General features: G+C 42.4%; 3 protein-coding genes across 4 annotated transcripts; 1 reads left to right on the forward strand and 2 right to left on the reverse strand.

Annotated features, from left to right (window-relative positions):
• Positions 1 to 16330: 16330 nt before the first annotated feature.
• ATPAF1 (ATP synthase mitochondrial F1 complex assembly factor 1) lies at positions 16331 to 43470 on the reverse strand. 2 transcript variants are annotated; one of them, XM_069590542.1, is made up of 9 exons: positions 42813 to 43470; positions 39083 to 39191; positions 34071 to 34115; positions 33388 to 33450; positions 30410 to 30460; positions 29215 to 29262; positions 26887 to 26982; positions 23725 to 23832; positions 16331 to 17399 (listed from the first exon to the last, which is right to left on the reverse strand). In XM_069590542.1, exons 1-9 carry the CDS (start codon positions 43136 to 43138, stop codon positions 17205 to 17207), a joined length of 1041 nt encoding a protein of 346 aa, XP_069446643.1. In that variant the 5' UTR covers positions 43139 to 43470; the 3' UTR covers positions 16331 to 17204. The 2 variants fall into 2 exon arrangements, with proteins under 2 accessions (XP_069446643.1, XP_069446654.1); XM_069590553.1 differs by lacking the exon at positions 30410 to 30460.
• TEX38 (testis expressed 38) lies at positions 43001 to 48328 on the forward strand. The gene is made up of 2 exons (XM_069590568.1): positions 43001 to 43980; positions 47678 to 48328. The coding sequence occupies exons 1-2, from the start codon at positions 43864 to 43866 to the stop codon at positions 48203 to 48205; spliced, it is 645 nt and encodes a 214-aa protein (XP_069446669.1). The 5' UTR covers positions 43001 to 43863; the 3' UTR covers positions 48206 to 48328.
• Positions 48329 to 49918: 1590 nt separating this feature from the next.
• On the reverse strand, positions 49919 to 88753 carry EFCAB14 (EF-hand calcium binding domain 14). The gene is made up of 11 exons (XM_069590528.1): positions 87541 to 88753; positions 85774 to 85922; positions 80103 to 80248; positions 69391 to 69489; positions 65704 to 65814; positions 63479 to 63583; positions 62254 to 62445; positions 60428 to 60514; positions 58017 to 58128; positions 56958 to 57083; positions 49919 to 53379 (listed from the first exon to the last, which is right to left on the reverse strand). Exons 1-11 carry the CDS (start codon positions 87720 to 87722, stop codon positions 53204 to 53206), a joined length of 1485 nt encoding a protein of 494 aa, XP_069446629.1. The 5' UTR covers positions 87723 to 88753; the 3' UTR covers positions 49919 to 53203.
• Between the last annotated feature and the right edge of the window lie 55426 nt (positions 88754 to 144179).

Genomic DNA, 144179 nt, shown 5'->3' on the forward strand with positions numbered 1-144179 from the left:
TCTTAAAAGGTAACGTACTATATTATTTAATTTATATAAATTCTCAAAATAACAAAATTATAGTGATGGAGATCAGATCAGTGGTTGCCAGGAATCAGAGTTGGGGAGAAGCATGTGATTATAAAGACATAGCACATATACTATATGAAAAACCATATGAAAAAGAAAGTGTGTATATATATATATGTATGTATATATGACTGAATCACTTTGCTGTGCAGTAGAAATTAACACAACACTGCATTGTAAATCACTATACTTTAATAAAGTAAATTAAAAAAAAAAAGATGTAGCATGAAGAACTTTCTCTGGGTTGACAGTTCTGTATCCAGACAATGGTTCCACAAACCTATGCATGTGATAAAATTTCATAGACCTATATACACAAAAGGAAACAAATGAAGAATGAGTGCATATGAAAACTGGTAAAATCCAAATAAAGTCTATAGTTTTAATAGTATTGCTCTAATGCTGACTTCCTGGTTTTGACCATTCTACTATGGTTATGTAACATGTTATCATTAAGGGAAGCTGGGCAAAGGGCACACGGGGATTTTGTATCAGTTTTGCAACTTCTATGTGTGTCTAAAATTATTAAAAAATAAAAGGTAAAAAAACAGACTTAAAAGACATATCCAGTTACAAGGTATGGATCTTATTTGGGGCCTGATTTGAACACACCAACTATAAATAGAAAAGTTATAGGATTAATAGATATAAACTATTATATGTAAAATAGATAAATATCAAGGACCTACTGTATAGCACAGGGAACTGTATTCAATATCTTCTAATAACCTATAATGGGAAAGAAGCTGGAAAAAAAATATATATCTGAATCACTTTGCTATATGCCTGAAACTGGCACAACATGGTAAATCAACTGTACTTAAATTAAAAAAAAAAACACTAAAAAATAGGAAATGTATAATAAAATTCATCACTAATGGATCTAGGGTGAAAATCAAATTATCATCTCCATAGGTGTTAGAAAAACATTTGATAAAATCAACACTCTTGATTTTTAAAAGTAATTCTATAAGATAGAAGTCAAGTTCACTTTTCCAAATGTGAAAAAATATATCTTTTTCAGATCCAAATGGAATAGTTAGGGAACTAATATTTATTTTTTTCAACACTGTTAATTGTGAAGTGGGAATTCAGGCATTATTTCTACTAAAGTCACAAACAAGACAAGGATGCCCATGTCATCACTGTTATTTAACATTATATTGGAGGTAATAGCCAATGCAATTAGGTAAGAGAAAGGCATTAGAAGTTTAAAAGTTGACAAGGAAGAAGGAAAACGTTTATTATTTGCAGACAATATGGTTTTCTCTCTAGAAAACCCAAGAAGTCAACTAAAATTTTTGCTATAAACAGTAGGAGAAGTCAGTAAGGCAGAAGAGTACAAAAATATACATAAATTAATAGCTTTTTATATTAAAAATATAGCTAGCTAAAATAATGGAAAAAGAAAAGTCCCACTTACAATGTCAACAAAAATGATAAAATAACTAATAACTCTAACAAGAGATGCAAACCTATATGAAAAAAACTTTAAGACAACACTGATGGATACACTCAGGTAGTTCAGCAGTTAAGAATCTGCCTGCCAATGCAGGAGACTCAGGAAACGTGGGGTCAGTCCCTGAACTGAGAAGATGCCCTGGAGGAGGAAATGGCAATCAGCTCCACTGTTCTTGCCTGAAAAATCCCATGGACAGAGGAACATGGTGGGCTACAGTCCATGGGGTCACAAAGAGTCAGACGAGATTGAGTGACTGAGCACGCATGATGGATACAAAATAAGATGAGCAAATGGAAAGACATGCATGTCCAGATAGAAAGATTTGTTTTTGCTAAAGATGCTGATTTCCCCTGTGTTAATGAATAAATTTAATTTGATTTCAATAAATATTCCTATAGTGTTAAAAAGTGTTATGAGACAATTGGGGAAATTTGAATATGATTGCACTTTTGATAATATTAAGGAATTATTGTTATTTTAGGAATTTTTAAAAGTACTTATATTTTAGAAATATAAACACAAGCACTATGGATGATGTCCAGGATTTAGAGGGAAAGGGGGTGGGGATATAAATGAAACCAGATGCCATGTATTGAAATTTTTTAATGTTGGGTCACAGGAACTTGGATTCATGATACTATTGGCTCAGTGTTTGACATTTCAACAACAAAACGTTTTAAAATGAACCACACTAGGTTTCTTGACACAACCTCAGCAGGCCAGGAGAGAGTGGGATGATATATTCAAAGGGCTGGAAGAAAAACTTCCAACCAAGAATCTTTACTCAGAAAAGTTGTTTCTCTGAAATGCAGTGAACAAACAAAAGCTGAGGGTGTTCATCGCCACTAGACCAGTCTTACAAGACATTCTAAAAGGAAATCTTCAAGCTGTAAAGGACACTAATTAGTAACATGAAAACATATAAAAATATAAAACACAATGGTAAAATTCTGCAGTCAGCTCAGGTTTGTTGAGTTGAGCACCAGAAATTAGAGAGACTGAAGACTGAGTGTGTCTGACCAGCCCAACCTCAAGACTTTCAAAGCTAAATTGCAAAGGAATGCAATACATTCAGCATCTACAAAACCAGAGATGATGAGGAAACTTACATTGTAAGAGACTGGACAATCTTTTCTATCATCACTTCGAGGCAAAACATCATCAGATTAAGGAAATGAGAGTTGAAATGTATTTGTTTCATCACTGTTTGAATGACATCATCTCATTAGCTAGTGCTGGTTAAGTTTGCTGTCCCTGTCGGGTTGGTTAGTTTCTGCCTGTTTATTCTTACAAAAATCACAGCTCTTCTGTTTCTTCAGACATCCTGCAATCTGACTGGGATGCTCATAAAACCTCATATAAATCTAAAAGGGAAATTAATAAAATCCTTAGAATGAAAAAAGGCAAAAGAATATGTTCCTGGTAGATCTGACACTTTCTGTTCCATGTCCTAGGTAAAATACAGGGTGGTTTCTCTTCATATGAGCATGCATGTGTCTTTGTGTACAAACCACAGAGAGCAACATAATCCATCAAATTAAAAAAAAAAAACGATGAACCACACTAAAAGTAGATATCTGGGTCCTTCTCATAGAGATTTTGTTTAAGTGTCTCTGGGATGGGCCCATGAATCTGACATTTAGCAAGCTCCCCATTGATATTTATATAGAAGACTAAGATTTGAGTCTGCCTGCCTCTTGAAAAACCTGTATGCAGGTCAGGAAGCAACAGTTAGAACTGGACATGGAACAACAGACTGGTTCCAGATAGGAAAAGGAGTATGTCAAATCTGTGTACTGTCATCCTGCTTATTTAACTTATATGCAGAGTACATCATGAGAGGGCTGGAGGAAGCACAAGCTGGAATCAAGACTGTCAAGAGAAATATGAATAACCTCAGATATGCAGGTGACACCACCCTTATGGCAGAAAGTGAAGAGGAGCTAAAAAGCCTCTTGATGAAAGTGAAAGAGGAGAGTGAAAAAGTTGGCTTAAAGCTCAACATTCAGAAAATGATGATCATGGCATCTGGTCCCATCACTTCATGGCAAATAGATGGGGAAACAGTGGAAACTGTTATTTTTTTGGGCTCCAAACTCACTGGAGATGGTGACTGCAGCCATGAAATTCAAAGATGCTTACTCCCTGGAAGGAAAGTTATGACCAACCTAGACAGCATATTCAAAAGCAGAGACATTGCTTTGCCGACAAAGGTCCGTCTAGTCAAGGCTATGGTTTTTCCAATAGTCATGTGTGGATGTGAGTGTTGGACTATGAAGAAAGCTGAATGTGAAAGAATTGATACTTTTGAACTGTGGTGTTGGAGAAGACTCTTGAGAGTCCCTTGGACTGCAAGGAGATCCAACCAGTCCATCCTAAAGGAGATCAGTTCTGGGTGTTCATTGGAGGGATTGATGTTGAAGCTGAAACTCCAATCCTTTGGCCACCTCATCCGAATAGCTGACTCATTTGAAAAGACCCTGATGCTGGGAAAGATTGAGGGCAGGAAGAGATGGGGACAACAGAGGATGAGATGGCTGGATGGCATCACCGACTCAATAGACATAAGTTTGTGTGGGCTCCGGGAGTTGGTGATGGACAGGGAGGCCTGGTGTGCTGCAGCTCATGGGGTTGCAGAGTTGGACATGACTGAGCGACTGAACTGAACTGAAGGTTTGAGAACCTCTGCTATGGACTGAATGCTTGTGTCCCCTCAAATTCACATGTCGATAGACCTAACCCACAATGTGAAGATATTTGGAGATGAGGCCTTCGTGAAGTAATGAGGCCATAAGGTTGGAGCCCTCATGGATGGGATTAGCGCCCATACGAGAGACTCCAGAGCACTCCGTTGTCCTTCCCACCATGCGAGCACACAGTGGGATGACAACTGTCTATGAGCCAGGAAGCAGGTCCTCACCAAATGCTGGATCTGTGGATGCTTTTCTTTTGGATTCCTTCCAGGACTATGAAAACTAAGTTTCTGTTGCTTATAAGCCACCCAGCAGTCTGCCTGCAACATGGGAGACCTAGGTTCGATCCTTGGGTTGGGAAGATCCCCTGGAGAAGGGAACAGCTACCCATTCCAGTATTCTGGCTTAGACAATTCCATGGACTGTATAGTCCATGGGGTGGCAATGAGTTAGACACGACTGAGCAACTTTCACATAAACCACTCCGTCTATGGTATTCTATTCTATTAGCCTGATGGGCTAAGACAACCTCTTCCTGTTCCCCATACTACTTGTGGGGTGGGGTAAAAAGGGGGACCTTCAAGAGAGCTGAGGCAATGTCTTCTAGTAATAACAGTGGTAAATTAGTATAGTTTGAAGGTAATGGCACCCTACTCCAGTACTCTTGCCTGGAAAACCCCATGGACGGAGGAGCCTGGTGGGCTGCAGCCCATGGGGTCGCTAAGAGTCTGACATGACTGAGCGACTTCACTTTCACTTTTCACTTTCATGCATTGGAGAAAGAAATGGCAACCCGCTCCAGTGTTCTTGCCTGGAGAATCCCAGGGACGCGGGAGCCTGGTGGGCTGCCATCTATGGAGTCACACAGAGTCGGACACTACTGAAGTGACTTAGCAGCAGCAGAGACAGCATGAAGGGGTGGAGATAGTACATCTATTTCATTCATTCATTCTTTCCATAAATATTTACTGGGGGCTCATTAGATGGCAGGCACTGTACTGGGGTCAGGTGTAGATCTTGGTCTTGATTTGTGGGTGATGACAAAGCCTCAGTCTTCTGAGGAACTTCCAGGAGGCCCAGGTGTCCTACTTCATAGCTCACAAAACTGTGGCTGCCAAAGATGCTTAGCAAGCAGCAGGTCAGAGAGAGGGTGGCTCTTAAAGGGGGAGAGCCTTGGCTATCAGTCTAATCCCCACAGAGTGCATGAGAAAACGGAGATGCAGGGAGCAAAAGGGACCAACCCAAAGATATTAATGCATACTGAGGATGCGGACATTCATGAACCTTCTCTACACCTGTGCTGGAGATGCTTTTTCTCATTTCTTCCTCTCATCAACTCTGGGAAGGAGGGAGATTTGCCTTTTTGTAGCAGTTTTGTCCTTCCCTCCAGAGGGAGGGAGGGAGGGGTATGAAATAGAAAGACACAATTTCCCTAAATGGGGAAGAAAGCACTGGATGTGTTAGAGTGACACCCCAAACTCTGCCCCGGGGCTTTGTCTGGGAGAACCCCTTGGTGAACCATCCTGGTTTCATTTCCTGGAAGTAGGAAAATTGTGTCTTCCCACTTCCAGGAAGCTGAAATTCAGGCAGTGAGCAGCAACTACTTCTTGGTGGAGACCCACACTGCACCCCATGGAGTCTGGATTCCACATCAAGTACTCCATGGAGTCTGGATTCCACACCAAGTACTGCTCATAACTTTCCAAAGTTGTTTTCCAGCTGGTCATGGCTGCATCTGGGCCTTTTCAGAAGCAGCTCTAAGAGTACAGCATTGCCCAAGGCTAAGGGACTTTCTACTTCCAGAAAGTCTGCCAGTCTTAAGCCAGCTGCCTGGAACCAACCTTCCTCAGGGGGGAGCCCTTGGCACAGAAAGTTCTTCGTGATTTGCAGATACACTTGGTGGTTCAGATGGTAAAGAATCTGCTTGCAGTGCGGGAGATCCTTGGATCAGGAAGATCCCCTGGAGAAGGGAATGGCAACCCACTACAGTATTCTTGCCAGGAGAATTCCATGGACAGAGGAGCCTAGTGGGCTGCACGGAGGTCCACGGAGGGGACAGAGTCAGATACGACTGAATGACTAACACTTTTCATTTCAACTTTGCTTGTTTAAGCTGTGAGATTCTGTCTTCCGCTTGGATCACAAACCCTGGATAGTGGGTTCTTATTTTACCTTCTCCCATGGAACCCTGTAGCAACAACTGACATTTGTAAGGATTTTTCTAACTGACAAAGTTCTCTCACCATGCCAGACATTTTTGAGTCCTGCAACAACCCTGGGAGGTGAGTATTGATAGCAAAGTGTGAAATGACTTGGCCAAGGGGCACAGCCTGAAAGTGGCAGAGTTAGGACTCAAACCCAGGCCTCCCAACTCCATTAGTGCACCAGCTCCCTGCCCCGCACTGCTTGAGGGCTTAGCAGGTGTACTCACACGACCTATCCAGTATGTTAGGAGAACTTATTTGAAAGAGGGCTAGACACTTTTATGAAGATGTTCTCCTAGGAAGGTAGATGAACATAGACATTTATACCTGGGTCCGTATTAATGCAATTAACATCATTAAGATCCTCAACCATCCTCAGTAACCTTGACACCACCTTAGATTTTTTGCTTACTTTTTTGATACCCCTGAAAAATCTGCTTAGATAGGTCATATCCCACACATATGGGGATGAAACCTATGTCCAGTACCCAAGAAAAAACATCATTTAGTGTGAGCCAAAGGTAGAAAAGCAGAAGGAGATAGGAAGGGGACCAAATACAGACAGAAGGGGTTCAGGACACAGAAGGCTACTGGAGAGTCACTTTTTTTTTTTTTCTAAGTCTTCACTGTGTGAGGGTTTCTCTAGTTGCAGAGAGTAGAGGCTACTTTTTTTTTTTTTTTTTGCTACTACTATTTGTGATGTGTGAGCTTCTCATTGTGGTGACTTCTCTTGTTGTGAAGCACAGTCTCTAAGCATGTGGGTTTCAATAGTTGTGATGCACAGGCTTCCTTGCCCTGAGGTATGTGGGATCTTCCCAGACCAGGGATCAAACTGATGTCCCTGGCATTGGCAGGCGAATTCTTAACCACTGGACCATTAGGGAAGTCCTTACTTGGTTTCTAGAGAGGAGAATCACCTGCCTCTGGGAATAAGGTATATGGCAGAAAGCCAGAGCTTTCCTGACCTTGATAGCAATTCCTTTTCCCAGAGGACACAGTGCAGGCTGCTGTGTCTGAGACAAACTGAGAAGGGTGAGAAAGTTCCAGCCAATCAATCCCAGCTTCAGTGGGATGAGAGTCCCCCAGCCGAGCTTTGTGCCTGAGTTCCCAACCATTCTCCATCATCGCTGCCTGCCCAGCTGTCTATACATCATCTCCTTCTGCTCCCTCATCACAGGCAAGAGCAAACGCACACACGAAGGATGAAGAGCTTCAGTCTATACAGGCAACACACAATTCTCCATGCAGTTGCAGGGGCCAGGCACAATAACCCAGTGCAACAGATAATCCAGCACTGGACTCCAGGGGTCATGGGCCTGGGGAATTCTCAGCTGTCAACAATCAAATGAGAAAGCCATCTGGACTTAAAGTCTCGGGGGCCTCTGGTTTCCTCTGCTGTCTCTCGAGGTGCTCAACTGAGACATGCTAGGAACAGCTCGCCTTTTCCCAGAAATCTTCCCTAGAAGCAGACAATAATCAAATCCTTATTTTTCAGATGTTTTCCAGTTGTGTTGCCTGGCACGAAAGTGCAAAGAAAAATTACAACAAAGGGATGGAAGGAACGTTGCCACCAAAACAATGTATGATGTAGGGGCAGTCATCTTGCCTGGTTTGGGGCCTTTTTCCTCAGCTATAAAATCACTAATTTATCATAGGGGTTCCCAAACTAGGCCGAGCCTCAGAATTACCTGGAGATTTTTTTTTTTTAAGTAAACAGTTTCCCAGACCTCGTCCTGACCAAAATAATCCATATTTCAGTGATGGGCCCTAAGAATCAACATCTTTGGCAAGCTCTTTTGGAGTTTCCAATGTCCAGCCAGAGGGTTAAATTACAGGCTTTGGTCTCTTTACGCTGTAAACTGTTATGTGTAGTGAGTTGTCAAGGAATTAAATAAGCAGCAGTCTGCAATCAGAAGTAACTTGGTCTGATAAGTCATCCACAAATAATTAGGTAGGCCCTGCACCTTGGCCTGGAACTTCAAGTGCCACCTGGCTCCTGACCCAGAGGTCAGCTTCCAGGCTCTGGGTCCTGCCTTCACACCTCCCTTCCTTTGCCCACTTGTGGGCATGGCGTCTAGCCACCTGGTGGTTAAGGAGAGGGAAACAGTGATCTCTCCAACCTGTATGCTCTGTTTGGGGTTAGCCCAGCCTTCCCGTCTTTGCTCCTACCTGCTGATTTCTGAATCCAGCCTTAAGATTCCCCAGTTCCTGATGTCATGCTTTCTGGTATGCTTAATATTGCTCAAGCCTCTTTAAAATGTTGGAAGAGAATGTCTAAAAATGGAAACATAGTGCAGGAAAAATAGCACAATAGAAACATAACTAACACAATATTGTAAAGCAATTAACCTCTGATTAAAAAAAAACAACAAACAAACCAACAACTTGTGTTCCAGAAGTAGAAGATCTATGTTCCAGGAGCAGAGTTTCCCACCTCTTCTATATAGGAGACGTGAGCCTTGAAAAGGTCAAGTAACTTAATCTAACAGCCACTACTCTACACTTATATTGTGTGTGAACTATAGTGCTATGTACTCTCTATATATCATTTAATCCTTTTCTTTGAGATACGATCATTATTTTTTAATTTACAGGTGAGAATACAAAGGCTCAGAGAGATTAACTTGTCCAAAGGCAGAGCTGAGAGTCTAATTTAGTCCTTACTCTTAACATCTACAATGCTATCTCCCCAGTGTCATCATTTGTAAGATGGGAGTAATGTTATCCTCATAGCACTGTTGAAAAAGATCAAATGGAAGAAACAGATAGCGGAAGCAAATGTCTCGGAGTCTGTTGGGAGTTATAGACCTTTCCAAGAAACACTGAAAAAAATAAAAAGAACTTGGTCTAGTTTAACCTCCTACCCACCACAGCAGCCCCACCTACAGCATTCCCAAGTCAATGGGCAACTGTTTGAAAACTTCCAGAGACTGGGAACTCTCCACCTGCCAGCTGACCTGGCCGCCCCTGCAGGGCTCAGGAAAACTCCATGCTTCCTCTCTTCCCTGCAAAATCAGTGTCAAATGCAAGATCTGTCAGCTACTTCCCTCCTGACCAGAGCCAAGGCCGAAAGGGGAGAATACCTGTAGACAGAAGAAATAAGAATGCAAGGTAGAGATTCATGCCAAATCACGGATGTTAGAACAATAACGACAAAAGTGATCTGAGGAATCACAGTGAACCAAAAGTTAAGTGTGACTCAGTAGTGATGTTTCAACCAAGGCAAGAATTTGTATGTGTGTGTGGGGAGTGGAGGAGGGAGGTAAGTGAAATGCTTGAGGGGACATCATTTACCTCTGTCAGGGCAGATGTAGAAGAGCACCAAGGAAAAGCGAGTATCACACCTGTAGAGAGGGACATGGGCTCTGGGCATCAGGCAAAATTCAAGTCAAGATGTGATGGAATGCTGGGCTGAAACCAGTCAGATGAAATGGAGTAAATGCAGAGTTCTCAGTAGGAAAAGCCATGTTTGACAGATCATGGAAAGACAGCTGCGGGTGGCAGTGAGGATGAGGATGAGGGATGACAAGGCAGACGAGTCAGTAAGGTGACCTTAGTGAGAGGCAATGTGGAGAGGTCACTGCAAAGTGGGCCAGGCCAACTCCCAAAGGACTTCCATCTCAAATCCACTCTGGTCATCCTACAAGGCTATCTTTGGCTTAACTCCAGGCCCCAACCGTGAGGCAGAAACTGGTGAGTTTGTCCAGAAGCAGAGGCTGGGGTTTTGGGTCATATAAGGAATGACAGAGTTTGTTTCCTCTGCTGAAAAGCCTCCGAAGTAACGTGAGCGCTATCTTCACACATCAGCAGGAGATGCTACGGGGATAGAAAAGCCAAGAGACTTCTCTAGGAGGCTGTAGCTATGGTGGGCAGAGCAAAGTCCAGTGAGGGTGGGGAGAGGTGGTGAGATTTCAGCGTAGGGTGGGGACAAACATGCAATCACTCAGAGCTGTCTCTGCAGGGGCCAGGTCAGCTGGCAGGTGGAGAGTTTCCAGTCCCTGGAAGTTTTCAAACAGTTCCCCAATGACTTGGAGATGCTGTAGGCAGGGCTGCTGTGATGGTTAGGTTAAACTAGACCAGGTTTTTCTTTTTTTCTTTTCAGTATTTATTGGAAACTGTTTCTTCACATGACAGCTTAGGGAAAGCCCAGTAAATAAAGTTTGCTTCTCTCTGGTTGACTTAGGGATAAGGACCAGGCTCCCACCCTTAGGAACTGTTGGGATTTCTTTCTTTGTTTCTTTTTTAAATATTTGTTTGGCTGTGCTGGGTCTTAGTAGCCACACATAGGATCTCCAATCTTCATTGCAGCAAGCGGGATATTTAGTTGCAGCATGTAGGATCTAGTTCCCTGACCAGGGATTGAACCCAGGCCCCCTGCATTGGGAGTGCAGTCTTAGCCTGGACCACCAGGGAAGTCCACATTGGGATTTCTTTAAAAAAATTTTTTTTTTAAAATTTTATTTGGCTGCATCAGATGTTAGTTGCTGCTCGAGAGATCTTCATTGCATCACAGGGGATGTCGTTTGCAGAGCATGGGCTCAGTATGTGTGGCATGCGGGTTCAGTTGCTCTGCAGCATGTGAGATCTTAGTTCCCTGAACAGGGATCAAACCCACATCCCCTGCATCGCAAGGTGGATTCTCAACCACTGGACCACCAGGTAAGTCCCCCTGTAAGGATTTCTTGAAGCACAGTTGAAAACTAGTGACTGGACAGTGTCTGAGATCTCTTTAGCGCCGAGACTTGGTAAGCCAAGATGGGAGCTTGAAATGTGTCCAGCTGGTAAAAATAATCGGGCTGTTCCCCAAGTTTGTTCACTGTCTCAGTCCCTTTTGCTTACAGACCTTAGACCGGCTGGCTCCTCTGATGGCCTCTTGGCTTGTTTCCACATTGCAGCCTCTGTAGGAAGGGCAAGCAAAGCGGCCACTGCCTCAGGCTGAGTCACAGTCACAGTGTTTGCCAGGGCTGGGTCTCACTAAGCAAGGGATGCCTGTAGACACAGGCAGTCTGAGGCGAGCAGTCATCCAAGAGGAATTTATACAAGGCATTGGTACCTTCTGTCTGTGCTGAGCTTCTTGCTGCACACTGGGAACACGATGTCCAGTAGGACATGATGTGTGTCTCCAAGGAGTGTCCAGTCTACGGGAAAGAGAGCCTTGAAAAGGCAGAGGACAAAATGCTGGGGAAGCGTAAGGGAGCACACAAGTGGGCAGGGACAGCTGGAGCGGGTGAGGGCAGGGAAGGCTCTGGGAGAGATGCTTCACTGGGCCTTTGAGAGACAAATCAGAATTAACTTGATGAAGGGGGAACAGGCGTTCAAAGCTTGCAAACCCTATGCAAAGATCAGAGTAGAGGGAAGAACAGTATGTTCAGGAAACTGCCAGTCATCCAGGCTGATGGGAGCTAAGGGAGTGGGTGAGGCCTACCAAGAGATGAGCCTGGAGAAGTCACCGGAGACTAGTTCTGAAAGCTCTTGTGAGCTGATCCAAAGGGACTTTGTTCTGAAAGATCTGGATAGCTTGGGAGGATTCATAAGTGATATGAACTGATTTTTCTTGTGGCTCTTCCAGTACCTGAGGCCCAGAGAGCTCAGAAGTAGCCTTGTGAATGTGAGGGATGAGACTGCTCAGTGGATGTTACAAATGATATCATTAAGTCTGAGCATGGCCTTCTATTCCTGGCTTGGTTCCTGATGCAGCGACCTTCAAGTCATATCTTGCCTTTTCATGCACCAAGTCTCCTTTTTCAGAATAGGGATAAAAATGCTGCCATCAACCTGCCACATTAACTGAACTGCCAAGACCAAAATCCTCCATGCAAGATGAAAGATCAGAGTACATAGAACAAAAAGTCCTCTTTCACATAGAATATGATGTCTTTAGAAATAAAGTTTGGATGAATCAGAAATACATAACAAGTACACTTTGTTCTTAAGGTGTTGGCAAGAAAATTGGCACATCTGTTTCTCGGAGCAAAGGCTGGTTCAAGACACCTGTGGCTTCTAAAGGTTTGAGTTGGTTGCTGAAGTTAGGGTTAGGGGTGACTGGGAGGCTGCCCTGTTTTCTGAGCTGGAGGTGGGGGAAGGCAGGGAGCACAAGGGGGACAGTGGCACATCCCACCAATCAGCAGGTTCCTGTGACTTCACTGGGTTGTAGGAAGGACTGATACAATCCACATAAAGAGCCCAGCATTGTGCCTGGCACATGGTAGGTAGGCCACCAATAATAGATGTTCAGTTCAGTTCAGTCGCTCAGTCATGTCCAACTCTTTGCAACCTCATGAATCGCAGCACGCCAGGCCTCCCTGTACATCACCAACCCCCGGAGTTCACTCAGACTCACGTCCATCGAGTCAGTGATGCCAGCCAGCCATCTCATCCTCTGTCGTCCCCTTCTCCTCCTGCCCCAATCCCTCCCAGCATCAGAGTCTTTTCCAAGGAGTCAACTCTTCGCATGAGGTGGCCAAAGTACTGGAGTTTCAGCTTTAGCATCATTCCTTCCAAAGAAATCCCAGGGCTGCTCTCCTTCAGAACGGACTGGTTGGATCTCCTTGCACTCCAAGGGACTCTCAAGAGTCTCCTCCAACACCACAGTTCAAAAGTATCAATTCTTCGGTGCTCAGCTTTCTTCACAGTCCAACTTTCACATCCACGCATGACTACAGGAAAAACCGTAGCCTTGACTAGATGGACCTTAGTCGGCAAAGTAATGTCTCTGCTTTTGAATATGCTATCTAGGTTGGTCATAACTTTTCTTCCAAGGAGTAAGCGTCTTTTCATTTTATGGCTGCAGTCACCATCTGCAGTGATTTTGGAGCCCCCCAAAATAAAGTCTGACACTGTTTCCACTGTTTCCCCATCTATTTCCCATGAAGTGATGGGACCAGATGCCATGATCTTCGTTTTCTGAATGTTGAGCTTTAAGCCAACTTTTTCACTCTCCTCTTTCATCAAGAAGCTTTTTAGTTCCTCTTCACTTTCTGCCATAAGGGTGGTGTCATCTGCATATCTCCCGGCAATCTTGATGTTAGTCGATTATAATAGATATAATTATTAATATATACATTGTTAACATGTATATATTTTGAGACCAACTGTGAACTCATAGCACCTCCTCTCTCTTGCATGGAACACACATTCTTTGAGACTTTTAATAGTCTTTCATTCCTTATTAAGTCATAGGTGCTTCAGGACAAGATCTGCATCCCCCACAGCACCTGATGGTGTTCTCTAACCCTCCCTGCCCCTCTTCTAAGACAGCACTGGTCTTGCAATTAGTATTCACATCAGCGTCTTGCCTTGCTGAACTCTGAGCTCCTCAGTGGTTGAACTGAGCCTTTAAGCATGCTTAGCTTGGCCCCACTTCCAGGCCTCAGCAGTTGGTGATCTCTACCTGGTATATTTCCACAGGCCAAGCAGCAGCTGTCACCTCTGCAGAGATGGTATTCCCGACCGTTAAGTTATTGCCTCCACTCTGTTTTATCACATTTTAAATATTTCACAGCACTACCAGTATTTGAAATAATCTTATTGCTTTATTTGTCTTCTCCACAATAATCTAAGCTCCATGAGAACAGAGGCCTTATTTGTCCCCTTCATTGCTGTATTCCCCAATTTCCTATAACTGTGTTTGGGATATAATAGGTGTTCCATACTTTTCATACTTTTAATGAATGCTGAATCAATTCTAAGTCAAATGACAGGCGGACTGTGCATTTGTACCTCTTCTCCAAGACTGAACAACAGGTCAGTGTTGCCGAGACTACCAAAAAAAAGGCTGTGGCTCCTGCTTCCCAACTGCTTGAGGAAGAAAGCACCCACCCTCAGAACAGGACGAGGCAAACTCTGACCAGGCGCTAGACTGAGGCAGAATCGAAGGCAAGATGCAGCTGGTGGCTAGAACACAGCTTGAGTGCAGAGATCAGCGTGCTCGCCCTCCTGTGTCAGCACCTAAGTCGGAGGTTGTAGAGGATGTCCTCTGCAATGACTGTTGAATCTCACTGAGCAGACAGCCCACCACAGAAGTGCAGATTTAGCTGAGATACAGAGAATGTTTGTTTACCTTGCTGTCTTGATTAGCAAATATTCCTACTCAGTAAATTTTTCACTTATGTGTGTCAAGAGAATCTCTTAAGTGCAAACTATCTAAATATAAGGCATATACACGAAGAAGATAATGTTTTGGCTAAAATCCATGTCATTTATTTATTTAACAAAAATCTGAGTATCTTCAATGTTCCAAGCCATGTCCTTGGTGCTGGAAACGGAGATTAAACCCCTGGCCCTCAAGGAGCTCACAGTCTAGAGGGGAAAAGACATATACATAAATAAATATAACGTAGAGTATGCTGAGGGGACCATTATAGGAGGCAAAGAGCCAAGGTAACTGATTCTATGGTTAACGTCCACAGCAAAGAGAGACCTGGCTGATGTAGATTTTTTGTGAAGAATAGATAAGGCAGTGGTTCTCAAAGTGTGACAGGCTAATTATCTTCGTCAGAATCATCTGGAGCACATATTAAAACGGAGATTCCCAGCACTTCAGCAGGTTGGAATTTGGGACCTGGGAGTCTACATTCTAAAGTGCTCTAGGTAATTCCTCTGCAACTTAAAGTTTGAGAACCTGTGAGATAAGGCTGGAAAAAAGAATGATCTGCACATTGGCTATACTAATTTGTGGGTCTTTAGTGAGAGGTCAAGTAGGGAAGAAGGGAGTTGACATTTATTAAGCTCTACTACAAACTTTATATAAGTTAATGTAATTCTCAAAATGACCCCATGATGTAGATACTGTTATTATACAGATGCAGAAACAGAATTAGAGAGTTTAAATAATTTGTTCAACATTTAGAGCTAATGAATCCCAATACTGAACCCAGATTCACTTAATTCTAAAGCCTGTCCATGTTTATAACACCACACTATACCAGGGGACTGATTAATTTGACAATTTTCTTGTCATTCTTTGCCAGATCTTGCTAGGTAAATATAAAGCACCACCAGAGGGTACTTTGATCACATCTGATGTAACTGGCCATGGACAGACTCTTCTCTGGCAACCAGGGATTTAGGGCAAAGCTGGGAGGAACATAAAATGAGCAGTCAGTTCCGACTTATTTCTTCATCATTTTCTCATCCTCTGGTAGAGATGTTATGAAAGGTACTAAGGCTAAGGACTGGGGCCACCTGGAGGGGAAAAGGAAACCTATCTATGAAAGTAATTCCACTGAACAGCAAACATTCTTGGGACTCAAAACATCCAGACTCGTTTCCCCCCGCAAAAACAGAAAAAAGAAATGTCAGGACAAGAGGCCTGAATCTGCATTAGGAAATAGCTCAACCTTTAGAGAAATTGTGAAAGACCAGTTAAACAAACACTGTCTCTTTCTACAGACAGATTCAGAAGTACAAGAAAAGAAACACAGCTCAGAAAATAATGGGAAGTCCAATCCCATTTAAAGGACTTGGGGACAAGCTCAACCCATAAAAAATCTCCAGTAATAAATGAAACACACATAAACTGCAAATCCTGGTTATATTCCCACACACCATGCTCAGCGTTGTCCGCCAGACCACTGGCAGGAGCAGCCAAGTGGAACGTGTTAGATGAAGAACAGGAAAGACATTGTAATAAAGGTGGCTGGCAACAGTGGTGGGGTAGGGGGTACTCTGAGGCCTCGTGTTCAGAAGTCTGGTGTGCTGCTGCCGCCCTCTTCTATCACTGAGCTTGGAGCCACAACAGGAACACCATAAGCCAAACCTGAGTTTCCAGTGCTGGAGAGCTTCTCCTTCTTCTTTTTTTTTTTGTTTGTTATTTTAAGCAACTGCTGAGTCCAAAGATGAGTTTTGATGAGATCAGCCCACAGTACAGACACAATGGACAGCACAAAGCTTAGATTTCACTATTTAGTGTAACAAAGATTATAAGCCAGACTTTATTTTATTGCTACATTTTCCCGCACACACAATAGGGTACATTTGCTTCCACCTACTTTTTCTATTAATATAATACTGGCATGGTTTAGAGTTGTTTAAAAAACAAAAAGCAAATCTGGATTGATCCTCTCTTTACAGAATAGCTGATTTATTTATACTGCACCAACTCAGCCCCTCCAAATACACAGCTTCCAACAGGCAGAATAGTTAGAGAAGCAGGTGTCACAAATTATGGTTTAAAAATATGCAGGCAGCAGGCACTGTACCTGTGCATTTAATATACCTGAAATCTGCTGATACTCCAAACCAGCTATGCAGCAATTCTGGGAGCATTGAGATAGACGCTTAATCCTGATGGCAATATGTGGTTGTTCGAGAGTCTAACTGGGTTATGCCTTTGGCTAGCCAAGTGGGAAGAGTATGCAAAGACCATGTCTAACGACAGCAGGTCTTCAAGCTTATTATCCTGTCAGTTTATAAAGGTGAGGAACTAATTATTAGGAGCTGTGCAGTCAAAATGGCCAGAGAACAAATATACTCCTACAGTGCATATAATTAAGTCAAACATCTTGTGGATCCCGGATTGTCTCTGGATGTGATCGCAAACACTTGAAAAGGAAACTTCAAGTATGCTGGGAGACAGTTATCAGAATGTTTGGGTATCTTTTTTCCTGAATATCAAGTAACAGGGCTCACTTCCATGTTACTTCTTGCAACAAGCACACAGGGTGACTCCGTAGAGACAGCTCATTATAGATACTGAGCCTTCAAGAGTTCAAGGGGTGGGTAGGCTCAGTACTATCCAGGGCTGAGCAGAAAATTCTGTAAGCCAACCTGACATCCCTAAGTCTTATTCTGGTTCTGAGAATATTTCAGTCCGGCTCCAAGTCCGCTTTGCTCCAACTCAGCGATGACAGACATATACTTGAACTCATTCGGTCTGAAGTTGAAGGTCTCCACTAACCCGTAGGTCTCTTTTCGATCAGTGGCATAGAAGAGCTGCACTTGGTTGGCCATGCACTGTGCCTCAGCAACATTCTGAAAGGTAGAAAGAACAGTGAGGTCCCTTCCAGCACAGGGCCACACAGCTCTGTGTCTAAGGCCTGTGGCAGGTGAGGCCCTCGCCCAGGAGTCACTGCTCTCAGAAGGCTTCCTGACTCCCTGACATCCTAAGTCTTGGTGAGGTACCCCTTTTCTGTGTACTCAAATTAGCCTACTCTTCCTCTAGCATTGTATGTATCATACTATATTTTATCCGTCCTTTGTTTCCTCTTTTTCTTTTTCGTCTGTCTACCCTTGTGTGAATTCCTCACAGTATGAGCCTGTTTTACATCCCTTCATATAGTGAAATCTGGTGAATACTTGCTGATAAATTAATGCAGATGTTAAAATTTCCCTCTTAAAAAAAAATTCCATCTTCATTCAGTTCCTTAGTATATCTCAAGGGGAAAAAAAAGAGCAATAGTTAATCAGCTCTCCAGCTCTAAGAACTAAGTTTGTGAGTTGGTACTAAGGCTTTGACTAACCAGACATACTCTTGAATAAAACCTATTCCTCATACCACTTCAATTAAAAAAGTGGTGCCAAAGCCAGCTGCAGCTTAACAAATTGTCCACAAAGTCTGTGACATCCTTTTCTTTCTCTTGGGCCACACAACTTGTGGGATTAGTTCCCCAACCAGGGAATGAATCCAAGCCATCGGCAGTGAAAGCATGGAGTCCTAACCACTGGACTGCCCAGGAATTCCCCACGACACTCTTTCTTCCCTGTGATAGAGCCTTGTTTCTCTTTCCTTGAGTGATGGTTATACTTAGTGACTTGCTTTCTAACAAATGGACTAAAGTGGAACGATGAAAAATGACTTCTGGTATTCAGTCACAGAAGACATCATGGTTTCTGTCTTGCTATCTCAAATCACTTGCTTTGGAGAAAATCAGTTTCCATGTCATGAGGACATTCAAGTAGCCTACGGAGAAGCCAATGTGGCAAGGAAATGAGGTCTCCTGCCAACTGCCATGCCAGTGTGGTCAGAGGTGGATCGTCAAGCCCAATCAGCCTTCAAATGACAACAGCCCTTTCCAATATCTTGACAGCAACTTCATGAGACTCTGAGCCAGAACCACTCAGCTATGCTGCTCCTGAGCTCCTGACACAAAGAAACTGTGAGGTAATAAATATTTATTGTTTTCTGTCACATAGTTTTGGAGTAGTAATTTCTATGCAGTCATTTCTAACTAATCCACAGCAAGGCCCCAGGAAAGAGAAGAGGCCACCTTCCCTAAAGCTCAGGAGCAGGAAAATGGTGACCTGACCACTCTGTAGCAGAAGTGAGATCAAGATACAGGCTAGACTCTTGAAATCTTACAAAAGAATTACCTCAAAAACTCTTACTTTGCTTCCTATACATTCTCTGATCAGAGGCATTTATTCATCATTATAATGTTCACACAGCCAAAATCCAACCCCAAATGATAATGGAAAATTCCTACTAAAACTGTCAAAAGTGTGCTATGTCTAGCTACAGAGTGATGAAAATGGGTTTATAAATACCACAGGCTGCTTCACCTCCATTCCCTCCCATGGGTTGCAGGTCATTTCTCATAAGCAGGCACTGATCTCTGAGACTGGATCTTCAATCAAAAGTCATTTTCCAAATCGCTGGCTATTTCAAATTAATAGAATTTTAGACCAGGAAAGGGCCTTAGAGATCATCTAGTCCTCATTTAATGGACCAGGAAACCAAAGCAGATGAGGGTTAATTAAGGATGGACTCAAGGTCATGTGGCACGCAAATGGCGGAGCAAGAACCAGATCTCTGGACTCCCAGGCTGGTACTCCCTCCACGTCACCCTGATACTATTTCCGGTGGGGCACAATAATTAAGGTTGATAACTCTACTTCATCATTTTTACCTTTTAAATTCAAACATGTCTCAAGGACAAACGATTTTTTAAGCAAGTGCATAATCTGAGGCAGATGTCATCACTCTCTAAGGCTCTGAACTGTAGGGACTGTGACAGTTAACTTTTATTTGAGGCTTAGGATGGTGGAGGTAAGCGTAATTTCAGTTGTGTTCATTCTAGAACAGTGCTGTTCAAGCTGCAGAGTCCTAGGGCCTCTGTGGAGGTGCCTCAGTCCCTTCACCTCTCTTTCAGCTGTTATATCCTGGGGTTTTACATAATAAGATTTTGTGTGGATAAAGGACTCTGACCACTTGTTTGAAGACCACTAGAATGATGGGAAGAGAGTTAAGACATGGAGAAATGTCTCTCACGGAGGATTACGGAAAGCTCTCCTGCACCCCAGCCACTGCCGACTCATTCACCCCTTGTCTTTTATTCCCTTAATTCTCGACATGAAACAGCAGTCTCTTCCCCTTCCAAGACCCAAGAAGATAAACGTATTAATTCCCTATGCTGCTCAACAAGGAGGTGTATTAACAGACCTGATTCCTTCCTCTCTTTCCATCTTAATGGCTACAATCAAAGTACCAAGTCTTGCCCATTTTATTCCCTATACGTTTCCGAGGTTATTCTCCTCCTTCCCTACTCTGCTCTGGGTAAGGTCTTTACCACCTCTTGCCCAGACTACTGCAACTGCATTTTAAATGATCACACTGACCAGGCTAGAACTAAAAAATGTTTAGAAAGCAAATACTTAAGGTTAATGGTCTCAAAATCCAACTCTCTATGGGTCAACTCTTCATCTTTCTGTGCTCACAGGATAAAGTCAATCTTCTGAACATAATCCACCAAATTCCCTTTTTTAATATATCACTGACAGCAAATTGTAATATCCCAAGTCATTTTGTGCTTCCTAGCTTTTCCATATTCCATTCCCACTGTCTGGAACCTTCCCCTCCCCACTTTATACTGCTAAACTCCTGCTAATCTTTGAGAGTCAGTTCAGGTGTCATTTCTTCCTTCTTCTGGGTCAGGAACACTCCCCCTGACCCCTCCAAAGCTGCGCATGTCTTTATCCTAGCACTTACTACATTCCAATGAAATCATCTGCTGACACACGTGGAACCAAATAAGGTTTTAAATACTATACTGAATTTTCATCATTAAAATTAATCAGCTTAGAAGAGACCTATAGGTTCCATGTATTTCTATTTGCTTTACTGTATTTGGAAACACAATGCCTAAAGTATAAATGTATGCATGAGTATGCAGGGGATCATATATTTATATTACACTTCTAGGTTTCCCATCTCTGAATCATGTATCTCTACACTAAATTTTAACATGTCTGATTCTGTACTACACTGGAAACTCACAGGTTGATTTATACAAGGCAAATGTATGTTGTCTAGTATGCTGTTGAATGTTATAAGACTAGGTAGCAAATTTTAATAATTATGGGAACCATGTTTGAGACTACTAGAGGTGGTATAAATGCTAAAGCAGAAACAGTCTCTCCTCTGACCTCTAGAGTCCACATCTAATATGGTTAGATGTGATGCTTTGCTGAAGATCAAAAATACAAAACCATCTCTGTGTCACTCACTCCTGTCTGTGGTCAAGTTTTACATTTTATCATTATTGGTAACTACATCCCCTCCAAGTCTCAATTTCAAAATTCACACTTTGTCTACTATTTCCTATATTTAACACTCACTCCCAAGTTCAAAAATCCTTCAACTACACAACCCTGTAAAGTAACTATACTTCAATAAATTAAAAAAAGAGAACAGATCACAACTAAATACAGCAATAAAAATTTTGCAAGTCAAACAAAAACAAAAACAACAAAACACCTTTTACCTCAAGCAGGACTCACGGTTCTTACTGTCTCTTCATCTTTCTTATGTTTCCACTGCTCTCTTTACCCAACTTGCACTTCATTGTCAATAACTACAGTAATTTCTTTGCATTCACCTTTAACTTCCCGGTCCCTGTCTTACTTCATTACATCACTTGGCTAAACCATAACCCTAGGTAAATCCAACTCTCAGTCCTTTATCTCTGTGCTTGTCATTCCCCACAGACATTCTCTCTTCCTTTTTCCTAGATCACACGTCGGCAAACACCTTCTGGAAAGGGAGAGACCATTAATATTTTAGGTTTTACGGCCCTACAGTCTCTTGTTGCAGCTAACTCAACTCTCTGTTGCAGATGTAAAGCAGCCATAAATAACATGTAAAGATAAGCATGGCTGTGTTCCAATAAAATTTTATTTACACACTTTGAAATTTGAACTTCATATAATTTTCACAGGCCATGAAATATTACTTTTTCAGCTTCTGTTTCTTCAATTACTTAAAGACATAGAACACATTCTCACTTCATGTTCTAGACAAAAATTTCACACTTCCTCTTTTCTATTCAAATGTCCAACATCTATTTTTCCATTCCCACTCTCAGCTAATGATGTTTCTTTTCACTAAGCAATCTGGAGAGAACATCTTACAAGCTATCATTACCCTCTATCCACTAAACTGAATGTGTCCGTATATCCTGGCTTCTCTCTTGCTACATTTCTGGCAAAGATTAACCCCTCATTCCCAAGATTTACCCATTCAAAACACCACTTCAACAACTCTCTTTCTCCTGTATTTTCAATATTTTCCTCTTTACCCGACCTTTCCATCAGCATATACATACAAGGCTCTCATTTAAAACAAAACAAAAAACCCACTCTCATCCCCATTTCTTACACCCTATTCTTTCCTTTTCTTCTCAGAAACACTCCTTCAAAGACAAATTTATGCTTACCTTTTCTAATTTCTCTTCCCAACCTTTCCTAAATGTACTCCAAATACGCTGTCGTCCTATCCCTCCTTTGAAATTGCCCCCATAGAGGTCCCCAATAACTTCTAATAAATTCTCAGTCCTCATCTCACTTGCCCTACCAGTGTGAGCTGCCGGCTCACCACCCCTATTCCCTGAAACACTTTATCTTAGCCTCCAGGGGATTCTCCCATCTTAGTTTTCCTCCTACCTCACTGATTCTTTCTTTTTCATCTTCTTTGCTGATGCTTCCTCATTGCTCCAGGGCTCAGTTCTTAGACCTCTTCTCTTTTAACTTCATTAACTTCCTTGGTGATTTCAGTCTCATGGTTGTAAATAACAATCTGTATGCTGACAACTCCCATCTTCATCTCTCCAGTTTGGACCTCTCCCCTGAACTTCAGACTCATATGCCTAACTGCCTATTACTTGGATTATCTAATAGGCACCTCACACTTAATGTGCCCAAAATTCAGTTCCTGATCTTCCTCCAAAACCTGCTCTGCCCACAGTCTTGTCTGTCTCATTAATGGCAACTCCATTCTTCTGGATAGGATTTTGGGTGACTTCCAGTTGAGTGTGATGAGTAGAAGGAAGAATGGGAGAAATGAGACTGATAACAGACAGGACTAACAGACAGTGAAGGAGATCTCAATTACGCCCTAGACTTGGGGCTTACTGTTACTATGTGATACTAGCTGCATACCATCACTTTTCCCTTCCCTATATGCAGCTGGTAATAGAGGGACAGAAAAAGGAAAAATCAGAGGGTGTCATAATAAAGAACCTCAGGAGAAAAAAGGCACTAAAGGGCCCACTATCTTGAGGACATCCTGAACTTAAACACTGCTGGATAAATGAGAATGAAATGAGCAAGGACTAGACCAACAGGCTGAACAGCAATCGTAAAACTGCTCCTGGTCCTGGACATACACAGAACAAACACAACAGACATCATTACCTACAGGCACATGGTCAATGCTCTATCCCAGGAAATGGGAAAAGAGGAAGGAAAAACACTATGTATGACGAAAGCTGTACATGTGAACAGTGTGAAGAAAGATAACAGATTAAGAACTATTTTAAACTTTGAACTCTTTTGTACACTTAAGAAGCCATTTACTTGTCCGGAGCCTCTTACATGAAACCCCACAGGCCAGATGTGTTTTAGAGTTAGAATTATTGGATTTTAGAAAGATAACAAATGCAGATACCATATAACTGTATTATGTAACACTCATAATCCATTATTATTTCCCTTGTAAAATGCATGAATATTCTACACCGAGTAGGATTAATAAGGACTATCAGTGGCCTCACATCAAAGTGAAGTGACAGTGAAGATACAGCTATCAGGTAAGTTCAAATCACATAAGGTTTGGTGACCAAAGGAGTTATGAAAAAATTTTGTGGTCAGAGCTTTTGGACTTTCAAATTGTGAATAAATGAATGAGAATTTGTACTAACTTCAATTCGGAAGAGCTAAAGCAAGACAAAATTACTGTCAATTTAAGTAAGAAACAAGTATGTTTCTTATGTTTGTCTTTGGAATTTTACTTCTCATGAGGTTTGGCAGGAGAATATGTTCAGGGCCACCAGATACATGAAAAAAGGTAAAAGTTGATTCTTACCAGAAATGTGGAATCCATTTCTGCTGTCATCAGCACTATGCCCTTTTCTTCCTTAAGTTCAGGGTAGTGATATAAAATCAGCTGGCTGGCTGCAGCTTCCCCTCGGGTCTGCAAGGAGGAACACTTATCAAGACTCAATAAGGTACCACCACAACAAAACTGCAATTTCACAGCAATAGACAGTCTGGAGGAAATTCTGGCTCTTAACAGTCCCTTGGGTGGCTAGTGAGTTGGAGGATTGGTACGTGGGGATGGTCAGGTTTGCCAAGTCACAGCAAAACTGACAGTTTGCACAGTGTTATTTGTGTCTTCAATTGAAAAAGGTTTGGCTTTTTTCCCAGAAAATGTTTACAGTAGGCAGTGAATCCTTCATCATGGCCATATATTTAAAAACAAAACGACACGAGCAGCTACCAAATCAAGTTCTAAAGAAAGCAATATGCCTGTGTAATTGCCACTTTTATGGACTAGTGCATTTCACAGTTGAAATCTACTCCCCTTGGCTGGCTCTGAAGACTGAGCTCTTTAAAGCTGTAGCAAACAGCTGGAGAGTTTGCACATGGGCCAGATTTGTAATGTGCAGTTTTAAAATATAATCTGTGTGGGAGAAAGGGGGGAAAAGAAGAATTGGTACATCATAATTTCATGAAGAATGGACAGGGCAGTGGTTACCAGACCTCAGCTCAGACTAGGAAGAGAGGCTGGGTTCAAAGCCTAAGCCCTCATACAGTGTAGGAGGAAACAACCATACATTCAGAAGATCTCTGGGTTTCATCTTTAGGATTTCAGAAAAAGTCCTTTTAATTATCAATGTGAAGTCAAGTGGGCCTTAGAAAGCATCACTACGAACAAAGCTAGTGGAGGTGATGCAATTTCTGTTGAGTTGTTTCAAATCCTGAAAGATGATGCTGTGAAAGTGCTGCACTCAATATGCCAGCAAATTTGGAAAACTCACCAGTGGCCATAGGACTGGAAAAGGTCAGTTTTCATTCCAATCCCAAAGAAAGGCAATGCCAAAGAATGTTCAAACTACCGCACAATTGCACTCATCTCACATGCTAGTAAAGTAATGCTCAAAATTCTCCAAGCCAGGCTTCAGCAATACATGAATTGTGAACTTCCAGATGTTCAAGCTGGTTTTAGAAAAGGCAGAGGAACCAGAGATCAAATTGCCAACATCCGCTGGATCATGGAAAAACCAAGAGAGTTCCAGAAAAACATCTATTTCTGCTTTATTGACTATGCCAAAGCCTTTGACTGTGTGGATCACAATAAACTGTGGAAAATTCTGAAAGAGATGGGAATACTAGACCACCTGACCTGCCTCTTGAGAAATCTGTATGCAGGTCAGGAAGCAACAGTTAGAACTGGACATGGAACAACAGACTGGTTTCAAATAGGAAAAGGAGTACGTCAAGGCTGTATATTGTCACCGTGCTTATTTAACTTCTATGCAGAGTACATCATGAGAAATGCTGGGCTGGAAGAAACACAAGCTGGAATCAAGATTGCCGGGAGAAATATCAATAACCTCAGATATGCAGATGACACCACCCTTATGGCAGAAAGTGAAGAGGAACTAAAAAGCCTCTTGATGAAAGTGAAAGTGGAGAGTGAAAAAGTTGGCTTAAAGCTCAACATTCAGAAAACGAAGATCATGGCATCCGGTCCTATCACTTCATAGGAAATAGATGGGAAACAGTGGAAACAGTGTCAGACTTTATTTTTGGGGGCTCCAACATCACTGGAGATGGTGATTGCAGCCATGAAATTAAAAGACGCTTACTCCTTGGAAGAAAAGTTATGACCAACCTAGATAGCATATTCAAAAGCAGAGACATTACTTTGCCGACTAAGGTCTATCTAGTCAAGGCTATGGTTTTTCCAGTGGTCATGTATGGATGTGAGAGTTGGACTGTGAAGAAGGCAGAGTGCCGAAGAATTGATGCTTTTGAACTGTGGTGTTGGAGAAGACTCTTGAGAGTCCCTTGGACTGCAAGGAGACCCAAACAGTCCATTCTGAACGAGAGCAGCCCTGGGATTTCTTTGGAAGGAATGATGCTAAAGCTGAAACTCCAGTACTTTGGCCACCTCATGCAAAGAGTTGACTCACTGGAAAAGACTGATGTTGGGAGGGATTGAGGGCAGGAGAAGGGGACGACAGAGAATGAGATGGCTGGAGGGCATCACAGACTTGATGGACGTGAGTCTGAGTGAACTCCAGGGGCTGGTGATGGACAGGGAGGCCTGGTGTGCTCCGATTCATGGTGTCACAGAGAGTCGGACACGACTGAGCGACTGAACTGAACTGATTTACTGCTAGGGCTCTCTCAGTAATAATGTAGCCTCTCAATTCTCCCGAACATATTTCTATGGATACACTATCATTTTGATCATAATTATGTTTCTGGACCTTTTTCCCATACCTGTATATGAGCTTCAGGAGGGCAGTCTTGGCAGTTTCCAACACAACAGCCTAATGGTTAAGTTCACAGACTCTGGAGTCAATGACATGGAGTCAAGCAAACCCAGCTCTATGACTCATGAGCAGTGTGAACTAACTCCTCTAAGCTTGCTATTTCTTTTCTTTTCTTTCTTTTTTTAAAAAAATAAACATGATACAATTTTTAGATACAATCACAAGGGATAAAGTCATAAGAAAATTCTCATTCTGTTGTGTGCTCCCTTCATCCCAACTGCAAAGCTGTTATAATCCATTCCCAGATCTGGTCTACAAATAAAGACCGACAATCCTAGTGATTATCTCATTTAAAACACTTTCATTTTAAAAGCTTCAAATGCTTTGGATCAAACTTCTTAATCTAGTATTTGGGAATAAAACGAAGAAAAAGGAAGGAAGGATGGAAGCAAACAAAATAACATTTATGGAATGAAAAATATGCATCTAGCACTTTAGACAGTGCTGATTTGGTTAATAAAACACATGTTAAGACACAGAACCTACCTTAAGGTTATAACTCATAGGTACTGGATGGGGCCTAAAAAGCTAGCCCAACGAAGTATGACAATTCATCGGTGCTACAGCAAATGCTGTTGGCAGTTAGTATATATTCTGTGTCTTAAAGTCTTAGCAAGGGCTTGTAGTCCCACAGAGGGGGCTTCTTTCACCAAAGAGATGAAAGAAGGACACAGGACACCTACCTGAATATTTATAAGTGCAGTGATGTGGAGTTCAGTACCTGTCCATTGCCCAACAAAAAACTCATAACCTTCCCTTCTTGGCAGTGCACAGAGAAACTGTGGGAAATGAATATACAAGGAGACAAGTGGATTAATAAAACCGCTTGCTCTATGTCCAACCACCTGTGTCATTCACTCCATTTCTCAACATTTGGTTTTTAAAACTTGTTGTATTTTGAAATTCATATGTGATAATGTAACACTCTTATACTTCCCAGCCCACCTAAGAAAGAAAGTATTAGAGATTCACTGAAGCTGTCTATGTAAACCCATTCTAATTCCATTCTACAATGACAGCTAACCTGCATTTGCTAACCTGTCATTCCTTTCCAGGTTTTTATACTTTTAGTGTGTAAGTATACATCCATAAACAAGAAACAGTACTGTTTGCATGTTTAAAAACTTAAATCTTACCAAACTATATGTATACTTTTGCTACTTGGTTTTTTTACATCATATCATACTTCTGAGATTTACTGATGTTGATAAATATTATTAATTCATTATTTTCACTGTTATATGGAAATTGACAATAGATATTTACCACAATTTTACTCATCCTTTTGATGAACTTTTTGGTCCTTTTCAATTTCTAAACTTCCTCATGTTGCTGAATTAATTTTTGCTACAATTATAATAATCACTTCATATTCTACTATCTGAGGCTGATACTGAAGTATGGCTCTAATAACCGAGATGATTAATTTTATGCTCAAGATAAACTGGGGTGGAGTGGTACAGACTGATACCAGAACAAAACAAAGTATAATCCGCCAAATACGCATTAGTCATGGAATTGTCTCCTTACTGCCAACCACTAAGGCTCAGTTTTGTTATTACTAATATTAGATGAGATAACCGTAATGCTTACCTAATGGAGAAAAAACACTTTTAAAGCTTTCTTGAGGTATATTTGAGGTTTAAGTTGCATATATTTAAAGTGCACAATTAAAATAGTTTTGACATATGTATACTGTGAAACCACAGTCAACAGGATTACCACAATCAACATAATGAAGGTATCTATCATGCCCCCAAATCCCTTTGTAATTCATCCCTCCCTCTCTCCAACTGTTCCTAAGCAACCACTGACTCGGTTTCTTTCACTACTGGTCAGGCTTTCCAGAATTTCACATAAATGGAACCACAGAATCTGTACTGCTTTGTACACACAGTTTCTTTACTCTTTCACCTGTGATAGATTTGGATATCTTCAGCCTCTGTTATTACAAATAAAGCTGCCATGAACAGCTTATACATGTGCATAAGTCACTGAATGAATGTATGCTTTCAGTTCCTTTGGGAAAATATGTAGGAGCAGAACGGCTGGGTAGTATGGTAGGTCATGCTTAACTCACAAGAAACTGCCAGACTGCTTTCTGAATTAACTGGTTTATTTCTGAATTGTCTACTCTGCTCCACTGATCTATGTGTCTGTTTATGTTATTACTACACTGTCTTCATTACTGTAGTTTTATGAAATCACAGTCTTGAAATCAGGTAATGTAAGTTCTCTAACTTTGCTCTTTTTCTTCAAAACTGTTTTGTTACTCTAGATCCTTTGGATATCCAAACAACTTTTTTAAATCAACTTGTCAATATTGTGTGTGTGTGTGAATTTCTTAAAAAAAAAAAGCTTATACAGATTTTGATTTGGATTATATTTTACCTAGAGCTCAATTTGGAGAGAAATGCCAACAATACTGAGTCATCAAACACAGTATATCTCTCCTTTTACTTAGATGTTTTTAATTTTTTCTCAGCAATGTTTAGAAGCATGTTTTGAGAATCTCAGAAATCAGTACAGACACCAAGTCAGCTGACCCACCTCACCTCTTCCCTTTCTCTTGTCTCCTGGCAGCTCACTACTCCAGCAACAATTTCATAATTCCTTTCAGACATATATAATCAAAATAGCATGGTCAAAACTGAAAAGAAACTGCCAAGAGAAGAGAAACTTAGAGGAGGTTGAAAAGATTAAGGTCTCGCGTGTTGTTTCCAACATTCACTTATATTCTTTTTTTCCACTTATATTAATAGATTAGGATTCATATCAGAAAGGGCTGAGATGTTTCAGAGAGCTAAACAGCCACAGACTTATTGGGCAAACCCACAAGGTCAGTTAGGGTTAAGGTTAAAACTCTCGTTTATCAGTACAATCAACATGTAAACACCTTTGTTAAATAACTATAAAATGTGTGATAGCGTGGAGCATGACGAGAATGGTTAGAAAACATCCTTGTCTGGCAGCACTGAGAAGCAATCCTCATATGGTCATCGGAAACTTACTGTTGGGCAGGACTGAGCCCGGTTCCAAATCAAATCAAACTTTTCTTTCTGCAGGGTTAGAAAAGAATAAAATTCAAAGACAAGAAAATAAAAAAGGCCATAATCACATTTAAAGTCACCAAGACTGAACTCCAGAACTAAAATACAACTAAAACAATCTCAAGTTGCATCATTTACAAACCCCTCTTACAACAGAGAGGAAAAACCAGATGCACGCTTTCTTATTCAGTATCAGAATTATGTGTGAGAAGTGGATACCCCAAATGCTCTAAACTCTTCAGGGGACTCTGCCAAGTGTCAGAGACAATAAGTCACCGAGTCTGTATGAGGGAGAGCTAAGAAGGCCTGCTCAAACAATGAGTCAGTATTAGAGATTTAAAATAACATGAAAAGCACAGATTCTTTTGGGTGTTGAACTCATGAAAGGAAAGGGTATATATGTAAAAGAGGAAGAGAAAAAAAGATAGCAATACTCTCAACAACAACCAAACAGCCTGGCTTTATTTTTCCATCTGTACATTTTCCTCCTTAAACTTAACACGTGTAAGCTAGGTGTATATTTGTGTACTTGATACAAACTTAATCTAAAGCTACTTCCTTTTCAGAGAACAATTAATGAACTAGCTGGTAACCTATAACATTAAATGCTTTCTTCTGGTAGAAGGTGGCAGGACACTAAACCAGAAGTCAGCAGCATTCCTTCCAAGTCACAGATCTTCCACGGTCAAGCAGTGGCCCGTGACTATCTCCAAGGCAGCAATTTTGAGGAGGGAGATGCCTCAAAAGCTTGGGAAGCTCCAAGTCAGCTCAGGGATAGGTCACTTATAGACAAGAAGGGAAGGAAGGTATGCTTGAGGACCTGTCCTAAATTCCAACAGCTTGAGTGGAAAACACGAAAAAGAAATAAAAGACACTTGGAAATTGCTCAGCAACATAAACTTATACCATGCTCCCTTGTCAGAGAGTTGACTCAAAGAGACATTTCTAAACCAGAAAGAGGGAAAACAAGAGCCATAAATATACCATATGGAGCTCCCAATCTTTGGTGCTCAGGGCATAATAAAAACCCTCAGAGCTATAAATGTAGGTTCTCAAGAGGCAATAAACACAGGAATAATAAAAGCAACTGCCTACTAAGGGTAGAGCCCTGACCCTCGTGCTGTAACACTTTCATTTTCCCTTCCAAACTACTTACAGGAATAACTGCGTAGACTGTATCTTTTGCTGCAAAATACTGCTGCCAAATCTGTACAAAAAAGAGAGTGTCTGTGACCCGTCGGTCATCTTTTCAACCTGCACCAAGAAGCAGTGACAGCTTTCATTGCTCAGAGTAATATGTTATTTGATAACAGGGAAGAAAATCCAACGTAATACTTTATTACTTGTACATGATTACAAAAAAGATTTAATAGCATCTATGCTTCTAGATGATTAAACTGTAACTCTTAGTAGCAAATTCCTGTCAGAGAAACAGATTCTATGACCTTGTTAATCACTTCTTCTAAGACATGCTTTGTGTATAACAGACACATTCTTTTTTCCATATTTTCTCTCCCTAAACCCATAGCGCCCAGCCAATTGTGGGCCCTCTCAGAGAATCCAAAGTCTCAAGGTCAGGCAGATATGGGCGCAAATCCCAGCTCCTGTCATTTGTTGGCCATGCTACTTTGGGCAAACTATCGAAAATAACTAAATAACGACAATATAATCATTGATAAAACAGCAATAACATCAACCTCATGGGATTACTGTGAATTTGAAATAATTATTTGAAATACTAATTTCAATAATATTATTGAAAAAATAATTTGAAACATTATTTGAAGTAATGTTTGTACTTAGCACAACAGAATTACAATGCAAACCATTGCCAATGTGCTCTGAGGGCAACAAAGAGGCACTTAATCCGATTTAGGGTACAAGTACCAAAGGCAGGGACACTTGAACTATATCCTGAAGAATGATCAGGAGTTAGCCAGATGAATGGGGAGTCTGGGAAGACAGACAGGTAGGAGCGATGATAAGAGACATTCTAAGCAGAGAGTGACAAGCATTAGCAAAGGCACAGAAGTTAGGGAAGGCATCCGAGCCAATGTGATACCTAAGTGAGCTGGTGCTAAAGAATGGGTCACCTTCCTTTAGAGCTGCTCTGCTTTGTCCACATCCCCAAAAGCACGGGATGGGGGTAACCGAAGACACTAATCATACAGTGAGGTCTCACCATCACAAAGCACAGGAGGAGTATTACCTCCTAGGACCTGGGCAAGTCACCTCATCAATGCAGCCTAAGATTGCTATGCCTTTCTTTTTTTATCTCAAAATACTGCCTCCTCATTTTAAGGACGGCATGTCCTGCTTATTTTTATTTAATTTATATTAGCAGATAGTTTATGAATCAACACTGAATTTATGAGACTGATAGATATTTCCTAACATAGTTGACCTTGGCTACTCAAAATTATTTGAATGAACACAAATTTGTATCTAAAAATATAGGTTGGAATGATATTTGTCATGTAATGGTCAGGCCTCCTGGGCCTGGCTTCTCTCTCTCCTAAAGGACATACTTGGTGTCCACTTTCTATTGGCACTTCTTCCCAAAGGCAGTTTGAAGTTTCCTGGAGACTTTGTATTAAGCATAAATTAGCAGAAGCTAGAACTCTGTGCTGTTCTCCTTTTATTTTCGTGTCTGTCTTTTCACTAGGCTGAAATTCCTTGAGAGGAGGGGTCCCTCATTTATTTCTACATCTGGCACAGAGGCTGATATTTAATAAATGCTTGCTGAAATGAATGATATAGGACCCAAGGACACCCATAGCAATGGGCACAACTTCTGGTAAGGGAATATGATGCAGACTCAAACAGACATGGGTTTGAATCCTAGTTCTATCACCAAGTAAGTTACTTTATCTCTTTAAGTTAATTTCCTCAGTTGTAAATTGGGAATAATAGTACCTACTTTATTTTTTTAGTTTTTTAAAAAATTTTATGGTTTTTTCTTTTCTTAGCTTCTTATTTATATCGGAGTATAGCTGATTAGCAATGCTGTGTTAGTTCCAGGTGTACAGCAAAGTGATTCCGTTACACATATACATATATTTATTCTTTTTTAAGTTATTTTCCCATTTAGGTTGTTACATAATATTGAGCAGAGTTCCCTGTAACAACACCTATTTTATAAGGGGGTTATGAGAATATAATGAAATAGTGCATATAAAGCACTAAGTATAGCACCTGACACACAGTATACCACTTTTAGTATTGATTCTCTCAATCTACCTAAAATACAGTTATGGAACTGTAAGGAATGCCAATAAATTGCCTATTATATTCTAATTCTAGAAAGAAGAATCAGACATGCAGATGTAAGTAGCAATGCAAATCAGGGTATATGGAATGACCAAACAAGTGAACAGATCACGAGTGCTTTGATGGGAGGTGTCCAGAAGGCTTCCTGCAGAAGGTCCTAAAATAATGGAGGACTCTGAATGTCAAACAAAGGAACATGGGAAGTCACTGAATTTTTGAGAGCAGGTTACTTCATAAGATTTATTTTTATTTTTTTATTTAAAGGCAGAAATATAGCATTTATTCTGTGCCAGGCACTGTTGCAAGTACTTTGTAAATATTAACTCGTTTGACTCCATGAAGTAAGTACTATTATTATGTCCATTTTACAGATGGGGACTCTGAGACCTAGAAAGGTTAACTAACTTATCAAAGTCAATCTGCTAGTAAGTGGCAGAGCCTGGACTTAAAACTGGCAGCCTGGTTCTAGAGTCTGTTCTTCAGCAATACACTATGAGCAGAACTTCAGGGGGACTGAATGAGGGAGGATATGACAGGGGTAGGGGAGGAAGAGAAATAAGAGCAAGGAAACCTATTTAGAAAGGTAATACAGTCACCCGGGGAGACAGCAGGGATGGTTTTAAATAAGATGCGGACAACAGGAATGAAAAAGAAAGGGGAAATGTGAGTTGATTAGACATACAGGAGTGAGACCAAGTTTTCTTATGTACTATTTTTCATGTAATTCATTACTTTCGCTTTCAATGATTGCCTTTCATTTTGGCTAGGAAGAGGTATCAGGAGACGTATGTCCATCTCTACTTTCAGACTGGTTCACAAAGCACATATTTTCATAAAGTATGCCAATTCATTTTCATTCATTACCTGTTTTATCTCTTCTGCAGTTTTGTCTTTCACCATCTCAATGTTGAAGATTGAACTGAGAGTCTGAAAGGAAAAAAGAAAAGGCAATTAACACCTACAATTGAAAAAATAAAACAGATTAACTCTATCTGTAAGCCTTATAGGAAGCATCATGTTAGGAGAGTAAAGCAGATCTTCAGTAAGTACCGAATGAGTATTAAAAAACCCACAAGCTCACAGAAGGCAGCCACCAGAGTCAGGCAGGTTTCACAGTTCTATTTTCAGGGAGTATATGCAGGGATTCCCCAAAAGTTTCACACTCACTCATGAGCAATGCAGCTTGCAGCTGGTAAGAGGAAAGTTCAGTTGTTACCTTTAATTTAACTGCTATTCTATCAGAAATGGTTCCTTATTTGCAAGTTAAATGACAGAGTAAACATGTATTTATTTGATTTTTTAAAACTATTTCCTATAGACAGGAAAGGTATCACTACATTTCCTCTAGCACTCCAGGACCCACACTATGTAGTAGTCATAATAAAACCATTAACACAATCATAATGAAAATTCATAAGAATATTTCTAATCTCCACAGTTAGAAAAGCACAAAAACACTGAACCACAGTACATATGTTCAAATATGCAGTCTCTTGTTACAGATGTTCCACATGACTTCAGACTTGGCTATTTAATTAGAAACCTACCTTGTCCTTAGTGAATCCTCTGCTCACAGGCTGTTTCCCCAGTGTCTGAAATACAGGATGGGACAGGATATTATTTTAAAAGACCACCCTCTCTAGATGAGCTGCCAATACCTCATTTAGTAATGAGGCACCTAAGAACTCACTTCTCTCCACTCTATATAGTAACTGTTCTAAGAGTTATTGTTTGTGAGACAACTTTTGACTGATTCTGAGATGCAGAGACGAGAAACCTCTTTGTTAGCAAACACCATCTACTGGTACTGAGAATCCATTCAATCCCTGGATGAGGGACTCCTTCCCAGAACAAGTCTGCTTAGGTTTCCTGTGCTCCACTTCCCAGTGAGCCACTGAGGAGATGAGAAATGGAATGTCTTTTCCAAGCTGCTTCTCTTCTGTGACAGCACTTCTGAAGGCAGGCATCCTCAGCAGACTATCGAGTCTTTTCCAGTAATCCATATTACAGTGTATTCCCACCCTCAGATTAGACTTCCCCTCACAAAAGGCCAAGAAAAACTGAAAGTGATTATTTTCTCTCCTAACTCACTCTCAGATAAAGGCCACAGCAGGAAATCCTATCTGGAGTTGTTTCTGATAGTAGGGATGGGTTATTCTGAGCCTTCCATTCAATTTCTCAGCTCATGACAATGTTTCAGAGAGCATAATCCACACCTGGGAATCTGAAACTGAAACATACTTCCTGCATTAAACTGTGCTTTTCATTACTCTGCGCTTTAATGAATTAAAATCTTTCATAAATGATGTCTGTAGAACCAGTACCTACAAACTAGACAAAAGCCTGGTATAGACAAACCTACCGGATACACCCTATGGGCCAAAGTTTCAAGAGCAATTAAAGAAACATTTAAAGCATCTCTACTACAGATGCTTTGGAAATCTATGGGGACTTTTTTTTGTTGTTGTTGTCACAATAATTGACTGGATGGTTATACCTGCATTTATTGGAGGGGCAGCAGTGACAAATGAACTGCAGTTTTGCAGGTGAGTTCTACATAATGAAGAATTTTTTCCCTCCTCTCATATAACTTTTCAATGTCTAGCTAGACCGAACTTTCTCCTTTTCTTCCTCCATCCATCCCTTCCTCTTCCTTTTTTTAAACAGTTTTAATAGTGAATTTTTCAGAAATGCAACAATATGTAACTTAAGAGAAGATTGTACCAATACTTTGTGGAATCTCATGAGAGTCACTGATAACAACACTGCTATTGTTTGGGAGTTTTTATAATCACCAACATAACACCTTGTACCAGTTGGCATTTGCTGTGTTAAGTATTCATGGCGATTTTACATAGAGGTAGAAGTACCTGATGACTGCATTAGGTTTCATAGCATAGTTGTGCCTAAGAACTTACATACTATTATCTGTATTTTTTTAAAAAAGAAACTTTATTAAAATTAAGGCACTGTATTTTTTTTCCCCTGACATTATATGGGTAGGTAGGTTCTATTGTCTACATTTCATTTCAGGGTAGAATAGAGAGAATAGGATAATAAATTAAATACAATTTATTACAAAAAGGGGATGTTTGGTGTTATGTAGTAGGGAACCAACGACTCAAAGAAAAGACTTTAGAAATAGAGCCATTAGTTATTAACCTTCCTCCAGCAAGAGAAGAAAGACAGTAACTGAACATTTACTTAAGAATTGCCATAATTTAAATTAAATCTTTACTTATTCTGCTCTTGTCATTATAAAGGTGAATTTCTAAGTCTTATTTCAAAAGGGGGCAAAAAGCTTTCCCATATAATATTGAGAGTTTATAACACAGTAATATTTCCAATAGCTATTAAGTTGTAATCTTGACACTATAAATGTTTTAGGAAATTACATTAGACAAAATATTTGTAGTAGAGTTGTTTGCTCACACAAAGTTGGAAACTAGATTTGTCATAAGAGGTTGAATTTGCTCAACTTTGTAATGATTAATCCATTAACTATTCTGATTCTAATTAACTCAGCCAATCATTAAGACTGAATGAACTCTCTTAAAATTTGGGATACCAAGGCAAAAAAGGGTGCTTCACAAGTGGCGCTGGTGGTAAAGAATCCACCCGCCAATGTAGGAGATGCAAGAGTTACAAGGGTTCGAACTCTGGGTCAGGAAGATCTCTTGGAATAGGAAATGGCAACCCACTCCAGTATTCTTGCCTGGAAAATTCCATGGACACAGGAGCCTGGCAGGCTATAGTCTATGGGGCCTCAAAGAGTCATTCACAACTGAGCAAGAAAGGCAAAAAAGTTATTTTCCGAGTAAAAGAAACACCTATCCTTTTACAATGTCAGTTCAGTTCAGTTCAGTCGCTCAGTCGTGTCCGACTCTTTGCGACCCCATGAATCGCAGCGTGCCAGGCCTCCCTGTTCATCACCATCTCCCGGAGTTCACTCAGACTCATGTCTATCGAGTCCGTGATGCCATCCAGCCATCTCATCCTCTGTCATTCCCTTCTCCTCCTGCCCCCAATCCCTCCCAGCATCAGAGTCTTTTCCAAGGAGTCAACTCTTCGCATGAGGTGGCCAAAGTACTGGAGTTTTAGCTTTAGCATCATTCCTTCCAAAGAAATCCCAGGGCTGATCTCTTTCAGAATGGACTGGTTGGATCTCCTTGCAGTCCAAGGGACTCTCAAGAGTCTTCTCCAACACCACAGTTCAAAAGCATCCATTCTTCAGTGCTCAGCCTTCTTCACAGTCCAACTCTCACATCCATACATGACCACTGGAAAAACCATAGCCTTGACTAGACAGACCTTAGTTGGCAAAGTAATGTCTCTGCTTTTGAATATGCTATCTAGGTTGGTCATAACTTTTCTTCCAAGGAGTAAGAGTCTTTTAATTTCATGGCTGCAGTCACCATCTGCAGTGATTTTGGAGCCCCCAAAAATAAAGTCTGACACTGTTTCCACTGTTTCCCCATCTATTTCCCATGAAGTGATGGGACCAGAATCCATGATCTTCCGTTTTCTGAATGTTGAGCTTTAAGCCAACTTTTTCGCTCTCCTCTTTCACTTTCATCAAGAGGCTTTTTAATTCCTCTTCACTTTCTGCCATAAGGGTGGTGTCATCTGCATATCTGAGGTTATTGATATTTCTCCTGGCAATCTTGATTCCAGCTTGTGTTTCTTCCAGTCCAGCGTTTCTCATGATGTACTCTGCATAGAAGTTAAATAAGCAGGGTGACAATATACAGCCTTGACGTACTCCTTTTCCTATTTGGAACCAGTCTGTTGTTCCATGTCCAGTTCTAACTGTTGCTTCCTGACCTGCATACAGATTTCTCAAGAGGCAGGTCAGGTGGTCTGGTATTCCCATCTCTTTCAGAATTTTCCACAGTTTATTGTGATCCACACAGTCAAAGGCTTTGGCATAGTCAATAAAGCAGAAATAGATGTTTTTCTGGAACTCTCTTGCTTTTTCCATGATCCAGCAGATGCTGGCAATTTGATCTCTGGTTCCTCTGCCTTTTCTAAAACCAGCTTGAACGTCAGGGAGTTCATGGTTCATGTACTGCTGAAGTCTGGTTGGAGAATTTTGAGCATTACTTTACTAGCATGTGAGATGAGTGCAATTGTGTGGTAGTTTGAACATTCTTTGGCATTGCCTTTCTTTGGAATTGGAATGAAAACTGACCTTTTCCAGTCCTGTGGCCACTGGTGAGTTTTCCAAATTTGCTGGCATATTGAGTGCAGCACTTTCACAGCATCATCTTTCAGGATTTGAAACAGCTCAATTGGAATTCCATCACCTCCACTAGCTTTGTTCGTAGTGATGCTTTCTAAGGCCCACTTGACTTCACATTCCAAGATGTCTGGTTCTAGATTAGTTATCACATCAACATGACTATCTGGGTCATGAAGATCTTTTTTGTACAGTTCTGTAGAACCCCAATTTTCCATTGTAAGTGCCTTATTTCAGGCCCATGCAGCCCACATTTAGATATATTCTCCCTGGCTTTGGTCTCTCCCACTTGGATTTGTTCTGTGCACCAGCCTAGATTAGTATTTTTCAAATTGTAGGTTGTGAAATAAATTCAGTGGACTGTGGCCAAGGGTTTTTTAAAAGATGAAAATAATATTAAGAGTGCATTGCATGCAAGTAAGTATTGTTTTGTAAAAATTTTGTTTCAGTTATAATCATATACATATATGTGTAAAGAATTGCAATGTAAAATATATTTTCTACTGTGGGTCATGGTCAAAAAGTGCGGAAGCATTGCATTAGATTAATTTTCCTATACAAGTGTCCTTTAGTATCAGTCAGGGATTGGTTCCAGGACCCCTGAAGACACCAGAATGTGTAGGCACTCAATTCTCTTGTATAAAATGGTATAGTATTTGCTTATAAGCTATGCACATCTTCCCATACATTTAAAATCATCTCTAGATTACTTATAATACTCAGTATGATGTAAACTCTATATAAATAGTTATAAATACAATAAACACTAATAGCTGCCTGCAAGTGGCAAACTGGAGTTCTGCTTTCTGCAACTTTCTAGAGTTCCCCACCCTGCCCTTGAATATTTTCTTTTTTTTTTTTTTTTCCTTGAATATTTTCTATCCTCTGTTGGCTGAATCCACAGGTGTGAAATCTGTGGATGCAGAACCTGCAAATAGGTAGTGTTGCTTGTACACAGCTTTCAAGATGTTTTTCTCCAGCTCTGATTCTTGTTTAAGGATAATAAAGGCTAATATGCATTAGGCACCTTTTCCTCCCTAATTCCCATAGCTGCTGTCATGTGTATCTTGCCTTCACCACTCGACTATACCCCTTGGAAGCAGAGATTATCTTTTTCATCCCCTTATATCTCCACCATGACTCTAATACCTTGCTAAAAAGAGCAGAATAGAATTTACAGATGGAAACTGAGCTGAGTAAAGATAGAGTGAGTTCAGTTTATCCAGCTGACCCCTCAATGAGACCATTCCCAGGATAAGGGTCAGGCATGGTGGTGCAGAGTACTGGTGCGCCAACAGCACCCTAAGGGGCAGGTCTTACCTTCTGTTCCACGCATTTGATAAAGTCACCTTGCTTGGAGTGCCCCACTGGCTGCTTCCTAAACTCACTGCGCTTCTCCAGTCTGGACTCAAAAGCAGCTGGGTCAGACCTGATCAAAGGTAAACAAAAAGTTAAACCACCTGGGCCTTTCTGGATTTTGAAATAAGAAAACACCATGTTTCACTTTCAGAGACTACGCACAGACATCATTTGTCTTAATTTAATTACCATGAGTACAGACCTACAAATCAAGAAAGTAGACAAAGAAATCCACTTATTCAACTATTTTTAATCCTCATGGAGCCTGTGTAACATTTTTCTCCTGCAGGATATTCCCTAGGGTGCCACAGGGCTTCACCTCTCAGGTACTTGGAATTTGAATCCTCAAGATGGGAAAGGTTACTTCGTGGGCATCTTTCTCGGTCACCTCCTCAGACAGGAATCCCACTGTCAAGCTATACCAGAACACATCTAATTCTCAGCCATCTTCCTTCCCTCCCCGACTTGGGCAAATCTCCATTCAAAGCCCTGTGATCCATAGGCTTCAGGCAGCCTATTTTGCAGATTTAGCACCTGAGTTTCCCCTGATCCTCTCTCCAAATAACACATTGATGGAACATCAGAATTTGTCCTTTGTGTCAAAATGGGGCCGTTCTTTAGGCCTGAAGTTCAGGTTGGGGCTGCCATTTGTTAAGAATTCTTCAGGCTGTGTACGCTTTGGTGAAAATGTCATACAGGGGCTCCAGCTCCTGGGCCATGAGGCCTATAGTGTCATGGGTGAGGTCTGCAGGATCTAAAGACATCCTGGTCACTCCTGTGGTGGTCTTCTTCTCCATACAACTCCTCTCTGGAGGTGACATCGAACACCACCGCCTTCACCGCCATGTATTCTGGCAGATCTTTCTCCCCTCCAGGGAGGGCCAACTCCTCCTCGATGAAGAGCTGCATCTGGGGCCCCAGCTGGTAGGGTGTGGCATCTGCCTGACCAGGACCTAGGTCAGTGTTGCCAGTGAGTGGATGGAGAGGATGAGGGGTGGCCTAGGCAGCAAAGCCCTGTCGTGTACTCCACCTTGGGCATCTTTTATGACAAAGACATTCCAAGTCTCTGTCTAACCCTCTGTATCGTTCACCCTGCCAGGAACGAGAGAAAATATCTAGTTCTTTTTATGAGTACATGAAAATTGCTCTTATGTCACCTCTTAAGTTTTTCTTCTCCAGGTTAAAATTCTTCATTTTCAGCCCCTCCTCATATATGTGATTTGTAAATCCTTCCCTACTGTGGACCTGCTCTTTGGACATGCTCGTTGTGCATGTCCTACCTATCTTGGGCCTAAAGCTAGATGAAATTCTGTAGCTCACCAGTGTAGTGATGCAAAAACCCAGGGGCTAGACTGGAGTGGGGTCAGCAGGGCACACAGGCTTGTCCTGCCCCTGGCTCACAATGAACTTGTGGCTGGTGCTCCAAGAACCTGGGTTTAGTGAGCGTGCTCCAGCACTGGCCAATGAGGACTATAATTCCTTCTAAATTATCTTAGGAGAGACACTACCTGTTTGGTCCTGGGCCTCATGGCTATGCTCTATCTTGCCCGTTTCCTTAGTCTGGCACAGGTTCTACTGACTTTTTTTTTTCGGTCCTGCTTTCATTTCATACCTCCCTTTCCCTCTACTTCATGTTTTCTTTTTCTTTTTGTAGGCACACAGGTCAGAGAAGGCAATGGCAACCCACTCCAGTACTGTTGCCTGGAAAATCCCGTGGATGGAGGAGCCTGGTAGGCTGCAGTCCATGGGGTCGCTAAGAGTTGGAGAGAACCGAGTGACTTCACTTTCACTTTTCACTTTCATGCATTGGAGAAGGAAATGGCAACCCACTCCAGTGTTCTTGCCTGGAGAATCCCAGGGACAGGGGAGCCTGGTGGGCTGCCGTCTATGGGGTTGCACAGAGTCGGACACGACTGAAGCGACTTAGCAGCAGCAGCAGGCACACAGGTTTCCCTCCCCTCTCACTCAACTTCTTTTAGGACTTATCCCTTCCTGTCTCCCTTTCACTTATTCAACAAACTTGACTTGTCTCTTGCCTGTTGGTTAACTTGCTGGGTTCTTGAGATACAGAAATACATAAGAAAGAGTACCTACGTCAAGGAGTGTACTACCTAGCAGGACAGAAAGACAAGTAAATATGTACATTAGAGTGCTACCGGTAGTATGATGAAAATTTGCTCATATATTCCCAAATGGTTGAGGTGGTTTTATGCCGCTGTACCTTTTTTTATGCTGCTGTGCCCCTTACCTGGAACATCTGCCCCCAACACCAGTCCTTTATTGCTTTCTGCTAGGCCACAGAGCTCAAAGGAAGTTTTGGCAAGAGATAAAGCTAGGAAGACTGGCAGGTACTAGAGCACGAAGGCCTTTTATGGAACACTAAGGATATGGACATTATGCAAAAGTCGGGGGTGCCTTTGGAAAGCCATTCTTCAGGAGGTAACAGTAGTGTAAATACTGACAGAAACAATTGAGTGAGGAAGGAAAGTAAAACCAATCATTCATTTGTTGGTGAATAAGAATGAACAGGAGCTCTGAAGTGCTCGAGAGTATACGTAGACTACACTTCTGAGATGCTTGTCTGTGAAAGCGACCAGTGAGAAAAGACTGAAGGGGAATGAAGCTCAAGAAGAGATTTTAAAAAAGACAAATACTTGAGTATATCTAAATGCTGTTGAAGGAAAGCAAAAATATTCATTTATCCTGTTATTCTTTCAAAGAAAGATCACTATAGTAGTAGTGACATGGACTGGAGGTAGACGGGTCCAAGACTGGAAGAGGGGAAGACTAGTGAGAGGCTGACTGCAATACTCCAGGTGAAGATGATGCAGTGCATGAAGGCTATGGAAGCAGAAATGATAGAATTCAGAGAAATTTAGGTTTTCCGTCCTAAGACAACCGCCTGCCCACCCAGCCGGGTTCTCTCCCAAGTCCCTTCAATTTTCACTTTTGATCTCCTTCAGCTATTCCCAGTTGAACTCTTTGGCTCCATTATGAACACCAGGGACGGGGGAGCCTGGTGGGCTGCCATCTATGGGGTCGCAGAGAGTCGGACACGACTGAAGCGACTTAGCAGCAGCAGCAGCATGCCCCCTCATATCTACTTCTAATGTCCAAGACCTTCTCTCTAGAAGGTGGAGGGTAGTTTTAGGAACCTGGGATTCCAAGTCGGACAAATCCCAACCAGCTGCGTGACCTTTGGCAGGCCTCTAACTCTCTGATCCTCAGTTCCTCAACCTAATGAGGGTCCAACTGAGAACCAACTGCCACACTATTACTTTTTGATCTCCTTTCCTTGTAGTTAGGGTCCTTAGCTAGAAGCCTGGGACCCTGAGTTCTAGGTCAAGCTTCAGCTGACTCAGTATTTGATCTTGAGCAAGTCAAGTCCCTTCTCTGCAGAGCTCTATTTTCCCATTTCGATAATGAGGACAGGTCTCCCGGACGTGCCTGCCCCTTAAGGGCTGTCGTAAGAGTCGACCTTAGCGTTTTGAGAACTAAAGCAGAAAGAAAAAAAAAGAGCTGGAGTAGAGACTCCCGGCTCTCACACTAGCTGTGTGATCTTAGAGTGGGGACAGAAACAGAGGTCTCTGGCAGGGCTGCTGGAAGGACTGAGAGCGCCAGATACAGATACACCAGAAGAGCGGGCCGCGCGCCGCCCCACCTCCCCGCCCGCCGCCGGCGGGGCCCGCACCTGCGCAACTGCTGGATCTTGTCGCGGTAGCGGTCGTAGAAGGGGTTGGCCTCGAGCTCGTCCCCGACCCCGCTGCCGTCGGCTCCCCCGGCGGGCCGGCCCGAGCTGCGGCGCACCGGGAACACGCGCAGCTGCGCGGCTGACACGAGCCCCAGGCCCAGGGCGCGGCTGCGCACTGCGCATAGGCCGCGGTAGAGGCCGGCCACCTGCAAGACGGCCGGGCCCGCGCCACCGGCCGCCGCCAGCGCGGCAGCCATGGCCGTTCCCACCTCCTCCTCCTCCCCAGGCGCGTGGGCCTCGGCCCGCGGCCCGCGCGCCCGCTCCATCGTCCTCCGGGTCCGCCGCCCCCGCGCTTCGGCAACGAGGTTCCGCGCTCTCAATGTTCCGGGGGCCGGGGAAAGGCCAGGTGGAGGGCAGGGGATTCGCTGCTCCTGCCTGGGTCCCCGCCCCTGCCTCGATCTAGCGTCCCCGCCCGTCTTCTCCCGGAGCCCGCGACCAGCAGCCCTTGCACGCCGTCTCCTCTTGAAAGCTGCTCAGACCTGCTGGTCCCCACCGTGCTTGCTGCCTCAAATTCTTTAGGCACACGCTGGAGTCGTTGTCCTTCAGCATCGAAGGCCCTTTCAGCAGCTGTTAATCACAGCAGCAGCATCTCTTCACTGAGCGTTTCTATATGCAGGACGCTATCTGATTCACAGCACGTGAGGCAGGTTTCATGAAGCTGAGAATCACTAAGAGATTTGCCCAAAAGGTGAATTTTTTTCAAGATGCCAGCTGTTTCTGAGGTCTTGTCTTCTGCTTCCTGACACCTACCTTGAACTCCAGCCAAACTGAACTACTCTTCCCCCCAGAGACACACCTGGGATTGTCCTTAACAAGTCCTTATACGTGGAATGCTGTCTCTCCACGCAATGCCATCATCTTCTTCATCCCCTGGACTTGGACAGTGACATCAATACCTGTGTCTCACCGGGAGCAGGCCCCCTGTGATGGCACCAATCAGTCCTCAAGAAATTCCTCCTGTCTGGGGGCTTACCTTAGAAGCCCCTCTTGAATGGTGGCCCTCTCAGGGGCAGGGACAGCACTTTCACCTCTGCTCAGCTCAACCTGCATTTTTGGAGATGGGCCCCAGGCCCTGGCCTGTGCTGGGAGTAGTGTGGTGAACTCAGAGGTCAGTAGTCCTCTAAGTGTGCCGGCCTGTACCTGCCTTAGCATCCTTGCACTGGCTGCTCCCTTTGCACGTGGCTGTCTTTTCATCATGTAGGGCTCAATTCACAAGAGAGCACCTCAAAGGAACTTCTCTTCATGCACCCACATCACTTTATATTCTTTATTCCACTATCTTATTTTCAGAGTAGTTGGCTGCCTGAAATTCTTAGGTGTTTGTTTACAGTAATTCATGGAACTTACAACCTAGTAGGGTGAGGTGCAATATAAATAAATAATGTTAGGTGATAATAACACGTTATGCAAAAAACAACACGCTGAGAGAGAGAGATAAAGGGACACGTGAGCAGAGACCTGAAGGAAATGAGGCATGGTCTGTATGCATATCTGGGGGAAGAGCCTTCCAGATGGAACAGCAAGTGGAAAGGCCCTGATGCAGGAGCATGCTTGCCCTGCTTGTGGAACAGCAAGGAAGTGACTGTGTGAAGGAGGCATGGGGAGAGGCAGTTTGATTTTTCAGGGCTTTGTAGGCTTTGGTTGAGGACTTTGGTTTTAAATCTGAGTAGATGGGGAGTCACTATGGGTTCTGAGTATAGAAAGTGAAAGTAGCTCAGTCGTTTGCGATCTTTGCAACCCCATAGACTATACAGTCCATGGAATTCTCTAGGCCAGTATACTGGAGTGGGTAACCTTTCCTTTCTCCAGGGGATCTTCCCAACCCAGGGATGGAACCCAGGACTCCTGCATTGCAGGTGGATTCTTTACCAGCTGAGCCACAAAGGAAGCCCAAGAATACTGGGGTGGGTAGCTTATAAGCACAACTTTTAAAAAGGATCATTCTGACTGCAGGTGGAATATAGGCCATGGAGGACAAGGATGGAAGCTCTCCTAAGGGTGACTAATTTGTCCTAGTTTACCTGGCATTTCCCGGATTTTAGCATCAAAAGTCTTATGTCCTGGAAACTCCCTCAATCCCAGGCAATCAAGGACAGCTGGTCATGCTGTAGGGCGACCAGGTGAGAGAGGATGGTGCGTGCACTAAAGTGATGGTGATGGCACAGTGGTCAGATTCGGGGCATGTCTTGAACGCAAAGCCTAAAGATTTTGCTACTGGAGTGAATGTGGGTGTGAGAGAATGAAGAGCATCAAGGAGGACTGTCAGGTTTTTGGCCTGAACAACTGGAAGAAGTTGCCGTTTACACATAGGAGGAAGGCTGGCGTAGATACCGGAAGATGGGCCATCAGGAGTTTGGTTTTGGACGAGGTAGTTTGAGATAACTTAATAGACTGGCTAGGAGGGATGTCAGTCAGGCTTTTGGGTATATGAGTCTAAAATTCAGAGAAGTGAGCTGGGCTGGAGGTATAACAGTGAGAGTTGACAGTGTAGCTATGATAGTTAACGCCATGAGTCTGGGGGAGACCACTGAGGGAATGAATGTGGATACAGGGCTAAGGACTGAATCCTAGGGCACCTGACATTTAGAGATCAGGGAAAAGAAGGGAAACTAGCAAAGGAGACTGAAAAGCAGGAGCCAGTGAGGAGAGCCCAGATTAAGAGGAACCAGGAGAGAAATCTAGGCTCATTATCCCTAGGTGCCATGCTGAAGGCTTAAAGAGGGAGTGATTAGATGGTGCCAAGAAGCCAATCTAAGCTTAGTTGTGCAACCTACATGGAGGCTGATTTGGGCTTAGTTAGCTTTCTGAGCTGCCCGTATCCTCAGGAGGTGTGAGCAAGTCCCTGACCCAAGCAGTTCCTAGGGATTACTGGTGCATAGAGGAGACCTGCTTCTAGGACTCAAGCATCTGCTGGGAGTTGGGCTAGACAACTCTCATAGTGCCTTCAAACTGGACATGGTGAAATTCTGGGAGCTGATGGAAACAACTGTCTGTCACAGAGTATGGGGTGTTGAGCTGAGCCTTGAAGGATAAGCAGGTGTTTGAGGATGGGGTGAGGGGGAAAGTGGGGAGGGGCACTTCTAGGTGGAGCAGCAGTGTGAGCAAAGCTCCAGAGATGGGAATGGGCAGGGTCTGTTGAAGAGTCACCTGGTTAGAAGGGAAACGTGTATGAAGGATGGGGAGGAAGGTGAGGCTGGAAAGAGATGTACGGACAGATTGTGGGAAGCTCCCATAGTGCCAGATGCCCCAGAAACACTTGCCAACACTTGGCTGAAGGAAGGAAATTAAACAAGAGATTGTAAGAGCCAAGGAAGGAGGTGATAACTCAGTCATAGAAGACCTGAGGTCAGGGCTGCCCACTGCTCTGGGTGTACCCTGTCCCAGTTCCCATTCGGGACAGGTATCCATCAACTTTTCCTTAAAGCCTAGGGACACAACAAGCTGCTGAGGGACCTAAGCCCTGTCCTGGAGGCTGCTCTGTGGGTCGGGGATAAAGGACCACTAATTCAGAGCGTGGGTCAGGCCCTGGTAGAAGCAGTAAAGGTGTACAATGTCCAGGAAACACCCCTGCTGGAGTCCCTTCCTTCCATTAGACTTTACAAATGCTGGCCCTGGATGCTCAGTGTTCAGAACTCAGTGACCCGCCTTTAAGGAACAATGGGGTCTGGGCATTCTGGGGACTCCTATTGGCTAAACAGATGAGTAGGTAAGCTCCCTCTCCCCAGAGCCACCAGTGAGGTACCAAGATTTGACTGTATGGATTCCCAAAGGGAGGACCTCAGCCTCCCTGGTGGTAAATGCGGTCCCTCCCCAAACCCCTGCCGCTTGCTTTGTGCCTTTAGGCTTGGGGGCACTCAGGGAAGACCTTTCTCCTGGATGGGAGTGATGACTGCCTCCATGGAAGAGTATTAAAGAGTTGGGACAGGGTTTACTCTAGAAAACTACAGATTTCTTGAGGGCAGAGGCCATGTATCTCTGCCCGCCCAGAGAATATCCCAGGACCATCTCAATTGAATGATTAGGGTTTGGTGAAATGGGATGAGATACTGGTGTCCCATCCACTGGTAAACTGCTACTTTCTTGGTGGTCTTTGCCTGCAGTGAGGCTTCTTAGTCTGATGTTTTGGATGGGCCAGGGTTGGGATCCAGGGGCTTGAGTAAGCCTGGGCAGTCATGCTTCTCTAGACCTTACTTTCCTTATCTGTGAAGGGCTAAAGGTGGCCTCTTAAGCTCTCTGAAAATTCTGCTTTGACTGAATAAAAGAATGATGAGGCAAGTCAATGAGAAGAAAAGGAAGGAATTGAGAGTGGTTAAATGGAGGAGTTGTTGTTCAGTCATCTGACTTTGTGACATGGATTGCAGCACACCAGGCTTTCCTGTCCTTCACTGTCTCCCAGAGTTTGCGCAAACTCATGTCCATTGAGTCAATGATGCCATCCAACCATCTCATCCATAGTCATCCCCTTCTCCCGCCTTCAATCTTTCCCAGCATGAGTCTTTTCCAATGAGTGGTCTCTTCGCATCAAGTGGCCCATGTATTGGAGCTTCAGCTTTAGCATCAGCCCTTCCATTGAGTATTCAGAATTGATTTCCTTTAGGATTGATTGGTTTGATAAGCAGAGGGGACGATGGGTGAAAGGGCTAAGGAGAGGAATGAGAAACAGCTGAGACTCCCCCAAATACACCTTTCAGCCAGCTTATTCTTTTTTCTTGTTGCCTTTAGTGTGGGTGTCACTGTACTTTGGATTCCTGGGGCTGTGTTCTGTGTTAACTGGCAGCTGCATTCTCTTTCTTCACTGGAGGAAGAACTTGCGGCGGGAAGAGCGTGCCCAGGAGTGGGTGGAGGTGATGAGAGCAGCCACGTTCACCTACAGCCCGCTGTTGTACTGGATTAACAAGCGACGGCACTATGGTATGAACGCAGCCATCAACACTGGCCCTCCCCCTGCTGCCACCAAGACTGCGACTGACGCCCAGAATTCGGATCGCCCCTGGGAGCTGCATGTCCCTGAGAGCAGGAGCTGTGCTGCTCAAGACAGCAGCCCCAAGGTGGAGGCCCCCGGCCCCCTGCATCCTGCAGTGCAGCTGGCACCACAGCAGCCCCTACCTTCTTCCCCAGTGCCGCGGCCCCGGGCCAGCTCCCCACTCCCAATTCCCATCTTTCAGGAGGTGCCCTTTGCCCTCTCCCTGTGTAACCTACCCCCGATGCTGAACCACTCGGTCTCCTACCCTTTGGCCACCTGTCCTCAAAGGACTGTCCACTTCAGCTCCCTCCCCACAATGGCCCAAGGGGACCACTGCTTGAATGCCAAGCCCTTTGCTTCAGAACTGTAGCCTCCTCTCACTGAGGCTGGAGGTATCCTGGCAGAACAGGAAATGGAGCTGACCTCAGGGAGGTGGTATTGACACAAGGCCAGGGCCCATGTGGATGTCACCTAATGAAAGATTTAAAAAGTCCAAGGCTCCATGTGTCTCATGTGTTGTTACGAGGGCAGTGTCTGATGGAGGGCATTTTGCAAACCAAGCTAAAGGTCAGGGTCTCACCAACACCAGTGGGAATGACTGTGGGGAGACGCACTGAGCCAGTACTTGTGATGGGCTCAACATCCCTCTGTCTGTTATTTCAGAATAAAACCATGTGCCAGACCCTGGGTCAGGTGCCCAAAGGCACTGCTGTTCTGTGGGATACTGAGGACAGCCACAGAGTGACAGTCACTTAGGATGCATGAGCAATGGTGATCCGTAGTGGCCAAAACAAGTCAGTGTGAAATCTATGAACCACGCTGCACTGCTGCTTGAATTGCATTCTTTGTTAACATCTGATGTATTGTCTCTACATTATTTCTAACACAGGAACACTGTCAAACAGATATCACAATCTTTCTCTTACAGATCGAGAGTTTCCAAGGGCATTTCGCATATCATTTAAAAAAAAATTTATTTTGGCTGTGCTGGGTCTTGGTTGTGGCACACCAGATCTTTATTTGAGGCATGTGAACTCTTAGTAGTGGCATGTGGTATCTAGTTCCCTGACCAGGGATTGAACCCAGACCCTCTGCATTGGGAGCAGAGTCTAAGCCATTGGACCACCAGGGAAGTCTGTCATATCATGTTGCAAAGTCTCGAATTTATGTCTGCCTGGCATCAAAGTTCCTGATCTTTCCACCATTCACCATGGTCTCCATTCCCTAATGTCTTTTTTTGAAAACTCTTGGAAAATGATTTGTGTGTGTAGGGCATGATTAACTTGGTTCACAGATTGACTTGGCAGCGGGCTGGCCAATGAACCTTCTAAAAGTAACCATTTAAAAAAAAATCTTAAAGGGATTCATGGCTTCTCCCAAAGTTAAGATCCAGTACATGTGAATATTATTTTTTGCATCTTCTGGAAACTATTCTAAAAGGAGAGACAAAAATAATACTGGCTATTTGATCCCAGTTCAAATCTAAGAAAACCTACTTCTGCTCCAGGATATAAAATTTTCCTTCACTTTGGAAATGAGAAAATCCCCTTACTGTATTTACGAGCTAGGCTTTATGTATGGTTTTTCCTGAGAGGAAAGGCCTCCCAGATTGTGCGTGTGCGTAATCCCAGAATCTAGCAACCATGTAGAGCTAATTAAAAAATTTTTGTGTAAAAAAAGCCCCAGCCTCCTCCTCTATGACCCTTATCTTGCAATGGATTTCAAGCCTTCTTCCTTCGTTTTTCCTGAAGACATGGAATGTGTCCTGTAAACATGCTCCTATAGTGAACCTCAAAATAAAAAGCAGGTCTAAGTGGAAATTCCCTGGTTGATGCAGAGTCAGGGGCTTTACTCTTCCCTCACCCTGCCCACATCCCCACAGATGCCTTCATTTCTTCAGGCCAAATTGGGCAAATCTGCAGATTCTTCAGTGTTACTTTCTGTCCAGCATCTGTTAGGCTTTGCATTCAAAAGGAGGAAGGAGTCCATAAAAATAAGGATCAAAGTAGATTTTTCTTCTTAGTAATGGGGGGAGGGGCACGTGAGCCTTTAATCATAGACACAGTGGAAGAAAAAAGCAATGTTTAATTTAGATAAATTAAAATGGTTTTATTACTGATATGAAATTAGCAAAGCCCAAATCAAGTGATGGAAATCTTGAATTCACTCCCTAAACAGAACTAAAACTGCTTAAACATTACCAAAATAGCTCCACTAAAGCAAAGTAGGCTTACATTTCTTAATATGAGAAAACAACAAGGTAGGTTAGGTTCGTATAACAAACAATATACGCTCTATAGTCTCAGGAATACCCAAATGTGTTCTGGTTTGGATATGAAAGAGAGGACCCACATCTAACTGGTATTGTGTTGGTAAGCAAGCCAATGAGGTGTGTAGCAAACAAAAGCTGTCACTAAAAACAACTCAACAGCAGGCCATTATGAGTATGAGCCCATCTCAGTCAAAATCTTCAACTGTGACCACCGAGACCAGAGCGGGAGGGGGGCAGATGGGGCTCTGTCCAGCAACAAAGTGAGGGAATGCCGAAGGCAGGGAAAGCAGCTAGCAGTAGGTGGAGGGTGTCCACACTCTTCAGCTGGGCTGTAAAAGACACAACCCTAAGAGCCAGGCCCTTCTCTGCCTGTAAGACAACACTACTATTTAGGGATCTAAGCCAGTTTGTTCGAGTCTTCTCTTCCTTTAATATATTGCCCCTCGATTTATGGGGGGGAGTCTCTTTAGGTAAACATTATACCAGATAGACAGCAAAAGAAAAACAGGACCAAGAAGTCATGCCTTGGGTAACTTAGGAAAGCAGTAGGAGCTGCCAGAATGAAGAGATAAAAAAGCATTTGAAATGAAAACCGACACCAAAACTACTAATTCTACTCAGCCTTCCTCTCAGGATTGAGGTGTGGCAGGTTAGGCTTGATTACAGATCAACATACTTTGGGTAAGTTAAGACAACTTTCGAATAAAAATTCCAAATTAATACTGAATGATACTGATTCATATTGATGTATGGTAAAAACAAACACAATATTGTAAAGCAATTATCCTCCAATTAAAAATAAAAAAATAATGAACAATATAGGCTTATGGGAATTCTTTTTTTAAGCTGACAAATATGCTTAACTTAGAACAAAGGAGTTCAAGATGTCTTAGTTATGCCTGGGAGATATAGCACTTTCCCAGGTGCTGTGACAAAGGTATTCACAGGTCTGAGTGTAGAGGAACACCTCTGCCAAATTTGGTAGGGGAGAAGATGGCACCATCCACCTCGAGATGGGAAGGACAGAGGATAAACTAAAAGCACAGGTGATGCAAAAGGAAAGTACATACAAAGAGTAAAGGTGTCCTCAGAGTGTCTGCCTATGAATAAGAATTTGAAACTAAAAAGGACAAGCTACATTACCCTCAAGTATATTTCTTATAAATCAATTCTCAAAAAAATACCTTCCAGGTACGGACATACTATTCATGGTACAATATATACAAATATAGCAGTATAATTTATTGCTAGAATTTTATTTGGTTGTTACAAAACTTTCAAGGGTATATATATTAAAAAAGGGGGGGCATGAAAGGCAGCCAGAAGAGTAAGTATCTTCAAGTTACCTAAAGTGCCAGACTAACTTTATACTATACTTAAAACTTTCCAAGAACATAAAACAGCACAGATAGGCAAAGGAATTAGAGAGAAGCATGAGCCATAATGAGGTAAGCAGACACATTCATGGGAAAAGACTCCATCCTGCCTTAACTCTAAGTTTTAATATCTCTAGGGAAAAAGTAAGGTTAGCCAACACCAAGCTGAACATCATATGAAGAAAAAAACCAGCCCTTAAACATTTAAAGGTGCTCAACTGTATCCATGGCTAACAGGGAAACCTGGACAAACTGAACATGGAAACAAACTCTACCAAAGAAGTCTCAAGGCTTCTCTAGTTTCTCCCTGACTTGGCCGACAGCACAGTTAAATTCTTCAGTTTCCCTTCTGTGTAGCCTGAAGATTGCTTCTCAGATCAACATAGCACAAACACAGGTGACATGGAGAAACAATTCCTCCTAGTCCAGGGACCTTCAGTACCAGGGCTACAGAAGTGTTTAACGGGAGGATTATACTTGCTTGTATTAGATGTGAAAAAGCTTGCTGCCATCATGTGAAGCCTCTCCTCCAGGCCTGCCTGCCATGCTCTCTGGACAGAAAGCCTCTAGTTATTTCTGAGCTGCAGTTGTAAGGAAATGTAATATGATTTCAGTAGAATTGTTTCATTTTACAACCTTTTCGGCCTTAGTCAGCCCACAGAGGAACACATTAGGTTCCTGGTTAGCCCCCAGGTAAAAATCTCAAGAAGTTTCCTGGATCAGAATTAGAGGCAGCGCTTTTCTCTATAGTTCCTGAATAGCCAGGCTGAGACAGTGGCCAAGGGACTGCAGCCCTGCCATTCAGAATGGAGACGGTATCAGAGGTGAAAGTCAGTTAGAGCTTAAAGGTAGACTTGAGTGGATGGGTGGCGGAAGATAATCTAGCTCACTCAGGGGGGAAAACTCAGTGGCTCCTACTGGATTAACTTTTTATGCATATAAACCCTGAAACAGGATTAAAATGAGAAAATCCCCAGCAAGACTTCTGGTTCACAGGATGGGAGGACAGAACAAATAGCCAGGTCTTACCTTCCTGAGTCTAGAGGCAGCCCTGTCCCCACAGTGTCCACTCCCTAAATCAATTCCCCCAGCATCAGGCCACACCCCGTGGCAGCACCTAAAGATGTCTTAAGGAGACAGGGACATAGCTTCAAGCTGCTACCAGGTAAGATTAGCAACTTTTAATAACAAGTCATTTGTTTACATCCTGTTTCAAACCATTTTTCCCACTTCTCACAAAATATGCACAACTCTTTCACTTTAAATATTTACAAACAGAAAAGGTCTATCTGTTAAAGGAAAGACATTTTCTGAGTCTGTATAAAGTGCAGCTAATTTAAGGCAAATTTATGTGAAATATAAAAGGTGGCTTAGTCTCTCTATATACACATTTTCCAGTTGTAAAAGATAAGGTCTCCTCCCCTCAGAAAAAGGAAAGAGAAAAAAAGAGGGCTTGACTTTTTTTCTGGCAATTTTAAAATTAAGATCTTACTGGTTTCAGGAAATCATAGATTTCTGAATATCATAAGTAAAATGGTCTTTTTTAAAAAAATAACTTTTATATAGCTTTTTCAAACAAGTTAAAAGGTGACAATGTGTCTGCTACTGTAGTTTGGAGGACTGGAGGATTGATGGGTAGGTAAAAGGGTTGTTTGTGTTAGCTGAGCAGATAATAGGTAGTCCACAGCATACATCCACTTCTGAAATGAGCCTAATGAGGCTAGACACCTAAAGCTGCTCTCAGCTCCAGGAATGAGTATCTTCCATCTCCATCAGAATCAAACTCTCTTAAACGCTCTGGTTCTGGTCCAACAGACTCTAAGGTGTCCTCGATTTCCTGGTAGGTCAGCTTCCCATCCACACCCTGGCCAGTCTTATGGAATAAGCCCTGAAGATCTGTTAAAAAGGAATCACAAAAACACGTATATACCTATACGCATAGCTAAATTTAGTTAACAGTTTAAAAAGTAGTCTCAACTGAATTTAAAGCACTAAAAGAAAAGCTACTTTGCAGACTTTGTTCACCAAAGGTAAAGTTTAAGGTCTCACTAAATCTCAAAGAGGAATTCTTTTTGCTTTTTAAATTTATATGTATTTATTTTTGGCTGTGCTGGGTCTTTGTTGCCTTGTGCAGACTTTTCCACTTGCGGCAAGTGGAGGCTGCTCTTTTTTGCGGTGTGTGGGCTTCTCACTGAGGGGGATTCTCTTGTTGTGAAGCACAAGCTCCAGGTGAGCAGGCTTCAGTAGTTGCAGTAGTTGTGACTCACGGGGATTAGTTGCTCTGTGGCATGTAGAATCTTCCTGGACCAGGGATCAAACCTGTGCCCCAGCAATGCAGGTGGATTCCTATCTGCTGAGCCACGAGGGAAGTCCCTGAAAGACTAATTCTTGATCCTTTAAGGATGAGAGAATACTGGAGGGCACCATCCTTCCAAAATAGAAGCAGTGACAGATAATCACAGGAGAAGTGAATGGACTAGCTTTCTCTCTATTCAGGGCCTTTCTTTAAGATTTTCCAGATTTTATTCTTATGTTGAAGGGGTGGAAGGGATGCAGAAGCCTAAAGAGCTAACTGATAGGAACTCTGATGGCCTATAAAACAGACTATGGCATATTGTCAATTCAATAGTTATTATATAATCCAGTAGTTCCATTCCTAGGGTATAAACTCAAGAGAAATAAAAACGTGTGTCTACACAAAAAGCTGTAAATGAGTGTTCACAGCTTCATTGTTCCTAATAGTCAAAATGCAGTATATCCATAGGATGGAATATTATTCAGTCAAAAAAGGAATGCAATATTGTTGCACACCACAAAATAGATAAACCTTGAAAACATTGAGCTAAGTGAAAGAGGCATATTGAAAGAAAGAAGCACACATAAGACCATGTATCACATGATTCCACTTACATGAAACACCCAGAACTGGCAAATCCAAAGAGAAAGTGGTTGAGAGATTAGTGGTTGCCAGGGGTTGGGGGAAGGGGGATAATAGGATGTGACTATTCTCTTTCTGAGACTGACCTTCCCCACTCTCCCACCCTGGCCAAGAGCGGGCCCTGTAATGAATACCTAGGAGGGCCAACTGTTTATATAATGTTTAACAAGGGCTTGACTGTGTCCCCACTGAATGACTTAGTATTAATGATTCAGTCTCTAGAATAGACTTATGGACATGGGAGAGTGGGGAAAGAGAGGGTGGCAAATGGAGACAGCAGCATGGAAACACATAGATGGCCAGTGGGAATTTGCTGTATGACTCAGGAAACTCCAACCAGGGCTCTATGACAACCTAGAGGGGTGGGAAGGGGTGAGAGGGAGAAGGGAGGTTCAAGAGGGAGGGGACATATGTATACCTATGGCTGAGTCATGTTGATGTGTGGCAGAAACCAACACAATAGTGTAAAGCAGTTATCTTTCAATTAAATATAAACAGTAAAAGCAATAGATTCAGTCTCTAATACCAGAGGACAGTACTGTCAAGCAATTTTGTTGACAACCTTTTGCGTAAGTCCCTACTTTCAGCCCTAAGAGCCCCAGCAAAGCAGCTATATAAAGCTCTCTGAAAACCAGGAAAGCAATGAGACACTTGTTCCCAATTCCTGCCACCAAGTGGTCAACTGGAAAATGTTTTTTTTGTGTGTGTGCGAGCATGTGTGTACACATGGGGCATGAGTTTATAGAATGTGTTAGACACTCTACAAGAGTGTTCTAATAAAAATCAGATTGTTGCCTCAGGTCATTTAAAAAATGTACTCATTCAAAAGTGTGCACCACCTATATTAGGGATTGAAGTATAAATGTTAAGATGGCTATTTCTTAATCTGCTCTAACAGTCTTTCCTCCTTTTATTTCATCAATTCTTTTTATTTATTTATTTTTTTATTATTTCATCAATTCTTGATGTAAAAATGAAGAGCAGGAGGAGGCAACTTGTGTTGCCAACAAATACAACTTAACATGCTCCTGTCTCCCTAGAAAATAGAAAGAAAAAAAATGGGGATAGTATTTAAATGGAAGTATTTAAATGGCAATACATATTAAAAAATTTTTTTTTAATTGAATGATAATTGCTTTACAAAATTAGGTTGTTTCCTGTCAAATATCAACATGAATTAGCTGTAGGTATACATACGTCCCCTCCCTCTGAACCTCCCTCCCGCCTCTCACCTCTTCCCACCCCTCTAGGTTGTCATAGAGCCCTGGTTTGAGTTTCCTGAGTCACAGAGCAAATTCCCACTGGGTATCTATTTCACATATGATAATATAAGTTCCCATGTTACTTTCTCCATACATCTCACCCTCTCCTTCCCCCCCCTGCCATGTCCGTAAGTCTGTTCTCTGTGTCTGCTTCTCCATTGCTGCCCTGCAAATAAATTCATCAGTACCATCTTTCTAGATTCCATATATATGTGTTAGTATACAATACTTATCTTTCTCTTTCTGACTTACCTCACTCTGTACAATAGGCTCTAGGTTCACCCACCTCATTAGAACTCAAATTAAATGGCAATGTAAATTTAAGTCTCTTATGCTTTAAGAATTAATTGTAACCTATAGATAACTTATTCACTTAACAAATATTCACATGTCCCAGGCATGAGGATAGGGGCTGGGAGTGAAGTTAAATGTTATAGCTCCCCAGGAAATTACAACAGTGTGACATGTGCAAACATAAGATACTGTGAGTACACACACAAGAGGAGCCTAGTCAGTCCTGGGAGGAAAGAAAATGTTTCCTGGTGGAAAGGTTTCTAAAGTGAGGTGAAGAGTCAGGCAGAGAGGGTGATAGGAATGGATGATTTTCCAGGCAGTTAGCAAGTGCAAAATCAGGAGACCAAACATCACAAAGAGGGATGGAACACACACTGCTGGAAGCAAGACAAACACATTTCTCTGTGAATCAGATCCTCCCTACTAACATTTATCTTGCCGAATCTCAGCCAAAGACCCCTCATTTTTGGAGGACTTCTGACAAACAGGGTCGACTTTTACTTTACTTTGCTAGTCTCATAGTATTATGTTTGCTTGTCTTGTTCACTGGACTTTTATATCTGTGGGGAAAGTGAGACAGTATCTTCTTATACTGTATTCTTACTGCTTACACTGGGTCTAACTAGGTACTCATTGAATGACTGAAGACTCTAATAAACATTCACAGAGAGATAACATAGTGTAGTGCGGTTAAGAGCAAAAGTTTCATTGTCAAACTGCCTTGGTGTGAATTTTGCCTCATCAGTTATTGGCTGTGTGGACTTTAGGCAATTCCCTATCGGTAAAATGGGTATAATACATGACTACTGATGGTCCCAGGATTGTCACCAGGATTATATGATATAATGCATATCAAGTATCTGGCCCACAGGAAGTGCTCAACAGTGTTAGATATCAGTCTTTATCTTACAAGTTAAAAAAGTTAGAAAGTTGCAACTTTGAGATATTTCCTCTATCATTCCATAATATAAAAATTTTACCTTCGATGCTAGAAATTCCTGGAAGGGAAATAGGTCTTAGCTGGACAGCTTTCTCAATCTGGTCTCCAAGAGACTGTGGGAATTTTGGCAATGTTGATGGCTGTGATGTGAAATTCTGTACTTGCTCTGTAACAAACAATATACAGTTTTAGTATTAACAGTCTAGTCTGACATAAAATTAAACCAATATTGAAGGTCACTTTCAAACTTTAATATTTAAGCTTGAAGCTGTGGTCCCAACTGGATGCTCTTACAGTTCAAGTTAGCATTACACATGTTTAGAGGTTGAGAGTTCAAGCTGAAATGAGAAAAGCATTGGGGATTTGACATCGTAGGAACTCTGCTAAGAGCCTGATTTGAGGGTACGTGTCACCAGACTGGCTGTGCTGAAAGAATGCTACCATACAATTATGTAGCACAATGTCAGGGCAAGGCCTCCCACTGTACTTTTGTCTCCCACGTAAAAGAGAGTAACAGAAGTTGTATTGCTTTCCCCAAAATGAAAAATACTTGTGGGTGGGTAGAGGTCAAAATGAACATAATCTAGTGCCTTGGTTACATCATGAAGCAGCACCGGCAGAGGTTGATGCAACTGCTAATATCGATTAGGTTATGTCCCTGCCTAAAGTCAAAGGCCCTTCCAACCCAATGATCCCACATTATTACTTGTTAATGGCTTTTCAGGAGGACTAATATTTATTTTTAAGTAAATTTTATGCACTTACAGAAATGAAGACTCCCGTAAACAACATTTAGGGCTGGTTTAATACACACTATGACAGTAATGTTTCTGCCTATAATTGGATGCAGACAGCATGGAGAAGTCTATTTCCAGCTAAACATTACCCATTCTTCCCTTAATAGACTGGAGTACAAATCATGTGCAAAATGGGCTTTTTCTAAATGAAAGCAAAGTGTAGCAGCTTCAACTCGGTGCACTCAGGCATCATTCACTCCGTGCCATCAGTCCTGCCAGAACACCTTTCCCCATTCCCCGTGTGGGAGGCGAGCTGCCCAAGCCTGCGTGAAATATTCAGAAGCCAGTCCTGAATATCTTACCTTCATTGGCAGTCTCTGGAGGCCTGCTGCTCTCAGGTTTGTTTGTGAGAGCACTTATTAGCTGCAGCTTCTCTCTAAGCTTAGATACCTGAGAATCTGAACTATCTTCTTTCTGTCCAAAACAAAGATAACAGAAGATTTAAGGCAGGAGGAGGACCTCATCTGATTCTTCATGATATTCCCAAAGCCTAGTTAGCCTGTAGCTCTTGACCCCAAACAGGCTCTCTCTGAGGGCAATGAAGGAATGAATCAATAATTACTAGAGACATCTTTAGTACTCAGTGTTGATGAGGGCTGGGCTGGATTTGAGCCTGGACCATTCAGGGGACGTTATGCCACAGATGATCTGATTCTCCGTGTGCACTTGGCAGCTGGGGAAGGCATGCATATGCCAGCAGTAAAGGAATGCACACTTGCTCAGGTGCCTTCATGACACCCATTTCCGAAATGGGCAGGATCCTGTTGTCTAGGAACTATTTCATACTAACTAAATAATTTTTCTGAGTCGCTTACTTTACCTTGTGACTATACCACTTCAGGCAGAATTTCATGTTCTTATCACCTTAAAAGAAAAAACAAGCAACCAGACCACAAGTATTTCCTTGGTCTGCCTTCTCGTCCCCTGGGACAACTATTCAACTGGTAGCAGGAATTGTTTAGGAACATGAAAGAATTATAGTATTTCTAATTCAAGGCCTTACTTGTATCTTAAAAAAAGAAAATTCCTCCCCCACCTCTGTCTCCTTCCTAGATGATATAGTGGCATATAAAAAATACAATTAATTATAAAAAGAGAGAAGTCTGGTTTCTGTGAGGTCAGTTTCTAACTGCATAGGCTAGTTTGAAAGGTCCTGATCCTATGTCTAATTACAATATTGACCACTACATGTTTTTTTCATTCAACATATATTTACTTATTTCTTTCCTATCCTTATTCTACACTAGCAGTTACTGTATAGTAGAAGGAAATGGTTACTGTATAGTAAAAGTACTCTTGCCTGGGAAATCCCACGGACAGAGGAGCCTGGCCGGCTACAGTCCATGGGGCCACAAGAGTCAGACACAACTGAGCGACGAAACCACCACCGTGGATCACTCTGAGTTTGTTTAGGGAGTCAAAATATGGATATATACAGCTAAAACTAGGTGCTAAATGCTTGAATGATTTATGGCAAGGAGAAATTGCATTTTGCCAGGATGCTTAGATGAGGCAGCACTAAGACATTGGGGTAACAGTTAAAAATCACAAAGTGTTGGAAGTAAAGCCAAAAAATTCAGGCAAAAATGTGTACTAGCTCTAATTTATTCTGATATTTACTATTAAAATCTGAACTGTTGTTGAAATCACTACTATTTTCCAATAGTAACCATCTGTTACTTTTTTTGTGCTCAACATTTTTATCTGGATCTTAAATTTCTCTTGTTATTCTCTAGGTGAAGTTCAAATTTTTTTCGGTAGTAGCAATTAGAAAACTCAACAAAAACCTAGCTTTTAAAGCACTAAAATCTTAATATATGTGATTTTTATCTAGATAATACACAAAACTGTTAAGAACAAGTATAGATGGAAAGCATTACACTGAAAATTGTCTGATATATGGTTCATTTCCAAGTTCATTTCCTGTGAACTCACATCCTTGAGCTTATCAAATGCAATGTGCATATGAAATGATATTTTAGTCACTCAGTCACGATCTTCCTGGCTTTTCCTTTATCTTAACCCAGGTCTTATAATACTAATATTACACAATACTCTAATCACAGAGAATGTTGAAAACACCCTTTCCTTCTGGGGATATCAAAATATCAGATTGTTTGTCTTATCTAGACAATGTATCTAGGAGAAAGGAAAAATGGGAAGGTATAAGGTGAAGGGAACTGGCTGAAGCTTAAAAGGACTTTGTATGCACTGAGACTACAATCTTTTCTCCCCTCTTCCATTCCCCCAAAGACTGTAATCCTAACAACAAGAAATAATTTTTAGTTTAGATACCATTTTTCGATAATTTATGCCTCTGTTCCCCATCAACAGTATAGAGAACTTACTGTCTTAGCTTAAAAGTCCCTCCCTTAGGGAAGTCTTCCTGTTCTGTTAACACTCTGTGATATCCGATACTTTTCCTCTGTAGCACTTATATTTCACTCAATTATATGTTAATGGTCTTTTGATTGATCTTTGAGTTCCACCACAAGAGCGGTCACATGTCTATCCTGCTCACTGTGGTCACCCCAGCTTCTAGCAGAGAGCTGGGCATGGGGCAAGGTGCCTGATAAAAGTATTTACTTATTTACTAATATACTAATTACTGTGTCTTGAATTTTCAGCAAAAAAGAATGAAGTGCTCCCTTTGAGAAAGAAGCAGATGCCTATGCATTTACTCTTATTTCAGAGAAAGCCTCTTATTATTTACCTTTATGCCCTGGGATTTTACTGACTTTATTCTGTTGGTCACTTGATGCAAAGACTCTCTCTTCAGAGTGGCAGCTCTATCATTCACCTTAAAGGGTAAAAGGGACAAAATGAGAGAAGATTAAAGGAAAACATGAAAACTTAAGCAACGTTTAGGACTTTTTAAACAAACTTGCCAAACTTATTTAAAGGGTCTCAGAACACTCAACAGAAATACCAGGAGGAGAATAAGAGGAGAGGGAGAAAGGTTTTAGAGAGGCAAAGCTGAAACTAGTTTCTAGTCGTTTCCATCACAAACTTCAAAAAGCAAGAGAATTTTAACCCAAAACCATGCTAGGTTGATTCAGTTAGAAGAAACAGTAGGACAGATGGTACTATTGGCAATTTCCTTTTCTAGAGAAAAATAGAGTGGGGAGGGGAGGGACAGCATGGGGAGCTTTAGGGCCGGTGAGTTTTCACAAAAAGCCTTGAAAAACAATCTTCAAGGCCTAATACTCATCAAATCACCCCAAATTCCTAGCCTCTACCGTCCTTAGTTTAGCTAAGTTCAAAAGGGCTTTTTGAAAGAAGGCTCCTTTAATCTTCGCAGCTTTGTAGTAAATTACATACCCCTGGAAAGGAGGAGGAGGAACAGGTTCTCCTCCTCTAATCTCAAAGCCAAGGCCAGGCAACTTGCCAAGGCTGCACCGTGGCAGAGCCAGTTCAAAGGTTGTTTGCTGTGTGCCAGAGCTTGACGTTACTTGCAGGCTTTCTTCCAGCTTTGGTGGTTACTTGATTTATAGTACAATGTCCTATATTTGGTTTCTATTTCTACATATGCCTGTCTTTGCTGTATGAAATTTTTAAGGGTGGGGCTTGCAGCTATTAAAAAATAATCCACATGGATTTCAACTAGTAAAAGTGGTTTTTTTAAAAAAGAAAAAAAACCCCTCACATTTTATTTGCAATAACATAAAAATCAGTAAACCATACAATCTGTCAGCATCAGTGACTCAGTACATCATTCGGGCTCCTCTTGTGTAAAATGAGAGGATGGACTCAATGATCTCTTTACAGGAGGAGGTGGTCTGACCTGATGTGTCTTAAACAGCTTTCCTGACATTTTCTGCAATGTCAGATGAAGACTGAAACAGGACAAGTCTGAAAGCCTAGTTTGGGCTTAAAAAAACAAGATTCTCTAGTTATTGTCACTGTCATTGTTCTCACCCTTAATAACTTTTTCTTTAAGTGCTGGGTTTTTTTAATTTGGCTGTGCCGAGTCTTACCCATGGCATGTGGGATCTAGTTCCCTGACCAGGGATTGAACTGGGGACCCCTGCATTGGAAGCATGGCATCTTAGCCACCAGGGAAGTCCCAAACTGAAGTACAGTTGATTTACAGTGTTGCATTAGTTTTCAATTTACAACAAAGTGATTACATTTCATGTACATATATATTTTTTTCAGACTTTTTTCCATCTTAGTAACTTAAAAATGAAAAGATCAAGAAGACTTTCCTTGAAAATATGTGCCAGAGCTTCCCTACCAGATGAGTCACCGGCAACACAAAAGGAGGCTTGTCATCTTTGCCAATAACTTGTGGGGAGGTCTTGGCAAGCAATTGGACCTCTCCACATCTCCCTTCCAAATCAGGACTAACACCGTCTGTACCATTCACATCACAGAGCTAGTGTAAGGATTAGAGGAGACAGGATTAAGCACAACACAAACGTGGAGCCTCTCAAGTATGCCAGAGGTCAGTGTCTGAAAAGGTGGTGGAATGTCATCCATGTACAGACAAAACACAATGCAACACAGAACATGTCAAAAAGACGGGAAGAGGCTTACCATGCTGGAGGACAGGTTCGCTTGCTTTTCCACCTTGCTTATAGCAACCAGATCTCTTTCTATCAAGTTGACTCTCTGGGTAAGATTACTGACAGTCTCATTCATCCCCTCGAGTTTAAGATCATTCTGTCTCTGGTACCCCATTTGGGCACTGTTTACTTCCTCTAAAAAGCTGTGAAGGTACAGGATATCCTAGAGTGGAAATAAATCAAGTCATGGAATCCAGCTAAAGACATGTACTAGACAAGCAGGGAAGCAGCAGTGAACAACCCTTATTTTGTCAAGTTACTGAAGTGAACGCCTTTCCCTGCTCTGGACCATCGATCGTCTGCCCCTGCTTTGTCCCTCCCTTTGAACTGCTCCCAGTTGGCTCCCTCTGGAATTATCTGACCTCAGTTAGACAGGAGGGGGAAAGAGGGAAGAGACTACCCACATGCTTCACTCTCTGGTCCTAGAAAGCTGAGAGCTTGGGAACTGATTTCCCAATGTTTACCTCACCTGCTGGTGAGAAAGCTTGCTGGGTTATTAACTGAAATGCTCATTAACCTAATTTGTCAGAACGAGACCACCATCGGAACAATACCAATTACTGAATTGGCTCATCTAGCAAAACCATAACAGGTAGTGCATTATTTAGTATAAGATTCAATTATTTTTACTGACATTCTCCAGTACTGATTGCTACTTAAAAAGGAATGATGACTACAGGCTTTACAGGGCATTAAGCTCAGTACAGGAATTCTTCTTAGTGAAGATTTCTTTTATTCTCTTTAATGTGATTCTGAACTCAATATCCTCTTCCCTCCTCTGGTCTTTAGTCTTTAGAAACTCTTCATTTTCAAGGATATGCTTTCTACTGTTCTGAATTGTGACTCAAAACAGCTATCATTTTAATCTACTATTCACCCATCTTTAATTTGTCCAGACTGCTATTTTTCAAAAACATTTTCAGGATAATCTAGCCACTCTATGACTTTCAAGATATAAAAAGGAATACTCCACTGATGGACATGTAGGGGAAAAAAACACAGTGTGCCAAGGAGGAGACAAGCAGCATGTTGGATCCCTGACAGAGTCACACGTACCCTCTCTCTGCTTAGCTCTCAGGCAGGCAAATGTGTGCAAGAGATGCCTGCTGAGGGACCACAACATGGAGCCCACACTACGCAGGTCACCTTCAGATTATAGTGTGGTCACAAGGGAGTTAAACCAGAGTCAGAAGTACCTGTTTCAAATTCTCACTGTGGGTTTTATTGTCAAGTTCAGATATAGCGGAAGGTGATGGAATGATCTGGTTGCTTCCATTGCTCTCCTTCAAGGTGTGCTGATTCTGTTAACAGGAACAGAGGTTGCAATAGGCAGTGAGTACTAATAATAACTACATCTACTTATTCATCAGGGATGGCCCTGGAACATTTCAGCTTCTCACAGAGGTATTCACAGATTAATCAACAATTATTTCCTGAAAGCCTTAGTGTGATCAGTTCTGTGCTAGGCCTGAGGGCACCAGGTACTTCTGGGGAGGCCTGGCCTAAAGCCTGGACTGGACCAGCAGCACCCAGACTACGTCAGGGACCTGAGGTCCTGTTTCTTAGCCTCAGAATGAGAAACTGAGAATGAACTCCCTTAAAACTAGGTCTTCTCCCCCAGTTCCCTTTATTCTCAGAGAAACTACAGAACCACTAAATCTCCCAGGATGAACTCGGTCTGAACCTGGTTAGTGTCACCATTTCCCTAGGACTAAAGAGACCTGTACATTCAAAGAACAGCCAGTCATGGAACCACTGGCTTTGGGCATTGAGCAACATAATCAACCATGCACATCAGTAACTTTTCAGTTTGTACAGCACATGCCAAGAGTTATGTCTGAAGGTTACCCTTTCTTTCTCATCCCATTCTCAGTGCTCAAGACTCTTTCTGAAGAGACTGAACTATGACATGTTTATATACACTTTTCCCTCTAACAGAAAATGTTTGTATGGCTTATTCAGCAGTAGGATTACCACTGGCAACCATGGAAGTTTAAAAGATGCAAATTTAATGACAAGAGTATGCAACTGGCCAAAATAAATTGTTTTCCTTGAAATCTGAAATCCTAGATATTGTCAACTCTGCTTCTATAATAATCAAATGGTAAAAATAAAGAAAAAGAGAGGAGGAGAAAAAAATAATCCCATGGTTCTATAAAGTATGAATTTTTGAGTTAGGAAAAAGTATTTTAGAAAATAACTACTTTGAGAAAATGCTCAAGCTATTAAAATAATAATAATAATAAAAAAGCTGTTAGGTTAGAGAAGTCTTTATTATTATGGATCACACAATTACAGGGCAGAGCTAGAATTAATAGAATCCAGGGTGTGTTGACACCCAGATCAAGGCTTTTTCTTCTGGGTCAGCCCCACTAAATGAAAATGACGAGTACTTGTTCTGAAGAAAATGAAAAACCCTCCTTTCCAGAGCTCTAATATAGTCCAAGTCTCCTTGGTACAAACTGCTCAGTTTAAACTTGAAACTCCAAAGCTTGAAAATAACATGCAGGGGAGATCTAGAAATTGGTGGAGAAGCTAGGGAACTTTTGTGTGTCTTGAACCATCCTGATTTCACGTATGGATAACTCTTCTCTCTGGCAGGACAGTGAGGGCTGTGCCATTCTTTTTCAACCTTCATAAACCTTTCGTGGAGCTGAGTATCCATTAGGAGATAAATTAAAGCTTCTGAAGGACTGAGACAGCTTACATTGGTACAGCATTAAGAGAAATTTGAAAGCAATTCCTGAACACTGCAGGGGTTTTGCTTTTGTCTCAGTTATCTGTTGCTGCATAACAAATCATCCCCAAACTTGGTGGCTTAAAACAATTGTTTACTATTTCTCATGATTCTGTGGGTTGACTGGGCTCAAAGGGGGTGGGGCAGCATTCTGCTTCACATGGCATAGGCTGAGGTCATCCATGCACCTGTAATCTGATTGGCAGACTGGCTAAAGCTGGAACACCCAAGCTGGCCTTTCACCCTCTGGAGCTCCTCTTTGCTTGGCCTCTAATCATTCCAACAGTCTAAGAGCCCTGCCCCAACTCCTGATCCACAGAAGAGTGAGAAATAATCCAATGTTGTTTTAAGCCACTAAGTTTTAGGGTGATTTGTTATGCAGCAATAAATAAGACACTTCCTCACCCCCTTTCCTTCTTTTCCATTTTATTTCTGACACATTCCACTCTGAGAATGGCATCTTAGTGCTGTACCCCCTTTACCACATTTGCAAAAGACTCAGCTTTTCCTATCTAACTTAGTTTACAGGTTATAGAAAAATCAATAAACACTGCCTATTGTATATTTTAAAAAGGTGCCTAGTGTGGTCTGTTTAGGTAAGTGGAAAGTTAGTATCCCATGAGAACACAGAAAAGGGCAGGTGGGAGCGTGCTGACTTTCCACAGCGTTTGTAGATTTCCTTACCATGTCGCTCTGTAGTAGCTCCACGGTTTTCTTGTGTTCATCCACAGTCTTTTGTATTGCCTCCACAGCAAGATGGACACTATTTAAAGTGTTGCCAATGGAAGCTACACTCTGAACAGAAACATGGAGTAGGGTCGGTGTTTTTTCCTTTTCGAAATTTTTAATAGCTTTATTAAGACATAACTGATATACAATAAACTGAACATATTTAAAATGTATAACTTGCTAAATTTTGACACACACACACACACACACACACACATCTGTGAAACCATTACTGCAATCAAGATAATAAACATCAATCACCCCCAAGTTTCCTCACACCCCTTTGTAATTCATTCCTCCCCACTGCCAGGCAACCACTGATCCATTTTCTATCACTACCTATCTATTTATCTATATACCTATATATGTCAGTTTGCATTTGCTAGAATTTTATATAAATAGAACAGTGAGTGAGCATGTATTTTGTTGTTGTTGTTCTGGTATGGCTTCTTTCACACAGTATAATTATTCTGAGATTTATATACGCTGTAGCTACTCAGCATGTTGTTGATTAGCATTCTACTGTATGGATACATCACAGTTTATCTCCTGACCTGTTGATGGCCACTTAGGTTGTTTTCAACATTTGATTATTACAAATAAAGCTGCTATGAACACTCACATACAAGTCTTCATGTGGGCATATGTTTTCATTTCCCTTCATTATATGTCTTCCTGTCATCACAATACTTAGGAGTGAATGTCTGATCATATGGTATGTATTCTTAACTTGTTTATTCCATCTCTCATCAATACTAGTATCCTCAGTCTGTTCTTTGTTAGTCATTCTAGTGGGAGTGCAGTGGTATATCATTGTGATTTTACATTAAACACTGACCTAATGGAAGATTATTTCAAATATCTTCAAACTATGAATTCCATGTAGCTTGTGCTGACACAATTAACCAGAAACTACACACACACACACACACACACACACAATTTTCATAGAGAAAGGCCAGAGCTTTCCTAAAGAAAAAAAAAAAACTAGTTTATAAACCTGGGACTCATAGGTAAAGTTCTCCCACAAACTGTCTCTATCAAGCCCAGCAGGCAGATGACCAGAAGTAACACAGTAGATTGCCACTCTCAGGAGAAAATGATGACTTCTGAGTAAAAATAGGTGGAGCTATTTTTGGCTTTGGGAAACCCAACATTGCAGAGATGAAGGGAAAATTTCATTTGGCAGCATGTTTTCTTCTGCTTTAGAATCCCATCAGTAACTACTGAGTAGAGTTTGATATGGGTAGTAGCTTATTTGCTTTCATTATGTGTAAGGAGCCCAAGTGGATTGGGGACTTAGGAATATGATTCAGAAACTATCTTTTTAAAAAAACAGCTTGTTCTAAGGGATCATACCAAAGAGTGTTACTAATTTAGTAGGTGTTGGCCTTTCATTAAGATATACTGACAATTTTATAGTGTCCCATTAGTATTTTTAACCAAGGGTATTTTTATTATACCGATAGCCAGTCAGGAATCCAAGAGAAAAGAAATGTCATTTTCAACATTAAAAAAAAATTACAAGAGATACATTGAAGTTAGGTTTTTGAGATGACCTACCACTTCAAAACTGAGCCACTTGTAATAAAAGTAGTGCCTGACATTATAAATGCACAGGATTGCAAGGAGACAACATGCTGGGCAGAAGTCTCTAAGGAGGCATGTTATCTATACAAGCTCTGTTGTTACAGAAGCTACAAGCATTCAAAGACATCCACTGTTAGAGAATCCTCACTGACTGGATGTATGAGCCCATCAGGATGCAAAAAGATAGTAAGCTCTTGTTTAAGATTTTTTTTTGAGGAAGCAGCTGACAGCACCATGTGAACTCTACAGCAAAACCCTGAAACTAGTACTCTCACCAACTGCAAAGTGCCTGGCACATACTGGAGGAAGTCCCACAAATATTTATTGAATTAATGAATGTGAAAATAAACCAATTTCCTCTTCGAATGCGAGACTGCCAGAGTTACTTCTGTATTGAAGGCTACAGAGGCCTCCTTTTTCCCCACTTGGCCTTTGGAACAATGGCAAAAAGGATCTGGTCTCATCTGGTCCCTATTTTTTTTCTTTTTTAAGTGGTAAGCAGATGACCATATTGGACAAATAGCAGACTATAGAGACTGTGTACACACAGTGGTATGGCTCTAAAAGTTTTGTTTCTGGCTTAGGAATTTCTCATTCCTTGCTGCAAACAATTTATATGTTTATAGAGGGTGGAGAAGGCAAAGGCACCCCACTCCAGCCCTCTTGCCTGGAAAATCCCATGGATGGAGGAGCCTGGTAGGCTGCAGTCCATCGGGTCGCGAAGAGTCGGACACGACCAAGCGACTTCCCTTTCACTTTTCACTTTTATGCATTGAGAAGGAAAGGGCAACCCACTCCAGTGTTCTTGCCTGGAGAGTCCCAGGGACGGGGGAGCCTGGTGGGCTGCCATCTATGGGGTCGCACAGAGTCGGACACGACTGAAGTGACTTAGCAGAGGGTGGTGTGGGGCTCCCCTGGTGGCTCAGTGGTAAAGAATCCACCTGCCAACACAGGAGACACAGGTTCGATCCCTGGGTTGGGAAGATCCCCTGGAGAAGAAATGGCAACCCATTCTAGTATTCTTGCCTGGGAAATCCCATGGACAGAGCAGTCTGGTGGGCTACAGTCCATGGGGTTGCAAAAGAGTCAGATACAACTTAGCGACTAAATAATAGCAACAACAACAAAAACAGGAGCCTGGTACATAATCAAATCAAACTCGTTACATGTTGGCTTTTAAAAGTCAAAGATTCTAGATTTGATACCCATTGTCTGGGGTTTCCTGCTCCAGAATCTCTTCTTTCATTTCCTGCCCCACAGCCTCATTTTGCTTGTGTGCCCTCTTTTCCTTCCATTCCCAACCCATTCTCCCCACCCAGGTCTAGAGATCCTCACATATTCTTCATTTGGTTGGTCACTGTCTCTTGCTCTCGGTCTGAATCCTAGGGATCCAGTAAACAGAAATTCTAAAGTACTGTTTGCCTAGGGCCTAGAGTCTAGCGTACATAGAGTGATTTGCTTACAGGGTGTGCCCCTTCACCTTTATAAAATAAAATATACTGTTTTCTAAAATACTTTTTACCAATTTATACTCTCAGCAGGAGTGTTCGAAAGTTTTCTTTGCACCACATCTTTGTCAACATTTATCATATCCCAGAATTTTATTTGTATTCCTCTAAATCTTTTTTTTTTTTAAACCAAAACCAATAAAAACACAGACACCAAAAACACCTCTCTTTCTCAATTATGGAAAATAAGAGCAATTTAGGGCAACTCTCATGTACAACTGTTTTGCTTTCATAAAGACACTGTGGATGATGAACTGAAAAGGCAAGTAATGAGAAGCAAACCCACACATGTTAACATAAGAGTCCCAGCAAAGCACTCCTGGGATTTGGGAAGCCAAATAAAATGGTGTGAATCCATATAAACCATAGTTAAAGTCACCTGTTGCAAATTAAAAGCCCAACTAACCACACCAAAACAGAGATATCTTAAACTCTGCTACTGTCTTCTTGGAGTAGCTGATTTCAAACACCAGCCTTTCAAAGAAAATTTGCAAGAAGGTAGAATTACAGTTGGTTAATTTCAATATCTATACACAGCACTTACCTTCTGAAGTCCCTCTACAGTGGCAGGCAGGCTAATTAAGTCTGCAGCTGACTTGACATTGGCTTTGAGGTGGTTTACTGCAGAAGTCAGCAGAGAAATCTGAAAGGAAGTGAGTAATAAACAATGAAAACAGAATCTGTAGAACAAATGATCGCTTCACACACACTGCAGTTGATGAGGATTGTCAAGGCACCTTTGGATGCCATGTGATTCTGCAATCCAGACATTCTGTCCTATCAGCTCACAGAAACAGAGGAACTCTGTGGAGTACCTTGGATTGACCTGAGGTGTGGAAGGCACCAATAATACCCCTTCTCTTCTGGTCAGGCCAAAGAGGGAAAGGCAGGTATTATTTTTAACCCAACTCTTAGCAGCTACAAGATCCAAAAATCTTAAATTACCCAAAAGATGCAGTGGTTATAATACAACCCTTAAACAACTGTACAGGAAGAAAGCTGATGACCAAGGACCTCTGAAAGATTTCATTTTGATAAAAAATACCACCTCAGTTACTTACTGAACTTTTGTTCCTACCCAAGTGGGAACATAAAGTAAAAGCTCATCATCACAAAATATAATCGACAGGAACTGAACCTGACAACTTGAATGGCACTTTCAACTACTTGGGGATTTAGTTTTGTTTTAACAATGTGATTAATATTTCAAACTCAATTGCTCAACCAAAGCACTACTTTGGACCCTGAAGGGGCTCAATAAATACCCACTAACTTGCTGGCTGACTGATAGACTGAATGTATTAAAATAGGAGTTGAATCAAAATAAATTGTATCTTCTCTTCTGTGATTTAGGGATAAAATTCTAAATAGCTGTACTTCTCTCTTGAATGAGGACTGGGGGAACCTGTGTAACATGCCATTTCAGGTTGCAGAGATCATACTCCAACAACTGCAAGGCAGCTGAAGATGCAGTTCCACACTGCTTTCCTGTCCCAAATTCGAGGATGAGGACACAGACCTACCAATAGCAATTATATTCAGAGTGGCCTCACAGAGTAATCAAGGAAGGTTCTGGTCACTTGTGACATGCCTAACCCTGTGGTAGGCATAAATCTGACCCCTTATTCTTTTCTTCAACACATATTTGGCACCTTCTCTGTGCCCAACACTGTGGAGAAAGTAGCAAACAAGACCATGAGGTTTTGCTCTCATGGAGCTTACATCCTGGTAGAAAGGTGATAGAAGAACACAGAAAAAAGGTATTAGATAATAACAACTACTATGTAAAGTATTTAAAGAGAGCTCCTGCAGTGAGCAGCAGCATGTTCTGAACAAGGGAGTGCAGTGGGGAGCCCTGGAACTTTTCCCTCTTTCCTTTTATGAGGGATATGTTTAGGGGTGTCAGACCATTTTCCTTTCATTCATCCTCTCATTCATTCGTGCATGCTGAGTCACAGTCATGTCCAACTATCTGTGACCCCATGGACTGCAGCCTGCCAAGCTCCCCTGCCCATGGGATTTTCCAAGCAAGAATACTAGGGTAGGTGGCCATTTCCTACTCCAGGGGATCTTCCTGACCCAGGGATCAAACCTGGATCTCCGGTGCTTTCTGCATTAGCACATGGATTCTTTACCACTGAGTCACCAGGGAAGCCTTCTCATTCATTCATTCCTGCAACAAATATTTATCGAGCCCTATTTTATTCCAGTGGTAAACAACACAGATGTCAGTGATCATTGGTGTTTACATTTTAGTGCAAAGAGACATAGAATTTCATATAAGAAAAATATTTAGATAGTGGGATGCATTAGAGGAAAATTAAAATAAAGTGACTTGATGAATGACTGGGTAGCTACTTCAGACTGGACTATCAGAGAAGGCCTCTATTAGAAGATGAAATTTAAGATTAGATACAAATAAGGAATTAACCAGCCAGACCAAAAGAAGTACATTTCAGGCAAGTGGGAACTGCTAGGTCCCGGTGTGGGGAAGACTTGGCATATTTGGAGGTTAGAAAGAAGGCCTAGGGGCAGGAGCAAAAAATGAGCAAGAAAAGGAGAGGGAGAGGGGAGGGGAAGAAAGGGGAAGATGGAGAGGTAGAGGTAGGGGAGAGGGATAGAGATGAAGGTACCATTAAAGAAACAAGTACTAAATGTGATACCAAATAAAGTCTGAGAAAAGACTATCACTGCGGGCTGAAAGCGACAAGCTTCACTGAAGCAGGACTCAATCAGACTCCGCCAGAGAAGTAAGAGTTTTATATATAGAATTAATCAGCTTTCCTTTCTAGGTTAGAAGGGTGAGTGTGGCATCAGTGAGTAAGTAGGAAGCAACAGCAAGAATACTCTTCCTTCACAGCATTTCTCAAAGTGACAATGATTTATTTATGTGTGTGATTTTAAATTAAGGTTTCTCTCCTCCACTAGACTGTAAGCTCCATGTCATCTAGGACCACCTCTTTTTTATTTCCCATAACACACCTGTCACAAAGATAGGCATTCAGTAAGTATCTACCAAATGAATGAATGGCTAAGAATGAACACTCTGTGGCTGAGATGGACACTGAGAAGGCGAGTCTGAGCAGAGCAGAGGGCGGAGGCTAGGAAGTAGACATAAGATTATGTAAGTGTGAACTAATTTTCCTCACTGGGAGTATGGTATAACAACAACCATCTCATAGGGATGTGTGATGGTTTTAAAATATGTCCACAAATTCTTTGATGGTCCTCCCTCCAAGAGGTGGACACTAATTCCCTTCCCCTTGAGTGTAGCCTGCATTTGTGACTCATTTTTGGTCCACAGAATAAAGTGCAAGCGCCAATGGGCAACTTTGGAAACTAGGTCATAAGAAAGCAGGAAGTCTTCCTTTTTGTTCTCTCTTAGATCACTTGCTCTGGACAAGCCAGCTGCCATGTTGTAAGAACACCCAAGCAGCCCCATGGAGAAGCCATGGTGGGACAAACTGAGAACTCCTGCCAAGAGCCCTGCGACTGAGGATCCTTCAGTCCCAGTCAAGCCTTCAGATGATGCGGCCTTGATACTATATTTTAGCTGCAACCTTAGATCCTCGCCAGAGCAACTCAACTAAGCTGCTTCCAAATTTCTGACCCAGAAAAACTGTGAGATGATAAATGTGTGTTTTAAGTCACCAAGTTTTGGGACAAATGTAACACAGCAACAGATAACTAATACAGGCTATGAGGATTAAATGAGATAACTAGAACTTTTAGCATAGTAACTGATACAAACAAAATACCAAATAAATGTTAGTTCCTTAATAATGAAATTTAATAAACACTTAAACATGGAATTCTCCATAAGTGTTCCAAAATATTCAGACAAATCATCAACATTCCAACTTTATCCATTTAAAAATAAAATGAGTGAGAAACCTCAGCCCCAGAGAGATAACTCGCAGCAAACCACCAACTCTTAACAGCAATTACATCAAGGAGGTTTTAACCATGCCTTTAAAAAGGTATGAATAATATTGACGTCTGAAAAGCACATAAGGAAACAGGCATTCTCATGCATTGTTAATGTAAATTGGAGACACTTGTTAGATGGTTATCTAGCAGCATCTGTCGCAACTTTATACCCTTTATACCCTTTAATCCAGCAACTTCATTTCTAGAAATATCTATCCTAGAGGTCACTTGCTTAATCAAAATGAAGAAAATACCTAGGAATAAATCTAAGGAGGTAAAGGGCCTGTACTTGGAAAACTATCAGACACTAATAAAAGAAACAGAAAATGACATAAACAGATGGAAACATATATTGTGTTCATGGATTGGGAAAAAAATCAATCACTGTTAAAATGACCATACTACCCAAGGCAATCTATAGATTCAATGCAATCTGTATTAAAATATCAATGGCATTTTTCACAGAATTAGAACAAATAATTTTATATGGAAACACAAAAGACCTCAAAAAGTCAAAACAATCTTGAGAAAGAACAAAACTACAGGCATCATGCTCCCTGACTTCAAACTATACTATAAAGCCACAGTAATCAAACAGTATGGGACTACTGGTACAAAAACAGACACATAAATTAGTGGAACAGACCAGAGAGCCTAGAAATGAACCCACACTTATCTGGGCAATTAATCTACAGAAAAATACTGCAAGACTATACAATGGGGAAAAGATAGCCTCTTCGATAAGTGGTGTTGGGAAAACTAGACAGCTACATGCAAAAGAATTTAACTGGACTACTCTCTCACACCATGTACAAAAAAGATCTGAAACCGTAAAACTTCTACAAGAAAACACAGGCAGTAAGCTCTTTGATACTGGTCTTAGTAATATTTTTTTGAATCTATCTCCTTAGGCAAGAGAAACAAAAGCAAAATAGGACTTCATCAAACTAAAATGCTTTTACACAGTGAAGGAAACTATCAACCAAATGAAAAGGGATTCTACTGAATGAGAGAAGTTATCTACAAACAATATATCTGACAAGGAATTAATACCCCAAATATACAAAGAGCTCATATAATTCAACACCTAAAAAAAACAAGCCGATTAAAAAATGGGCAGAAGATCTGAACAGATTTTTTTCCAATGAAGACAGGCACATGAAAAGATGTTCAACATCACTGATCATCAGGGAAAAGCCAAATGAAAACCACATGATATACTGCCTCAGAATGGCTGTCAGAATGGCTACAGTCAAAAAGACAACAGATAACAAGTATTGGAGCAGATGTGGAGAAAAGCGAACCTTCCTGCCTGTGGTGCTAATGGGAATGTAAACTGGTGCAGCTACTATGGAAAACAGTATGGAGATTACTCAAAAAATAAAAAACAGAACTACCATTATCATCCAGCAGTTTCATTCCTGGGTACTTACCTGATGGAAATGAAAACACAAAACAATGTATGTTTCAAACACTCCCTGAAGCAGTTCTTATGCAAACATAAAATTGAGACACACTATCAAAAATAAAAGTGATAAAAGCAGCCAGAGTACCCTAATAAGTTTCAAATCACTGTATAAAATGATAAAAAAATGACTATGCATGAAATGGCTTTAGCTTAAATAAAAGTTCCTGCTTTAAGTCAGGAAATTAATTAAAAAAATTAAATCAGTCCACACCAAAAAGAGAAAAAAATAAAGAAATATGCACCTCTATGTTCACTGTAGCATTATTTACAACAGAAAAGATATGCAAGCAACCTAAGTGCTCATCACAGATGAATGGATTAAGAAGTTGTGGTGTGTACTATACACACAGACATATACATACAAAGGAATATTACTCAGCCATAGAAAAGAATAAAATCTTGTTATTTGTGACAATACAGATGAACCCAAAGGACATTACACTATGTGAAATAAATCAGAGAGGACAAACACTGTGGGAAATCACTTATATGTGGAATCTAAAGAACAAATGAACAAACATAACAAAACAGAAACAGATACAGAGGACAAATAGGTGTCTGCGAGGGGAGGGGTGTGGGGGAAGGAAAGAACTAAGTGAGGGAGATAGAGAGGTACAAACTTCCAGTTGCAAAATAAATTGAGTTACAGGCATGAACTGGGCAGCGTGGGGAAGGCAGTCAATAACTATGTAGTATCTTTGTATGGTGACATAAGTAACACTGGTGATCACTTTGAAATGAAAATAAGTATCAAATCATTTGTTGTGTAACAGAAACTAACAGTGTTACAAGTCAATTATATTTCAAAAACAAGTCATAAAAAGAGACCAAATTTGTGGTTGGTTACCATAAGGGGGGGTGGGGAGGGAAATTTGGAGGAAGATAGTCAAAAGGTAAAAACCTCTTGTTATAAGATAAATAAGTACTAGAGATGTAATGTACAACATGAAGATAATTAACACTGCTGTATGTTATACATGAAAGTTGTTAAAACAGCAAATCCTAAGAGTGCTCATCACAAGGAGAAATATTTTTTTCTACTCCTTTAATTTTGTATCTGTATGAGATGATGGATGCTCAGTAAAGGTACTGTGATAATTATTTTATGATGTAAATCAAATCATTATGCAGTACACCTTCAGCTTATATAGTGCTTAGTGTTAATTATAGCTCAATAAAACTGGAAGAAAATGTAAATTTAAAAAAAGATTATGCTCACAAGCATAAAGATGTATGCTTAAGACTTTTCACTGGTTTCCTATTTGTAACAGCAAAACACTAGAAGACAATCTAAATGTCTATTACTAAGGATATAGATATATTGAGTAAACAGAGAAAGCTGTAGAATATATACCTAATGACTTCATTTATAAAGTCACACATACGTGTGCACGTGTATACAATAAGCTATAAACTAATTCATATGAAAAGCTATTGCTGCTGCTGCTGCTGCTGCTAAGTCGCTTCAATCATGTCCAACTCTGTGCGACCCCACAGACGGCAGCCCACCAGGCTCCGCCGTCCCTGGGATTCTCCAGGCAAGAACACTGGAGTGGGTTGCCCTTTCCTTCTCCAATGCATGAAGGTGAAAGTGAAGTCGGTCAGTAAGCGTCCGACTCTTTGTGACCCCATGGACTGCAGCCTACCAGGCTCCTCCATCCATGGGATTTTCTAGGCAAGAGTACTGGAGTGGGTTGCCATTGCCGTCTCTGATTAAAAGCTATTAAGATTTTGTAAATGCATATAAAGTGAACTGTAAAAATGTAGCCCAGACTATTGACAACAACTATTGACAGGGAATGTGTGCATCTGTGTATGATGGGGGTACATAGAGAGATGGCAGTGAAGAATTTTCTTAAGAGTTTTATGTGTATCTTACTATTAAATCTTATATAAGAATATGGTCACATATTACTCATGAAATTTTAAAGACAAAAGATGGGAAGGAAATAGACACATAGGAAAAACACATCACAAAGCTTTGGGAGGTGATGACAGATTTCCTTGGCTAGCCCTTTCCCAGCCCCTTCCCCATGCCCTCCACTGGGCCTTCCAAGACTATCTTAACGTGCTCAACCATGAAGCACTGGGAAGGGGTCTTTCCCACGTCTGTTTTATTCAATGCCCCAGAACACGTACACAACTGGCTCTATACTGTCTTGATGAGCAAGGATATGATTATTCCAAATCCCGTATCAATTGTGTGGTTACCTTTTTTCCACCTGAGGGAACAACTCTTTTCACTGACAACTGGCCAGATTTTAAACAGACAACAAGCTGTGTTCTGGGTGAAGTGATCTGGGTAGAGCTACTCTCCCAGGTACTGAACTATCCTGATCACAAGTATCTGGAGAATGGTCATGGCCTCACAAATGGCCAGTGTGGCTAACTGGCAGCTACCATTTCACCAAAACTAGAGGAACAGCTGAAAGCCAAGGCAATGAAAGATGAGGTGCTGTGAATTAGTGAAATATTATTTCACTAATATTAACAACAAAATTAACCCATACCAGCACCATAGACGCACAAGAAGTAGAAACAATCTGAACCATTTTACCAGCCATTATTCTGATCATAATTGCTCTCCCATCTTTACGAATCCTATATATAATAGACGAAATCAACAACCCATCTCTCACAGTAAAGACCATGGGACATCAATGACACTGAAGCTATGAATATACAGACTATGAAGACTTGAGCTTCGATTCCTATATAATTGCAACATCAGAATTAAAACCAGGAGAACTACGATTACTAGAAGTAGATAACCGAGTTGTATTGCCTATAGAAATAACAATTTGAATACTAATCTCTTCCGAACACGTACACTTTTCCCCATGCCCCAAGTGCTCTAGGCCTGGGCTATCAGCTGACTCACAGAAAGAGTATGCTCTGGAGAGCTGACCATTCATTTTCCTCTAAGTGTTCTCTTAGAGGACCATTCAAGTCCTCTAAGTGTTAGAGGACTTAGAGGACTTCATACTCACTTATATGATCTGGATCACACACTGGTCACCAGGATTCAGCTACAGTCCCAGAAACCGCAAAGCTGGATTCTGTTTTTCAGCACTCCTCTCTTGGGTGGAATAATGCCCACATCTGTGGAAAACTACTGCAAAGCTACATGTGTAACCAGAATGAAAGGCAAGGGACACTCTCCCATTACTGACAACAGAGGCTACTTAGGTCTCTGATAAGACACATTCTAGAATGTTAGGTTGGATTTGAGCATTATTAAAACTTATCTCTAACAGCACACAATGCAATTCAAAGAGTCTAAAAAGTTGAATTAAATACAAACCATTAAGAAAAAAAGCCCCTACGTTCCAGCCAAAAGATGAGTCATGACTTTCATGGATATTACATGACTTTTCATTAGCAAAATTAAAAATAGCTACTGTAGACCATTTACTTATTAGATCATTTTACACTATAAAGTCTGAAATGTTGCTTTTCTGCTTTGGGGTTAAAATTAAGTGCTCTTTAAACAGTAAGTAAAAAAGTTACTAAAAGATTATAAGCCCTGATATGGATATCTACTAAGCATAACTGCATCCTTTAGAGGCTATAAAGATGGAAAGGTAGAATAGAAAATTGGGAAGAAAATAGGTTTCTACAACTTGAATATTTTGTTAGCACTGCTACATAGCAGTTGACCTTGGGTAAACCTCTTAACCTCAGTGAGCCCTGGTATTCTTATCTGTAAAATGGAGACAGTACCTCCTACTTCATAGAGCTACAGAAGCAAAACAGGATATCTCATAAGTGCCTCTAATAGGGACCTGCATAAAGAAGGAATTTAATGGGTAGCAGTTACTATTTTATGTGCCATCATCATTATTACTGTGCTCAAAGCTCAGACGGAGAAGGCAATGGCACCCCACGCCGGTACTCTTGCCTGGAAGAGTCCCACGGACGGAGGAGCCTGGTGGGGGGCAGTCCGTGGGGTCACAAAGAGTCAGACGTGACTGAGCGACTTCACTTTCACTTTTCACTTTCATGCACTGGAGAAGGAAATGGCAATCCACTCCAGCGTTCTTGCCTGGAGAATCCCAGGGACGGTAGAGCCTGGTGGGCTGCTGTCTACGGGGTCGCACAGAGTTGGACACGACTGAAGTGACTTAGCAGCAGCAGCGGCAGCAAAGCTCAGAACACAATGGACAACCTTCTGGTATAATTAGATGCCTCAGAACTGCCAAAGAACCCACAGTTTGCCCCAGGGAGAGATGCTAATTATTTCTCAGTGCTTCATGGTGATTTACTTTCACTTGTACTCTCTGGCCAAACTCCTCATTTGTTCTGTGAATACAAGCAAGGCCAATCCTATATTTCTTGTAAAAAAGGAGTGAATACCTGCTTTTCCCTTATTACTGAGAGTCCAAGGCTAAATGATAACTAGTCAATAGTAGGTGCTCTAACCCATCAATTATTTCATGATATTTATAAAAATGAAAGAGAACTAAATAAAAAACAAAATATCATAAGGCAGCATTATATTAAGGCAAGTGACTGTTTTCAGAAACTTTTATTTCAGTCACACCCAGGTGGCGCTAGTGGTAAAGAATCCAAGTGCCAATGCAGGAGATATAGGAGACAAGGTTTCAATCCCTGGGTAGGGAAAATCCCCTGGAGAAGGAAATGGCAACCCATTCAGTATTCTTGCCAGGGAAACCCCATTTTCAGAGGAGCCTGGTGGGCCACAGTCCTTGGGGTCACAAAGAGTTGGATGTGACCAAGTGTGTGCATGCGTGCGTACACACACACACGTATGTGTTTACTGCATAATTATGGAAAATATATCTTACTGTATGTTCCAGGCAAAAGTCTAAAAGCCACTGCCCTAGGCCATTGATCTCTGGTCACAAGCGCTGGCCTGCGCCACTCCCAAACTACTGCTGAAAGGAGCGGGTAGCTTCAAAAACATTGGCAAGCACTTTATTCTAGCACAGTGCTCTCTGCCCTGATTCTGAACTTTGTGACTCCACTCTGAAGAACAGAACATCCTCTTAGCCACAATAGGAATGACAAAGCTATTTTTAAGGACCTTGTGCATGGACCATTCCCTTGGCACTTGAGTTTTTTTTTCAGTCAATGCGTGTCTTAACTAAAGCACACAAACTGAGAACAAGGGCTAGAGCCACCAAGTTGCAGCTGCCGCACCTTATTCACATAAGATGCTCCATCAACATCCTCTGAATACCCCCTTTTCCTCTGGCAGTCCTTCTTTTGGAATCAATGTGAGATCTGGCCAATTTAGGGACTGGAAAAGTTTTGGCTCTAAGCCTACTTGCCTGGTCAAGGTATTTAACCATTTCCTCTAAAGCTATTCTAGAATAATAATTATCATTAGCTGCTGATAAGTTTCCAGTGCGGCATACAGCACTACTCCCCAAGGCTGTCTGTAAGTTCTTAGGAGTTTGACTTGAATTGCAACTCAGTATCTTACTGTGATCTTGAGCAAATTACTCAAATTCTATTAAGCAAAATAAGCTCTCATGATCTAATAAAAACCAGTTACCCAATTTTCTTGGGGAGGTTAGATGATACATTCTTAAATTTAATATCTATACTGCTCCTTAGGAAAAACTGATTCATGAATTTCTAACTCCTTCTAAGCTGCTCTACTTGGTAAAACTCTGCTCCTCTGTAGAAAGGGCTAACATTTTAACTATTTGGTAAATGCATAACTATTATCTATTCTAACTGACTTTAATGTGTTGGGATCACAGTATGCAAAGCACCATTTCAAAAAGTAAAACAATCTGAAGTGAGTTCCCTACACTTACTGATACATACTAGACAGACAAAATAAAATATTCACAGCTTATACAGAAAGACAAGCACACTTTTGCTACCTGCTTATTCATTTCTGTGATGTTTATCCAGACTTTGTTCAACCCGAGCTCTCCAGATTCAATCTTCTCAAGTTGTTTTTGTTTGCTGAGTAGTTCTTCATTAAGTTTGGGAATTTCTTGGAATGAGCTTTTCTGATTAGATTCCACTAAAAGCAAACATAAGAACAATCATAAACAGCCATAAAGTTCCCTCATGGCTCCAAGATGAAAAAATGATCATACAGCAGGAAAGAAGACAGATTAATGAAAGTTAATTCTGGGAGGATAATGACAAATCTTATTTATCAACTCCACTGTTCTTTTTACTTCTATAAATGTGTATCTTTAACACTAAAGCTTCATTTAACTGGGGCTATCTCACTACTGGCAGTTCAACTTTTTTAAAGCCAGGTGGCTAAAAATGATAACAAACAACATCAGCAGAAAGAGTTAGACTTGAATTGCAACTCGGTAATTTACTGTGATCTTGAGCAAATTATGCAAATTCTTTGAGCTCACTTTCTTCATGCGTAATACAGTGATAATTCTAACCATCCTGTGAAAATATTTTAAGTGAAAGAAGGGCTGTAAAGCACTAAATACAGCTGGCCAGGTATACAGTAAGTGGTAAATAAATGTTAAGTACTGACCTGCTCAGTTAAAAAACTTTCTGATTGGTCAACAAAGATTTATTAACCTCACTCCATCAATGCTCAAGGTGACAGCCTAAGTTATACCTCTAAAGGTTTAAATTCATTTTTTCTACCTCAAATTGGTCAAATGCAAGATAGATTCTTACTACCTTTCAAGTGCTGCTTTGACAACTAAGATTTTAAATCTTTTTCATAAACAGCAAACAGTGCTTTCTTACATCTTAAATCAACCCAAAAGCTCAAAGTGAGATAGAAGATAAAGAAAAATGTTAGGTGAATTTGGCCTTTCTTTTGAGAAACAGCATCTTCTGGATGGTTCAGAAATTTGCCAGCCTGAAGGCAGAGGCCTGAAAGAGTGCTTTCTCTTCATTCTTTATAGTATTCTTTCCTTTTCATGGAAAATAAAATATTGATAACGGCTGGTCTTCCAGAATAAAACCTATGTCCTTCTTTCAAAGCCACAGACTGCTTGATTAGTTATCATGTGCTCTTTTTAAAATAAAAAACTGGCATAAAGGGACAGATATAAAACTATTTACTAAAATCTTAAGCTCTCAAACTTTTTTTGTTTCTGTAGGTTGGCATTGAGAAAACACCCAGCACACTTCAGGCACTCAGTAAGTATTAATGACTGAAAAAATCCGGCCTTTGCTTACCTCTCAACCATATTTCTCATCACTTTAGCTACAGTTCAGTCTACTTTCCAGCTAAATTGATTTTCCTGACACACCAACCTCTTTAAGCCTCAGTGACTGCACACACTAGCCTCTCTGCCTAGCTGACTTTTACCCTAGTTGACTCCTTTCAAGATTCAGCAGATAGCTGGCCCCGACCTGAGGCCACTGGTACTTCTTCACAACTCCCAACTCTACTGAGCCCTGAACAGGCTGTGCTGTAATTATTTACTTATCTGTCTCCTCCATCACACTGAAGAGAGCTGCCTGAGGGCAGGAATCAGGTCCTATTTGGTCATGTATTCCCAGGGACCAGCACAGTCCCAGGTACACAGAAGCATTTAAATGCTTGTCCAGCGAAATGATTATAGGGTATAAAGTAGAGTTAATATTATCCTGATTAAGTTAAACAAGGAAAACTCAACAAATAAATTCAACAACAAAAAGTCCCCACAAAAATCAGGGGGTGGTGGTGGTATCCTCACTGTAAACAAACCCACTATCTGAAAATTTAGAATTATTAAAAGAAATTAGACATTTTTATTCACTTTTCAAAAATATGTGAAGGAGTTCTTTATAAATAATAGCCTTGGCTAAGTACTTTTAATGTAACAGTTGCTTTACACACAGTTTGCAGGAATACATTCATCTCATGTAGTAGGAATATTTTACCAGTCAGTCTAAATTAACACAGCACTTAGCACCCAACTGAATTTTGAATTCAGTTAGGTTATAAAGAAAAGCTCATCCCCCACATATCTGCCATTCTCACATGGTAAAACACTCCGAGGCTGGGAAAGTCTCTCTCTTCCCTGCAATCTATACGAATTAAGTAGAAGAGGAAGTAAGACAAACATGTAAGTAACTTGGATTAAAATTACTAACTAATAAACACATAAATCTGACAAGCCCTGCAAACGGTTTAAATCCTGAGGACTGTGTGAGCCAAGAAGGGATTATATTCATTATCTGATTTGGGGATTTTTAGGAGACAAATAAAGGCACTCTGATTACATACATGGAATGAAATACAGTAAACAAACTTATGATTAATAATAAAAAAACTTACAATTACTAATTCATGTTCTTTCAACATGGAAGCAACTCATTTAAAATTTAGTATAATCCTACTCAAAAGAACTTACTTAGCTCTTTTCCTGATCTTCAAGAAGAGGAAACGAAGATTTCTGCACATGCCCTTTAGATACAACACATAATGCCAATAGTAATATTTTATATTTGTGTGTCTTTAGAGTTTATAAGATACTTTTATGTAATTACTCATCTTGTAATTGAGCCCCTACTATGTGCCCAGCCATGTACCTGGCACTAGTGCATACAAAAGAACCTGAAATTCTCAGTCTGGTGGGGAACAAGGCATCAGCCCAGAATTACTACAGAGTGTGACAGATGTTATGACACAGGAATGCCCAAAGTGCTTCTATAGCACAAATTTACCTTTATGTTTTATGGATGGGAAAATGTAGTCTCAGAAAGAATAAGTGACTTGTCTGTGTTTCGTAGCTTGTAATAAGCAAGTCAGGATTCAACAGTCAAACTTTCTGATTCTAGAAAGTTTGGAAAGGAAAAGTACTAGAAAGGACCAGCACTCTTCCTAGAACACTTCAGCTGTCACAGATGCTTACATCCTAGCACCCTCATTAGCACAAGACCATTTTTAAGTTCTGCATGAAATGACCAAACTGCTACTCTCCTGTATGACCAGAAACAGACATGTGTGACTTATCAATATTGTCCTCCTCTTCCGAATTCTTTCTCCTCTGTCTAGCTTTGAGTGATGGAGTGGAATGGCTGGGAATAGAATCTTCCGTAGAATAACTGTAGAGGTCTTCTGGAGTACCTGGTTCTAGAAAAAGAAAACTGAGTGAAGAGTTTCAAGGCCAGGCAGCACTTTTAGCTTAAGGATCAAATTACTCATTGGCCTCAAGGAAAAAATACCTAGCCTATCTGCTCTGCTTTCCGCTCCAGATATTTCAGCAATCCTGCCTCCTTTCCTCACAAGTGTCTTGGAAGATAATGAAATAAATGACAAGGTGCTCTGAATTTTAAAAAAAGGTTTTTAAGCCAGACCAGCAGGTAGTCTTATTTCCACTATCCTCTTGAAAAACAAGAAATAAACTTATTGAAATATATTTAAAGTAGCAACATAATTCAAAGAAAGATTATATAAGTTTAACAAGATTAACGTCATTTAGCTAAGAGAATGGTTTTCCCAAAAAGCTTCTTGCCAAGTGGTCCACTAAGGTTCAGCCTACAGACTGACTTATAGAGCCCCAGGCCCCACGTCTATTCTCTCAGGAAGTTCTGCTTTAGGTAGTATAGGTGCCAGCATATCTATGGCAGCAAACCAAAGCCCGCAGAGCAGCTGGGCTGACAATTCCCCCTCAGCTGGCTGACAAGCATAGCCAGGACACCAAGGGGAATGCTGCTCAGTGGTAGAAAGCAGGTCTCACAGTCCAAGGCACAACTCCTGGCATCTCCTGAACAGAGTACTTCCAGGAACTGGTATTAACAAGTGCTCAAAACATATTCGTGGCCTGATTGATTGTTAGATCTACTGTATGTACACACTTCAAACATGCCTTTCTAAACAAAGAAATTTCCTGAGAATAGAAAGCTCGGCTAAGGTACACATTACACTGGTGACCTGAAAGCACAGGCACAGAGCAGTCAGAGAAATAAATCCCTGGAAGGCAGAACTGAGCAATGTTTTGAAATGTATAAACAAATAACTGCTTTACGTGACCCAAAGAGTCAGAAGTGACTTAGTGACTGAACAACAACAACAAATATGTGACCCAAACAAGCGGCAGTACAAACGTAGGAGGCCCAACTAGTTACAGAGAGTTGTCAGCATAGACAGGTGTCGTCAGTGGCTATTTATAGTTAAAACACTGCTTCTCATTCATTTCCAAGTTATGATTCTTAGTTACCAAGAAAAACACCATGTAATACTGCTAAGTACAAAATTAAGGAGGGAAAATAACTAGAATACAAAGCTCATCCTTTCTTACACTGTACTCTGATCCCACAGATTTATAACACAGAAATCAGGATGATCCTGGCAGAGAACTGTGGCCTGTCCAATCCCATTCCCTGAATCAGAAGCTCAGAAGAAAACTAAAGTTAATACTTCAATATATTTTTTAAGCAACATCACTAGGAACATCATTAATACATTAAGCATTAGCTGTCCCTAGGTTAAGTTTGGAACTTAACTGCAGGCAACAAAGAGAAACTGGGGTGAAGGAAAGCTAGGATGTTGTGATCACCTAGGGCTTACTTCTAGAAGTAAGGAAAGAACTCTAATTCTAGTTCTAGGGACAGATTTCCTTATGAGCTTGAGAAAGCTTACTGCTCAGTTTGCTGGAATGTTAAAGCTGCTAAAGTTAGGGTATTTGTGATTTTGTGATTAACCTGAAACTGGTTCCTTAGCTTAGAAATTAAAAAAAACAAACTAACTAATTTTATTACTTATAATAAATAAAATTCAGGTTGAAATTATAGCTATGCATTATCTGTTAGTTAAAACAAAGACTGAGTAAAGTATCTTTTGGGTATAACTTTCTTTCCTTTTTTTTGTAATTTGCTGTTGTTATTTTAAGATTTTTATTAGCTTAGAAAATTAACCCTTGTAACCTAGAACCAAAGATCTCAGTGTTGCTAAAGAGAGATCTTTAGGTTAAAATGGGTTGAAGCTACCATGTAAGCACATCTCTCAGAAAAAGGATGTTGGATACAAAATACAACTTAACAATTTAGAATATATAAAACTCTTCAACTTCAAAAGTTTCTTAAGAGCCACTGACTCAAGAGACAAATATTTATTTGCGACTTAGCACACAGTAAGCATGCCATACATGCTTGGTATTATTATTACTGCTCAGTACTATGCTTCTCTAGGTTTTCCTTAAGGAGGATATTGTCTGATAGACACGCCCACATTCTTTCTCAAATAGCCCTGTGAAGAGGAAGGAAATAGCCTAGTGTTGCTACTGCCACTTTACAGTTGGGAAACATGAAGTGGCAACAGGTGGAAATTAACCAAGGTTCTAGAATCCTGGATCTTGGCCCTTCCCTTCTGTGCTATAAACACTGACTGCAGTGCCATTATTTCAGATGCTATTTGTCCCAATGATGCATAAGTGCTGTGTTTTGTTTGTGCATTTAAAAATAAATGTTATTGCATTCAAGCTGACAGCTAGGAAAGAGTTTAAAAAATGCTGAAAGGACCATGTAATTGCTTCATCAGAGTGAGCAAAAATCTTAATTCAGTGTGGTTCACTTTGTCCTAGAACCTGGCAAAGAGTCCAAAATCATACTCTGAAAAGAGTGACCACTTACTTGTTCGGAACTTTTCCTTGAGGGAATCCAGATCCTCCTTCAGAGCGACTTGCATCCACACCAGGCCAACGCAGGCCACGACACAGGCGGCAAGGATGACAAACGCACAGAGGGGATAACAGATCCTGCAGCATCGTAAATAGTCTCCCCTGATCACAAGAACAAATTCAACCAGGAGTATGAAAGGGATTATGACTACAGTTTGATTCCAAATAGCACATGTGTGGGCATGCAATTAGCATCTCTAATGAATAACCAACCCATTTACCAGGGAACATAGGGTAACACACTTAAATCTGAACAGCAGGTTGAATATGTCAAGATAATATGATCCAAGAAGGGTTCATCTATTGGGGGCAAACTTCTCGTGAAATGAGGGAGTTTCTGAGTTACAGGAAGCACCTGTGGGCACTGCAGCTCACTGCCATCATCATCAATTCAGGTCTTTGGAAACTGACTCAGGTTAGGGAAGTGTAAAGATCAGAGTTTTCTCCGCCATTTATTACTGCACTGTAATTCACTTATCTTCTCTCTCTCAAATATATAATCATTCAAGAGGACCTTGTTCACTTTATTGAAACTGTATAAACTTTTGAGTAAGCTTTATTGAAAATGGAATGAAAAAAACTAGAACGGTAGGTTAAAGTGGACACCTCATACACTCCAACTGATTGGTTCAGAAGGAAGGAAACAGGAAGGAGGTAGATTTCACATCAAACATCAACCAGCGCTCAAGGTCTAAACTAAACCAACAGGGTAACTGTTCCAGTTAACTATTCCACTTCATCAGATCTTCAAAGCTGAAGCCCAGGATTGCCCTGAACTACCTCACCTGGCAAAGCTCATTAGAAACCAATCTCTTCCTTTAATATAAAAGGACAAAGACATTCCAAACAAACAAATCTCAAAGGATTTGATCTCTTTTAGTTTCCTAAGCTTCAGCCTAGATCTTTTAATGTGCATACTCAGCAGCATACTCTTTTAATGTGCTCCTTAAGAGTCCAAGGGCACTTTAAAGATTCCCTTCAGCCCCTTCCTACCCTAACCCTCAATCCCCAATGTCTTTGTGTTTACTAGAGGAGGGCACGGCAATCCGCTCCAGTATTCTTCCCTGGAGAATCCTATGGACAGAGGAGCCTGGCAGGCTACAGTCCATGGAGTCACAAAGAGTCAGACACCACTGAGTGAGTAACACTTTCACTTGTGCTCACTACTGGAGGGTGTTACCATCTAAAAGTGGTTTGAAAAAAGCTGCCTTTTCTTTTTGTCTCCCACCCTCCATTTCTCTCAAGGTTCATAGTTTTTACAGAACATCCTTCATCATATTCCCCCATTACCAGATTCAGACCCATCAACAGTGGGGAAAACAAACAAACAAACCAACAAACAAATAAAAAACCCTGCAGTCTTAAGGTCCCTGTGTCTCCTAAATTTAACAACAAGACCTTGTCTCTCAAATTTCTCTCTCCCTATGTCCCTATTCTTAGCTTCTCTGCTACTCTCACCGGGCTCTTGGCACATTCCCCAAGTCCACACTTCCACCCTAGATCCAGAGCTCTTTGTATACTTAGAGACAGATCTCTAACTTACACTTCATTCAGAACCTGAACTCATCTCCCTAACATTTTTCCTTCCTTGTGCCTTCCAGGGACTATACACTTTTTTCTTCTTAAGAAAGCCCCTCCCCTCTCCTTTCCTTTCCTTTGCCCCCTTGGTAGCCCAAGGAGATGCCTTTTCCCATCCCAGCCTCAGTACTTCTTTACTCACTTGACAAAGCGAGAGCGATTTCCAGCTACACCAAATTCCTCTTCCTCCTCTGAGCTGGACTCAGAGTCTGAGTCAGGAGGCTCCGTGCGAAGCAGGCGGTGGCCTGAGCCTTTCTTGGGTTTCTTTCTCCGGCTGTCCCCAGCCAAGCCGATCAACGCATTGAGCTCTTTGCGCTTTTTCATCTTCTTGTGTGGGGTAAGTGGAGCACCCACTCCTGAGCTGCCAGGTTCGTACCCGACGCCCAATTCTCTCCCTGCCTTGGAGCTGCCTTCCAGGGTGAGGAATCCTGGGCCAGAGCCCCCTGGTCACTCCCACCCAGGGGTGGGACTGACCAGATACGCTAGGGGCTGGAGATTGGACTCCAGAGGAAACTGGAACTCAGATGAATGGGGGAAGTCACATAGAGATGGCCAGGGAGCTGGTGATCCAAATGGGTAAAGGCCTATGCATGGAGTGCCAGTTACTTAAGAGGGTACCGGGGAGGGGAGCAACTTTTGTCTCTCAGGATAAAAAGTCAAGTCAAGAATGAGAGATTCTGAACCCTGGTCAGCAGACAGTATTTCTAAGGGTACTCCAGGAGCTGGAAAGGACACACAGATAGGTGTTTTGGACTTCCGAGGCAGGATTTCCAATGGAGAGAAAAACAAGAAACTTGGTTCTTGAATGGGAAGAGATGGGGAGATGCAAAGCAAGACGGTGGGAACGCGCTGGTCTCTCCCTAGATGGTAGCAGGAGGGGGCTCCCAGCCACTACAACCCTGACAGAGAAAATGCCCCAGTCCGAGAAGATCACCGTCCTCCGGCCTCCGTCCTCCGTCCTGAGTTTGAAGGGAGTCAGACGCCAAGGAAGATCCAGAACCCAGCCTGGAGGATTCGGCCTCAGAGGAGCCAGTCCCGCGCCTGGGAAGACCCCAGCCCTGCTGTCTCGGCCTGGGGGCGCGGTGAGGAGGGGTGACCGCGGCTCAGCCCACCTGAAGCGCTCCCGCCGAGTTTGAGGTGTTCCGGTACGGGCGACTCTCGGCAACTCACACGCGCCGCCTCCACTCCAGCCGCGACTCCGGCCCCCGCTCCGGCTGCGGCCGCAGCTGCTCCCAAGTCGCTGGTGGCGGCGGCGGCTGTGGCCGCAGGCTCCAGACCCGGGCCATCTCTTCAGCCCCAGCTCACTTCCCCTTTGGCAGCGGCCGCCGGCACCGCCTGCCAGTAAGGCGCACTCCAATTGGCAGCCTGTTCCATGACGTCACGCAAGGGGGGTAGGGGAGGCGGGGCGTTAAAAGGCGCAGGCTCTGGCGCGGGCAGTCTGCCCTGTCGAGGAGGCTCCGCCCCCAGGAGGGTGCCAGGGGACCTGTCTCTCACCTGTCCTGGGCCGTGTGTTGTTTCCAGAGGAGCAGGGATGAGCCAGGCGAAGCACCCAGCTGGATGGATTTGCTTGGGAAGTTCATCACCGCATCGGCCCCCAGTTGTGACTAACCCAGTTTAGAGGTGCCAACCCTCTGACTCTCCAGCTGTTTATTAAAGGTTTTAGGCGTGTTACAGGTTAATGACCCGGTTGAACACGTTCATTCATTCATTCTGTAAATATTTATTGATGACCACGTGTCAGAAACAGTTCTACCGCTGAGGATACAGCAATAAACAAAATAACCACTGTCCCTGCCTTCCAGGGTAGGGTTGCCCGATTTAGGGAATAAAAATACAGGACACTTAGGAAAGTTTAAATTTCAGATAAACAACGATTTTTTTTTAATGTAAGTATTTCTCATGTAACATCTGGGACATCTTCATACTTAAAAGTTATTTTATTTGAAGTTCAATTTTAACTGGACGTCCTGTGTTTTATCTGCCAACCCTGTTCCTGCAGTTTATACTTGAGTGGAAGGAGGTGATAAATATGATGGGGAAAACGGTAACATGATAAAGGGACGGGGAGTGCCTCTGCGATAAGGGGACCTTTGGTTAGAGATTGGGAGGCAGAGAGGGAAAGAGTTGTGCAATGACCCCAAGGAAGGAGTGATGTGGAAAACGTGGTGTGGCTGGACCTGAAGAGCCAGCTGCTGCTGCTGCTAAGTCGCTTCAGTTGTGTCCGACTCTGTGCGACCTCATAGAATGCAGCCCACCAGGCTCCTCTGTCCACGGGATTCTCCAGGCAAGAAGACTGGAGCGGGTTGCCATTTCCTTCTCCACTGAAGAGCCAAAGGAGAGCTATAAGAAATGAGGTCAGACAAGCATCAGGAGCAGATCTTGTAGGGCTTGAGGGACCACTGTGAGGACTTTGGGAAACCATTGATGCTTTAAGCTCGGGCTTAGATTTTTTAAAAGATCACTCTAGCTACTGTGTGGAAAAGAGAATTAGGAGAAAAAAGGACAAGTAAATATGATGGCAATAGTGGAGATGGTGAGCATTCTGGATGCTTCTTGACCATAGAGCTAACAATATTTGCTGATGGTTTACAGAGCAGGTGTGTGCAAAACAAGGAATCATAGATGACTCCAGAGTCAGGTTGGAACAGCTGGAACAAAGGAATTGCTGTTTACTGAGATAGGAAGGAGCAGATGTGCAGCAAACTTGAGAAGCCAATTCAGTACTCAGATGGACTGTTTGGTACATCTATTTGGAATTCTGGGTAGAGGTTGGGTCCTGAAATATAAATCTGAGAGTCTCCCATGTAGATAGTATTTAAAGCAAAGTGCTTTGAACTACTCGGAAAAAAGTAATTTAAAATAATTTTTTAAATACAATTTTAAAATTAATTTTTGGCTGTACTGGGTTTTTTGTTGCTATGCAGGCTTTTCTCTAGTGGTGAGCGGGGGCCACTCTCTCGGTGTGGTACGCAGGCTTCTCTTGTTGCAGGTTCCGTATTTGTGGCACGTGGACTTACCAGTTGCGGCTCCCAGGCTCTAGAGCACAGGCTGAATAGTTGTTGCACAGGGGCTTAGTTGCTCGTGGCATGTGGGATCTTCCTGGATCAGGGATTGAACCCATGTTTTCTGCCCTGGCAGGCAGATTCTTTACCGCTGAGCTACCAGGAAGCCCTAAAGTAATTTTTATATCCTAAAGTATAGCCCTAAAAAGTAATTTTTTTAATATATTGACACATCTTACTGTGTCAGTCACACTGCCTTTGTCTAGGGATACCCACCCAAAGTCTGGGCCTGTTTCTTATTTATCTTTATGTGTCAAGTCCAGAGGTAGAAGATCCGATATATATGTGACATCTATGTAGGTGGGCAGAGTTATATAGAGGTATGAGTGGAGGTTTGAAATCAAGAGATCTGGGATGAAATCATTTGGAATATTTACTAGCTCTGTCAACATGGAAGCCATTTAAATCTGAGCTTCAGTTTTCCTCTCTGCAAAGTGAGGATTAACGTCTATTTCACAGGACAGACACATGAGAAGATACTTGTGAAAGTGCTTTTGATGCCCCCAGACGTGATGCAGTTAGTTTGGTTTTTCGTTTCCTTTTGTTTCTAGAGCTGTGCTAGCCAATATGGTAGTTAGTAGTCACTAGCCACTTATGACAATTTAAATTTACATTTTGCTTAATTAAAATTAAAAGTTTAAATTAGTTCCCCAGTCTCACTGGCCACTGCTCTATAACCATATATGGTTAGTGGCTATTGGGCAGCAACAGAACAGTACATTTCCATCATTATAGAAAGTTCTGTTGGACAGCTCTGTACTAGCATCTCCTTGAAGGTGTGGTACTGCGCAGGAAAAGGTGTCAACTTCTAGAACCATTTCACAAACACGTGCTGTGGTCATGAGAAGCCCAGGCATAAGAAGTGACTGGCCCAGGATAGCCCTTCCCATGGCCCTCCTGTGTTGCAGATGTTACATATACACCAAGGGAACCTGGGGCTGAGGAACCCAAGGGCGTGAGGTGGAGCCAAAGCCGTTTCACCCAGCTGCAATGACGTCTGGTCAGCCAGGCCCTGCCCTCTCATGAAGTGGACCAATCATGGATGGGGAAGTTGGAGGAGGATCTGTGATTCAGTCCCACTGTCCACCTTTTTGTCTCTCTCTCTATATTTTTTGTCTATTGCTTTTTAGATAACACGACTTTCAGTGTTGGGTAAACATCTCATGAAATACTGAGCCTTTGAAAGCTACTGGCCAGATGTCTATCTTCTCTCAGGAGCTCTTGGTACTCTCTAGCTTTCTCCCTCAAACTTGGACCCTCAAGGCCAGAAATTAAGCCAACCCTCTCAGAGCAAGGGCTCCTGCACTGAGGAGCCATGTGCTTTCCCACACCAGGACCTCTCAAGGTTGTGACCCATCTGTTCATTTGGGGATGTTCACATTATGATTCTGTGTCTGTGCAGCCCTGTTACTCATTCAAAACTTGTTTGGAATGCACTAAGATCTAAGTGGATCTAACGCACTAAGTAACTTTCCCAAGTGACCCTGCTTATTTAACTTATATGCAGAGTACATCATGAGAAATGCTGGACTGGATGAAGTGCAAGCTGGAATCAAGATTGCTGGGAGAAATATCAATAACCCCAGATATGCAGATGACACCACCCTTATGGCAGAAAGCGAAGAAGAACTAAAGAGCTTCTTGATGAAAGTGAAAGAGGGGGGTGAAAAAGTTGGCTTAAAACTCAGCACTCAGAAAACTAAGATCATGGCATCTGGCCCCATCACTTCATGGCAAATAGATGGGGAAACAGTGGAAACAGTGACAGACTTTTTTTTTGGCTGGGGGGGGGGGCTTCAAAATCACTGCAGATGGTGACTGCAGCCATGAAATGAAAAGACACTTGCTCCTTGGAAAAAAAGTTATGAACAACCTAGACAGCATATTAAAAAGCAGAGACATTACTTTGCTGACAAAGGTCCATCTAGTCAAAGCTATGGTTTTTCCAGTAGTCATGTATGGATGTGAGAGTTGGACTATAAAGACAGCTGAGTGCAGAAGAATTGATGCTTTTGAACTGTGGTGTTGGAGAAGACTCTTGAGAGTTCCTTGGACTGCAAGGAGATCAAAACAATCCATTCTAAAGGAGATCAGTCCTGAATATTCAGTGGAAGGACTGATGCTGAAGCTGAAACAATCCTTTGGTCACCTGATGAGAAGAACTGACACATTGGAAAAGACCCTGATGCTGGGAAAGATTGAAGGCAGGAGGAGAAGGGGACAATAGAGGATGAGATAGTTGGGTGGCATCACCGACTCAATGGACATGAGTTTGAGTAAACTCTGGGAGTTGGTAATGGACAGGGAGGCCTGGCATGCTGCAGTCCATGGGGTCGCAAAGAGTTGGACATGACTGAGTGACTGAACTGAACTGAACTGAACTGGAGTCACTTTCCAGTTCTGGTATTCTAGCTTTTCTGTGTGTACAATGGGAATAAGCGTATTCCCTGCTCCGCTTTCTGGTTCATGCTTTTTTGGGGAGGGAGCAACATCACAGTGTTTATATAGGGTGAATGATACCCGCCGAATTATCCTACAATGTGTGGAGGGTAAGCAAATTTGAGTTCACAGAGCTCAAAATCCCATTCTGTGTGAGTGGAGAAGTCACATCTTGAGATGCTTTGCTACCTTAGAAGACTCTACAGAATGCTTTCACTTGGGAAAACTGAGGCAGAGAGTGGGGGCAAACTGGTGCAGGGCCAATGATCAGAAATGTGATCCAGGACTTCTGATTCCTAGGCTGAAGCTCTTTAAGATCTCATAATCTTCTCTTCTTTGGGATCTAATTCCACATCTGAGCTCTGTCAGTTGGCAGCTGTGTGACCTTGGGCAAATGACTGAGCCTCTCTGAGTCTCCACTTTTGTGAAGTGGTGGTAATAATAGTACCTAGGACTAGTCATGTCGTTTGTGGAGATCAGTGCAAATGGAAATGCAAGATCCCTTGTTCAAAAATCAGGAAAAAAGCTTTTTTCCCCCCCTTTCATGATTTCTTGCCTAGCTTGTCACGCTGTTCATTGCTCACTAGTTAGCCCTGTGCTTCCTTGGGCATGGGGACACTCATGGGGTGAAGGGCCCTTCCTCAGGCACCCCAACCCAGCCCTCCCTGTGTCTGTACCCAGGCCAAGGATGAGATGGAGCAGGGGAACAGGCAGCTGAGAACCTATCCTGGGGGAGGGGAGAGGAAGGTGGGGCGAGGCAAGACTGTGTGTGAACAGAGCCTCCAAGTCCCCAATGTAGCCTCCATTGCTCCATCAGACTTCACTTTCAAAACACAAATTCAAAAGTAAAATGATGAAGAACTTCAAGATGGTAACCACAGAGCATTAAGCCTGAGTTGTGGCACACCCTTCTGAGTCGGGGGTTCCGTGTCACATACTTGTGAAACTGACCCTGATAATATATAACTCACAGAGTAGCTGTGTGAAGAAGAAATGTGCCTGACTCATAGTAAATGCTCAATAAATGTACCTGTTCCATTAATGTGATTATTAATTATTCAATGTGATTTACTATAGATTTATTAAGTATAATTTTCATGGTGACCCAGTTGGGTAATTAATCTTCGTTTACCTAATAGAAAATGCTGCTTCCATCTGTTACAAGAATTCCCTTTGCCATCATTTTTCTTGTTGTTTTTCTATGGTTAAAGTTGGAGGGAAAGAACAGGAATGAACATTTAAAAATACTCAGGTAAGAATCCGCTTTGCCATCATTTTTCTTGGTGTTTTTCTATGGTTAAAGTTGGAGGAAAGGAACAGAAATGAACATTTAAAAATACTCATGTAAAAAAAAATACTCATGTATTAGGCGTTTTTGGTGTTAATCATCACTGTGATAAATTAGTCCTCCCAAGATAAGCATCTTATCCTTGCTCTAACTGAGAAGAAAATGGATGTCCAGGGATTGCAAGAGGCTTGCCCAGGGACACAGCACATCAGTAGCAGAAACTGGGACTTGGATCTGGATCTGAGCCTTGGAAGCCTGAGTTCTGCACCTGGACCCAGCGCCACGCTGGTGGACCTGTTGCCTGGGCCTTTGTGTGCAGCTCATCTGGAAAGGGACCACCTGAACTGTCTTACCTCTTCTGGGATGGCTTCATCTGCTTTCCCAGCCCCTTCCCCATTCTTTTTGCTGCTGTGTCGGCAGCTGCATCCGGTGCCTGAAAGACAATGGGAAGAGGAAGGACTGGGTGGCAGGAGAGGGGCCAAGCTCCAAGCTAAACAATGATTTTTCTCCCGGTGGGTCCTCGGCAGCAGGAAGCAGCAATGGTTCCCAGCATTATTGTGGGCAGGGATGAGGGCTGCCCCCACCGGGATCCTTCTTCTATTCTAGGCACAGTCTCTTCTGAGTTGCTGCAAGCTTTGTTCCCTCGGCTGTGTAGTAGCCTCGGTTTCCCCATCTACTGACTATCCTAGCACCCAGAACAGCGTGCTGGGCTGGAAGGACCTTGGGCACTGTTTGCTGAATTAAATTATTGGAAGAGCAGAAGAGAGCTATTGGAAGAATTTCTAGGCATTGTTCTTCATCTTGGTGATCCCACCCATTCATTCCATCCATCTATCCATCCGTCCAACAATCCTGCCCTAAGGAAGCTACTTCCACGTGCCAAGTCCTGTGTGTGGCCCTGGAATACACCAGTAATATCCAGGTTCTGCCCTGCCAGAGTTCCCAGGAAGCAGGCAGTGGTCCCCAGGGTATATATTGGGGCAAAAAAAGAAAGTCTGGAATGATTGAGTTTATTTTAGGATGAGAACAATAATCCTGGGAGGAAAAAATGGACAATGGCCTTCAGACCACCCGCTCTTGCCCTCCTTTCCAGGGGCTTGAGCTGGAAATGGACTTGCAGCTGGGCGAGAGGGAGCCCTGAGTCTGGGTACAGTATTGTATGGGTTTGAGTCTCAGCCTCTTCACCTACTGAATGTGTGATCTTAGATGAGTTCCTTTTCCTCTCTGAGTCTGTTTTCTCATCTGTAAACTGGAACTAACTATGTGCACCTCCTGGCAGTGCCAGGATTTTAATCCTGAGGATTAAATTTAAATGGTGGGTGTTAGAGGGCTTCAAGCGAACTGTTAAATGCATTGAGTGGAGAGGGAGACCAGGAAACAGACCTCTGAGATATCTATTTGGAGCAGGGGACTTAGTGCAGGCTGGGAAAGAAGGTGATTGGATTGTGATGGGAAGGCTCTTCTAACTGAGAAAGGGCGCGCGCGCGTTCTCCCTCCGTCAATGCTGGGGGTGGATGAAGGAGTAAATGGCAGGTGATGCTGAATCAGCAAGGTGTGGGAGTGGGGGACAACACAGAGAGGCTGTCTGGGCCAATCTGAGTTCTTTTCTAAGGGAACAGCTCTGGCTTTGTGTGTCTAGATCAGCCTGAGACCAGTCTACTTACCGAGAAGACTGGCACTAGGAGACAATAGACATATATTGCCTCATGCTGCCCTCTGCAGGTTTCCTGCAGAACTGCACCTGTTAAATGGGGACAGTTTCTCTTCACCACAAATGGTAACTCTCCTGTGTCAGGAGATGGGGAAACACAAGACAGACAAGATCATACTCCTGCTGTGTAAGAGCTTCTGGTGTGTGAGTGTGTGTGTGAGAGAGAGACAGATCAACAGACAGAGACACAGAACAATAAAGATGAACAGTAAAGACGTGATCAGCACCACGATACAAGATGCAGAAAGGGTAGGGATGGCATTAGGTAAAGGTTTTGAAATGAAGTAAGCTTTCATCCATTCAATCATCCATCCACCCATCCAGCATATATTTATTGAACACTTAATGTATTCTAAGCCCTATTCTTTGTGCTGGAGTTATAATAAGAAACAAAATACACAGAAATCCATGCCTGCATGGAACTTACATTCTAATGAAAGGAAAAAATTCACAAATAAGGTGATAAATATACATTGTGTTGGATAATGAGTACTAAGGAGAAAAATGAAGCAGTAAAGGAAGAGTATTGTTGTAGTGATTATAGCTTTTGAAGTGGAATTTGAATAAAAAGATCCAAGGGAGAGGAATTTTAGCTTCTGTACATGGTTAAAATTGTGCTGGACTTTCTGTCCTGCATAACTAACTAGTGTGTGTACGTGTGTGCACACTCAGTCATGTCCAACTTTTTGTGACCCCACAAACTGTAGCTCACCAGGCTTATCTATCCTGGAGGAGAATTTTTCAGGCAGGAATACTGGAGTGGGATGCCATTTCCTCCTTCAGGGGATCTTCCCTGCCCAGGGATCACACCTGCATCTCCTCTGTCTCCTGAATTGCAGATGGATTCTTTACTGCTGCCTCATGGGGGAAACCCATAAATAACTAGAAAACTGTACAAATATATGGAATAACTTTTTAGGCATTGGACAGCTATTAGTGCAGAACTATTATCCTTGAGAGAAGGAAAACAAGACAGTACAAAGAAAATTAACTGTCTTTTTCTTATGAAAATAGATATAAAAACATTTAAGAAATGTTACCAAATCGTAACCAACTCCAAATAAAAATCATATATCATGGCCAAGTGGGGTTCATCTTAGAAATGCAGGATTAGTTTAACATTTGAAAATCACCATATTGTAAAATAAAGGAGAAAAACATAATTTATCACAATATATACAAAAAAGAGCATTGATAATATTCACCATCTATTTATGAGAAAAGCTCTATTAAAATTAAGAGTAAAATGTGGTAAAGAGCATCTATGAAAGTTCTACAGCTAATATCATATTTAATGCTGAAAGAGAATACTTTTACATTAAGAACAGGACAGGGATATCTGCTCTCATTATTTCTGTTCAACACTGTACTGAGGTCCTAATCACTGCCACAGTAAAAAAAAGGAAAAAGGTCATATATTTAGATATGAAGAAGTAAACTGTCTTTATTTGCAGATCAGATAATATAATAATATAAATAAAAAGTCCTAAGGAATCTATAAAAGAGCTATTAGAACTAACTAATATATTAATTAGCAAAATCACAAGATAAAAGGTCAATGTACAAAAGTTATTTGTATTTTTGTAGACTAGAACTGAACAACTGGAAAAATAAAAATTTAGAGCCATTTATAATGACTTAAAAACATGGAATATTTATGGATAAGTTCAGCAAATTATGTGTAAAATCAGTACACTAAAACTACAAAATACTGCTGAGACCAAAGTAAGATCTAAATAAATAAATGCATCATATTCATGGATTAAAAGACAACATTGTTATGATGTCAGTTATTCCTAAATTCATCTATAGATTCAATGCAGCCATAAGCAAAAATACCAGCAGGCTTTTTTTGGGATAAAAACAGACAAGCTGATCCTAAAATACATATAAAAATGCAAAAACCTATAATAGTAAAAATTTTTTTTGAGGAAGAACAAATTTGGAAGATTTACAATATTTGATTCTAAAACTTTCCCCAAGGTGGTAGCATGTTTGCACATTTGAGGAGCAGTGAGGATACTTGTATGGCTGTAGAAGAATGATGCAAAGAGATTATGGATTTCATTCTAAGTCAGTTAGGGAGCTATCAGAAGATTTTGATAAGGGAGCTTATATGATCCCACTTAATGTTTTAATAAGGTCACTCTGGCTTCCATATTCAGAACAGAATAAAAGGGAAAAGGGCAGAAGCAGAAAAGCAGTTTAGAGGCTACTGCTGTTATACAGAGATGATGGTGATCTGGACCAAGTGGTAAGAAGGGTTAGTTTATGGACGCATTTTTAAAGGTAGAGTTGACTGAGTTTCCTGATAACTGGATATAGGGCATGGAAGAAAGAAGTTAAGGTCTGGGCAACTGGACAACAGGGCTGCTAGTTACTATGGTGGGGAAGCTGGTAGGAGGATCAGGCGAAGTGTTTTGTGTGGCTGAACCACACTGACTCCATCTTATCAGCTTCATCTTAGCCTGAAGCCTACCCCCTCCTCTTTCTGCATGACTGAGCTTTAACCTACTCATAAGGAAATGCACAAGCCATATATATAGTCTCTATCAACTTTTACCCTTGCCGTCATCTCATGTGAAAACTGGAAGAATGCCTTTTGCTGATGCAGATGGTTAATGGTCATGAGATCCCTGGGGGAGATGAAAAATGCCCAGTTTCCTTTGGTGTTGACATGCTTCCCACTTGATAGTCAGATTCTATTTTTAGCTTTGGCTCTTTTAAATCTTCCTGCACTCCCTCCACAGTATGGTGTGGAGCATAGCTATCAATGTCTGGACTGTGGTCCACACTGTCCTGCCTGTATGTAAGTTGCCCACAATAGACTTCATTGTTGCACCTTATGGAGTTGCTTGCTGCATTTTTCAGCCTTAAACTTCCTTCTCAATTCAGAGGATATTATTCAACATCCTTCTTCCCAACAATTTTGTTAGAGACATGATAAGTTTGAGATGTCTATTGTATACCCAAGTGGGGTTATCAGATAGGTAGGTCCATGAATATGAAGTCTAGGTTAGAGATGTATTTAAAGCCATGAGATTGGATGAGAAGACTCGTGGGATGAGTGGAAATAGAAGAAAAGTTCCAAAGACTGAACCTTGTGGGTCCTCCAATATTTAGCACTTGTGGGAATAAGGGGGTTCATCCGAGAAATAGGAGGAAAAATTGTGTTAGGAGCAAAGGTGTTAGAAAAGAGAGGAGACCAATAATGTCAGACATATGGGCAGGGGAAGTGTTGAAGGGTCTTGAATGCCAGGATGGGGATATCAATCTTAAAAGACAGAGTTACAATCAGATTCAAGTCATAGAAAGATTCCTCTGGTAGCACTGTGGGATAGAAACAGAGGTTATGAAGGGGTCAGACTTTAGGTAGGTAGACCAGGGTGTGCATTCATGCTTAGACACTCAGTCGTGTTGCCCTCTTTTGAGATCCCATAGTCTACCAGGCTCCTCTGTCCATGGGATTCTCCAGACAAGAAGACTGGAATGGGTAGCCATTCTCTTCTCTAGGGGATTGTCCCAACCAAGGGACTGAACTGAGTCTCCTGCATTGCAGATGGATTTTTTCTGCCTGAGCCACCAGGGAAGGTCAGGGAGGAGGCAAAAGCAATTGTGAGGTCGTCCAATAAGACAAGATCAGGACTGATGGTCTCCTGATCTGGGATTTCTCTATTGTTTGGCTCTTCAAAGATTTGTCTGCCAAAGATTCCAACTGGGGGCTTCTCTGGTGGTTCAGTGGTAAAGAATCTGCCTGCCAGTGCAGGAGACATGGGTTTGATACCTGGTCTGGGAAGATTCCACATGCCACAGAGCAACTAAGCCTGTGTGCAACAACTACTGAGGCTGTGTTCTAGAGCTGGGGAGCTGCAACTACTGAGCCCACATGTGCAACTGCTAAAGCCTATGTGCCCTAAGGCCTGTTTCATGAGAGAAGCCACTGCAGTGAGAAATTCAGGCATGGCAAGTAGCGAGTAACCCCTACTCTCTGCAAGTGGGGAAAAGCCTGCATGGCAAGAAAGACCTAGAACAGCCCAAACAAAACAAAACAAAACAAAACAAAACAAAACAAAACAAAACAAAACAAAAGATTCCAGCCACGTCTTCCTGGCTTGCCCTGAACCTTGAGAAGACAGGAATGGCTGAGTCTTCTGTCCATGGTGCTGATTTGTAAGTTCCTCTCTTCATCTCTTAAAGGCACATTTGTGCTCCCATCTTAGCTTTCAGGACTGGCACAGAATCAACTAGCCCTGAATCAATCATCTCAGAATCAATCATCACCCTGCATATGGCCAGAGACTCAGAGCCTTAAGATCTGATAAAAGATTTTTTGGGTTGTGTGCCTGGCTCCACCTTTATTCAGATCTCCAAGGTTACTGTTGCTGTGATAGTCTTGCTGGCCAGACAGATTGAGAAAGGCTTCGTACCTAGAGAATGGAGTGCCCTGACCCAGTCAGTTTCCTAGGTCCTACCCCATCCATATAGTTGAAGTTGTTGGACCTACATAGTTCCCTAGTCTTGTTTCTTACAGGCACAGTTCCTTAGCATTTCCCATTCTGCTCAGCAATTATCCTTAGCAACCTGTAAGCTGCTAAGTCATATCCAACTCTTTGTGACCCTGTGGACTGCAGCACTCCAGGTCTCCCTGTCCTTCACTATCTCCCAGAGTCTGCTCAAACTCATGTCCATTGAATCAGTGATGCCATCCAACTATCTCATCCTTTGTCAGCCCCTTCTCCTGATTTCAATCTTTCTCAGCATCAGGGAACCTGAAGCATCAGCAACCTGTAGCCCAAACTCTCTGGCCTTTTATCATTGCATGTTGACTTTCCTTGAAAAGCCTCTTCATGCCTCCTTCATCTGAATAAATCCTAGACATTCTTCAATGCTCAACTTAGGGGTACCTTATTCTAGAAAGACTTCCCTGATACCCAGGTTGCTTAGGTGTCTCTTTCTTCTCCTCCTCCTCTTCTTCTTAACTGACAACAGTTGCACAAATTTAGTTTATCTATAATCTTGGCTCATGACACTGTCATCATTAGTCTTTGAACTGACCTCTTTTCCTTCCTTCCCTCCTTCCTTCCTCTTTCCTTTTTTTCCCCTCCCTCTCCCTGCCTCCATTCCTCTTTCTCTCACACACAAACTCATAAACCAGCCCAGCAAGTAACATCAACAATAATTACATGTAAGTGTCCATCCTGTTTCTTCAAAGAGGCAAAGGAGAAAAGGAAATATATACCTATCTAAATGCAGAGTTCCAAAGAATAGCAAGGAGAGATAAGTGAGTCTTCCTAAGTGATAAATGCAAGGAAATAGAAGAAAACAATAGAATGGGAAAGACTAGAGATCTCTTCAGGAAAATTAGAAATACCAAGGGAATATTTCATGCAAAGATAGGCACAATAAAGGATAGAAATGGTATGGACCTAACAGAAGCAGAAGATATTAAGAAGAGGTGGCAAGAATACGCAGAAGAATTATGCAAAAAAGATGTTCATGACACAGATAACCATGATAGTGTGATCACTAACCTAGAGCCAGACATCCTGGAGTACGAAGTCAAGTGGGCCTTAGGAAGCATCACTACGAACAAAGCTATTGGAGGTGATGGAATTCCAGCTGAGATATTTCAAATCCTAAAAGATGATGCTGTAAAAGTGCTACACTCAATATGCTAACAAATTTGGAAAACTCAGCAGTGGCCACAGGACTGGAAAAAGTCAGTGTTCATTCCAATCCCAAAGAAAGGCAATGCCAAAGAATGCTCAAACTACTGCACAACTGCACTCATATCACATGCTAGTAAAGTAATGCTCAAAATTCTCCAAGACAGGCTTCTATAGTACGTGAACTGAGAAATTCCAGATGGTCAAGCTGGATTTAGAAAAGGCAGAGGAACCAGAGATCAAATTGTCAACATCCATTGGATCATTGAAAAAGCAACAGAGTTCCAGAAAAACATCCAATTCTGCTTTATTGGCTACAAAGCCTTTAACGGTGTGAATTACAACAAACTGGAAAATTCTTCAAGAGATGGCAATGCCTGACCACTTTACCTGCCTCCTGAGAAATCTGTATGCAGGTTAAGAAGCAACAGTTAAAACTGGACATGGAACAATGGACTAGTTCCAGATTGGGAAAGGTGTACATCAAGCCTGTATATTGTCACCCTGATTATTTAATTTATATGCAGAGTATATCATATGAAATTATGTACATCCAGCCAGGCTGGATGAAGCACAAGTTGGAATCAAGATTGCCAGGAGAAATATCAATAACTTCAGATGTGCCGATGACACCACCCTTATGGCAGAAAGCGAAGAAGAACTAAAGAGCTTCTTGATGAAAGTGAAAGAGGAGAGTGAAAAGGTTGGCTTAAAACTCAACATTCAAAAAGCTAGTATCATGGAATCCAGTTTCATCATGTCATGGCAAATAGATGGGGAAACAATGGAAATCGTGACAGACTTTATTTTCTTTGGCTCCAAAATCACTGCAGATAGTGACTGCAGCCATGAAATTAAAAGAGACTTGCTCCTTGGAAGAAAAACTATGACTAACCTAGACAGCATATTAAAAAGCAGAGACATTACTTTGCCAACAAAGATTCATCTAGTCAAAGCTATGGTTTTTCCAGTAGTCATATATGAATGTGAGAGGTGGACCATAAAGAAAGCTGAGCGCCGAAGAACTGATGCTTTTGAACTGTGGTGTTGAAGACTCTTGAGAGTCCCCTGGACTGCAGGGAAATTAAATCAGGCATCCTAAAGGAAATCGGTCTTGAATATTCATTGGAAAGACTGATGCTGAAGCTGAAACTCCAATCCTTTGGCTACCTGATGTGAAGAACTGATTCATTGGAAAAGACCCTGATTCTGGGAAAGATTGAAGGCAGGAGGAGAATGGGATGATAGAGGATGAGATGGTTGGATGGCATCACTGACTAGATGGACATGAGTTTGAGCAAGCTCTGGGAGTTGGTGATGAACAGGGAAGCCTGGTGTGCTGGAGTCCACGGGGTCTCAAAGAATTGGACACGAATGAACAGCTGAACTGAACTGAACCTCTTTCCTCATCTCCATGTAAATACCATCCTGAAATTTGCATTTGTCATTTCCTTGATTTTCAAAACATACACACACACATTTTTTGGTTTTAGTTATTTTTTTTTATATTTACAAAAAGAATATCATGCTGTGTACAATCTTTTGAGACTAGCTATTTTCTTTTGGTGTAAATATCATCAATATTCAACCAAATTGTAATATGGGCTATAGTTCACTCAAATTTGCTGCTGTATATGAAATATTCTTTTGTACAAATATATCACAATTTATTGATTGATCTTCCTGTCAATGGATAATAATGGTATTGTTTATATTATTTTGCTATTTCAAATAGTACTGCTAAGAATATTATTGTACTTATATACTGGAGCATCTCTCCTTGTGCATACTTACACTTACTTACACACCTGTACATATCTTGAAGTGGAATTACTAAGATGTAGAGTATCTCAAAATTCATATTTATAAGCTAATACTAAATTGCTTATCAAAGTGGTTGTGTAAATTTACAGTCCCAGTCACAGTGTATAGTAACTAGTTGACCAACATTTTCTCTAACATTTCTCTGACATTTGCTATTGTCAGACTTCTTTATTTTTTAACCTTTTTAAAAAATTTTTTATTATTATTATTTTTTTAATATCTTTAATTCTTACATGCGTTCCCAAACATGAACCCCCCTCCCACCTCCCTCCCCCAGAACATCTCTCTGGGTCATCCCCATGCACCAGCCCCAAGCATGCTGCATCCTGCGTCAGACATAGACTGGCGATTCAATTCTTACATGATAGTATACATGTTAGAATGTCATTCTCCCAAATCATCCCACCCTCTCCCTCTCCCTCTGAGTCCAAAGGTCCGTTATACACATCTGTGTCTCTTTCCCTGTCTTGCATACAGGGTCGTCATTGCCATCTTCCTAAATTCCATATATATGTGTTAGTATACTGTATTGGTGTTTTTCTTTCTGGCTTACTTCACTCTGTATAATTGGCTCCAGTTTCATCCATCTCATCAGAACTGATTCAAATGAATTCTTTTTTACGGCTGAGTAATACTCCATTGTGTATATGTACCACAGCTTTCTTATCCATTCATCTGCTGATGGACATCTAGGTTGCTTCCATGTCCTGGCTATTATAAACAGTGCTGCGATGAACATTGGTGTACATGTGTCTCTTTCAATTCTGGTTTCCTGGGTGTGTATGCCCAGCAGTGGGATTGCTGGGTCATAAGGTAGTTCTATTTGCAATTTTTTAAGGAATCTCCACACTGTTCTCCATAGTGGCTGTACTAGTTTGCATTCCCACCAACAGTGTAGGAGGGTTCCCTTTTCTCCACACCCTCTCCAGCATTTATTGCTTGCAGATTTTTGGATCGCAGCCATTCTGACTGGTGTGAAGTGGTACCTCATTGTGGTTTTGATTTGCATTTCTCTAATAATGAGTGATGTTGAGCGTCTTTTCATGTGTTTGTTAGCCATCCGTATGTCTTCTTTGGAGAAATGTCTATTTAGTTCTTTGGCCCATTTTTTGATTGGGTCGTTTATTTTTCTGGAATTGAACTGCAGAAGTTGCTTGTATATTTTTGAGATTAGTTGTTTGTCAGTTGCTTCATTTGCTATTATTTTCTCCCATTCCGAAGGCTGTCTTTTCACCTTGCTTATATTTTCCTTTGTTGTGCAGAAGCTTTTAATTTTAATTAGATCCCATTTGTTTATTTTTGCTTTTATTTCCAGAATTCTGGGAGGTGGATCATAGAGGATCTTGCTGTGATTTATGTCTGAGAGTGTTTTGCCTATGTTCTCCTCTAGGAGTTTTATAGTTTCTGATCTTACATTTAGATCTTTAATCCATTTTGAGTTTATTTTTGTGTGCGGTGTTAGAAAGTGATCTAGTTTCATTCTTTTACAAGTGGTTGACCAGTTTTCCCAGCACCACTTGTTAAAGAGATTGTCTTTACTCCGTTGTATATTCTTGCCTCCTTTGTCAAAGATAAGGTGTCCATATGTGTGTGGATTTATCTCTGGGCTTTCTATTTTGTTCCATTGATCTATATGTCTGTCTTTGTGCCAGTACCATACTGTCTTGACGACTGTGGCTTTGTAGTAGAGCCTGAAGTCAGGCAAGTTGATTCCTCCAGTTCCATTCTTCTTTCTCAAGATTGCTTTGGCTATTTGAGGTTTTTTGTATTTCCATACAAATCTTGAAATTATTTGTTCTAGTTCTGTGAAAAATGTGGCTGGTAGCTTGATAGGGATTGCATTGAATTTGTAAATTGCTTTGGGTAGTATACTCATTTTCACTATATTGATTCTTCCGATCCATGAACATGGTATATTTCTCCATCTATTAGTGTCCTCTTTGATTTCTTTCATCAGTGTTTTATAGTTTTCTATATATAGGTCTTTAGTTTCTTTAGGTAGATATATTCCTAAGTATTTTATTCTTTTCGTTGCAATGGTGAATGGAATTGTTTCCTTAATTTCTTTTTCTACTTTCTCATTATTCGTGTATAGGAATGCAAGGGACTTCTGTGTGTCGATTTTATATCCTGCAACTTTACTATATTCATTGATTAGCTCTAGTAATTTTCTGGTGGAGTCTTTAGGGTTTTCCATGTAGAGGATCATGTCATCTGCAAACAGTGAGAGTTTTACTTCTTCTTTTCCAATTTGGATTCCTTTTATTTCTTTTTCTGCTCTGATTGCTATGGCCAAAACTTCCAGAACTATGTTGAATAGTAGCGGTGAAAGTGGACACCCTTGTCTTGTTCCTGACTTTAGGGGAAATGCTTTCAAATTTTCACCATTGAGGATAATGTTTGCCATGGGTTTGTCATAGATAGCTTTTCTTATGTTGAGGTATGTTCCTTCTATTCCTGCTTTCTGGAGAGTTTTTATCATAAATGGATGTTGAATTTTGTCAAAGGCCTTCTCTGCATCTATTGAGATAATCATATGGTTTTTATTTTTCAATTTGTTAATGTGGTGAATTACATTGATTGATTTGCGGATATTGAAGAATCCTTGCATCCCTGGGATAAAGCCCACTTGGTCATGGTGTATGATCTTTTTAATGTGTTGTTGGATTCTGATTGCTAGAATTTTGTTGAGGATTTTTGCATCCACGTTCATCAGTGATATTGGCCTGTAGTTTTCTTTTTTTGTGACATCTTTGTCAGGTTTTGGTATTAGGGTGATGGTGGCCTCATAGAATGAGTTTGGAAGTTTACCTTCCTCTGCAATTTTCTGGAAGAGTTTGAGGAGGATAGGTGTTAGCTCTTCTCGAAATTTTTGGTAGAATTCAGCTGTGAAGCCGTCTGGACCTGGGCTTTTGTTTGCTGGAAGATTTCTGATTACAGTTTCAATTTCCGTGCTTGTGATGGGTCTGTTAAGATTTTCTATTTCTTCCTGGTTCAGTTTTGGAAAATTGTACTTTTCTAAGAATTTGTCCATTTCTTCCACGTTGTCCATTTTATTGGCATACAACTGCTGATAGTAGTCTCTTATGATCCTTTGTATTTCTGTGTTGTCTGTTGTGATCTTTCCATTTTCATTTCTAATTTTATTGATTTGATTTTTCTCTCTTTGCTTCTTGATGAGTCTGGCTAATGGTTTGTCAATTTTATTTATCCTTTCAAAGAACCAGCTTTTGGCTTTGTTGATTTTTGCTATGGTCTCTTTTGTTTCTTTTGCATTTATTTCTGCCCTAATTTTTAAGATTTCTTTCCTTCTACTAACTCTGGGGTTCTCCAATTCTTCCTTTTCTAGTTGCTTTAGGTGTAGAGTTAGGTTATTTATTTGACTTTTTTCTTGTTTCTTGAGGTATGCCTGTATTGCTATGAACTTTCCTCTTAGCACTGCTTTTATAGTGTCCCACAGGTTTTGGGTTGTTGTGTTTTCATTTTCATTAGTTTCTATGCATATTTTGATTTCTTTTTTGATTTCTTCTGTGATTTGTTGGTTATTCAGAAGTGTGTTGTTCATCCTCCATATGTTGGAATTTTTAATAGTTTTTCTCCTGTAATTGAGATCTAATCTTAATGCATTATGGTCAGAAAAGATGCTTGGAATGATTTCGATTTTTTTGAATTTATCAAGTTTAGATTTATGGCCCAGGATGTGATCTATCCTGGAGAAGGTTCCATGAGCACTTGAAAAAAAGGTGAAATTCATTGTTTTGGGGTGAAATGTCCTATAGATATCAATTAGGTCTAACTGATTTAATGTATCATTTAAAGTTTGCGTTTCTTTGTTAATTTTCTGTTTAGTTGATCTGTCCATAGGTGTGAGTGGGGTATTAAAGTCTCCCACTATTATTGTGTTATTGTTGATTTCCCCTTTCATACTTGTTAGCATTTGTCTTACATATTGTGGTGCTCCTATATTGGTTGCATATATATTTATAATTGTTATATCTTCTTCTTGGATTGTTCCTTTGATCATTATGTAGTGGCCTTCTTTGTCTCTTTTTACAGCCTTTGTTTTAAAGTCTATTTTATCGGATATGAGTATTGCCACTCCTGCTTTCTTTTGGTCTCTATTTGCGTGGTATATCTTTTTCCAGCCCTTCACTTTCAGTCTGTATGTGTCCCTTGTTTTAAGGTGGGTCTCTTGTAAGCAGCATATAGAGGGGTCTTGTTTTTGTATCCATTCGGCCAGTCTTTGTCTTTTGGTTGGGGCGTTCAACCCATTTACGTTTAAGGTAATTATTGATAAGTATGATCCCGTTACCATTTACTTTATTGTTTTGGGTTCGGGTTTATACACCCTTTTCGTGTTTCCTGTCTAGAGGATATCCTTTAGAATTTGTTGGAAAGCTGGTTTGGTGGTGCTGAATTCTCTCAGCTTTTGCTTGTCTGTAAAGCTTTTGATTTCTCCTTCGTATTTGAATGAGATCCTTGCTGGGTACAGTAATCTGGGCTGTAGGTTATTGTCTTTCATCACTTTAAGTATGTCTTGCCATTCCCTCCTGGCCTGAAGAGTTTCTATTGAAAGATCAGCTGTTATCCTTATGGGAATCCCCTTGTGTGTTATTTGTTGTTTTTCCCTTGCTGCTTTTAATATTTGTTCTTTGTGTTTGATCTTTGTTAATTTGATTAATATGTGTCTTGGGGTGTTTCGCCTTGGGTTTATCCTATTTGGAACTCTCTGTGTTTCTTGGACTTGGGTGATTATTTCCTTCCCCATTTTAGGGAAGTTTTCAACTATTATCTCCTCAAGGATTTTCTCATGATCTTTCTTTCTGTCTTCTTCTTCTGGGACTCCTATAATTCGAATGTTGGAGCGTTTCATATTGTCCTGGAGGTCTCTGAGATTGTCCTCGTTTCTTTTAATTCGTTTTTCTTGTTTCCTCTCTGATTCATTTATTTCTACCATTCTATCTTCTATTTCACTAATCCTATCTTCTGCCTCCGTTATTCTACTATTTGTTGCCTCCAGAGTGTTTCTGATCTCATTTATTGCGTTATTCATTATATTTTGACTCTTTTTTATTTCTTCTAGGTCCTTGTTAAACCTTTCTTGCATCTTCTCAATCCTTGTCTCTAGGCTATTTATCTGTGTTTCCATTTTGATTTCAAGATTTTGGATCATTTTCACTATCAATATTCGGAATTCCTTCTCCGGTAGATTCCCTACTTCTTCCTCTTTTGTTTGGTTTGGTGGGCAACTCTCCTGTTCCTTTGCCTGCTGAGTATTCCTCTGTCTCTTCATTTTGGTTATATTGCTGCGTTTGGGGTGGCCTTTTTATATTCTGGTAATTTGTGGAGTTCTCTTTATTATGGAGCTTCCTCACTTTGGGTGGGGTTCTATCAGTGGCTTGTCAAGGTTTCCTGGTTAGGGAGGCTTGTGTTGGAGTTTTGGTGGGTGGAGCTGGGTTTCTTCTCTCTGGAGTGCAGTGTAGTGACCCGTAATGGGTTATGAGACATCAAAGGTTTTGGGATAATTTTGAGCTGCCTGTATATTGAAGCTCAGGGGAGTGTTCCTGTGTTGCTGGAGAATTTGTGTGGTATGTCTTGTTTTGGAACTTGTTGGCCCTTGGGTGGAGCTTGGTTTTGGTGTAGGTATGAAGGCATTTGATGAGCTCCTATTGCTTAATGTTCCCTGAATTCAAGAGTTCTCTAATGTTTTCAGGCTTTGGATTTAAGCTTCCTGCTTCTGGTTTTCAGTTTTATTTTTACAGTAGCCTCTAGACTTCTCCATCTATACAGCACCAATGATAAAACATCTAGGTTAAAGATGAAAAGTTTCTCCACATTGAGGGACACTCAGAGAGGTTCACTGAGTTACAAGGAGAAGAGAAGATGGAGGGGGTAGTTAGAGGTAACTGGAATGAGATGCAGTGAGATCAAAAGAGGAGAGAGCAAGCTAGCCAGTAGTCACTTCCTTATGTGCGCTCGATAGTCTGGACCGCTCAGAGGTATTTACAGAGTTATACGGGGAAGAGGAGAGGGAGGAAGTAGACAGAGGTGACCAGGAGGATAAGAGAGAGGAATGAGTAGGAGAGAGACAAATCCTGCCAGTAACCAGTTCCTTAGGTGTTCTCTACCGTCTGGAACACACAGAGATTCACAGAGTTGGAGAAGAGATGGGGGAGAAAAGAGACAGAGGCCACCTGGTGGAGAAAAAGGAGAGTCCAGAGGAGGAGAGAGTGGTCAAGCCAGTAATCTCTTTCTCAGGTAAACTTGGGTAGTGAAGTTTGGGTTTTTAAATGTACAAAATTGACAACAAAAACCTAAAAGCAAAGATTAAAAATCTAGAGTAGAGGTTGGATTTTCAAAGATACAATATTAAAGAAAAGCAGAAGGAAAAAGGAAGAAAGAAAAGAAAAAGAAAAGAATTATTAAAACAAAACAAAACAAAACAAACAAAAAAAAAACACCAACAACCATCCAAAGAGTATATATGGTGTTTGCCTTAAAAAAAAAAAAGTCTTTTTTTAAAAAATAGTAATAATAGGTTATAGAAATAAAAATTAGAGGAGAGGAGAAATAGAAGACTTAACAATTTTAAAAAAGCTAGAAAAAAAAGGGAAAAAAAAACAAAAAAGCAAAAAGCAAAAGAAAAAAAAAGGCAATGATTTTAAAAATATTAAAAATATATCTAGCCCTTCTCTGATGTTATGGGCCGTGTGGGCTCACTTCCAAGGTGGTTCCCTCTGTTTAACTTCTTCTGTTTGCTGGTTTTTTAGGCTCACTAGTTCAGTCACGCTGTGGGGAGGGGGAATGCTGCAAACAAATAGCACTGTCGTGTGCACACAGTATCTCTGCTCCGCTGGACCTGTCCTTTCTCGCGGCGCACAAACCGCTCCGGCTCTACGATGCTCAGCCGGGAACCGTCTGGGGCCGGCCCTAGGCTGCGTGCACTTCCCGGTCCAAGCCGCTCAGGTTCGGCGCTCAGGCAGCCCTCAGAGGCACAGATTCGGCTGGAACTGCGCTTTGTGCCCTTCCCAGGTCCGAGTGGCTCAGGAGTTTGGCGAGCGCGATCGCCGCGGCTTGTCACCTTTTCCGCCGCTGCCGCTCAGCTCTCTGGGTGGACCACTGGCGCACCCCGTGAGGCAGACTGTGACTGTCCAGCACCCCCAGAAGTCTTAGCAAAGGAGCCTGCTTGCAGTTTGGTAAGTCAAGTCTCTCCGGGTCTGCAGTTGCCCCTTTCCAGTCCTTACGGCTCTGGCTGCCTGTCCCCGGCGGGGGATGGTCTGCAGCCGGCTTTTTCCGTTCCGTCCTTTGTTCTGTGCTCGGTCCTGGCGGTATCTTATGTTCGAGCTTTTTGCGTGATAGCTATCCCACAGTCTGGTTTGCTAGCCCAAGTTAGATCGTTCTGGTTGCGCGTGGGGCATTCCTGCCCGATTCTTGCAGAGCACTGCAGCCCGAGCCTCCCACGCGTACCTGCCCTGCCCCCACTTCCCAATGGCGGATGCAGGCGTCTGTGCTGCTTTTCTGCTGGGGGAGTTACTGTTGGGCTTGTAATCTGTTGGTTTTAATTATTTATCTATTTTTCCTTCCTGTTATGTTGCTCTCTGTGTTTCCAAGGCTCGCCACAGACTCGGCAGGGAGAGTGTTTCCTGGTGTTTGGAAACCTCTCTTCTTAAAATTCCCTTCCCGGGACGGGCTTCCCTTCCCGGGACGGAGCTCCCTCCCCACCTCCTTTGTCTCCTTTTTTGTCTTTTATATTTTTTCTTACCTGTTTTTGAAGACAATGGTCTGCTTTTCTGGTTGCCTGATGTCCTCTGCCAGCCTACAGAAGTTGTTTTGTGGAGTTTGCTCGGAGTTGAAATGTTCTTTTGAGGAATTTGTGAGGGAGAAAGTGATCTTCCCATCCTATTCCTCCGCCATCTTTCCCTCCTCTTTTTAACCATTTTTTAATTGAAGTATAGTTAATATACAATGTTGTATTAGCTTCAGGTTAGCAAAGTGATTTCAGTTCAGTTGAGTTGCTCAGTTGTGTCCGACTCTGCTACCCCATGAATCGCAGCACGCCAGGCCTCCCTGTCCATCACCAACTCCCAGAGTTGACTCAGACTCACGTCCGTCTGGTCAGTGATGCCATCCAGCCATCTCATCCTCTGTTGTCCCCTTCTCCTCCTGCCCCCAATCCCTCCCAGCATCAAAGTCTTTTCCAATGAGTCAACTCTTCTCATGAGGTGGCCAAAGTACTGGAGTTTCAGCTTCAATATCAGTCCTTCCAGTGAACATCCAGGACTGATCTCCTTCAGAATGGACTGGTTGGATCTCCTTGCAGTCCAAGGGACTCTCAGGAGTCTTCTCCAGCACCACAGTTCAAAAGCATCAATTCTTCTGCACTCAGCTTTCTTCATAGTCCAACTCTCACGTCCATACATGACTACTGGAAAAACCATAGCCTTGACTAGACGGACCTTTGTTGGCAAAGTTTAGTTATATATATATATATATATGTTTTCAGTTATATATATGTATGTATATATATATATATACTTTTTCAGATTTTTTCCCCTTATAGGTTATTATAAGATATTGAATATAGTTTCCTGTGCTATGCTGTCAGACTTTTTAATCTTTGTAAATTGAATGGAGTAACTGTGATTTCATCGTGGTCTTTATTTTTATTTACTGGATTACTAATGAGGTTTAGGAAATGTTTATTAGTAATTTGGTTCCCTTTTCTGTGAAATGCCTAATTGTGACTTTTGTTCATTTTTTAATTGTTTTCCCCTCTGTGAATGATTTCAGACATTTTATATATTCATTATATATATAAAATTATAAAATGAATATATAAATTTAAAATATAAAATTATAAAATGAGTATATAAATATTCATTTATATACTCATTTTATATGTTCATTTGTTGGTATGTGTTACAACTATATATTTCCCAGTTTGCAAATAATTGCTTATCTTTTCTTAAAATGTCTTTTAATGGATAGAACTATTTTAATATAGTTCAAGTTATTCTTTTTCTTTTATGATTAACTATTTTTTTTTTAATAAGGTCTTTCCTGGTGGCTCAGTGGTAAAGAACCCACCTGCCAATGCAGGAGACGTGGATTTGATCCCTGGGTCAGGAAGATCCCCTGAAGAAGGAAATGGAACCTACTCCGGTATTCTTACCTGGAAAATCACGTGGACAGAAGAGCCTGGCAGGCTACAGTCCATGGAGTCGCAAAAGAGTTGGCCATGACTTAGCAATGAAAACAAATTTTTTGTAAATTATTTAAGAAATTATCTCTCAGGTCAAAGTTATAAAGATATTAAAGTATATACTAAATGCTTTACATTTTAGAGTTTCAGTTTTGATCTTTAGTTCACCCTGAATGGACATTTTGTGTATGGGGCAAAATACAGAGGGCTTCCCTTGTGGTTCAGCTGGTAAAGAATCTGCCTGCAGTGCGGGAGACCTGGGTTCGATCCTTGGGTTGGGAAGATCCCTTGGAGAAGGGAAAGGCTACCCACTCCAGTATTCTGGCCTAGAGAATTCCACGGACTGTATAGTCCATGGGGTCGCAAAAAGTCTAACACGACTGAGTGCATTCACTTTCACTCAAAATATGGATCCAATTGCACATTTTTCATTTTTCTAATCCATATTGGCCAATTTGTACCATCAATTCAGTTCAGTCGCTCAGTCATGTCCAACTCTTTGTGACCCCTTGGACTGTAGCAAGCCAGGCTTCCCTGTTCATCACCAACTCCCAGAGCTTGCTCAAACTCATGTCCGTCGATTCAGTGATGCCATCCAACCATCTCATCCTCTGTCATCCCCTTCTCCTTCCACCTTCAGTCTTTCCCAGCATCAGGGTCGTTTCCAACGAATCAGTTCTTCACATCAGGTAGCCAAAGGATTGGAGTTTCAGCTTCAGCATCAGTCCTTCCCAAGAATATTCAGGATTGATTTCCTTCAGGATGGACTGGTTTGATCTCCTTGCAGTCCAAGGGACTCTCAAGAGTCTTCTCCAACACCACAGTTCAAAAGCATCAATTCTTCAGTGCTCAGCTTTCTTCACAGTCCAACTCTCACATCCATACCTAACTACTGGAAAAACCATAGCTTTGACTAGACGGACCTTTGTTGGCAAAGTAATGTCTCTTGCTTTTTAATATGCTGTCTAGGTTTGTACCATCACACTATCTTAATTTTGTGGTTAAGTGATTTCATAATATATTCTAAAAACTGGTAGAGCTAGTCTTTCCTCCCTCTTCTTCAGAAATACCTAGGATATATTTGCAAAGCAGAAATAGAGACACAGACATAGGACACAAATGTATGGAAGCAGGGAAGGGGACATGGAATGGATTGGGAGATTGGGATTGACATATATATGCTGCTGCTGCTAAGTTGCTTCAGTCGTGTCTGACTCTGTGCGACCCCATAGACGGCAGCCCACCAGGCACCGCCATCCCTGGGGTTCTCCAGGCAAGAACACTGGAGTGGGTTGCCATTTCCTTCTCCAATGCATGAAAGTGAAAAGTGAAAGTGAAGTCACTGAGTCATGTCCAACTCTCAGCGACCCCATGGACTGCAGCCCACCAGGCTCCTCCATCCATGGGATTTTCCAGGCGAGAGTACTGGAGTGGGGTGCCATTGCCTTCTCCATATATATGCTAGTGTGTATAAAATAGACAACAGATGAGACCTGACTGTACAGTACAGGGAACTCTACTCAATGCTCTGTGGTGACCTAAATATATATATTTGTGTGTGTGTATATATACACACATGTGTATATATATGCACACATATATGTAGCTGATTCACTTTGCTGTACAGCAGAAACTAACACAATATTGTAAAGTAAGTATACTCCAATAAAAAAAGAAATATTTAGGGTATCTTTCCTCTTCCATATTAATTTACAATCAGTTATTAGGCTTAATTTTTAAAAAGCTCTATGGTGATTTTGATCGAGGTTGCATTGAATCTAAAATTGACCATAATAAATATTTCTCTTTGGAGACCTGGGATAGATACTATCTCCATTAAAAAAATGCTTATTTATCTGGCTGTGCCAAGTCCTAGTTGTGGCACGTAGGATCTTTAATTTCAGCATGTAAACTCTTAGTTGTGGCATGTGGGATCTAGTTCCCTGGACCAGGGATCAAACCCTGGTCTCCTTGCACTGGGAGCTTGGAGACTTATCCACTGGACCACCAGGGAAGTCCTGATATCGTCTCTGTTTATTTTCCCCCAAATTTTAATTTTGGAACAGTAATCAGGTCTCTATAGAATATCCACAAAAACAGTAAAGCAACACCCACATACCCTCGCAACATTTGTTTTAGGTCTTTGTATTTATATAAATACTAGTATGTTCTTTTGTTCTGAATCACTTGAGAGTAATTCTCAAATTATGAAATCGTATTCCCAAATATTTCTGCATATAACTGCCAAGTACTGAGATGTTCTTCTGCATGAGCACAATGTAATGATCATATTCAGGAAATCTAACATTGTTGCATTATTATTTTCTAATAAAGTTCTTATTAAAAATTCTTCAATTTTCCCCTTAATGTCCTCCATACTGATTTAAAAACATGGGATCAAAGAGCTTATATCATATTTAATTGCTTTGTCTTTTTTTCTTCTTTAATCTAGATCAGTTTCCAGCTTGTCACTGACCTATGATTTTTTTGTCTTTTATGAAATTTTTGAAAGTACAGGCCAGATCTTTTGCAAAAATGTTCTTCAATTTAGATTCAAAATGGTTATGTAAGTATACACTCCCACTAGTAATTGTCATGAGTTTTTATTTTCCCTCAAGATTAGATTCAGGTTATAAGTGTTTGTGGGAGGAATACTTTATCATTGATATGTCTATCTCAGTGTATCACACCCAAGGGTAAAATGTCAGTAGTGTATTTATTGTTGACATTAGATTTGATCATTTGTTGAGGAAGTATCTCTCGGTAATATATTTAATTACATGTAAATCTTACATAACTTGGTTATAATTATGCCTAACTACTTTATAATATTGTTGCTATTATAGTTGGAATCTTTTAAATATTGTTCTCTATGGCAAATATTTGCTGCTGGTGTACAGAAATGCAATCTCGCAAACATTTGTCCAATTGCCTTGCTCTGTTAATAATTCTAATAATTTGTGAACTTTTTATTTCATTTTATGTGGACAATCATATTATCTGTACTTAATGACAACTATATTTCTCCTTTTCCAATTAGTTATACCTGAATGTCTTTTTCACCTATTAGGGCTGAAGTTTCTCCTTTGCACTCTCTCATCCCCTGTGCTTCCTTGTCATATAAAATTTTTTCTCTTCTGAAACTAAATTCTAAGGAAGGGCCAAGTATGTATGTTTCCCTACCAGTCTGTCCCTTTCTGTTGTCTTAACTTCTTTCTGTCCGTGTGATTCTTTGTCAATATCCATTTACTCAGAAATGTTTATAGGTTGTGGGAACCTGGATAAACTTGTCTGGTGGAAACTCATCTGTGGAGATTTAACAAGACTAGTGAGGTGGAGTCAAAATAAAGCTTTAAAGATAAAAGCAACTCCCTCTGGAGTTGGTCCAGGAATTCCAGTGAGAAAGTATTACCAAGTGAGGCAAAGTCTTGAGAGCCTTAGCTGAATACAAAGTGGGTTTATACTCAGAGACAGCTGTGGCTTTGTCTGGCTGACTCTGTTGACCTTCTACCACATTTCATGGCTTTGAGGGAGAGGGGATTGAAGAGCAGAAAGGATTATACCAAGAGATGCAGTGATTGGAGTAGGTTATCCTGAGCTTGGCTTTACCCTCTGTCATTTCAGGGCTGAAAAACTGGGTCCTAGGAACAGGCTGACATAACAGCAGGTCTTTCTTTGATTCTCCCAGGCAGGCATAGTCCCCACTCCATCAGCACCTGCCTGAAACATGGCTGTCTCTCCCACCAGACTGGCACTCTTCAAGGGCAGAGCCAACTTCTTATATCTTCCTGGGGTCCCTAGCACCCAGCATGGTGGGGAAGGGACATCAGAAAATGCTTGATCATTAACATTTGTGTGGTAGCTCAGAGCATGTCTGTTCACAGAGATCATCCAGGCATAATCTATTCTCCTGAAAGTCACAATTCTGTGAAACGTGGTAGAGGTCATCCTGCATTTTATAGCCAAGAGGTGCAGAGAGGTGAGCTATGAATTCAACTTCAAACTGCTGTTAAGTGTCTGTCTGCCTGTATGCTGCTTCACATGTGCTGTCTCTGGAGGGATCCATATCTGGAGGGAGGCTGGTGTCCTCCCACTAGAGAGCATTTGGTGTATGGGGAATCTCCTCTGGGTGGAGTGACAGGGAGCTCTGTCTGGTGTCAGCATCCTGTGATTCTCTCCCCAGCAGAGTATGCCTCCTTTGGTCAGCAGAGGGAAGCAGTGAAGCAGAACTTTCTGAAGCCCAGGACTGGGTTCACCCTACTTTGCATGATCAGAGCCTCTGCAGAGTTCTAGGCAAGTAATAGTGACTGCCATTAACCGAACACCTACTATGTGCCACAATTATTATAATATATATTATTTCTAATCTTTAAAACAGCTGCACATAGAGGGGATGACCATATTCATTTTCTGGATGGGGAAAATGACTCAGAAATGAAGTCACTTGCCTGTGGCTGTGGAGCTAGTGAGTGGTATACCTGGCATGTGAACCAGCTGTACTTGTTCCAAAAAGTTGGTGTGTCTCCGTTAGCAAGCCCAGGACAAATGTCTGTTGAACAGACTTGTTGAATGAAGTCAAGACAGGGTCCTCCTCCCTCTCAGACACCCTACTCCTCCCAGCCATCCTACTTCTTGGGGTGAACACCACACAGGGCTGAGAGCAGATCTCCAGCTTGAGGAGGAGATATTTCTGCTCCCTGCCTTCCCTTTCCTAATTCTGTCACTGCCCAAAGTCTTCCATAATGTCTTTTTTTTCTTTCTTTTATTAATTTAATTTTTTTGGTTGTGCTGGGTCTTTGTTGCCGTGCACAGGCTTTCTCTAGTTGTGGTGAGCAGAGGCTACTCTTCGTTGCAGGCATGGCTTCTTATTGTGGTGTATTCTCTTGTTGGGGAGCACAGGCTCAGTAGCTGCCGCACACAGGCTCTAGAGGGCAGGCTCAGTAGTTGAGGCACATGGGCTTAGTTTCTCAGTGGTGTGTGGAATATTCCCGGACCAGCGATTGAACTTATGCACCTTGCATTGACAGGTGGATTCTTATCTACTGTTGTCACCAGGGAAGGCCTGCTCTTTCTGAATCTATCTCCAATACTTATTTTCCATCCAAAGCTGGGACAGGAAACAGAAGCTTGGGGCTAGGAATGGACAGGACTGGACTGCTGACCTCTGCTGCTAGTCTTACATCCAGGTGATCCTCAGTGGCCTTTGCCCTACTGTAAGTCTCCTCCCTCTCTTGTCAGCCCTCCTCACCGCTCTCCTCCCTCCAAGTCTTTCCACCTCCCCACATTAATCTCCATGTTAGCCAGAGTGACTAATTCTTCAGTTCGCTTTATGGCCTTCTGTCCTCCCCATGGCCTCTAGAGTCAAGCTCCAGGTCCTCAGCCTGGCCTGGAAGGCTGGGCATGCTCTGGGCCCGGCCTGCCTCTCCAGCCTCTCCTCTCAGTCTGAACCATCCTCATGCCCTGTGCCCCTGGAATTATCTGACAGCTGGCTGACTGTGCCTTTCCTCTTTGGTCTTGGCTATCCATGTCACTTTCTCTGCTAGGGAATGCTTGTTTATCTTTCCAGATGCAGTTCTAATGACCCCTCTTCTGGGACTGCTTCCATGACCTTCCCTTCTACCCCAGCTGTAACAAATTCCTCACCATGGTTCCAGCAACAGGAAACACTTGACTGCCCTGATTTGTTCTGTACTTTTCTCTCCCCCTCCTCTGGGAGTTCCTCCATGTCTGAGATAGCTCTGTGTCTCCAGCCATAAGCACTAGTATTAGTAGCTCAGGATAGTAGTAGCTTACTGGATATCTGTTGAATGCATGAACTCAGCCTCAGATGGCTTCCCTGCTCAGGCCTGTGGCTTCAGGCTACTGCTCCTCTGATCACCTCTAAAGTTGTGCAAAGTGGTATGAAGAAAGAACTGGCTTCAGCGTCCCTGCTGGTCAGGCTCCCCCTTCCTCTGGACACCCTTCCACAATGAGGGAGCATTCTCCACCACATCCCACCAGGCCCAGAGGTATACCCTACTTTGGAGCATAAGCTTTGAGACACATACCCTCCTTCCTTCTCTCCCCACCACTTCCTTCTCCAAAAGTCTGCCAAGAGCCTAGTAAATCTCTGTGCAGCAGCTGACACCCCCTGTTGCCTCCTGGCATTACTCACCCCTTGTTGTCATTTGTCAGGAGAGAGGGAGAAGGAGCAGGTGTGGTTGGAGACAGTAGGGAGTGAAGGTAGAGCGGGTGAGTCATACTTTGATGTTCTAGGGCTTCCATCTTCTCGGTGAAAGGGCAAATGCTGATTCAGCAGAAGTAGCTTCTTCTCTTTGGCCCTCTTTTCAGGGATGGGATGAATGATTTAGTGTCAGAAACCCCAGGGTCTCCTCTGAGGGAAGGTCCTCAGAGCTATCTGAGCCAGCCTGCTGCCTTTTAGCAGAACCTGGTTCATACTTTCTGCCCTTGTCCTCTCCTTCTCACAGACATGTTTGTGATACTTATGGTCTGATTTGCTTTTCACTTTCACATTCAGACACTAACCATGCTGTGGAGGGACTCAGGGTTCAATCCATCTATGATGATTTTAACTGTCTGCTTTAGTCGAGTTTTGATCATGGGAAGAACCATCACCCATCTCTGGGTGTGTCCAGCACAGTCCTGGTCAGTCCCGAAGTCAATTCCAGATATTCATTCCCGAGTCTGCAAATTGCTGTACTCTCTTGTAGCAGTGATTGCAGTGAACACCACAAATTTTACACATTTGCCAAATTTTAAGCAAACAGGTGCATGGTATGGAAACAAGCCCCGAATGATTTCAGTTGTACCAGGTGTACACCAGTGTAGTTCAAAGCCCAGGGCAGAGAGTAGTGAGCTTACTATCTTCTGAGGGTGGGGGTGTCAGGCAACTAGCAGCATTGCCCTGGGTTTCCCAAAGTCCTCCAGCCTGTGCAGTCACACTACCCTTGATACTCAAATAGAAACATCTGAGATGCATCTCCACACGTGGTGGAAAACTAGCATGACCCGCACAATATTTTCAGAAGCTTCTGTTTCTCTTGGTGATTCCCTGGTTGTTGTAGTGATCTTAAACTTGTCTACAAATTCTTCCTATCAGAAAAGTGCAGTCTAATTCCTTCCCCTTGATGATGGACTGGCTTCAGTGATTTATTTCTCATAAACAAAAAGAGGCAAGGGACTTCTCTGGCAGTCCAGTGGTTAGGACTCCACGCTTCCACCGCAGGGGACATGGGTTCGATCCCTGGTTGGGAGCTAAGATCCCACATGCCATGCAGCATGGCCAAAAAAGCAAAAGCAAAAACCAAAAAGCTGGAAAGAGGCAAAGGTGATGCTATTTGATTCCTGAGGCTAGAGTGTACCAGATGATAGAGCTTCTATCAGGCTCTCTTTCTGCCTACTTGCTTTTGGAACCCAGCTGCCACGCTGTGAGGAAGCCCAGGCCACACGAAGAGGCCACGTGCAGGTGTTCTGGCCAACAGCCTTAACTGGGGCCCCAGGTGACAAATGCGAGTGCTAGGTTTGTCACGTTCAAATGAGGAAGCCCTTGAGAGGACTCCAGCCCTAGGAGGTCTGGCTGCCACCATGCTGCATCCTGGTAGCACCATCCTCTCTCTGTGCTGCTTGGGTCCACACGCGCCATTGCGCCTCCTCCTTCATCCCCACAAAGCATCACTCATGCAAGGTTAGTACATGTGCTGGATAATATCAACGACTTGAGGCCGCAGAGGGGAGCTGCAGCAAAGATCAGGACAAATGAGAACTTGAATTTGAATATTAGACTCCCATTAGGGAAGATTCACAGGCACTCCACAGGGGATTTTTGCTGGTTCTACAAGCAAGGCCTTCTGCCCTCATTGTGGGGCTCTCTTCTCACTCTCAGTCCTCCCCTCCCTCTTCAGTTGCATTAGTTCTTGTTTTCATAGGCAGCCATCCAACCATCACAGTGTTAGTCCATAAATGTAAGGCTGCAAGAAATGAAAGATCATTTCTCTACATGTAAACTTCTTTTCTTTCCCCAATGCTCTTCCTACAGGTGGTGGAAATGTATCTCAGTCAACTCAGGGTCTCCGGACTCCTTCTTCCAGGTGTGTGTCAAGTTCTGGGAGTCACTGTAGCACTGCTGAGGCTGGGCTGGGGGGCGCCTGTTCCCTCCTGAGTGTACACAGTTCTGCTCTCTCACTCTTACTGTCAGTTAGCAAAGGTGGCCACTGTGTCTTCCCTCGTGTCCAACCACAAGGTCTTTCCAGGTCAAACTCCCTCCTAGTTGCCCCTGAACCCCCCCTGGGGGAACACAGCATGCATCTGCTCCCGTGCTGTGAGGCTCTAAAGACCCATCAGCCTAGAAGCACCGTGCAGTCCCTTCCTCAGCACCTTTCCAGAGCCACCTGGACCATGCTGCTTTCCTAGGCTTGACCCTGGGAGGATGTGTGTCCCTTTTCCCTGAGTTCCTACACAGGTAACACGAGGACTTTCTCAGGGACTTACAGAGTCACACCTATTCTTCACTCTTCACTGGCTCTTTCTCTGTCCCTGTGTTGTAGAATCTGGAGTCACAAAACACACCTTGGAGGACACTCAAGACAGTGGAGCACAGTTTATTACGCCAGTTTATATTGGCACACCAGTACCAATTCTAAGGGGAATTGGTTTACAACAAGGACCCCGATGATTTTGGAGGACTTGGTTTTATGCCCTCTGCTTCATGACTGGTCACGTTAGTAGTTTTACAACATGCAGGTGCTGAAAAATTAACAATTACATATGGGTGCAGGCACTGTCGTTAATCTAACTGAGACAACCTGACCTTTACTTCTAGTCTGTTTGCCATCTGTGAGGAGGGTCTTCCTGGTTTTTCTTTAATAATGGTTAACAGGGTCCATGCCCAGTTCACATCCTGCCTTAAGATGGTGGACAGTCTTCAAGATGGAATCCCTCTTGCCCTCTTCCCAGTGGCCTCAACATTCCTTCCTCTTGATGCTCATCTTATCTTTAACTAATGATGGGCATCAGTCATGGGTAAGTATTGTACATGGGGACTATGTAGCTGTAGCCAGGCTGTCAGTCTAGAGGTTATACAGAGTTATACATTGGAGAATTCAAGACCTAAAAATAATACAATGATTACAAAAAGATTTTTCCACCAATCACCTTTGATCCAAGAAAATACCAATGACCAAAAATGGAGTATTATCATTAGACATTGCTTTTACCTCAAATGTCACCCATGGCCTTGATCAGTTTGGTTAGAGTTCAGATTACATCAAGAAAGAATCGACAGGTTTTGAGTTACTAAAGAAAGAAATGTTTCTCATTGTTGTTTCAAGAATGAGCAGAGGGGACTAAATTCCCCTCTGTGTAAGGGAGACACCCACCAAGAAGTCCATCTATCACCAACAAAGACATGACCCTACAAACCCAACAGTTAAAGTTCGCATATGAGTGGGCCCAGGACAGGAACACATTATCCTGAGTTTGCAGTCTTGGCAGGGTTGTCATGCCGATCAGGAACAGCAGGAATCATCCTTAGCGGCTCCATCCTGGATCCGGTCGCTGATGGAAGATGAGTCGGGTCAGTGATTCTTCCAGGTTAGGATGGGAAGTCCAGTGTCCCTTTTCCTCCACTGCTGTCTTGAGGAAAGTGTAGTGAATCCAGGGAGTGATACTTGGAACTTTAACTGCAGTGGGAGTGGTTAGTACAATTAATTGTGTATGGCCCTTTCCAGGTGGGGGCAGTGTCTGCTACTTCCAATCCTTTACCCATACTAAATCTCCTGGTGAGTATGCGTGTACAGTAGTGCCTAGAGAAAATGGAATTCTCTCCTGAACATAGGTGATGATGTCATGGATCACCTTCCCCAACTGTTTCAGTTGCCATGACACCTCCATCCTTCCTGTTTGTAAATTTCCCTTTACTTCCCAAATAAGTGGGGGAGGCCTCCCAAACATTATCTCACAGGGGGAATATCCATGCAACTGGGGGTGTCATTCTGATTCTCATTAACACTAATAGCAGCATGTCCATCCAGGGGGCGCCAGTTTCTTGCACCCATTTTGCCAAAGTCACCTTGATAGTCTGGTTCATTCTCTCAACCATTCCTGAGCATTGTATGTATGTAGTTTGTATGTATATATGTATGTATACAGACCTATACGCTGTATGTAGTTTCCATTTAATATTTACTGCTTTGCAAACCAATTGGAGTAACAGCCACAAATGTGGGCCCATTGTCTGATCCTATACTCAAAGGGAACCCAAACCTAGTGTACATGGGGCCACTTCCTTTGTTTTCTCAGTCTTGGTGGGGTAAACTTCCACCCATCCCTTAGAAGTACATACCATCACCAGCAAATATTTGCATCCTTGGCGTGGTTTTACCTCAGTGAAGTCCACCTCCAGATGTCCAAATGGAGCGATCCCCTTTAATTGTATCTGGGGAGGCGCTGTCTCCTTGGGAGCCAGGCTATCTTTAGCACAGGTTATGCATAGGCTTGCATTTGCACACAAGGCTGTTAGACATGGTACGGCTGAAATCTCGCAAGCCTTTGTTTTTCATAAATGGATGGATTGATGAAAATCCATAACCAGTTGAAATGCTACCCCTAGAGGGAAGAAAAATCTCCTGTCTGAGAGTTTCCATCATCCGTCCTCCCGCTGTGTTCCTTGCTCAGTTTGTGCCCAGGTGGTTTCTTCCTTGTCATAGTCTGGGGCTGCTTGGGTGGTTAGTAGGCTAGACACCACAGGCATGATCGTAAGTTTGGTTGCTATATTGTCCTGGGTGGCTGCTTGCTTTGTCGCTCAATCGGCCAGACAGTTCCCTTTTCCCTGAGGTGTGTCCACCCTTTGGTGGCCCCTACAGTGTATAACTGTGTATAGGTCCATCTAGTCAAAGCTATGGTTTTTCCACTGGTCATGTATGGATGTGAGGGTTGGACTGTAAAGAAAGCTGAGCGCCAAAGAATTGATGCTTTTGAACTGTGGTGTTGGAGAAGACTCTTGAGAGTCCCTTGGACTGCAAGGAGATCAAACCAGTCCATCCTAAAGGAAATCAGTTCTGAATATTCATTGGAAGGACAGATGCTGAAGCTGAAACTCCAATCCTCTGGCCAGCTAATGCGAAGAACTGACTTATTAGAAAAGACCCTGATGCTGGGCAAGATTGAAGGTGGGAGGAGAAAGGGGCAACAGACAATGAGATGGTTGGATGGCATCACTGACTCATTGGACATGAGTTTGAGCAAGCTCTGGGAGTTGGTAATGGACAGGGAAGCCTGGCATGCTGCAGTCCATGGGGTCGCAACCGACATGACTGAGCAACTGAACTGAACTGACAGTGTATTACTGCTGCTGCAGCGGGTTCCCACACTGCTTCCAACAGTAGCAGAATTTCCTCTATTTTTTTTTAATCTCCTTAGCAGTTGCAGTTAATAGCCCTCTTTCGTTGTATATGGCCCCGTGTACATGTAACGTAGCGAAGGCATACCGTGAGTCAGTATATATATATATATATATATATTTACCTTTAGCCAATTTTAGGGCTTATGTAAGTGTCAAGAGCTCTGCTAGTTGAGCTGACTTAGTGTGTGGGGAGTCATCCTGCCTCGACTTCTGTATCCTTTGTGGTTACCACGTCCAGATAGCTCGTCCCATCTGTGTAGTCTCATCCGGTTGACTTAAGGGGACGTCTCTGAGGTCCAGTTGGCTAGGAAAGACTTCCTCTAGCATCTCCTCACAGTCATGGTTGGGAGGCCCTTAGCTCACTGGCAAATAAATTGCTGGGTTTAGAGCTTGACAGTGTTCCACCTTTACTTGGGGACTTGCACATAAGAGTCCTTGATCTGAGAGGTGGAAAGTCACTTTGCCCCAGACCCCCCGCTAGGAGAGTGACTAAGGCATGCAGTGCTTTTATTTTAATAGCTGTCCCATAGTCAGTTTGCCAGTCTCTTATTAAAATGGCAACAGCTTCCACTTCTCTCAGACATGGAGGCCATCCGGAGGCTGCGGGACCCAGCCTCTTTGATAAATAAGCCACAGTTCACTGCCCTGAGCCTATTGTTTGTGTCAGCAATCAGAGTGCTACTTGTTCTTTCTCATCGACATACAGAGTGAAAGTTTGGTTAAATCAGGGAGGCCTAGTGCGGGGTCCTCTGTCACAGCTCTCTTTAGTTGTCCAAAAGCATGATTCTGCTCTGGCTCCCAAGTTAGAGAGTCATTCCCAGGACCTGTAGTGGCAGCTTAAAGGGGTTTAGCTATTTGTGAAAATCCAGGTATCCAGATCTGGCAAAACCCCATGGCTCCTAAAGATTCTCTCACTTGCCTTTCGGTAGTAGGCTTGTTTATCTGACTAATATGCCCAACGCATGCCTCCCCTTCTTTATAATAAATCCCAGATACTTTACCTCAATCTGGCAGATTTGGGCCTTTTTCCATGATGGTCCAGCAAGCCCAAGAGAGTCTTAGTTCCTTCCCAGCATTGAGAACAAGTCTCTGCCATCAGGAGTAGGTCTTCTACATATTGTAGGATCTGACACTTAGTAGTGTCCAATGGGAAGGAGAGATCTCCTTCCCTGCCAGGGCTTCCCCAAATATCATAGGGGAATTTTTGAATCCTTTGTGGCAGCCGAGTCCAAGTCAGCTGGGTCTTCCGAACTGTCCTGGGGTCTTCCCCTTTGAAGGCAAAAATTCTCTGGCTAACTGGAGCCACTCTTATACAAAAGAAAGCCAAACAAGTAAAATACCAGGCTTTACAAGGCATTAGGCTTACTAAGCTCAAGTCCTGAACTAGCTGATAATCTATTCTTCTTCACTGGGAGGATAGGGGTATTCCATGATTGGCATTCCACCAGTATGCCTGCCTCCTTCAGCCTATCAATGTGGAGCTTGATTCCCTCCCTGACAGCCAGCAGTATAGGATATTGTTTTTTCCTTATGGACTGGGCCCCCACCTTTTGCTCTATTATCACCAAAGGGTGGTTTTTCACAAGTCCTGGGGGGTTACTTTCAGCCCACATTTCAGGAAACAGCTTTGTTAGGGCTTCCAGGGTCTGCAACACCCCTCCACCCACCCCCTTCCCCGGATGACTGATACAGCTTCCATTCATCTTCCCTTGGTTTCATCACAGACAGGAGGAAAGTCTCTGCTGCCACTTGCAATTTCAGCAGCGATTTCTATCATCTGGGTGCTGGTAAGAGCAGAGAACCCCTCCATCTTTTGGTGTTTCCTTCTAATATCTGGATAGGACTGGGCCACGAAGGCGGCATGTAGGAGCCTCTGCTTTTCAGGGATCTCTGGATCAAAGTGGGTGTATTGTCGAAAGGCCTCACACAGTGTCTCATAAAACTCTGTGGGAGTCTTGACTGCCTTTTGGATCACTGGGTTAGTCTTGGCCATGTTAGTAGGCTGCAAGCTCCCCTCTTGAGGCCTTGTATAATGGCTGTCTTATATCGTTCCAAGGATTGCTTACCTTGGTCAGTGTCGAAGTTCCAGTATGCTCTTGTGTCTGGAGTGGCTTCTCAGGGCCCAACTTTCAGGGTCCAGTTGGCCCTCTGGTGCATTTTCTCAGAGCCACTTATGTGCCTCTGTGAGGATCTGGTGTCTTTCTTCTGTACTGAAGAGGGTGAGGAGAAGCTGGGCTATGTCATCCCACATCAGTTGGTGGGTCCTGAAAATAGTCTCCATTAGATGCATCATACCTTGTGGCTTCTCAGAATAAGGAGGGCTGTGCCTTTGCCAGTTCAAGCGATCCATGGTAGAGAATGGCTTATAGTAAAGAGCAGTGGGGCCAGGATGGATGTGCCTGTCTGGCCCTCCTGCAGTACTGCTTTGACTTCCCTAAGAGACATTTGCAAAACTTCTCTCTCTGGAGGTTCCTTTGTAGACCTCAGCTGCCTCTAAACACTTGACTCTCCCTTTTTCCCCTCTTCTAAACTGCGGAGGGGTGGGTATAATGTTGGTGCAGTAGTTCCCATTGCACTTGGTGTTGCAGTAAGAGGGAGAGAAACCTGCTCCACTGAGGGAGGCAGAGGAAGAAAGTCTTTCTCTTGCTCTTTCCTCTTGTTCTGGGGGTCCCCTTCATGTTCCCCAGTATGGAGGAGGAGGTGGGATTTCCTCCTCCTCCAGATCAGAATATAATTCCTTTAATTTTTCTCACTTGGATTTTGCCTGCATCAGAAAAATCTTGCTCTTTTCCCAAGATAACATATCTGGGCCCAAGGGGGTGTATTCTGTACAATTAGTAGCCATGAGTACTGGAACTGGTCTGGGTGGCCTGGCTGCCTGGTTACCACAGAGTACACAGCCCAAACTTTGTCCAGTTCTAGGGTTCCCTCTGAGGGCCATCCTACCCCAAAGGATGGCCAGTCTATCTCACATAAGGGTCTAAGCTTGTCTGGGGTTAACTTTATACCATAGTCTCCTCTAAAGCCCTTTTTGAAATTTTTAATCATGTATTCAAGAACGGTTGGCTTGGATTCTCCCCATCCTACTTTTCACGTTTCTTCGATCACTTGCAGAAAGTCCAACTTCTATTTTGTCGCTCCTTTGCCAGAGTCATGTACCCCAGCCGCTGCTGACGTCTCCACTCAAAGTACAACTGCCACTTTACCTCAGTTATGACCAGGGTGGAAAAGGCCTTACTGTTTCAGTGGTAATACCGCTCAAGTTTTTCTCTCAGAAGCCAGCCAAATCCAAGCAATTAAGGCTTCCACATACTCCTCCTTGCATAAGTCTGATCCTGGAGGGATTCAAGTCTGTCTTATCACGGGTTGGTGCAGACAAACATGCATCCAGAGCCGCAGTTCCCAGTTTGGTCCTAAACAATGTTTGGGAGGTCCCTGAATCCCTAAGGAGAACTGGAGGGTGTTGCGGCAAAGGGGACAGTCCCTTGGAAGCCAGAAAATACACTGGCAAACAACCAGCACAGATTCAGTTAACAGAGTCTTCCTTATATCAGTAAACAATTCCCCACTGAGCCTATGAGGACACAGCTGCTGCAGACTCATCCAGCCCCAAGGGGTTGATCAGGTCCCTTCTTCCACTATTACAGTGGGACGTACCTGTGTGCGCTTCCCTCCTGTTGTCTACAGTCCTGTGAAATCCACCTAGAAAGAGGAGTCGATTAAACAAGACCTGATTCAGGGGAGGAGGTGCCCTCCCCTTCCGGAGGCTCTCATCCCAGCGAGCCACAGGAGGAGGCTCAGTGGGCCTGTCTCTCCGAGGGTTTCCCAGCCAACGCACCAGAAATGTTGCAGAATCTGGAGTCACAAAACACACCTTGGAGGACACTCAAGACAGTGGAATACTGTTTATTACGCCAGGGGGTCCAAGGGGAATTGGTTTACAACAAGGATCCTGATGATTTCGGAGGACTTGGTTTTATACCCTCTGCCACATGACTCTATACACATTCGTAGTCAGTCTTACAACATGCAGGTGCTGAAGAATTAACAATTATAACCTGCAGGTGCAGACACTATTGTTAGTCTAACCGAGACAATCTGAACTTTACTTCCAATCTTTGTTTGGCATCTGTGAGGAGGGGGTTTCCTGGTTTTTCTTTAAAGATGGTTAACAGGGTTCAGGCCCAGTTCGCATCCTGCTTTAAGATGGCTGACAGTCTTCAAGGTGGAAGCCCTCTTGCCCTCCTCCCAGTGGCCCCAACACCTGCGTACCCATTCATTTGGTCTCAGTTATGGGAGGGTGGTACCAATTGTTCATGTCCAGTTCAGTTCAGTTCAGTCACTCAGTTGTGTCCGACTCTTTGCGACCCCATGAACCGCAGCACGCCAGGCCTCCCTGTCCATCACCAACTCCCAGAGTCCACCCAAACCCATGTCCATTGAGTTGGTGATATCATCCAACCATCTCATCCTTTGTTGTCCCCTTCTCCTCCTGCCCTCAATCTTTCCCAGCATCCGGGTCTTTTCAAATGAGTCAGCTCTTCACATCAGGTGGCCAAAGTATTGGGGTTTCAGCTTCAACATCAGTCCTTTCAATGAACACCCAGGACTGATCTCCTTTAGGATGGACTGGTTGGATCTTCTTGCAGTCCAAGAGACTCTCAAGAGTCTTCTCCAACTCCACAGTTCAAAAGCATCAATTCTTCGGCGCTCAGCTTTCTTTATAGTCCAAATCTCACATCCATACATGACCAATGGAAAAACCATAGCCTTGACTAGACGGACCTTTGTTGGCAAAGTAATGTCTCTGCTTTTGAATATGCTGTCTAGGTTGGTCATAACTTTCCTTCCAAGAAGTAAGCATCTTTTAATTTCATGGCTGCAGTCACCATCCACAGTGATTTTGAAGCCCCCCCCAAAATAAAATCTGACACTGTTTCCACTGTTTCCCCATCTATTTGCCATAAAGTGATGGGACCGGATACCATGATCTTCGTTTTCTGAATGTTGAGCTTTAAGCCAACTTTTTCACTCTCCTCTTTCACTTTCATCAAGAGGCTCTTTAGGTCCCCTTCACTTTCTGCCATAAGGGTGGTGTCATCTGTCTATCTGAGGTTATTGATATTTCTCCCAGCAATCTTGATTCCAGCTTGTGCTTCCTCCAGCCCAGCATTTCTCATGATGTACTCTGCATAGAAGTTAAATAAGCAATGTGACAATATACAGCCTTGATGTACTCCTTTTCCTATTTGGAACCAGTCTGTTGTTCCATGTCCAGTTCTAACTGTTGCTTCCTGACCTGCATACAGGTTTCTGAAGAGGCAGGTCAGGTGGTCTGGTATTCCCATCTCTTGAAGAATTTTCTACAGTTTATTGTGATCCACACAGTCAACGGCTTTGGCATAGACAATAAAGCAGAAATAGATGTTTTTCTGGAACTCTCTTGCTTTTTTGATCGTCTAGCAGATGTTGGCAATTTGATCTCTGGTTCCTCTGCCTTTTCTAAAACCAACTTGAACATCTGGAAGTTCATGGTTTACGTATTGCTGAAGCCTGGCTTGGAGAATTTTGAGCATTATTTTACTACGTGTGAGATGAGTATAATTGTGCAGTAGTTTGAGCATTCTTTGGCATTGCCTTTCTTTGGGACTGGAATGAAAACTGACCTTTTCCAGTCCTGTGGCCACTGCTGAGTTTTCCAAATTTGCTGGCATATTGAGTGCAGCACTTTGTTTATGTACTATTCCTTTAAATCTACTGTTTATGTTACAGAGCTTATGCTCCAAATCCTTCAGGGCTTAGGTTTTTGAAGTCTGAAAGCCTGGTTTTTGCAACTCCAGGTCTTGCCTTTTGAACCTGCAAGTGAAGAATGCTACTCTGATTGCAAAGAATTTCAGGCCTACCTAGTACCTACAGGGTACTAGGAAGGGAATGGGGAGAGAAATGCAGAGAGATTACAGAGTACTGGGAAGTAAACATCTTACACGGTGTTTTGAAGTCTCTTTGTCCATTCAGCTCACATCCAACCTGTGGCCAGGGGCTGTGCTGTTCTTAGTTGCTCAGTCATGTCCAACTCTTTGCAACCCTATGGACTGTAGCCCGCCAGGCTTTCCTCTCTATGGGGATTCTCCAGGCAAGAATACTGGAGTGGGTTGCCACACCCTCCTCCAGGGGATCTTCCCAACCCAGGGATTGAACCCATGTCTCCAGCATTGCAGGCAGATTCTTTATTGTCTGAGCCACCAGGCACTTCATTTAATTTATCTCTAAACCAAAAGAACATTCTTTGCCTAAGAGCAATTCTACCTTCTTCCTAAGCCAGTTGGCCCAGATGGCAGGTGACTTTTAAAAAGAACACTTTCTCCTTACTGTTACATAATTAAAAACCTGTCACCAGATCTATAATGGAGACCAGCACTGGGGACCTTGAGACAGAAAGTAGTGACCGATGAATTTCAACGAAGTGACATTTGAGCTGGGAGCACATTCCAGGCAGAGGGGAAAGCAGGAGAAGAGCTACAGAGGTTGTCCTGAGATCCAGGAACAGGAGAGGAAGGCGGGAACTGCAGGGTGCCAATGGGGAGAGAACACCAGAGTGACCTGCAGGAATCAGCTGTGCCAGGCCTGGGTGGCAGTGTTTGAATTCCATCTCAAGGGTGAGAAGCGTGATCCCTTTAGTAGATTCTAGACAGGGCAGTTGTTGTTCAGTGTCCAACTCTTTGTGACCTCATGGACTGTAGCAAACTAGGCGTCCCTGTCCTTCACCATCTCCCAGAGCTTGCTGAAACTAATGTCCATTGAATGAGTGATGACATCCAACCATCTCATTCTCTGTTGTCCCATTCTCTCCCCACCCTCAATCTTTCCCAGCATCAGGATCTTTTCCAATTTGTTGGTTCTTTGCCTCAGGTGCCCAAAGTATTGGAGCTTCAGATCCAGCATCAGTCCTTCCAATGAATACTTAGAGTTGATTTCCTTTAGGATTGACTGGTTTGATCACCTTGCTGTCCAAGGTACTCTTGGGAGTCTTTTTCAACACCACAGTTCAAAAGCATTAATTCTACTGTGCTCAGCCTTCTTTGGAGAAGGCAATGGCACCCCACTCCAGTACTCTTGCCTGGAGAATCCCATGGATGGAGGAGCCTGGTGGGCTGCAGTTCATGGGGTCGCTAAGAGTCGGACATGACTGAGCGACTTCACTTTCACTTTTCACTTTCATGCGTTGGAGAAGGAAATGGCAACCCACTCCAGTGTTCTTGCCTGGAGAATCCTAGGGACTGTGGAGCCTGGTGGGCTGCCGTCTATGGGGTTGCACAGAGTCAGACACAACTGAAGTAATTTAGCAGCAGCAGCAGCAGCAGCAGCAGAAACCTTCTTTATGGTCCAACTTTCACATCTCTACATGACTACTGGAAAAACCATAGCTTTGACTAGATGGATCTTTGTCAGCAAAGTGATGTCTCTGCTTTTTAATATGCTGTCAGATTTGTCATAGCTTTTCTTCCAAGGAGCAAGCGTCTTTTAATTTCATGGCTGTAGTCACAATCTGCAGTGATTTTGGCGCCCGAGAAAATAAAGTTTGTCACTGCCTCAAAGTAGAAACAGACAAGCAAGTGCCATGGTTCAAATAGTTTCCTCTCTGCACCCTTTTCTGGTGTTTCCTCACTCCACTATCCCTACTTGAAATGCCAGTGCCATTCTCTTCCTTTTATGGGAAAGATATCTGGCCTGGCCTGCCCTGCACCCTATTTCCTTTCTCTCGACTGAACCTTGCATTTCATGGCACCTTTATTACAGTGACCCTGAATGCGCAGGGTCACGTGCAACTGGTGACTATCCCCATTACCCTGTTACCCCTAGGCCTTTGTTCTAGCTGTTCTCTCTCCCTTCCCATACTTCTCTCTGTCTGCCTCCCTCTAACTCATCCTTTAGGTCTTGGTTCTGTAGCTGTCTCCCCAGATCATATCCAAGTCCCTTCCCACAAGTGTTTCTGATCTGTGTCTCCCCTACTTTCCAAAGTGGTCCCAGCCTAACTTCTTGGCCAGCAGCCCCAGCCCTGGGCCTGGAGCCATCTAGGCAGTGAAACTGAGTTGCTTCCTGGCTTCCTTTGGCGACAGTGTTCCCAGGAGGTGGGATTGGCAGTGTTCCCAGGCCCTGGACATTGATTTTGATGTAAGCTTCAGGGCACATAGTATAAAATAGGATTAATGGGCAGATCATTAGGCAGCAACAAGTGAGGCTGTGGCACCAGAAAGAGGAACCAGACTTTGTGCTGGGTTTCATGGGCCTTGCTCTAGTTTCAGAATCAGAACACATGTGTCCTAATCCAGTGCCAAAATTACTCTGCCAACAAAGGTCTGACTAGTCAAGGCTATGGTTTTTCCAGTAGTGAGAGTTGAACAATAAAGAAAGCTGAGCACCAAAGAATTGATGGTTTTGAACTGTGATGTTGGAGAAGACACTTGAGAGTCCCTTGGACTGCAAGGAGATCAAACCAGTCAATTCTAAAGGAAATCAGTCCTGAATATTCATTGGAAGGACTGATGTTGAAGCTGAAACTCCAATCCTTTGGCCACCTGATGCGAAGAACTGGCTCATTTGAAAAGACCCTGATGCTGGGAAAGATTGAAGGTGGGAGGAGAAGGGGACAACAGAGGATGAGATGTTTTGATGGCATCACCAACTCAGTGGACATGAGTTTGAATAAAAACTCTGGGAGTTGGTGATGGACAGGGAGGCCTGGCATGCTGCAGTCCATGGGGTTGCAAAGAGTCCAACATGACTGAGCGACTGAACTGAACTGAACCCAGCGCCAGTATCAGTTTGCTGTGTGACTCTGCTGAATCTTTTCTGTCTCCTGAGCCTTAGTTTGCTCACCTATAAAATGAAAGGATCAGATGAAATGATCTGCCTTTGGGGTCTTCTCAATAAGTATTCTTGAGTACCGCACAGGCTCTGCTGGTGATAAGAGGATGAAGCAGACCCTCTTCCTGCCCTCATGGGGCATATTGTCAGTGCGGGGCGGACCCATTCTCAGCTGGTTCCAATGCAGTGGCAAAGTGGAAAAGGTGGGTTTTGTGCTCAGACTGAACTGGGCAAGATTTGGCTGAGTCATCTTGGGCAAATGTCTTTATGCCTCTGAGCCTCAGAGCCCCTTCAGTAAAATGAGGATGATCATGCCTGCATATGGAGGTAGGTGATGAGGGTTAAATGGAAAAAAAAAAAAAATCAGCCTGTCTAAAGAACTTGGCGCTCCAGGCATTATTTCAGAGATGACAATTCTCCAGAGAGGCCTTGTGGGAGTTCTCAGGAGGGTGGGTTCTCTCTGCTTGGGGTGGAGGCATACTGGGGAAGCTCACCAGGCTGGGCCCTGAGGGTAAAGAGCAGCCCCAGGGGAGGAGCCAGCTGGGCAGGTCCTTAGTGCCCACCCTTCCCTGGTCAGAGCACCATCCTCACAGGCTCTGCCCACTCTGCACCAGGCAGGGCCCCTTCTCCCTCAGCTCCTCTAGCTCACTGGGCCACAGCTCATGCTCTGCCTGTGTCCTTTCTCTGTGGCTGTTCCCGAGCTTCTCCAGCTGGCCATCATCTCCTACTCATCCTTTTCACTCAGGGCAGCCTCCCTTCTGCCTGTGACCTTCTCCTCTGGCTCTGCGAAGGACCCCGTGTCCTTCTAGGTTCCCTCAGAACACCACCTTCACCCTATCATGCTGTTATGCTCATTTGTCCCCTGGGTGCTGTCTATCCTGCCTGTGGTTGTTGTGTCTCCTGCCTGCTTGGGACCTCGATCTGTCTCTTATTCCCCCACTCTGTCCTGCGTTCTCAACTGTGTTCTCTTTCAGTGTCTTCCCTTCAGCATTAAAAAATTCTCAGGTATCTTATCTTAGGGCTTTTTGATGGCTCACAGTAAAGAATCTGTCTGTCAATGCAGGAAATTCAGATTTGATCCCTGGGCCAGAAAGATCCCCTGGAGAAAGAAATGGCAATCCACTCCAGTATTCTTGCCTGGGAAATTCCATGGACAGAGAAGCCTGGCGGGCTACAGTCCATGAGGTCACAAAGAGTTGAACATGACTTAGCAAGTAAACAACCATGAATCCCCTGATGGATCATCAACACCCCACACCCCTTCCTTCACTGCTCCATCTACAGGACCTTTCTCTGAGCACCACACCTTTTTTAAACCTGTTCAGCTCATATCAGCAGGAGTGAGGGCCAGGTAGTGTTTGCTGCTCACAGAAAAGAGAGCTGTTCCCAGGGCAGGGCTGGAGACAAGTGTACTTAGCACATTCTCTCTGAGGTTTTGGAAGCTGTCCTAAACCCAAGCATTGTTTAATTGCCTGAGCTGCTACAGGGCAGGCACAGGACCCACAGTAGTACTGAAACCTGAGCCAGGTAATTTGATAACTTGGTCCCTTGACTGCCCTGCCCCAGCGACCCTTGGTAGTTCTTGCTAGAGATAGGTCCACCATCCTGCCTCTTTTGGTGAAGTGGAACCCTGTTTTATGAATTAGAGGGAAAGGAGTTTCGGAAGGCACTATTCTTCTTTATCTTCCCTACCCACTAGACCTCAGCCTTGCTTGCCCACTTCCAGTGAGGAGGAGGTCACCACTCATGACTCAGAGGTACCTGCCTGGCAGGCTGATTGTGTAACGGATCTGGAATGGTAAGAGTTTTATAACTGAGTTCTTGTTCTCTTGCCCTTTTCCTGTCTCCAGGCAGTGCTACATGTTGAAGAGTTTTTGCCCCATTGTGTCTGATTTGTTACTGTTTTTCGGTGATTCTTTGTGACCTCATGGACTGCAGTACTCTAGGCTCCCTTGTCCTTCACTATCTCCTGGACTTTGCTGAGACTCATGTCCATTGAGTCAGTGATGCTATCTAATGATTTCATCTTCAGCTCCCTTCTCCTTTTGCCCTCAATATTTCCCAGCATCAGGGTCTTTTCAAATGAGTTGGCTTTTCACGTCAGGTGGCCAAAGTATTGGATCTTCAACTTCAGCATCCGTCCTTCCAATGAATACTCAGGATTGATTTCTTTCAGGATTGACTGGTTTGATCTCTTTGCAGTACAAGGGACTCTGAAGAGTCTTCTCCACCACCACAATTCAAAAGCATCAATTCTTTGGTGCTCAGCTTTCTTTATGGTCCAACTCCCACATATGCACATGACTACTGCAAAAACCATAGCTTTGACTATAGAAACCTTTGTTGGCAAAGTGATGTCTTTGCTTTTGAATATGCTGTCTAGATTTGTTATAGCTTTTCTTCCAAGGAGCAAGGGTCTTTTAATTTCATGGCTGCAGTCACCATCCACAGTGAGTCTGGAGCCCAAGAAAATAAAATCTGTCATTGCTTCCACCTTTCCCTCTTCTATTTGCCAGGAAGTGATGGGATCGGATGGCATGATATTGGCATTTTGAATGTTGGGTTTTAAGCCAGATTTTTCACTCTCCCCTTTCACCTTCATCAGGAAGCTCTTTAGTTCCTTTTCATTTTCTGTCATTAGAGTGGTATCATCTGCCTATCTGCATTTATAGATATTTCTCCTAGCCATCTCGATTTCACCTTGTGATTCATCTTAGCAAAGAGAAGGGAAAGAGGATTCCTAGTTGAGGGAAGAGCATGCGTGAAGGCAAGACGGAGCAGAGTGCCCTGGCAGACCTAGAGGAAGATAGGTGACAGTTGCAGGGAAGAGGGCGTGGGCAGAGGATGAAGCTCAGTTGCCGGTATAGGAGCTGGGTTGGGAGTTCCATGAGGGATTCCAGATTTTATCTTTTAGCTTAAGGGCAATGGGAAGAAACCATAGAAGAGTTCTGTCTGGAGAACCCTGATTAATACAGGCAGCATCTCTGCCACCACATCAAGGCAACAAGATAGTGCTGGAGAAAAAGAGAAAGCCAAGGAGTGACCAGCCGCTGTGGCCATCCCTGTCAGACTCTCTGCTGTGACTCAGCCTCATATCAGCCCGTGGAATTGGCCATGTGAACTCTGGTTGGTTCAGACCCTGTGCTGGTACCATCTCCTCCCCACCCCTCACTGTTCTTGCCTCCCCATTGCTTTGCAGAAGCTGGAGGATTGCTTTTCCCCTTTGGCCTCAGGTTGCACCTTCTGGGCAGATTAGAGATTTAGAGAAGGTCCTGGAGTTTGTCCCTAGGACCCTTGCCCTCTGGGCCACAGAGATCAGGATCCTCTGGCTTTTCTCAGCTGCCAGGAACTCTGCCCATGGCACTGTGTCCTGACTCTGGACTCCATTCCTGACTAGCTCCGACTTTTCTCCTCCCTTCCCTGGGCATTGACCCTGGGCCTCCAGCTCTGCCAGAAACTTTCCATATCAGAGATCACACAAATGTAGAGATGGAAGTTCTCCTCCGGTGACTTGCTGGCCAAGTTCCTCTCTTGTCTAGAACTTATCTAGAAACTGAAAGACTTATTGCTAAAGTTCCCAGCTCTGAAGTCTGTAGTTCTAATGACAGGAAACTGATAAATTGACCAATGACCAACAAGCTGGGAGTTAGGAATAGGATATTCTCTTGTGTTTTCCTGGGGACCGAACAAATTTGAGAGAAATATCTCAGATTCTCAAGGAACTTTAGAGGCTTCATGGCAGAGAGAGTGATATTCATTTCTCAACACTGTACCTGGTAACTCTAGGCAACAGTCCCACCTCACTGCCAAATTGAAGCCTTCTATGATGCTGTGGTCTGTGGGATTCTGGGAGTTTGCTCAGCTGGCAGCTGGGAGCTAGGTCAGCTGGGAACCAGGGCTCTGGGCTCTATTTCCAGGACTCTCTGGGTCGTCTCAGTAAGAGAAAGTACTTCTTAGCCTGTGGCCCCGAAGAGAGAATGGGAATCTTCTATCACCTTCCATTCAAAAAACATGGAATTGGACTACTTTATTCCTTTTTAATATTCCAGTGAAATGGCTGGATTGCCCATCTCCCCAGTCTCTGAGAATGCCTTTTGCTTCTCCCTGATGTTCCTGCTACTATGACCATCTCAGGAAATCCCTAGAAGTTTGCTTGGGTCAAATGACTACTTCTGGTTTGTATTTAGCTCAGAGGGGTCTCCTTGGAGCCAGGAGAACATGATAGCTACCACCAGAAGCTCAGAGCATCATAGCTACCACCGCCTCATTGCTCTGCCATGGCTGCTGCTGACACTTGTCACAGCATCAAGTCCCATCTGAGGCTGCACCCCATGCAACTCTAATTCCCACCATAGAGCTAGGATACACATTGCCTGTACCAAGGTGATGTCTTAAATTGAACTTTTACATTATGAGACAAGATTCCAAACACACTGAAATATAAAAATATTATAACAGAAGCCTATAAACCTACCTCCCAGATCTAACAGATATGAATATTTGTCATATTTGTTTCAGATGCTTCTTTCTGCTTTAAAAGCAATTAAATGCTCAGTTCAGTTCAGTTCGGTTCAGTCGCTCAGTTGTGTCTGACTCTTTGCGATCCCATGACTCACAGCACGCCTGGCCTCCCTGTCTATCACCAACTCCCGGAGTTTACCCAAACTCATGTCCATCGAGTTGGTGATGCCATCCAACCATCTCATCCTCTGTCGTGCCTTCTCTTCCTGCCCCCAATCCCTCCTAGCATCTGGGTCTTTTCCAATGAGTCAACTCTTCGCATGAGGTGGCCAAAGTATTGGGGTTTCAGCTTCAACATCAGTCCTTTCAATGAACACCCAGGACTGGTCTCCTTTAGAATGGACTGGTGGGATCTCCTTGCAGTCCAAGGGACTCTCAAGAGTCTTCTCCAACACCACAGTTCAAAAGCATCAATTCTTCGGCACTCGGCTTTCTTCACAGTCCAACTCTCACATCCATACATGACCACTGGAAAACCATAACCTTGACTAGATGGACCTTTGTTGGCACAGTAATGTCTCTGCTTTTTAATATGCTATCTAGGTTGGTCATAACCTTCCTTCTAAGGAGTAAGCGTCTTTTAATTTCATGGCTGCAGTCACCATCCACAGTGATTTTAGAGACCCCCAAAATAAAATCCTACACTGTTTCCACTGTTTCCCCATCTATTTGCCATAAAGTGATGGGACCAGAGGCCATGATCTTCGTTTTCTGAATGTTGAGCTTTAAGCCAACTTTTTCACTCTCCACTTTCACTTTCATCAAGAGCTTTTTAGTTCCTCTTCACTTTCTGCCATAAGGGTGGTGTCATCTGCATATCTGAGGTTATTGATATTTCTCCCAGCAATCTTGATTCCAGCTTGTGCTTCTTCCAGCCAAGCGTTTCTCATGATGTACTCTGCATAGAAGTTAAATAAGCAGGCTGTGACAATACACAGCCTTGACATGCTCCTTTTCCTATTTGGAACCAGTCTGTAGTTCCATGTCCAGTTCTAACTGTTGCTTCCTGACCTGCATACAGGTTTCTGAAGAGGCAGGTCAGGTGGTCTGGTATTCCCATCTCTTGAAGAATTTTCCACATTTTATTGTGATCCACAGTTTGGTATAGTCCTTAACTCCTACCCTGATCATTCCTCTTCCTTTGCTCTCTCCACAAAGTCTAACTGGAAATCAACATGTTTCCGTATGTATTATACTTAAAAATTGTATGTGTGTAACAGCAATCAATGCAAAGAAATAGAGGAAAACAACAGAATGGGAAAGACTAGAGATCTATTCAAGAAAATTAGAGCTACCAAGAGAATATTTCATGCAAAGATGGGCTCGATAAAGGACAGAAATGGTATGGACCTAACAGAAGCAGGAGATATTAAGCAGAGGTGGCAAGAATACACAGAAGAACTGTACAAAAAAGAGCTTCATGACCAAGATAATCACAATGGTGTGGTCACTCACATAGAGCCAGACATCCTGGAATGTGAAGTCAAGTGGGCCTTAGAAAGCATCACTACGAACAAAGCTAGTGGAGGTGATGGAATTCCAGTTGAGCTATTTCAAATCCTGAAAGATGATGCTGTGAAAGTGCTGCACTCAATATGCCAGCAAATTTGGAAAACTCACCAGTGGCCACAGGACTGGAAAAGGCCAGTTTTCATTCCAATCCCAAAGAAAGGCAATGCCAAAGAATGCTCAGACTACCACACAATTGCACTCATCTCACATGCCGTAAAGTGATGCTCAAAATTCTCCAAGCCAGGCTTCAGCAATACGTGAACCATGAACTTCCAGATGTTCAAGCTGGTTTTAGGAAAGGCAGAGGAACCAGAGATCAAATTGCCAACATCCGCTGGATCATCAAAAGAGCAAGAGAGTTCCAGAAAAACATCTATTTCTGCTTTATTGACTATGCCAAAGCCTTTGACTGTGTGGATCACAATAAACTATGGAAAATTCTTCAAGAGATGGGAATACCAGACCACCTGACCTGCCTCTTCAGAAACCTGTATGCAGGTCAGGAAGCAACAGTTAGAACTGGACATGGAACAACAGACTGGTTCCAAATAGGAAAAGGAGTACATCAAGGCTGTATATTGTCACCCTGCTTATTTAACTTCTATGCAGAGTACATCATGAGAAACGCTTGGCTGGAAGAAGCACGAGCTGGAATCAAGATTGCTGGGAGAAATATCAATAACCTCAGATATGCAAATGACACCACCCTATGGCAGAAAGTGAAGAGGAACTAAAAAGCTCTTGATGAAAGTGAAAGAGGAGAGTGAAAAAGTTGGCTTAAAGCTCAACGTTCAGAAAATGAAGATCATGGCCTCTGGTCCCATCACTTTATGGCAAATAGATGGGGAAACAGTGGAAACAGTGTCAGACTTTTTTTTTTGGAGCTCCAAAATCACTGCAGATGGTGATTGCCGCCATGAAATTAAAAGACGCTTACTCCTTGGAAGGAAAGTTATGACCAACTTAGACAGCATATTAAAAAGCAATGACATTACGCTGCTGGCAAAGGTCTGTCTAGTCAAGGCTATGGTTTTCCAATGGTCATGGTCATGTATGGATGTGAGAGTTGGACTGTGAAGAAAGCTGAGTGCTTAAGAATTGATGCTTTTGAACTGTGGTGTTGGAGAAGACTCTTGAGAGTCCCTTGGACTGCAAGCGGATCCAACCAGTCCATTCTAAAGGAGACCAGTCCTGGGTGTTCGTTGGAAGGACTGATGCTAAAGCTGAAACTCTAATACTTTGGCCACCTCATGCGAAGAGTTAACTAATTGGAAAAGACTCTGATGCTGGGAGGTATTGGGGGCAGGAGGAGAAGGAGACAACAGAGGATGAGGTGATTTTATGGCATCACCAACTCAGTGGACATGAGTTTGAGTAAACTCCGGGAGTTGGTGATGGATAGCGACGCCTGGCCTGCTGCAGTCCATGGGATCGCAAAGAGTCGGACACAACTGAGTGACTGAATTGAACTGAACTGAACTGAATACATAGTATGGATTTTTGCATTAAAAATTTGCAAAAGTGTTTACTTGCTTTTTTAACTCCTCCGCCCCCCTTCAGCTTTGTTTTTGAGATTCATTCATATTGATATATGTAACCTGGGTTACTCATTTGTATGGTTATTCATGGTATGAATTATTCAGTTTAGGCATCCATTTTCTTACCAAGGGAAAGTTGGAATATTTCTACTTTTTTACCACTGTAAACTTGCTTTCCTGGTCTCCAGGCATGAGTGTGGAAATTGGATATATGCCTAAAGAATTGCCTGGTGGTGAGGTTTGCATTTCTGCAACTTTACCAAGCACTGTCACATTGCTCTCATACTTACATTCTCACTGGAAATATATGAGGGTTTCCATTTCCTTAAATGCCTGGTATTATCAAAGTTGAAAATTTTTGCTAAATTTTTTGACATGAACTAAAATCTCATTGTAGATTAAAATTTCATTTCCCTGATTTCTAATGAGTTTGAACATTTCCCCATGCTTTTGGCCACAGAGGTTTCTTTTATGAATTGCCTTTTCATATCTTTTGTCAACTATCCTTAGGTTGTTTGTATTTCATTTATTATTTGCAGATCTTATGTATTTGGAAAACTAATTTGTTGCTAGTATATGCTTTGTAAATATGTGACTCAGTCTGTGATCTTTTAATTTTGCTCTTTATATGTTTTCTATGCAGAAACTTCAAGTTTTAATGTTTAATTTCCCACTTTTTAATGTGGTCAAATGTTTTATTTATCAAGACTTTATGATTTGATAATCTTTTAAAAGTTTTGACATATTTTTAAAGACAATGTTCATGTTTTTGAACCACTTGGAATTTTTGTATATGGTATAAGATAGAGACCTAATTTCCCTGTTTCCTTGGGGACAGTCTGTAGTAACAGAACCATCTACTGAGTGTTTCATTTACCTTTACTGACTTGTAATGCTATTTTTGTCATTTATGATATTTTGATATCATTCTTAGTTTTTCTGTTCCATTGTATGAGTACAGTTAAAGAATATTACTAGACCTGTAAAATGTCTTGATATCCTATGGGGGTAAATCTACTCTTATTCTTTTTCAAATTCCTCTGGGTATACTTGGCCCTTTATTCTTCTGTAAAAATTTTAGGATTAATTAATTGCTATGGAAATTCCAGTTGAGCTTTGTTTGGAATGGCATTAGAGTTATAGATTGCTTTAAGCAGTGCCATTTTGAAATATTAAGCCTTCCCTCCCTCGGATTTGGTTTATTTTTCCATGTATTACCTCTCCACCTCAGTGGCTACTGAGGCAAATATTAGGTTTCCTTCTTTAATGAGCTCACAAGGTTTTGTGAGAATCAGTAGAGATTATACTCAGGAAAATCTTTCTAAAGTCTGTAGTTCTGACCATATCTGTTGCAGCCTTGGCATTTTATTAAGACCAAAAAATTTCTGGCCCCATATCTCACTGAGATTAAAACTCATAGAAACTGGGGGCAGAAAAGGAAGCTCCACATTTACAGGCCTGCAAAGAGTAGCATGGAGCTCAGTTGCTCCACCACATGTAGAATCTTCCCAGACCAGGGATTGGACCCGTGTCCCCTGCATTAGCAGGTAGATTCTTATCCATTGTGCTACCAGAGAATTTCTGTGCTGCTCATTTAATTCTTCACACAGCCTTATGAGGTGGCTACTATTGTAACCACTGTTTTACAGATTAGCAACCTGAGATTTAAAGAGGTCAAGGAACTTGTTCAGGGTTGGATGTGTACCTAAGAATAATCAGAAACCCAAGATGACGCTCTTAACTGGTACTGTTGTTTGTTCCAGGCAGCTAGTATGTTTGATAAGGAGGTAGAGGGGGCCAGGCTATTCTTAGCCTGCACATGGTTTGAACACCAGGGTCGGGGTTTGGCTGTCCCAGCCAGATCTCTAAGGGCAGAAGCTACTAGAAACTTATATCTGGGAGATATCACATGGGGTGGAGCTGGAAAGGGCCTGAGAGGAGGGCTGTTAAGAGTCACCCTCATGGGGAAACATGCCCTCCTTCCTGGGTTCTTCCAGAGGGGAAAAGAAACTCTGTTTACCAATTGCTCTAGCTGTCCCCAGAGGGAAAGTGCTGAGTCATCATCCCTGGTGGGAGAGAGAAAGGAAAAGGAGGAAAGAAGAGAAGGAAGGAGGGGGGATGAGAGACAAGGAAATCGGTCTTTTTGAAATGTCAGTTGAAGTTTTTTCTGATGTGCCAAACACACCCTTTCCCCTACGCATTCTGAAGCAATTGAGAAATACCTGTATCCCTTTTCTTTATACCTGGGAAACTGGGCATTTACAGAGGATTTCCAAGTTTCTGACTCTCCAGGACCATGCTGATAGAGCTGACCATTGACTCAGGGTCCATTTGACCTAATCAGGGCAATAAAATAGCATTAACATGTAGGCCCCACCCCCTGCATTCTGACACTTGTCACCCCAGCTCTTCCCATGCACTTAATCATATAACCGTGAGTCATATAGCTCTAGGTCTTAACTTGGGTCTCCCTCAAAGGGAAAGCAGATCATTCACCCCAGAAAATAGGAGGGGTGGGTGGCTGGGAAGTGACCAGGAGAGAAGGCAAAGCCAGTCCGAGGTGTGTTATTGAGCTGTTTACCACTGGAGGCAAGAGGGCTCAGTCCTGCTGGGGGACCCTCTGAGGACTTGTTTAGAATATACCTCAGTACTGCTTGCCTGGGGCACGGGAGGGGACAGAACTCATTTATCCACTACCCCCTATTCTTCACTGGTTATGTTAGGGTTGAGGGAAGGCTCAACCCCCCGCTCCCCAGAATATGCCTCAATTGCATATTGATTATTTTGAATTAAAGCTATTTAAGAAACAGTCTGTATGCAAGGAGGACATTTTGGTCCTCCTCTCTGTATCCCTGAGAGTAGGAAATAAAACTCTCATGTGGAAGGAAATAAATCTCTTTCTTATCCCCAGACATACGGAATTCAGGGTTGAGAGTTTGTTTCTTTACTAATTTGCCTTCTGTGGGGTCGCACAGAGTAGGACACGACTGAACGATTTCACAGCAGCAGCAGCAGCAGTACAAGTTCATGTGCTCAATGCAGTGACCCAAACAAACCGAAACCCAAAAGTTTGGAGCAGAGAAAGGTTTATTGCAGGGCCATGCAAGGAGACATGCCCTAAAAAGCCCCAAGCTCCCTGAAGGGTTTCGGCACAGAATTTTTAAAAGCCAGGTGGGGGAGGGGGTCGAAGGGTATGTGATCAGCTCATGCACAATTCTCTGATTGGCTTGATGGTGAGGGAACAGGGTGGAGTCACAGAGGTTAACCTTGTCAGTTCTTAGAGTCTGGGAGGCCTGAGCCTATATTCTCATGATCATCAAGTAGTTAATACCTTCCATTTGATATGTGTGTGTGTGTGTGGGGGCGTGGGTTCCACATCTGTAAAACAACTCAGGAAATGTGTCTCTAATACTGTTATCTACGTACTTCAGAGAGGAACTAAAGCAGAGGATGTAGAGGAAAGGCCTGTCCCAGTACTGCTTAGTTAGAATTCCAGCAGATGCTGCTTTGAGGTTGGCTAGTGACATCTGAGTCTGACACAGCTATTACATTTTTACTTCCCAATGTATTGCTCTCCTCAGTGGCTAACGCAGGTGTCACCATTAGTGGTTTTAATGCTTTTCTAGATATGAGAAAATGCAAGAATTTGGGCTTATAAAATCTGAAAATATGTATCTGAAGACCTGTTCTCCTACCTTTTCCCAGAGTACAGAGTGCCTCCTTCCTGATCTCCAACCTGAACTCCTTTTAGGGGG

The sequence above is a fragment of the Ovis canadensis genome, chromosome 1, assembly GCF_042477335.2.
Source record: "Ovis canadensis isolate MfBH-ARS-UI-01 breed Bighorn chromosome 1, ARS-UI_OviCan_v2, whole genome shotgun sequence".
In the NCBI taxonomy this organism is placed as follows: domain Eukaryota; kingdom Metazoa; phylum Chordata; class Mammalia; order Artiodactyla; family Bovidae; genus Ovis; species Ovis canadensis.

What these genes read in the sequence shown, in the direction of transcription:
- EFCAB14 (XM_069590528.1), bottom strand. Translation starts at nt 87,722, where the DNA reads ATGAAAAAGCGCAAAGAGCTCAATGCGTTGATCGGCTTGGCTGGGGAC. An exon ending in AGCTACTACAGAGCGACATG is followed by an intron (nt 63,584 to 65,703) that starts GTAAGGAAATCT and finishes TCCTGTTAACAG; the next exon opens with AATCAGCACACCTTGAAGGA. An exon ending in TAAAATCCCAGGGCATAAAG is followed by an intron (nt 58,129 to 60,427) that starts GTAAATAATAAG and finishes TGTTTTGGACAG; the next exon opens with AAAGAAGATAGTTCAGATTC.
- TEX38 (XM_069590568.1), top strand. Translation starts at nt 43,864, where the DNA reads ATGGTGGCCCTCTCAGGGGCAGGGACAGCACTTTCACCTCTGCTCAGC. An exon ending in GTAGTGTGGTGAACTCAGAG is followed by an intron (nt 43,981 to 47,677) that starts GTCAGTAGTCCT and finishes CACTGGAGGAAG; the next exon opens with AACTTGCGGCGGGAAGAGCG.
- ATPAF1 (XM_069590542.1), bottom strand. Translation starts at nt 43,138, where the DNA reads ATGGAGCGGGCGCGCGGGCCGCGGGCCGAGGCCCACGCGCCTGGGGAG. An exon ending in GGGCTCAGTCCTGCCCAACA is followed by an intron (nt 26,983 to 29,214) that starts GTAAGTTTCCGA and finishes CATTTCCCACAG; the next exon opens with TTTCTCTGTGCACTGCCAAG. An exon ending in CTGCACTTATAAATATTCAG is followed by an intron (nt 23,833 to 26,886) that starts GTAGGTGTCCTG and finishes TCCTCCTTGCAG; the next exon opens with ACCCGAGGGGAAGCTGCAGC.